The sequence below is a fragment of the Nipponia nippon genome, unplaced genomic scaffold (genome assembly GCF_047370975.1).
Source record: "Nipponia nippon isolate SJK-2023a ecotype South Korea unplaced genomic scaffold, ASM4737097v1 scaffold_4, whole genome shotgun sequence".
In the NCBI taxonomy this organism is placed as follows: Eukaryota; Metazoa; Chordata; class Aves; order Pelecaniformes; family Threskiornithidae; genus Nipponia; species Nipponia nippon.
The window spans coordinates 52,398,004-52,519,899 of record NW_028262358.1 but is presented as its reverse complement, the minus strand read 5'-3'; the positions used below and the strand labels follow the sequence as shown (position 1 = coordinate 52,519,899).

General features: G+C 45.9%; 2 protein-coding genes across 3 annotated transcripts; both read left to right on the top strand.

The window, feature by feature from the left end:
• Positions 1-1,348: 1,348 nt before the first annotated feature.
• SF3B5 (splicing factor 3b subunit 5) lies at positions 1,349-2,102 on the top strand. Its single transcript, XM_087775295.1, has one exon. The coding sequence runs from the start codon at positions 1,442-1,444 to the stop codon at positions 1,700-1,702; it is 261 nt and encodes an 86-aa protein (XP_087631421.1). The 5' UTR covers positions 1,349-1,441; the 3' UTR covers positions 1,703-2,102.
• A 28,004-nt stretch (positions 2,103-30,106) lies between these two features.
• FNDC1 (fibronectin type III domain containing 1) lies at positions 30,107-104,543 on the top strand. 2 transcript variants are annotated; one of them, XM_087774883.1, is made up of 20 exons: positions 30,107-30,217; positions 59,214-59,423; positions 61,115-61,213; positions 62,169-62,283; positions 63,371-63,558; positions 64,219-64,326; positions 67,686-67,874; positions 68,680-71,049; positions 72,856-72,977; positions 74,768-74,879; positions 75,847-76,218; positions 80,934-80,999; positions 82,493-82,657; positions 84,670-84,900; positions 86,724-86,832; positions 95,725-95,804; positions 97,674-97,703; positions 99,804-99,965; positions 101,035-101,157; positions 102,642-104,543. In XM_087774883.1, exons 1-20 carry the CDS (start codon positions 30,157-30,159, stop codon positions 102,755-102,757), a joined length of 5,028 nt encoding a protein of 1,675 aa, XP_087631009.1. In that variant the 5' UTR covers positions 30,107-30,156; the 3' UTR covers positions 102,758-104,543. The 2 variants fall into 2 exon arrangements, with proteins under 2 accessions (XP_087631009.1, XP_087631008.1); XM_087774882.1 differs by having other exon boundaries at positions 80,931-80,999.
• The last annotated feature ends 17,353 nt before the right edge of the window (positions 104,544-121,896 follow it).

Sequence of the window (121,896 nt, the reverse complement as noted above, 5' to 3'; positions counted from 1 at the left end):
GGGGGCTTAGTATCATCCGAGTTTTCACGGAACATTTCTGTGGATTTCTTTTGACTACAGGGCGTTTACAAGGACAGGAAGAAATAGCTCAGTGTCCTATTGCAAAATTGCTGGCAACATGTCTTTCCTATTTTAAAACAAGTAATTAAAAACACTGCTATCATATGAAAGCATGAATCATTTCATGCATTTTAAACTTAACATTATGTAAGGTCTTGAAGAGAGCTGGAGAATAAAGACTACTTGTTTGGTGGATGATAAAATTTATTTCAAGCTCTACTTTGACCAAAGAAGATAAGCAATGCAATTTAAAATTTCTGTGGGTTTTATGTCTGCTTGTGAGTTTAACATTCACGTAAAATACTACCTGCACTGTCAAAAAAAATCTTTTTCAACAATAATACTTAATTTTGGCTTAAATCCCTTGACCCTGCTCAGCTGCAAAGCCTGCCTGGGGAAAAGCAACTAAGAGCTCTGCACCTTACAGAGGTCAGCTGGATGTAACAGAAGTAACCTTACCAAACTACTTATTTTGGGAGGACCTGCAAATGCCGTGCGCTTCTTTAGCGTTTCTCTATAGGGACTTCTTGTACGAGAGCTACCACAGAAAGTGCCACGTCGCCCTCTAACCAAGCAAAGGGCTAACGAAAAGGAGTGTTGGGTTGCCCTTGGCACCTCCTGGCTGTTTTTCTGGTAGCTTTTTCTTTCTTCAGCGCCAGGCTTCCTGCGTCGCTTCTTTAGGGAGCACAACGGAGATGCAGTTTATACCGAGGCAGGCCCAGGAGCTGGGATAAGCCGTGCCCTGAAGCCTGAGCCTCAGGGCTCTGCTTAAGTCTCCTGGCAAACAGAGGCTTCCTGATGTTGTTCCCCATGACCCATTATCCAGGTATGTTGTGGCCAGATTCGATAGTTCTCATGGGAATTAAGCAGTAGCTACAATATCAAAGCCCTATCTTTGCTTTACAAATGGGCTTGAGGCTTTAACTTGAGGCTTGAGGCTCAGCCTAGCGTCAGGCTTAACTTGGGGCTCAGCCTTGTACTGGTCTGGAGAATACGGGATGCTGAGGCAGTCGCTCATCCTGCTTTAAAACAGCGACGTGTTACGGATGCCGGCCTGGAGTCGTAACTGTCATTTGGCTGACTATTGGATTAGTCAATTGAAGCCATTAAACCAGCAGTAGATTATTTTATTACAGATCATGCTAATGTTTAATCGCGCCGGGGCCCGCCCCGCGGGCGGGCGGGCAGGCAGGCCGGCAGGCCAGGCCGCAGGGCCCGCGGGCGGAGCGGGGCGAAGACTACAACTCCCGTCATGCCCTGCGCCGCTCCCGCCTCCATCCGTTCCGGCGGGGCGGAAAAGGTCCCTGGCGCGAGGGCACGTGGCTTCCGCTCGCCATTTCGCACAGCGCCTCCCCGCCGGGCTCGGGCCGCCGCCGCCGCCATGACGGACCGGTACACCATCCACAGCCAGCTGGAGCACCTGCAGTCCAAGTACATCGGGACGGGCCACGCCGACACCACCAAGTGGGAGTGGCTGGTGAACCAGCACCGGGACTCGTACTGCTCCTACATGGGCCACTTCGACCTGCTCAACTACTTCGCCATCGCCGAGAACGAGAGCAAGGCGCGCGTCCGCTTCAACCTTATGGAGAAGATGCTGCAGCCCTGCGGGCCGCCCGCCGACAAGCCCGACGAGTCCTAGCCCGCCCCGTCCGGCTCCCGGCCCCGGCCTCGGCCCGGGGGCGGTGTTCCCTAGGGGCGGGGTGGCCGGAGCGAGCGGCGGCAGCGCAGAGGCCGCCCCTCCCTGCAGGCCGCGGCGGCGGCGGCCCGGCTGGGCTCCGCTGGGGCCGCCGGCTGCCCGCCGAGCCCGAGCCCGGCATCGCTGGGCCGCCGTTGCGCCCGCGGGACGGCCCGAGGAGCTGCCCCTGTGGCGCCGGCGGCCCGCCCGGCCGCCCTCCGCTTTCTTCCTGCCTTCTTCCGTCGGAGGACTCCGGCGGGGAGAAGTCTTCTCCAGTGCCTGCTTCTGGGCAGCTTCGTCTCTTCTAACTGTACAACCGTTCGGATTCTTTAAAATGGAAAATAATAAAACGTACTGGGCATTTCTAACGTTTTGTTTGGTAATCTGCTAGTGAGAGCGCTTTGTTCTAACAGGAGCACGGATTCCTCGGTATTAAGTGTTTCAGTACAGCCACCTGAGGAGCGAGTCTCGGATACTTCACAGATAGCGTTTTCCCAGTGCTGTCTTACCGAAAGTATGTTTTGAGGAGGGAGAGAGAGGAAGCCTGTTGACACTCAGAGGGTTTGATTTCTTAGAATTTATCGCGTGGGGTGATTTCTGATATGGCATAAGTCAATTGCTGTGGTGCTTTAAAACTCAAAAATGGCTTTTCTTTAAATACCCTTTTTTTGCCTTATCTTCCTCTCACCTGTACTTTGAATTTTCCAAATCTTGATTCTCTCTGTTCCACCTTAACTAGTTTGGTTTTTTTAACTAATGTTTTTTAGCTCTTTAGTTATTAAATTTTTTTCTATGGTACTACACTGAAGAAGTGTGTTACTGTGCAGTTAGACACTGTTAGTGTGGTATAGGTGGTGCCGAGGCTAGGGAAAAGCTAAACCATTTTGCTAGATGCCTTCTCCAGATTTCCCTTTCCTTCCCAAGAGGAACATAACGGTTACTCACTGCCACTTTGAAGTAAAATGCCTCTTTGATCAGGCTGCAAACTCAACTGATGTTGATTTTGATTTGTCACGTAAAATAGACTTTCTGTTTGCTTGTCATAGTAAAAATAAATTTTGAGTTCTAATGAACGGGAAGGCCTCAGAGTAAAGCTTAGAGATGTTGCTTGGAGAAATTCAGTGTTCTCATTTCTGATGTGAGGCATTGTAACTGTGGGTGGGGTTTTTTTGTGTTTCTTTTTACATTGGAGAGGAAAGTTCGGTGTTTTCTGATCCTATTAAGACTGTGTGCAAGCTTACCAATGATTTTTTTCTTAAATGAGTGATCTCGAAACATTTGAGTGATAATCTTCTCCAGTTCTTTATTGAGTCTTATAAAACTAAGCTATTCATAATACTGTAATAAAGTAAGAAGTGTGCAGGCTCCTGAAGCCACGTTCAGATCAGTACATCCATCTTCTGAAGAATTCAAAGGCGGCATTTTTCTAGTTTTGTTGCCCATACTGAGATGAGGGCAAGGATGAAGTGCTCCTCAATAAATTTTACCTACAAGTTTTGTGGGGAACTACTGCAATTTCCAATAAATGAGGGGGTTTTGTAGAAAACTCCTGGTTTGTACTTGGCATGCAAGCTGGCGCAGGTAGTCTGAAGAGCATCAGTTCCTCACGTGCTGAGGAATGTGGCTGAAAGATTTTGCTTAACGGAGCTGAGGCAATTACTAGTAGGCACGCAATGCAGTCTTGCAAAAATCAAGCAAAATTCATATCTAAATTAAGCACGTTTCCTGTTAGTATTATTCTTAATAAAAGGCTGTTCTGTGACCAAATCCGAGAATCTTGCCTTTTCCCTGTACAAACAGGCAGCGTGCTTGGTGAAGAAGGGTGGCGTGGGAGAGTCCCACTGGGAAAGCTGCTCTTCCTGCTGCTCTGGCCTTACGTGCACCATAGCTACTCTGTCCAGAGAGGGGAAAAAAGAACAGAAGCATCAATTACTTCATTGTGTTGCCCCACGAGTGGTTCCGTAAGTTGTCTCCTCTGCTGGCAGCCAACAGGCAGCCATATCGTGGTTAATTGACTCACGGCGAGGCAGCTTGAGCCTCAGTGCTGGGACTCAGGGAACTGGAAGAGGTGGAGTGAGAATACAGGTGCTTTTGTAAGGGGTTGGAAATTGAAATGGCAATGTTTTGTGAAGACAAGTCTTGTTTCTCTTACGTAGAAGGAAAAACAAACTGTGCAACTTAATCCACTCCTGCATAAATTAGAACTTAAAAAAAAACCCAAGGAAGATTTCTTTTGAGTATAACCTGCTAGCAGTTAGCTCTATCCATGGATATTCTTCATACTCATAGTGTGTTTTAAAATGTGAGGGACAAGTATGTGACTCATAAGTAGAGATTAATGCCTCCTTGCAGGCCAGCTCTTCGTTACAAAGGCCAGACAGCCTTCAGGGACAAGTCAGAGTTACGTGGTGAGTTAACTTGCTGGTCCTGCTGGGTACGCTCGCTCGAATCCTCTGGTTCAGCGTGGCTGGAAAAGGTTTTTAGAGTGTCTTACAAAGTAGCGATTGTGAAACATTACAAACACTTTCTTAAGAAATACAGAAAACCAAAGGGAAGCTAGAATTCCTGACAATTCAAGACAAACTTGAAAAGTATTGGAAGACACTGAAGAGTGTATTTCTGGACTACGGTACTTTTCCTAAATCCCAAAGCATTTTTAAAACCAATGAAGGTAGTGAGCATTTTTCCATTTTAGTATTGGAAAGGGTAAAGCGTCCTAATAATGGAGTTGGTTACATGTCCCGCTGGGATGCATCTGTTTTTTACCTCTATCCTCACTGAAAGATGAAGGGTACTGTTTATTTATAAATTGGCTTGATACTTGCGTTACGTTCTTTCTACATCCAAGCGGTGTGGCTTTAACTGGGCCTCCCCCTGTGATCTCTTGCTCATTTTCCTGAGTTTCTGTACCTTAATTTCAGGTAGTGTGAAGTGTGAGAAATATAAACTATTTCCAACACGATGGGCATTGTATATGGGCAGAAGGAATTCCACCTGCTTGTGTTCTGCTAGTTAACATATCTTTGTAAATTCTCTGTAGAGTAGAACATATATGCACTTCTAATTAAAAAAATCTAAGAGATATTATATATAGTATTTAATGAATGTTTAGCTAAAAGTAGAATACTGAAACAATGTTATCTAAGATTTATGAATACAGTGAGAAATCTGAGGACGGCAGGTGGAAGGAGAAAGGTTTGTTTCTGGGGCCTTAATTATAGATGATTCAAGAGAAGAAGAACCAAGCTTGACTCTTGCAGAAAAAGCATGCAAAGCTTCATGCTAAGATGGTTTATTTTACTTACAAATGGGATATACTTAATCCAGAAAATATAACCGTAGAAGTGCACTACCACCTTCATTTTTAGTTATGTTTGTTACCATTCTCTTGGTAATGTGGCTGTCTTTTACACCAAGTAGCATAAGTGTGAGGATTAATAATCATTTATAAATTAAGAAATCTTGGCAGTTTACTCAATTTCTATATTCCAGTTACTTTTCATTATAAGTTATATGTTATATTCATTTTTTCTTTTTTTGCTACACCAGAGGGCAGCAAATGACGCTGCTATTCAACTGAAGGTACAGATAACTTAATAGAATTGCATGCTATCTTGCAAAGTTCCTTTGAAAAAATAGATGGACACTTTAAAAAATTGCTAAAACTTTCCAGTAGGCAGAAATACTTAGCTTTTTCCAATGGGATAGTTCTAAGATTATATTATACCTTTTATTCACCATGGGTGAATAGAGCAGTATGGGAGCCCGAGCACAATACCATAGCTCTCTAGTTCTGAATACCGTCATTTTTTAATTTTCTGATTAATCAGAATGATAGCAGTACATTAGTTAACATTTGCACTAGCGAAACAGTTGCACTAGTGAGTTATTTTCTGCAAACTGTAAAACTTGGGCCACTTCTTTCACTTTAGTCATAGCATAAAATTCAGTTGTTTTTTGGGATGATTTGCATACATTAAACATTCATGGCTGATGACGATTGTAGTCTGTTTTAGCATCAGGATTTTACTTGAGTACGTCAGATAATTCCTTTTTAAAGCTGAGCTATTTTAAGCATCACTGGTTTCCGAATCCTTGTCAGGCAGAGCTCTGTTAGTTCTGTGCTGTTGCACCACTGATTCCATAGATTTTCTAAAGGAAAATGGAAAAAAAAAGAAGTCAGAAGAGCTATTCAGTTTCATAGTACACAAAGGGGGCTTAAATGTACATTTACAACTTTTTCAGTTGTTTCTTGGTCGTTAAAATTTAACCATGCAATATTTCATTTTAGTACTATTATTATAATACATTCATAAATCTGTGCTCTTGTGACTTACTAAAAATGCATGCTTTCCACTGCTCTGAGGCTACCTTTATTGCCCAAAAGAACTCAAACACATTTAAACCAGATCAAACTGTGGCACGTTTCGGTAAGTTAGACATCCTCATCTGAAAATGCCATTCATGTTCACTTATTCCTTGTCTATTTGCCATTCTCCTTCTATATTGCTCTTTTTGTTAATTTCCATCAGATGTGATTTGACAAAAACCCTATGAATATAATACAGTACAGTGTATTCTTTGGTGCCCTTTGAAACTGAGCCATCATTCCATGCTATCATGAAATGTGTCAGGATGCTGACATAGCTGAACGGTTCTGACTGCTCTAAAAATACAACTATAATAACATTTTTCTTGGGTTCAGAACTGTAACCTTTTGCTTTCTCATTTTCATGCCAGCTTGATAATTACTTTTTATTGCAGTAACACACAAAATGCACTGGACTTTTTTTTCCCCCCTCTCATTAACACATACCAGAACAGTCTCTGCCACAAATAGTTCATAACTGGCATTTGTTTTGAAACCCACCTCAAACAGCTGCAATAGTCCACCTCGGATACGTCTACTCAGACTCCCTGGTTTTTGTGAAAAAGAAATTTAGTCCAAAGAATTGGTACTCTGATCATGGATGAATGACAGTTCAAGCTTTATGTAAGTTGCAAAAAAAAAAAAAAAAATCCATTTGGAGGTGATGCATGTGAAATTAGAATTTTTGAACAGGTAAATCACAAGAGCATTTACTCGGGTTCAGGCGAGGCATAGTTGCCCCATGTTTTCTTCTGCGGCACAGCTGGCTTAGAAGCTCTTCGCAGTCTGATGCCTCTCGGGTAATGCCGATATCAGTGCTTGTGGGGCTGCAATGTAAATCCCACTGCTGAAATGGTGTTAAGGTTAAACTTACCAAGTTTGTAAACATCCTAGGAAGTCATGAGGTTACGTTTAATGTCTCACTTCTCTCGTGAGGTTTGCAGCTTGACCACACGTGGCACTGGCGTAACTGAATAGTGAACTGCTGTGGACAGACTGAGAATAACCAGCTGGATGCAAAAACGGCTTCAAGTTGCTTTTGCGAAGGAAGAAAACTTAACGCCGTATATTCTGAGCCAGACGTTATTACAATCGGTACAGAAACTATGGGGTAATGACCTGCAGGCTGCTATGTAATTGGATACACGCAGAGCTAAGCACGCACGCGTAAAGCCCAAAGAATCAGACCGCTGCCATTAAACTTTGATCGCAATGCAGAACAGGGCAGATGTCAGATGGCATAAGCAACCAAGTCTTGCATTTCCTCATGTTTAAGTAGAATGTATTGTTCTTTTAACAGAACATTAAAAAAAAAAAAAATCTGCTTTCTAGTTTTTTAAAAGGGAAATTAATCCTAATATTTACCAGCCTAGCAATTTTCCCATCATGTATCAGCTCGATCCTCAAATTTTTAGTATGCATCACATACTAAAAAATTAGTATTTTGCTTACTATCTGAGCTACAGAACTAATGGAGAAGCCAAAGGATATTTAGAGGAGGTAGAATGTTTTTGTTAAATGTAGTTTTTCAAGAACAAGCAGTAAACTTCCAATGTCGTGTTCAGGACCTAGTTACAATTAGTTAAATTTGAAGCACATTTCTTCACACACCACCTTTTCCAGTGATAGCATGGACCCAGTGTTTAAATATTCATCTTAATGTTATTATTCTGACAAGATTTCCTGGAGGAACAAGAAACATTAGGAAAATGGTGACTTTAACAGTTACCGTCTTACTAACTAGAACGAAAAGTCATGGAAGAAAATGAAGTGACTCTTCTACCCTATGCCAGTCCATGTTTGCTAATGTGGAGGGGGAAAAATCTGATCTATCAAAGTGCCATAGTCGGTACCTTTCAAGCTGAGCAAAACAAAGAGTACTTTGTTTTGATCTGAAAAGGATCAAAGCAGTTGCTAAGGTTATGGGGATGCTCTCGATGTCTCTCTCATGTCTTTCTAGCGCAGGGCATGTGACAGCATTTCTTTTTAGCTGTGGAAAAGCAGGGTTTCGTGGATTGTGTTGAAGGACATAGCTGTCCTTCAGCTGTCCCTCAGCTGTATCACTGCCGAGGCAACATTGCATGTAAAACATTCAGGCCTTTAGCTGTTATTTCTCTGAACTCAATTTTGAAGAACAACCGTAGCATGGAACTCATCAAACAATGAAAAAAAATCTAGGATGCAAGCATACGTAGCACCTGGTCCTCCTGGCCTCTTACTTTTGCAAAAAAGTCTTCACGTTAGTGTCTGAAAGCAAGGCTTGTATTCAATCTGTGGAGTAGCAAACCCCCCGAGAACTAGAGGCAAACATATTTATTTAGTATTCCTTTCCTCTTTCTGGTATGTCTGTAAAGCAACAGTCTGGTGAAAACCAGACTAAGCTCTTTTCTGCTATCTTAGCGTGATAGCCTGATCTCCTGGCACACTCCTGTGATTGCAGGTAGGGCTGATGGCTAGCCCTGGGCTGAGCTGGGGCTAGTGCAGGATTTCCTGAACTTTGCAGCATTCGTATTTTGTGCCCTATTTGGTATAAATATGAAAAAACAAATGTATGATGCTGATGAATGCATAGTAAATGCTTGTGTTTTCTGTTTACTTCTGACAGGGTGCTACCAGTGTAAATCACTTCCCACTCGGACATCTGAGTGACATGCATGCAGATTCAGTACTTCATATATTAAAAAGGCTGAGGGTGCCTTTGGCATTATTAGACCACTGTTGGTGTTGGTTTAAGAGATGACCATAATGAGAACGGCTAAGCTCACTGCTTCACCTACAACTGCTTGACAGTGCCTTTGGGGCACCTTTCAAAGCGTGGGGCTGGACTCTGCAAGGTATCACTGGGTCAAACTTGGTTGAGCAGGTCCTCCATGGGCTGGCCTGAGAGTGTGACAGACCCATCCACAGACTGGGAAAGTGGCTTGCGCCCACGCCAGGGCTTTGGGACTTTGCTAAGGAGCTGCAACAGGCCTTTGTACAAGTGTTGTTTAAAGAGCTATACGCTGCTTTTCATTGCTTGTTAAAATGTTTTCCTTCTAAGACATCGGTTCTGGAGCAGCTATTTGCAGGCAAATCTGTGAGCAATTTAACTTGTTGCGCCGCAGAGCTAACTGCTGCTGTCCTGGGATGACCCTGGGAAGCTGCAGCAAGCGCGCGCCTTGGCAGACAGCTCCCCCAGCACTCTGCTTTGTGATTTTATTCCCAGTATTTTGACTGCTTGTTTACGATGAGGCTTTAAGGGAAAGAGATGATCCATATGCTCATCAAGCCAGTCCGAGAAAGCATCTAGGCCTGTGGGATCTCAGCAGAGCATGGGATAGCTATCTTGGTGGAAAGTTAAGACTTGGGGCAGTGCGGGGCCACAGGCTGGCCCTGTGAGGCTTTGCTCACTTGCAGGCTAGGACTTACCGACCTGAGCAGGGCACTTGGGTAGTCGGTCTATTAGTCATCCAGACCTGGATCTTATCCAGCTTTTGCCATTTTAACTGGAGCTTCCCATTGAGTCACAGAGAGAGCTTCAATTACTCAGCATCTCTCTGGACCAGGCCTTTAGTTGACATCTCATCTCTGCTGCTGAAGTCTTGTAACCTGCTCTTGAATCAGGTGAAAGAACAAGAATATGTATCTTCATTTTGGAAAAAGCAGATCCTATTGTCGCTGCCTTTACCACAGCCTAAACATAGTGAATTCAGATTTCCAGCGTCACAGTAGCTCGGTGTTAACTAACTGGTCATCTCATCAAGGTGCCTTATGGACCACAGGGATTGTTTTGGTCAGTAAGCAGAGATGAAGCACTCCAAGATTTGGCAGTTTGGCACACTGAAGAACTCATGCTGAAGAGAAAATGTTCCCCTCCCTGTGAAACTACTCCAGATTAGCGTCAATCCCTTCTCTGTTTTCACTCTTACAGTCTGCCATCTGTGCACCATCCTTGCCTAGGTGCTTTGCAAGCAAGGGAGAAGCCCCCAGAGGGCTTGCAATCTATTCAGAAGAAACGTATATGTGAAACCCAGTGGAAAAGAGGGTCCCCTAGGAAAGCTGATGGAATAAGGGCCAGGGACATCTCTTTCCAGCTGAATGGACTTTGTACCAAAATCTTGGGGCTGAGGGCTCCAGAACATGGGCCTCGTCCTGCCAAGAGTACCACTCTGAGCTGCTGTTTCCTTCTCAGATATGGGGCATGGTGCAGATGAGGCAATGAAAAGCCAAACTTAAAACTCTGAAAATGGATTGAAGCATCACTCCCCAACACATGCACCTCACCAGTGAGACTGCCAGCACCAGCAGGGAGAAAGTGGGCTGGAGGCAGCGATGTATGAGGACTGTGTTAAAGCACTATCTTTTGAGCATGATATATGTTTACCAGGAAATGAGGAGGTGATGGGCAGTAGGGTTAAGGGATTACAGCGCTTAATAATTCTTAGAGGAAGATATTTCGTCTCTCATGCTGCCCATATGGCAATTAGCTATAAGCCTTTTGCTGAAAGCTTATCTCCCCCTCCTCCACTTCTCCAAGGATGCTACCAGAAAAGCTAACATCATGAACCAGGAACAGAGCATTTTTCTTGGCAAAGCTGAGCGGAGAACTTCAGGACTTGTCTACACAAAGAAAATAAGGGAGGATGTGAATGGAAAGTAAAATGCCTTTTCCTGGCTGTCACTCTGTGGGGATGCTCTTTTCCTGCAATAAACTTATCTTAAACTGAAGATAAGGACTCAGGAAGAAGTTACTTGCAGTAAAGTAACTGTGAGGACACATCAGCTGCTCTTTAGCTAGTGTCCAATGCATATCCTTACTTCAGTGTTGAATAAAATGTCTTCTGCCTCTTTCCTTGGAGGCACTTTCCTTGTATCGCTGGGGCACTGCAGGAAAAAAAAAATAGGGGAGAAAAACCCCTCAGGCAGCTGCCACAAATTAGTTAACTACAGCATGCTGCAAGTTCAGACCCTGATTTCCCTTGCAGTAACTCGTGTGTCTTTGGTGTGAGCCATTTAGGAAACCAACTGCGGTAATTCAGGATAAGTCTCTCCTGATGATGGGTAAGAGTGCCTCAGCAGACCCATGAGCAAAGGGTTGCAGAGCATTTACAAGGGCCCTGTGACTGGGTCCCGAAGATGTAGGGCATGGCAGCTAAGACAGCAGGGCAGTCCTTCCTTGCAGTCATCTCCCATTTCTCCCTGGTGGGCGGGTGAGCAGATGGCTCAAGGGACCCAGCGTTACATACCCATGAAAGAATACTTCCCTTCATGTATGTCACAGCTTCATCTGTTTGGTTTTGGGGATGTTTGGTGGGTCATATAAAGAGTTTTTCTTAGGAAACCAGTAGCTGCTGGTCACAACCAGAATGTGCTGGTTTTGTTGTTTGCCAAGTGAGGTGGATCTGTGGGCTTCCTTCGCCTCTGCAGGATGGGGCAGGGGCGCCGTGGGGCGTTTCCGAGGGCACACTGCACCCCTGCTGCTCCCGCACGCCCCACCAGCACTCAGCTTACCCCACCAAGCCGCAGGCACCCACCTGAGGCACCTGAAAGCCAGCAGTTGACCCAGTAAATATTTTATATTGTTGGGAAGGGATTCACACCTCAGAGGGCAGCTACAGCCTTTGGTGGCTTGTTCCCTTTCCCTGCTGGTTGAGCACTCTGACTTGCCTCCCACTGAGCTACCATGGGGTGCGTAGGGTGAATCAAAGGAGTAACTGGGTTTTCTCCAGTTTGCTGCTTGGTTTGGAGACTATCCTCATGTAATCCTGCAGCTCTGCTTGTAGGTTTTCTTCTGTTACCTGCCAGGGTTTAATGAGAGATAGTTGTGTCCCGTCCGTGTTAGTGCACAGGGGGATTAAAGAAAAGGGACTGTTGCTGCTGCAGTAAAGGAGACAGCGTTGCAGCTGAATTCCCAGGGAGCAGAGCAAAAGTGCCACTCTTTTCCCCCAAACGGGGGAACTAATGGATTCCAGGCCTCTCTGTGACCTCCTTCATGTATCACTTTTAATCACTGTATCCCTGATGTCAACGGGTCTCAGAGCAAGCGGTCAACGCCGAGCTTGACTGTTGTCCTTGGTGTAGCCTCAGTGCAGACCACCACACCCCCTCCTTACTCAGTCTTCTGTCTGTCCTTTCCATCCCATTTTTCCCCTGTAAGCAGCCAGTTATGCTGTGTCACAGCACCCACAGCAATAGTACTATTTTGCTACTGCTTGACATCCCAGCCATGCAACATTTCTTCCTGGTGCTGATACCTCAGTTTCCTTCTCTTAATGATGTTTGAGGAGAAAAAACAATCTTACTTTGGCAAAGCCCGTTAGCCTATGAATAATTGCTCTACTTTGGGCTCTAAGTGAGCAACTGGCTTGTGTCAACTGCCCAGAGGAATAATTTGGGGAAGACTGCAGCTCCAAATTAATTCTATGTATACACATTTTGAGATACAAATCCAGACTGGAGACCTTCCAGAACTGAACTCTCCCCCACAGTCGCTGTGGCTAGAGTAAACAGCAAAATGCCATCCATGGAGTTTATAAAAGCAGCCTAGAGTGGGAGCAGTAACTCCGAGCAGCTTTTCTGTGGTGCCAGGGTCTGTCCCGTTCCAGGCGGTGTTAAACCCACATGCCCTCATTGCAAGGCTGGGTGCTGGCATGATGCACTGGAGCCTGTAGTCACCTGCTGATGCACCGCATCCCACCGGGACCTGCATCTCTCGCCGCACCGGGCAGCTGGCAGCTGCCTGACTGGCAGGGAGTGCGGCTGCAAGGGGAGGAAGGCCAGGCGCTTTGCCAGCTGCGGGTGCCCACACCGGGATGCAAAGGGCTGGATTCTTTTGGGGGACTTAGCTGAATGAATGGTGTACAGCTCTAATTGCTTTTTCTGCTTGTGGTACCCCTGGAAATCATCCCAAATCCTGCAGTCAGGCCCTTGGGAGCGCAGTTTGTACTCCATACCAGGCTCGGAATCTATAGCATCATGCAGCATCTGCTTGCATGTAGGCCAGTCCCACAGGGCTAAGTGTCCTTTCCTGGACCACAGGAGCATCTTTCAGCTCCCCGCAGTGCCCTGACTGGTTTCCCTGCACCTTCCAGCTTCTGCAACAAGGGAAGTGTGGTTTTACAGAGAGTCAGCTCCTTCCCCATGCACTGCTGGTAGGTGGGGTACAGCATGGGAAAGATGGCCTGTTTCTGGGAATCAAACAATCAGAAGGTATCAATGTGGACATCACTGAAGCTGATTAGCTGGAAGGAAATTTTTTACCTCAGCATGGATTTCCTGGGGCAGGGAGAGGGAGCACTAAAGAAGGAGAGGAGTGGTGAGGACAAAGCCCTTTTTAGCCCTGGGCACCAGGCAGTGCAAACGGCAGTCCGTACAGTGTAACAGAGGACAGGCTGCATGGTCCAGCCCCAATGTCCCATGGGGTGGCTCAATCCAGACCTTCTCCTATCTTCCAAAAAACACATCCAAATTGCTCCTGAAAGCTGTCTAGGTTTTATTCTTTTCTCTCTCATGGCATAGGAACAGAGAGCCTCGGGGCTTTTAGGAGCAGCAGCAGTAAAAAAATCTGATGATGAGCTGACACTCCATGTGTGTATGTGCGCGTGTATTATACACAGACTGGGCCAGCAGTTGGATAATGTATTTTTAAGTGCTACTCCTTCCAAGTATCATTTTGGCACACTCCAGATATCTATCTTCACTTGCAAACCAAAGGAAGACTGATTCATCTTGAAAATCTGTTTTCTAGACACTTTAAAATTGCAGCTTATGAAAACACACTCTTCCCAAGGATGCTGCTTTGTTTATCATTTCACATTGCGTAGATGTGTTGTGGATGTGCAGAGCCTACAAACAACCCCCTCTCCTTCTTGTAAGAACACTGCAACCGCTTGTCAGATGTGCCAGAAACAAGTATGTGCCAGAAAATAACTTGAAAAGGGCAGGAGTCGGCACCATGGACAATGCAAGAGCTCGAGCACTCTGAAGCAACAGCAAATCTTGTCCTTCTGTTTTTATCCTGCTTTTCAAACTAGTTGATTTAACATAACAAGATTGTTGTACCTACTGGGAAGGCTACTCACCATTGTGATTTCTCCTTTGTTGACATGTACCTGGAGGAGGACGCTGTAACACTCACATCTGCTTATCTTCAGCTTCAAACCCCTCAAAAATTTTCTCTTTTATAGTAATTCCGAGAGACTTGACAGTGGTTAGACCCTGAGTGAGATGGCCACCTCTTGGGCTGTCTCCCTGTTTCTTCATGCTCTTCGCATTTCTCTAGAGTTATTCCCTGCCCATCCCACGTTGATGGCTATGGGTCTGATTTGCGTTATTTGGGTAGTTGGTTAGATGGGATTTGAGCTATTGGTTCAACAGTGTTTCATGTGCGTCTTTCCTCATTCAAACATACCACCTAGTTGCTTTGTACCACTCAGTTGCTTAGGAACTCTTTTACCATAGGGGCAGGTTTTAATGCACAGAGCTGGGCTGCCACCATTTGCAATGACGTTGCCAAATGACTTGCAAACCCTTGGTAGCTGGAAGCCCTGGTCCCCACTGCAGGCAGGGTGACAGCCCTCACATGGTGGGGCTGGACACACACATGGAGGGGGCTCCCACAGCTTCTGGCTTGCCAGCGCCCACCCTGCCAGCAGCGGGGTCCCAGCCAGACCTCAGGCATCTCCTGAGCTGCTCATCCTTGTGCATCTGCTGGCTTCTGCTGTGCCCTGGATGGACGGCACAAAACCGCTACCCTGCTCCCACCCTGCTCCCATTTTTGGCCTCTCCAGGGGCTAACAGGCAGCCAGGAGTCCTCCCCTCCGGCCACCCACTGCCAAGCTGCCCATGCACATACTGTGGCTCAATTCAGGCACTGCGCTATTAATGGAAAGCTGACAACGTGGCTCAGCATAGAAGGTGTCAGTGCTATGGCCCTGGCAAAATGTAACGTGTTGTAACGAGTCTTTTGTGCGCCTTGCCAAGGTAATACCCGAGTGCATTAGGATACCCTTCTCTTGTGGAAACCAGTTTGTTGTTACTTAATGTGTTCCGCTCAAGGACAGCAATAAAAGAGGTTTCTCCTGCTTTTCTTCGTTCTTCTCTCTCCTCCTTCTCTTTCCCTTCCTCTTCATCCTCCCTCCTTCTCCTCTCCTTCCCCTTTTTTCTCCTCATCCTCATCCTCATCCTCATCCTCATCCTCATCCTCATCCTCATCCTCTTCCTCATCCTCATCCTCTTCCTTCTTTTCTTGTCCTTCTCCTCCCTCTTCTTCTTCTTTCTTCTGCTCCTTCTTCTCCTCCTCCTCCTCCTTTTTCTGCTCTTCATCCTCCTTTTTTAATCTTATTGACCCTGGCAAATGTCAAAGCAATCTCTGTGATCTTCATGTGAAGGAAGCCTCCTTTTTCCCCCTCCATACCTGGCCACTTGCCACCACTGCCACCACGTCCCTGCTGCAGGGAGCTGACGCATCCCCTCAGACAGCCGGCAGGCCTGTTTCCAGTCATCTCTCCTCTGCACCAGGACCTGCACCAGCAGCTGCCTGAAAAGAGGCCTGCCCCCTCACGATTCCCAGTCTTTCCCTCCATTCCCACCTTTCTGCCCCATACATGTACGCAACCCCTTTCCGAGACCTGCAGAGTAGTTAGCTCACTGGTGTTTCCAGCTCCCTGCCCTGGAAGCAGCCCCGTACAGGCCTCCAAGCCAGCAGTACAGTTTTGGGCGAGTGAGGCGGCAAGGGGAGGCTGTGCTGAGCAGCAGCCCGTCCTCTGCCGCGTGCCCTTACCTTCTTACCTGAGCAGGGTGCAGGAGGGTTCACCCCGGCGACCGTCGACCTTCTCCTGGCACCTCCTGGCTGCTGGCACACGCTGGGAAGGGGAAGCTGTGGCTGGAGGAGGAGGCAGCCAGGGACCCCAGGCTGCAGGACGGGTGTAGACTGGTCCCGGTGCTCACAGCAGCCTGGGCTGGGCCAGGTGGCAGGAGGAGGTGTGGGGAGAAGCGCAAGAGGGGAGAGGCCCAGGCTGATGGTCAAGGTTGCGGTGTTCAGCTGCCTGTTTGAGCACTTCATCCTGCTGCCCATATCTCCATGCCATCCATACCTGGCGATCTGGTTTGACCTCCACGCGTCCATTATCTACGTCTTTGCTGAACAGCAGCTAAGGGAGGAAATCGATAATGCAAAAGACTTTGCCGACAAGCCGGGGACCCCCACGTTGGCAATATCTGCTGGTCTCTGCACCTGCTGCAGTGTGCAGAAAAGAGAAGAAGTGGTTGGCCATGAGCAACACAAAACTTCAAGGCTCTGGGGTGTTGCCTGGGGAGCATCCCCTGTCCTCAGAGAAACTTTAACATTTCAACGTGTATTTTTGTTCACTTCAACGAAATGAAAAAACAAAATGCTGAAAGGCTTTGTGCAACAAGGTATTCCAAACTGTTTTGGTTAGGGATAGTTGAAACATAAAGTTTATTTTATAGTATGACAGTTTACACCAAGTGAAGAAAATGGAATCCAACATAATAAAACCACTTGAAATAAACCACTACGATGCCTTTTAAAACTATTTTTTTTACACTTTGTTGAAGATCAGTGCATTCTCCTGAAATATTTCAAGTGTAGTTAAGGCATTTTTCTACTTGAATACTATTGCCTTGAAAACTTTTCACCGTTTTACTTGACCTAGAGCGTTGTCTCTTCCTGCAATTTAGCCATTCACCAGAAGGTGGAGCTTAATGTATTATAAGTGAACTAGAATTGAAAGCATTTTTACAGTGTCCTTTGGATTCGAGGGCTTGTTTTCTCTCCTCCCTGTTTCGCGCAGGAAATTCTTCTGGATCAGCATGACAGCTCCCCAGGCCATAAAACGTCAAAATCGGGAGTCTTAATGGTCCCAGCCTCTCTCGTCCCAGCACAACCTAATTAAGCCAAAATATCATCACCTAAGACACATCAAAGTCCAGAATCCTTGTCCCAAGAGCAAGAATCATTGTGTCCCTGGAGATGCTACTGACTTTCTTCAGGATTACTGGGAAACTAATGAATGGGAAAGAGAGGAGCGTTCGCCTGGTGTTTCTGCCCCAGTCCCAGCAGGCCCGAGCGCAGTCCCTGCCTACCGGCGGGCCAGAAGCTGGTCAGCTTGATTCCTGCGTGGTGGGTCGCAGTGCTGTACTCCATGCGCCTCTCGGCAATCTTGGGCTCACGCCAGCTCTCAAGAAGGCTCTCTCTGGCACCCAAACCACTGCTGCCTTGCAGTGGAGAGCGCTCCTGTACTGAGGTGTTAACTCGTCAATGGCAATCGTTACGCTGCAGTAGCAGGAAGCCTTTTGGATAGCACAGACCCAAACCCCACAGTGCCTCAGGGACAAGTGTCTCGGGTATTGAACCTGAATCAATTCTCTGTGAGGCCGTGACAGAGCAACGGGGGTGGATGAGGGTGTCTGCAGTGACCCGCGTTACTAGGATGCTGCACAACAGTGGGCTGCACGAACAGGAGCGTTCTCATGGCTTTCTGCTTAGATACACAATGTTGCTTAAGTCCACTCTGGGTCATGCTAGGTCATCTTTAGGTAGATAACTAGAAGCTGGCTAGCTTTGGCTACCTGCTTTAGGGATGTGCTCAGGACTAAGACGTCATGCTGAAGAGTACTAAAAACATAGCATCTCCCTTGGCTTTCCTCAGCTGTATTTGGCGGGAAGGATAGCTGCCTTCTCTGCATGATGCAGGGAGTGTTTGACTCAGAAAAGCCCCTGTTCATGGTCCTCTTTTACGGGCCGGAAAGATGCAGCTTGGGTTCAGATATCTTTGGTGCAAGTTCATTTAGATCCTTTTTCTGGAGGAGGTGGGTGGAATGAGGTGTTGACACCTTCCCCACGTGTGAACTTTCTACTGAAACTGGGTGACCAGAGCAGCTGCTCTCTGTAGTGGCAACTCACATCACAGCCACAGAAATGTCTTTGTTGGGTCACACTAAAGTTTCACCTAGATCAGTGTCCTGTCTTTGGCAATAGCCGAAGGCTGATGCCTAGGGAAGAGCATAAGAATAGGGCAAATGTATAGTGATTGTTCCCTACGGTACTCCTCTGACCAGCAGTGATTTCCAGCTAAGGGATTCATTGAATAAGAGATGATGCCTTTATGTTTGATTGCCCTTTTAGAGACTTCGATCAGTTCTAGTGGGCAGTTTTCCTAGCCCCTGTTTGTCCTAAGGCTAAATTTCCACCACCTCAATTTAGAGACACTTTGAAAAATGTTTAGCTGTAATGGACCCATTGGAAATAACTTCAGTGTTGAATGCAACAATTCCTTTGGTTACCCATCTAGGTGCTGGCAACATTGATTAGCAAAGATCCAGTTCTTTCAGTTTTACACCATTCTGATGAATGGTACAAAACCATTTGTTCAAGATAGCAAAACCCAAGAGGGGTGGTCAGAAATTTGACCTATTGAATCAGAATGAGTGTTTCAGCATCCTCTCATGAAAAAGAAATGAGAAATAATTTTCTGCATATTTTATTTCAAAACAATAGTCTTATCTCTATATCAATTAGTGCGTGGTTTATTAACAGTGAAGATAAGTCCCACTGCGTATTCAAAACGTTCCTCTCTTTTGCATCCTGAAAAGCAATCAATAGACTCATAGCAATATTGGCACTTAGCAGAAGTTAACCACAACTAAGGGTGAGGTTAACACGGCAAACCCACTTGCTCAGGAAGTTCTTGAGACAAATCTGAAACACAGTGTTCCTGTCTGGCAGCAAAGAACAAATTAAGCCTTTTTCTTAGCTCTTAAAATGCATTTAAATGCCAGCATTCTCTAGGGGAAAATTGGTTTCTGAAAAGAATTTGCATCAAAATTATCTTTGTACCCACTTCCCTAGAAAAGAGTTGATTGTCCTTTATTTTCATAACCTCTGTGCCAAGTATCCCAAGTATGAGGAAATATTGAGTTCTGCATCCAACTTGCAGCAGTGGTTTCCCTTCAGGCAGCCTCTTCTCCTTCCAGAAGATTGATGCCTGTTCCCCTTGCAGTATGGTTTGGATGGGGCACTGCCACCCAGCACAGCCCTGACTCTGAGGCTCAGCAGCTATAGATCTTTTTAATTCTGGTGCTGCCAGAGCCCAATGGAGGTTGAGGTCTTGAGAAAAGAGATGAACCCTGCCAAGAAGTGCCTACAGGCAGAAAAAGGAAACACATACAACAGCCAGACACCAGAGACCACTGAGAAATGACCACGATGTGGTGAGGGTTTTTCAAAGGTGGGTGCCTGCGGAGGTAATCTAGATTACCTGGAAGTATAAATGTGAAGGGAATTAGTTAAAACTCATCTCCATGGTTAAATAGTTAAAGAGTTAAAGTTAAATAGTTAAATAGTTAAAGTTAAAACTATCTGCATGGGTGCTCTCATTCAAAGTGAAGATGACTTGGTTGATGTTATTAAGCCAGTTTCTGTTCACAATTTTCATGAATTCCAGTAAATTTTTCTGAGTGTCCCAATGTGGACAGGCCATGGTACAACTCCCTTTTCCAGGCTGGGGCTAGAGGAAGGAAGGACGGAAGGAAGAGGAGTCATTCTGCTTAGACAGTATGTCAGAAATGAGAGCGCTGAATGCTTTGTTAAAGAGATGAGGCTTGAGCAGAGACCAGCCCTTCACAGCAATTTGTCACATGCAGAAAGTCTACATGGGAGAAAGCAAGGCAATGTCAAAGGCTGAAGGATGATAGAGGCTGAGAATGGTCATCTAGGGAAGGTCTGAAAGGTGAAAAGAGAAGTCTCTGATGAGGTGGAGCCAGTGAGTGCTAGGAAGCAAGAGGGCAAAAATAGAGAGTTAAGAAAATGATTGAGAGTAATGCTCTGAAGGGAGTGGGTGCAAGAGCAAACAAAACTGGAAAGGAGGAGGGCTGTGAAATGATGTGAGAAGAAATGACAGATTTTAGAGAGGCTGCAGAAGATGAAGAAAACTGAGACATAGAAACAGTCATATCCAGAGGAGGGAGCAAATGAAAGATGATATCCAGGAAAAGGACTGAGGGGACTTAGAGGAAGCTGGTATTGACCTGTCAGACACAGAGAGCAGTGCTAAAGCAGGTATCAACATCGCAGTCAAGCAATGAGGGAGCAGTTCATGGCAAAGGTGAGATCCATTTCAGCAAGTATGAAACATAGACCACAGTTGCAGGGCAAATCAAGGGAAAAGAGGAAAGATGGCAGGTAATCACATGGGCGCCAGTGTGGAGGTGAGAGTTGGCAAGGATGTGGTTGGGAGGTAGTGATGTAAGGGAAAGTTGAAGTCCAAGGAAGGTCATCCAAGAGTTATCATGGGACAGCAATGTCAGGATGGGGCAGGAAGAAGAGTTGGGTGAAGTGATGATGATGGGAAGAGGGTAAGAGCAGGGATGTGCTGGAATTAGTAATAATAATAAGAAAAGCCCAGCAGCTTCCCTCCACTTCCTCTGCCTGGACCAGAGGACTGGACCTAGTTGCTAAGAAAAGTGTGGGAGGGAAAAGGAAGGAGTAAGAGGACCATAAGGATGAAGAAATGGTGAGATGCTATCTGAGGATGAAGGATGAAAGGTAAAAAGGGAGGAAATATGACTAGGCAAAGGAAAACTGAGGGAGGACAAAGCAACAGTGCTGGAGAGGACAGGGAGGTGGGTGCAGTTGGAGAAGACCTTTTGAAAATGCTACTTGGACTCCAGGCTGCTTGCAATTCCTAACAGAAAGGGAGGGAAATGCAAGTCCCTGAGACTCAGAGGCGCCTCCTGCAGCCGCAGCGTGCTCAAATCATCACCAGCTCTTCCTCTGCCAGGCTGAGCTCCATCACCCTTTGTGGCATCCCAACAGTCCATAATCCACAGTCCCAGGCCAGGTGTCTCAAATAAAAGCACCTTGTCCCTGGAGCAGAGAAAGAACTTCATCATCAGTGCAAAGCTGAAGGATAAAGCACCGTGAATAACACAAATACCACAGAAGAGCTTTGCCAGGGTGGCCCTATGCTGTGTTTCCAAACTGGTGCTTCAAGTATGCAGAGCCATGATGCATTGGAAGAATCTTTCTCCTGAGGCAGCAGCAGCAGAGCTGTGCCCCTCACAGCGCGTGGTCTTATGTTCAGCAAAGCATCCTCCTTGTTCCCAGGGTGCAGGCAGAGCTCCAGCATGTCGGTAGCATCTTCCAGCCCCATCCGGCAGCCCCAGCTGTGCCTGGGGGACACGCTGCACTCCGAGCTGCCCCCCTCAGCCAGGCAATGCTGTGCCACTTTGGGGCTATCTGTCTGAGCCCACAGGTGCAACGGAGATGGTAACTGCACGTTCAGGGAAACCTTCTTCGGGTGATGAGCCCTAAGCGCCTGCTGCCGAGCACTGTAGCAGAAATACCCGGCTCTTGTAGGGTGGCAGCCAGGGCTTGGGGCAGGGATCTGGCCTTCCTCATGGCCCTGGTGACAGGAAGACCATTCATGAAGAAATCAGGCACAACCCTTCGATGTTTTGGGGGTCGGCTTGTGCAACAGCAGTATTGTTTCCAGTCACCAGGCTGACAGGAAGATTTAGGCAATCGGGCTGCTTGGTGGGAGGGCTCTTTCTGAAGAGGAAGGGGAAGCGCAAACACCTCAGTGCTGCAGGAGCCTTGCCTGGAGCGTGTGAGGAACCAGGAGGGCTCTGGCTAAATCCCGTATGCAAAATGAGTGGGAGGGAGGAGGCCTTGGCCAGGATCCCGCTTTAAAGCTAGCGTTAAATAGCCTGCACTGTGCATGGGTCAGAACGTTTAATAGGTCTGAGTGATACTTTGTGTTGTGCTCATGGTGTAGCATTTTGTAAAGCTCTTTGGGAAACCTTGACTTGAAAATACATATAACATCAATTTTTCGAGGGGGAGGGGGAATCATATTTTTGGGAAGATATCTTGACCTCAAAAAAGTTCATTTGTTCTTCTGGTCTGTCTAATTAATGAAAAGTCATGTCTGGTCAACACTTTTTGAATTATCTGTTTAAGATCTGCAACCATAAATAACTCCAAATATTTTAAATTTTTGTGAATCACCCTAAAGGTTGAAAATCTTTTTTCTTTCTTCCAAATGTCAGTAGATACACCCACAGTTAATTCCAGGTATTAAATACCACAGGTTCAAAGTCTCCTAACTCTGCAGGTCACCATCTGCACTTTACCATGTTTTTGGGGTACTGTTTCTGAGGGATAATGTGACCTCAGCGATGTGACTGGCAGCAAATTCATGGGGTCATGCCGTATAGCAACTGGGAGAATTAGTCTTAACTAGTGAGATGCCTCTCTGCCTTGTAGCTGACAAAGTCAAACACTAGTTTGAAATTCATTGCACTGGGTGCCTGCCAGAAAATGCAATGCAATGCAGTTTATTTGAATTCCAAGTGTTCTGAGTGGGGCTGAAGCTGGAGTAAACAATATCCCTAAAAAAACACTGTGAGAGCAAAGCAGTTGCAGTCATTAAGGAAAAAGTAACCCCAAGCCATTGATCAATCTTAGTTTTTTTCTTGCCAAATAGAGACATAACAATAGCCTGCTCTTTGAGCAGAAGGACCTCAGAGAAGGAATATGCTCTACTGCTGTAAAAAATACAGTTGCCTTCTCACTCCCAAGTTTCCAGGAATGTGAGTTTCTTGGAGGTGCCTACCGGGATTGGGCTGTCGCTTGCTCCCTGGTGGGGGAGAGGGGGAGCATGAGGGAAAACGAGCATGGACAAATCTCTAAATCAGCGGAGTTTATATGGGTCCAGCAGACTTATTAGAGTTGGGAGTTGAATCCTTGGAGGCTCTCATCTTCACGAAGCATGCCTGATCCTCTCGCAATCTCTGGAAATGCTGAGCCTGGCGAGAGCCCTTCCTTCCAGGATCAGAGGTCCCTGCCCCCAGCCCTGTTCCCATCCCTGTCCCCCAGCTGGCAGAGCAGGAGCTTTCCTGCAATCATCCCTCTGAGCTGCTGGCCGTGGTGTCACCAGGCAAAGAGGAGCAGTAAGGGCAGCCCCTCCTGTGTCCTCAACGTTCCTGATTTATGGCAGAGTGCTGTAGCGCCTGCTCTAAGAGTTAAGGGGAGGAGGGTGAAAATGGGGGTCTAGAAGTCCTAAACTCTCCATCACATAGCCAGGGTGTGCTGCAGGGCGCATCCATGCGGCTCAGATGATACTCTCTACCCCTTGGAGCTATGATGGAAATCAGCTTATTTTGGCAAAGTGGCATAAGTCAGAGGTTCATTCAGATCCCCAACCTCTATCTCTGCTTGAGGCTTTTTTTTTCCTGGTGCAGTGTCTCAACATTACCACCAGCTGCAACGTGGAGAAACAAGAGCCTTGCAGGAACTGCAGCTTTGAAACTCCCCATGCCTTTCCAGTTCAGTGATCGTCTGTTGTGGGGGGCTCAGTGCAGAGGAATGAGGTATTTTTTCCTTTTCTAGCAGCAGCCATGATCGTGTTTAATTTGGAAGAACCCATGGTAAGAGTGGCCAAGCTGACACACCTTTTGTGAGACTGCTGCTTGCCAAGATGAAGCTTTCAGGACTCAATACTTCTTTGTACTGACCGTGAGCTTTAGCAGTTGAAATAATCTTGAACCTGGTCAGCCAAGGTTGCTTCTCTCATGGTGCCCATCAGTGAAGTTCACCTCAGTTAGTCTCCTGGTAGTCCCCAGGGTGTGAACATTGATGTCCAGGCATCACACTGGCAGAAGTCCCATACCTCTGGGGACTGTGAGCGTCAGGCAGTCAACAGCACCCGGGTTTGACAAGCTTCAGGGCTTGCTTCATTTACCCACTTGCTTTTCATTGAGTTGCCAGTCCCAGAACTGGGCTCAGGTTTTGTGGCACCACACCAGAGCACAGGGAACTTGTTCTTGTGGCTTTATATGTAAATTTTGAAAAGACTTTCATAAGCAGAACTTGTATTCTGCTATTTTATTGCTGACTAGTTGCAGTGCTGAAAAGAGTCTGGTGAAGCAGCAAAGGCTACAGCTCTACATGGCTAAATTACATCAACTCAGTCTCGCCAAGAGATGAGGAATGGGGAATCATGCTGTCGTATTCTTGCACTCACTGTTCTGACAAAATCACATTGTAGAGTAACACAGTGCTATCTCCATGGCCATCAACACTCAAAGGAAATCATGCATTTGCTCTAGAAGCTGAAGCTGTTTAATGGAGAGGAGCAGTGATCTCTTACCGCCACCCACTCTCATCATGTCAGATAATTAGTCTCTATATAGGCAGAGTACTGGAAAGAGAAGATGGAGAATCAGGATTTGGAGGTGGATGCTACCATTGTAGCAGTAACTGAGACACTCCTCCTGAGGCAGACTGATAAAAAAGTGAGAAAAATGACCAAATGAAAGAATCTTAGAATAAATAGACTAATATAACTAACTCCTGGAGGCGGCAGGCTGGGGTGCTGTTCCTTCCCAAGGCTGCAACCCCACAAACCCCCAACTCCCAGCGTGCTCTCGCTGTAAAACCATTGGCCTGAATCGAGCCACGGTGCTTTGCAACTGCTCTGCTCATGCTGCTCGGCTTCGTGTGGTCGGCTCAGCCTTCACCAAAGCCCTCCTGGCTGGGCGGCCTGACCAGCTGGCTCAACAGCCATTTTCACGGGGTTGCTGTCTGGAGGAAGGCGTGCTTGCACGGCACGTGCAGGCATAACAGTGTCTGCTCAGGGGAGGAGGTGACAGCTCATGTCGTGGCACTTGGTGCCACAGGGCTGGAAACCAAACTGCCTTGCCTTGGCTTTGTGGGAAGGCGGAGCTGCTAAAATGGAGCACGACAGAAGTAGTGCCGGGCATTTTGCCCCTAAAAGTCAAAACATCGGCATTTCTGTGAGGAGGATGGCATGGAAAAGATACGGTTTCAGACATAAGCGACTCAAGAAAAATGGAGTGCCAGCTCCACAGCTGCCTGAAAAACCTGAGTTGCTCCTTGTTTGTGTGCAGGCATTCGTTAATGACATAATCTCCTCTTCTTTCATTTTTGTTTAAATGAGTCTACCAGATGGGCACACAAGAATTCACACTGCATCAACATTCATCTGGTAATTTCATTTAACTCTAACTTAAACAACTTTTCAATTTCTTCTGACAGTTTTTTTTGAACCTGTACCTAGAAGCTGAATTGGGTAAATACCCCAAATAGCTTCATGAACATGAGCCTGAATCATTTTATTATTAAAACAATGGAAATCATAGAAACATAGAACCACAAAATCTTTCTTTTGGTTTCACTGGGGAGTTATTAAAGCATATAAACAGAAGTAATTAACAAATACAGTAAAGAAACTGTTTGCAGGCAAGTGATAACCAGAAGAAGAGGCAAAATGCAGCAAATAAATTATTGACTACTAGTGATTTGCCCATAACGAGGATATATTCTGCCTTGTCTTCTTTTTAAAAAATGAGCATTTATGTGATGCAGCTGTCTGTGCTTCTGCCAACCTGTGCATATGCTCACGCTGAAACGGGACAACCTGCAAGGAAGAGGGGTGGTTACCAGGTGCTCACAGGAGTTTTGCATGGCTGGAAGGCATCTCCTGGCTCTCTTTCAGCCCCTTTTCTCTCTGTTAGTGGCCTTCAACAGAATTGTACACTTCAACTCAAAAGCATTACATGATTAATACGCTTAAAACTGTTTCTGTTCATCTTGAAGGAAAATAGATGCTTAGGCTTATGCATATAAATAATCCTTGCACCTTGTGCAGGTTTAATGTTAAACAGATGCAAAATGTTTACAGGACAAGGGTCTCAAATCATTTAAACAAAGTTGTGCTGAGCAATGATCATCATTAGAATAAGTGGTCAGAAACTCCCTTAGCAGTGTTTAATGCAGCATTCCTACTTTCTTGTGCATAAATAAAGCAAATGTTACTGGAATCCAGTAAAAGGCTGCTATCTTTTCACTTGGATCCAAAGCTGTGATTGTGGCTTGTGTGGCAACTAGCTCTCTTAGACACTCATCAACAGCAGATGTGGCTTTAGCTGCTGGGTGCTGAAGCATGCCTGTATCACAGCCCATGCTGCCACATCCATACCTGCACTGATGCTGGGGCCGAATCCTGCTTGCTTATGTCCAAGTGAGCTGCAGCCAGTGCTCCGGAGTGCAGAAGAGAGAAACTCTCTGTACAGAACCCTTGGGGTTGCCTATAAATATGTGGGCAATTTGGCTTACTAAAATTCTTCTTTTACATGCCTGTCTGTCTCTTCTATTTATAAATCTGCCTCTACAAACTGGTGGGATTACCACTTTTACCCCAGAGGCTGCAGCTATCTTTCCTTTGCATTAATGACATACATTCTCGAAGTCAAGAGCGAAGAAGTTTTTTGCCAAATGCAAAAAGCTGTTTTGTTAGCTGGTATAATTAGCAGAGCTCAAAAGAGGATGACAGAAAATGAGGCAAGGAGCTCTGCTAGATTGTGCCGGGTGAGGACCTGCTCCAATGAGTTTTTTAGAAATCCAGAAAGCAAGTTGCTGGTGTGCTGCACCTTCTCTGCTCGGGGATTCTCCAGCGTACAGTGATTATTTGTCTGGCCTCATGTGGCTTGAAAGAGAAGCATTTGCATAAACAAGAGAGAAAGTATCAGCAATCCCAAATGTCCCTTGTCTTGGTTTGGGCTATAATTTAATCTCAGATGTTACACTAATGTCAGCTGGGCTAATTACAGAAAATGTTACACTAATGTCAGCTGGGCTAATTACAGAAAATGCCTTTCCTTCAAAAAAACAAATTCCACATTACCATAGGAACAAGTCCATACTCACTGAAGCACGGCATCTTGGTTGATTCCTGAGTTGTTCACATTCTCGATGGAATTCTGCCTTTTAAATGAAAAACCTCCAAGGCTGCACAGCACGTGCAGGTGAGCAGGGTGGGTAGTTTCATCCAGGCGGATGGCTGCACGCCTGCGTATTCAATCCTCTGTCTCCCCTGGATGCACTTGCACCGGGTGAGCTGTGAAGAAACACCTGAGGGAAACATAAAACCTTTCAGATTTGTGAACTCTGCAAAGATTCACCCTTTCCGATACATCTATATACCGTTTTCCCTCCAGCTGGAAATCACAGTGTTTTGCTCTTTTCAAACCTATTATTTAAAAAGCAGCGAGTGGGCTTGAGCCTGCTGAGCGATGTCAGCTCCCATGGAGGGTCCCCTGCGTTGCCGCCGCCACCCATGACCAGCCTGGGGGAGATGGGGGGCATGTGGGTGCTGGAGGGGCATGCTGAGGCTGTGCCTTCTGCCTTGCCAGGGACCACTTGCTCCTGACAGCAAGCTCAGATGTCCCTGTCAAGGAGTGCTGGCACAGCTACGTTGTCCAGTATCTATATCCACTGCAATTCCCAAATGGCCACCATGTTCAACAATATCTTCCTCACACAGAAATGCTCTTGCTACAGATTTTGGGCAGGATTTGGATGTCTGTGACGCTGAGGTCTCAGACTCTAACAGATCTTCACCCAGTTCTATTTGCTAAAACTTCTGACCCAAATATTCAGATGTCTCGGTTTGGATGGAGTTTTTTTCCCCCAGCTGTCACGCCTTGCTAGCAGAGTTTACCTTCTCTTGGGAATAGCTGCTTCCCCAGGTGAGAATTGCACATGTAGTTAACTAGTCAGTGCTCAAGTCAGTCCTTGATTCATAATCCAGAAAAAGCCTTTAAAAGCTGCACTCGGGGTGCAGATGGCATTTAACATACAAGGTTAGCTAAGCTCAGCAGCCCGCTGCACGACTGCTGCTGTTGCACTACAGGCCCCGTCCTTGAGGAGGCCCTCAGGAAGGGGAGAACTGAAGCCGAAGGGGGATAACGAAGCAGCGATGCTCAGGCAACAAGGGCAGCATTCAGAGCAATGAGGGTAACAGTGAAAAGTGAGAAGAAAGTTACCAATGTTGCTCGTTTCAATGCGGAGCCAACAGGCTGCAACAGGCAGCGATGTATTGAATCTGTCGCGTTACAGATTTGCCTTAGCTTGAGCTGTCTGAAACCCTGTCATCTAGAGACTCCCTCTTTTTAATACACTGCTTTGTTTCTAAAAGCCTCTCCCAGGCTGTAGCAGTCAGGTTCTGGGAGGAAATATTCCAGGAGTGGTGAAAGACAGTCTTCTGGAGACCCCCACAGCTCTGGGCTGGGACCGGCTCCCTTTGCTTGTCACGGTGTGCCTATGCTGTCACATTATTTGGCTCCCTGCTTCATTTCTGGGCTACAGTCCCCACCTTGCACATGGCTGCTTAAATCTCAGCTCGCTCCCAGGCTACCGACGGGGATGCAGTGATCACCTTGCTCCGAAACAAACCCAGGTGCAGTTCTGCAGGGGGCTGCCCCATACCCAGTATGGGTGAGTGGGCACCAGGTTTGGCTCCCTGTGCCCCGCAGAGCCCTCCAACACCACCCCCACAGTAACATCACCAGGGTATGCAGCCCACAGCGTTTTGCTCTGAAAGCACCATTCAGCTCATCAGTTAACACTGTTAGCTCCTCATTTCGGACACCACAAGCTGAGGAAGGTGCACACATGTAACACGCGGGGCCCAACGGAGACCGTGTGCCCGCTGTTAGCAGCGGAGACAGCGGCCGTGTGCTCTGTGGGCAGGGGGCCTGAGCAGCGAGGGCGCGAGGGCCGGAGCAGCGAGCGGGGCGGGAGTCCCTGGAGCAGGAATGTCCAGCAGCAGAGGTGTAGCCTGAGATTTCGGAGCCGGCTCTGTGCCGGTCCCCCACGCCCTCAGCCACGGGGCTGTGCAGCAGCGTGCCAGGATGGGTGTCTGGCCAGAAGGAGGTGCGGAGCTGGCACCTGGCAGATTCCTGTGCAAAGCCGGCCCGTGTTATTTGCCTTTCTTTGAATTCTGCTTCTGCTTGTTTGGTCTGTTTGAGGTTTTTTTTTGCCAGGAAATGTGGTGTTTATTTTTCCCAGTGCCTGCAGAAACTCTTGTATCTTACCTTTCCCTCCGTAGCAGGCGATGATTGTAATGACACCCCCCCCCTTTTCTTTCTTTTTTTTTTTTTGCTTGGTTTCCACAGCAGAGGACCCATTATTGACTGTTGTGAAAATACGGGTCTCATTCAGCAGTGCAGCAAAGCGCAGATGGAGGCGGGGTGGGGGGGAACCAGAGAAGTCTGACTGAGAAGTGCAAGACTGGACTGAAGCAAAAACCCCAGCCAGATGTGGGGTGGAAGTTCAGAAAGAGCAAAAGATGGTATGAAGAAGACAGGACAACCCTGTGTAGAAGCCCTGTACAGTCGTTCATATTCCGGCTGCAAGGTGCGGGGGGGGGGCCCACAGCAGGAGAACCGACACGTACAGCTCCGTGAGTGCTGCGCGGCTGCCGGGCAGCTGCTGAGGGTGCAGCACCCGCGGGCCCGGGGAACGGAGAGCAAACCCAGCGAAGGCCGGGCTGCGCGGGCAGGACCACCGTGCCGCTCTGCGCCCCGGGGAGAGGCGCGGGCAGGACGCGGTGCCCACGCTGTCCCCCGCAGCCGGGCCTGAGCCCAGCCTCGTGTGCTCCCGACTGCTCGGGCAGGAGCTCAGGCGCGGGTGGGAGGCACGGGCACCCAGCCCCGCACAGGAGAAAGGTTGCGGGCAGGCGGTGCCTGCCTGTGCCCGGCGGGGCTGAGCACCCACCCCGGCCGGGAGGGCGCAGGGCCGCGGGGGACGAGACAGAAGGGAGCACGGTGCGTGTGTAGCAGGCGTGGGCCAGCTGAGCCTCCCCTGGGTGCCGGGGGACAGGCTCCGAGCTGCCCGGGCAGAACTTTTCCGAAGGCGCCAGGCGAGCGCAGGCGAGGGCAGGGGATGCTGCCGGGACCCCCAGCCGGGGCGGGGCGGGGCGGGGCGGGCAGGGCCGGGGCGGGCAGCGGGTGCCGGGCGGGCCGGGGCCGGGGCCGGGGCCGGGGCGGCGGGGCGCCGCGGGGGGCGGAGGGCCGGCGTCCGTCTCGGCGGGGCCGCCCCGCTGCAGTCTCCCGGCAGCCCGGGAGGAGGAGACGACGGGGCGCGCAGGAAGCAGCGGGGCAGCCCCGCGGAGACGGACGCCGGGCGGGCGGCAGCTCCGCGCCCCGCCGCTCCCGCCGCCCGCGCCCCGCGACCCCCGGCCCCATGGCGGGGCCCTGGGCCGCCCTGCTGCTCCTCGCCGCCCTGCTGCCCGCCGCCGCGCCAGGTAGGCAGCCGCCCCGGGCGCCCGCCCGGAGGCGCCTCCGCTCTGCGCGGCCGTGGGGGAGCCTCTGCCGGCCCGCGCGTGTGGCTGCCGGCCCCCACGCCTGGCGTGCCCCGCTCGCCCCCGCGGGCTGCGCGGCGGGGAGGTGCGGGGCCGTTTCGGGGCGCTGCGGTGAGGGGCGACCGGGTGCCTCGGGGCATCGCGGGCGGTCACCCCGCCTGGCCGAGCCGGGCCGCCTGCCGTGCCCCGGCCGAGGCACCTGCCGCTGCCCCGTGTCTCTGCCGGTCCCTCCGCCGGCGCCGGGGCGGGCGGAGCGGCCGCTGCAGCGCTGCCCTCCCGCCGGCTGGGGTGGGAGACCCGAGCGGGCAGGGAGGGTCTGCAGAGCCGGGGCGAGCCCGGCGCCGAGGGCCTGGGGGACCCCCGCGGCTGCCGGAGGCCGGGGCCCTCCGCAGCCGGCCCGCTGCGGCTCGGCGGCGCTTGGGTCCGCCGCGGGGCTGCAGCCCGCAAGGGCGCTCCCGGCCAAACGGGCGCCGAGGGCATCGGAGGGCTCCTTCCCTCCTGCCTCCAGCCCCTCTGTGCCTTCCTGCCGCTGGCAGCGGGTGCCGGTCCCGCCGTCCCGCCTGGCGTCGGCTGAAGGGCCCCGCTCGCTCGGTGGACGGGGCTGACACCGGGCAGCCCCCGCTGAGCATCCCTGTGGAAAGTCGGCCGAGATCGCTCTTGGCTTCGTTCCCGCCGCCGGAGCCCTGTGGATCGGAGCCTGGATCAGCCCGGGCGAGGCTGGGGCTGCTGTCAGGATTCCCCGGGCTCTCAGCCTCCGGTTTAAGCTGCTCTGGAGGTGGGGTCCTGGTGTGGGGTGGCGGATCTTCCCCCTCCTTTCCCGCGTGGGAGCGGTGTGGGTTAACTGCAGCCCCCGCGGCGCCGCAGGCAGCGCCGAGCCCCGCGTCTGCCTCGGCCTGTGCCCGCAAGGTCTTTGCACCAGCGCCCGGCTAGAGGCAGGGTATACAGGGACACGGGGAGGCATTTCAGCATCGGGTTTTAACTGCTGGGCTTGCAGTGGCCAGGGCGGTATGGGGACACCTGCGCCCTGGCTCTGGACGCGGTGGCTGCCCCATCTCCAGCCCTGTGCTGTGGCTGCAGAGGAGCCAGTCAAGGACGGGAGCATCTCACTGCCCCAGCAGCTCAGGGCTGAGCAGGACCTCATGTCACCCGTGGCTCCTGGTGCGTTTCAGTGTGCAGCTAAACAAACTGGAAAATCTGCGTAACCTAGAGCAAGGAAAACATCTTCAAGCCTGGTTTGAAGACCCTGCGCAGCCCTCTCCTCGTGGGCTGCTGGCGGTGTGTGGCTCGCAGGGTGCACAGTCGCAGGGTAGCGGCAGAGCACATTTGCAGGAGGCTGAGCACAGAGCAGCTTTGCTGACAGGTGCCCGTGTATCCACTGCTGTCTCTCTTTCCGTGCCGTGCCCGTCCAGGTTAAGCCTGGCTTCGCTCTCCTGGAAGTAGATTTGTAGTAGCGCTGCTCTGTGGCAGCGGGAGCGGGAGATGGAGGGGGAACCGGCTCTGCTGTTGCTGGGGCTGCCTGCTGGCAAGCGAGAGGAGAAGGAAGGAAGGGAGCAGGGGAGTTTGTGTGCTGATAGCATGGGCAACATCCATGGGAAATGTCATAGCCTCTGAGGAAAAGTTAGCTGTTGAGCACAGGCAGGCTTTTGCTTCTCTGACTGTGTGATGTCTAAAGTGATTCTAGGGGAGTCTGAAACTTTATGGATGTTACATCCAAAATTTTCAGTGCAGTCTTTCTTCGTTTGCAGTCCCACACCAACGTGCTGTAAAACCAAGCCAATTTCTGAACAAACCCAAATGTCTTGGCATAGTACTGTGTGGAGCACTGCGTGCTTCCCAGCTACGGACCTCTGCGGCACACCAAAACCTGCTTGAGTGGGAACGCTGCGCTGTTAACCCCCAGAGGGGCTGTACGGGACGCGGGTGTGAGCTGCACGTGTGCTACTTGTCCCTGGTGGTGTGCTGGCCACGCTGAGCGGGCACTGCTTTCCTTCTCCAGTCTAGAGAGTGGTTTATAAGCCACTAAACCCAGACTGTGCCCTGAAGAAGTGCAGTCTCAGGCAGGAGGGCTAGTGGGTGCTGGAGTCCTTTCTCAGGGGTTAAAAGCTATCGCTGAGTGCCTTTGCTGCCCTTAGCCTTGCTTTCTCATCTTCTAGCCATGTCTGAAATGGTCCCTTCCCGTTCTCCTCTCCTCGCCTTTCCAGCGCGCGCTGTCCAGGTGACCTGTCCCAGACTCACTCTGCGCTTTGGAGCCTTTGCCCAAGTGCTGTGTCTGGGAGATGGGGAGGCTGCCTCGGCTCAGCAGAGGGGCTCAACAAATGAAGTGAAAGAGCCCTTCGTTTTTTTGTCTGTGGAAAGAAAGAAAAGATTTTTCCCCAGTGAGGGTCTGGCAGTGGGCTGGTGCTGACCTTGACTCTGCTTCTGTTTATCAAAATGGAAAGTCAGCGTGGGGCATGTGCCCAGGATTGTTATGTGCAGTGCTATGTCTCGGGCCAAGGAAGCGTAAGAGAAGGTGTTGTGCTGGAGCCAGTTTAGGGGCAGATCCCATTTGTGTTTTGCCAAGGCAGATTTTTGCTGCTTCCTGCCAGATCCCGCGTGTGGAAGGATGTAGCGCACATACTGACAGCGGAAAGCAGTCCTCCTGTAGAAACCCTCCTCTGTTGCTTTTATACAAACAATATTCAAGCACCACCTGTGGCCAGTGGGAGAAATTTGGGAGGAAAGTTAAGAAGAGGCTGAGCCCAGAACAAGAGCTTTGCTGACAGCAGCACTAGCTCTCGTTCTCCCTCCTTGTCTGGACTGTGTGACATTAACAGAGAAAGCAGAAGGGAATTTTCCACTTCATTTAGCTCTAAGGAATGTATCTTCTCAGTTATTTAGGACAACGCTGTAATGGTCTTAACTGTATAGCTCCATACCAGCCTCTGGGTGTGTCAGAGGTATGAAAGCCCTTGTGCTGTCCAAGTCTGTAATTCCAGCTCTTCAGACAGCACATGGACCGAGGCTGGCTGGACATGCTTTCAGAAGCTGAGCTATACAGAAAGAAAACAGAGGGGGGCTGAGTAGATCGTGGAGCAAAATAAAGACACGGTATGCTTTCTCTCTGCCTGCAGAGGGAATGGGATCTTGTCTGTATGATCCAGTGCATTGAGTGAGCATTCATATGCCCCAAAAATACAGCTCCTTCCTCGGACGCATTCAGTGCTCAAGTGATGCTGACATTTCTCAGGCAGGACACTGAAATGGTAAATGTGGCTTCTGAGTCTCAAGATAACTGAGGTTGGACTTTATGTTTACTGCAAGTTGTCTGTAGCCATCTGCAGGTGGTCCATTATCTTCAGATTAATAAAGCAAAGCAGTGTTTTCACCAGGCTCAGTTTCTGGTGCTCTTCTAGGACCCATGGCTTCTCCAGCTGGCAGCTGTGTCACTGTGTCACCCAGCTCTCTCCATCACTTTGGAAGTGCTCAGGTGTGTGGCTAAGGTGGCATCGGGATGTGCTGGCATGAGGCATTGGGTCTCTTAAATTTACACTGCTGCAGTTTAGGTATAACCAGGACTGGAACCTTTTCTTGACCAAAGACCTCCAGAGTGAGCCTGTGTTTGGTAGCCTGACTGTGATCCCAAGTACTCAAAAACCTGCAGCAAAACCAGCACTTTTTTTTTTTTTTTTTTTTTTAGTTTTGAAATGTCAGGATCTGCTTATCTTGTTTAACTTGAGTTACCTGTCTTCATGAATTAGTATTCCTTAATTCCTCCCTTGCCTTCCCAAGCAAACTGTTCATAGCTAGGTCCATGCATGTATCACAGGAACGTTTACCGCTTGTTCTGTGTGTGATTTCTGCTCAGGGAGAGGAGGGAGCGTGGATGTTTAGCTATGCCTCCCGTAGACTGCTAAGGCACTAAGCAGGTGAAGTGGTCGCTTCTCCAGAGGGAATGGTGGAGACGTTGATGAGCCTTCCTCTCGGGAAGCTCCGTGCTGCTGTTTGCAGGCGTACCGCGCTCTTGTGCAGCCTTGAGCGGGCAGTCCCAGCGCTGCAGGCACTGCGCTGCTCCCTCAGGCAGGTACCAGCGCTCCCTGTTGTGCTTTTCTCCCCCCCAAATCGCCACTTGTCTTTTCTGTTTTACAGCCCCGTAAAGCAGCGACGATTTCACTGGTGTGTTGCACTACAGGATTGCTTTTATTCCTTTGAGTGCAGTTGAAACTTTATTTGCTTGGAACTATGAGCGTTTTTGTTATTCCCCAAGATGAGAGATCGCTTCACCCCTGCAGCCTGTGCCCCTGCCCAGCACTGGAGGGAGGGATGAAGTGCCGAGTTACGACGCAGTGAAACCCAGAGGGGAGCAGCAGATCTTGAAGCTGGAGAGATCCTTTCCCTCTGGGTCGTGAGAAGCCCAAATGTTTTGCTTCCATGTGGGCTGAGAACTTGCGTTTTGGCTGTGTTTGCACTGACACCATAGCCTCTGAGGGGTGCTATGGCTTACATTTTCAGGGCAATAGAGGAGTGATGGGTATTTTGAAGAAGTGGGAGGTCATCTGGAAGATCCTTCGCTGTGTGTGATCCAGTATAAAGCCTTTGAAATCACATTTACATTTTCTTATATGTGTTTGCTATACTGCTGCTTATTCTGCTGTGCTGTTGGCTGCAAAACCTACAATCTGTGTTGAATGTTCACAAACTGCAGTGCCAAAATAAGCACTGCCAAGATCAAGACAGTGGCTTAAAAAGCACAAGATTTAACAAATAAGAACTGCTGAGATCTTTTGCTTTGCTGTCTGTTCCCTGAGCCTCTAGGACACACGTTTCTAAATTCTCCTCCACACCCTGGATGTTTAGGGATTTAGAGGAACGGTATGGTTCAGCCTGCATCTCCACTGCCTGCCTCTTACCAAAGGGGCATTTAAACCAGCGAGGACATTTTGCAGTGACCCTGCACCTGGCAGATGGACTCCTGCTGCTCTGACCCCAGCTCTTGCATTTATTCTTACTTGCGGGCAGCAGCAGTGTTTGCCGCAGCACCTCCTTAGTTGGATTCATTTCCTTTGGGGACATACAAGCACCTGGAAAGTGTCAGGTTTCCCTGGTTCCTCTTTAAACCTTAGACAAGCTTGTAATGAAAAAGAGCTTTTTCTACGGTAGACCACACGGTTGAGCGCTTAACTACTATACTGGTAGCAGAGTTAACAAGAGCAACATCAAACGGTGTTTACACGGTGGCTCCTTCATTGCGTGGTCTTGGCTTGCCTGGGGAGATGGGAGGTTGTGCTGACAGCTCATGTGCCTCTGGTCCCCAGCCAGACCTGTGCAGGCTGCTGAGCTTCCTCCGCCTCCTTCGTCCTGGAGGGGATCCTGGTACCTGCCTCTCTCCAGACCTCTCGTCCCATGTCCTGCCCTCCTAAGGCACACGGCTTCTGGGTTTCTGGCACGCGTAGCTCTGCAGACACAGATTTCTCCTCCCTGGTCCCCCAGGACTGCTCTCTGGGGTGTAATGTAAGGTCTTCTCTCCTCCTCTGCCCTTCAGAGTTTCTGCAAATGCATGTTCAGGCTTCAGGCTGTTTTAATCGTAGAATCATTAAGGTTGGAAAAGACCCTTAAGATCATCATACCATTCACAGCATTTTCAGGACGGTTAAAATCTGTGTAGGTTGTGTCATACGTTTCCCGAGCAGCAGTCATCATCCCGAGCAGCCCGCCGTTAGCCCTTCATGAATTACATCTGCTCTGCGGGACGTGGGAGCTCTTCTCGTGTGCATACCCCGGCTGTGTCGCACCCCCCTGCTGCGGCAAGAGCCGACCACGCTTCAGTGCCTCTGAAATCAGTCTGCGTGTGTGGCCCCGTTTTGGTGTAGGTGCTTGCATTTGGCAGAGTTGGTCTATATTTAAAGCAAATAGCCCCGAGGAGTGAAGAAACGAGGAAAGGTGGAAGAAAGACCAAAGTCATGTAGAAATTGTGTGCTCTAAACAGAGAGCTTTTCCTAAACAAAGGGAACGTTGTTAGTTACGTGAGCTGGAATACTGAAATCCTGTTGTAAGGAAAGCAGTCCAAGCTGCTTCTTGCCCTGGAAGAAGACCTAAAAGGTACATCCAAATTTAACTACGTAGGTATTAGCAAGCGGTCTGGAGAAGTGTGCGTTTTAAATCACCCCTCTTCACTGAGTAACTTGATCATCAAATCAGCTCTTCATTAAACAGAGCAAATTACCCTGTGAGGACTGTGGAGTGTGTTCATATTTCATTGTTCCAGCGCAGCTATTTCACTATTACTCAGTCATCAAGTCCTCTTGGGCATCTCGCAACAGTCCTGGTTCCAGCAAATCTTTCCGACTGTTGTATTTTTCTGGCGCTAAAACTAATTATTTTTTCCACTGGAGGATTTGGTTGTTCTTAATATATACATCTGCTGTAAAATAAGAGGCAGCTCTTCAAATGGTTATTTGTCATCATGTTTACTGTATAGTTGGCTGCCATATTTTGGCTGAAACTTTTTTTTGGGGAAAAAGTGCAGAACTGCTGGAGCTGGAATGTTAGTTTGTCTCTGAAAAGAAGGCAAAAATAAGAGCAACTGAATAGTCAGCATAATTTGTTGTGGTACTTTGTAAAGAAGTGCTTTATCCCTCCTCTCAGAGTGGCATCCTTGGAAGGGCGTACGTGGCGGGAAGGGGTTTAGTTGGTAACAGGCAACAACTACTGAGTTTACCTTAAAACTCCCGCAACAGAAAGCAGCAGATGTGACTGGCAAACCATGCTGCTGTGGCTGGCCGCTCATGGCATCCAGCACCTGGCCCGAGCCCTGCCACCCGCCTGGCCAGCCCTCGCAGAGCCCCCGGGTGCTCCCGCTGCCGAGGGAGGGAAGCGTGGGAGAAGCACACTGTGCCCACCTCAGCCGCCCCACCGGCAGCATCAGAAGCAGCGAGCCCTGGGGGTTTGCTCTCCGGTCCCTGCTCTCCTGCTGCAGAAGTAGCCGGGCCTTGTCTTTTCAGCCTCGGGAAGCCAGCATTTAGTTTTGCCTGTGCTGCTGAGGTCCTTGGGCCAGAGCATCCCAGCGTGCAGGCTGCGGCCAGATAGATGGGGGCCTGGATTTAGATGCTGTTATTCCTGCTGGGTAGTGTCTTGCTTCACGGGGCAGCCCTGCTGAAATACCTAACGGTGTCAGAATCTGGCCCTGCATGAGCAGTTGAGCTGCACTTTCGCATAGTCTGAATGCCTTTCCCTTTCATCACCTTTTGAAGCCATGCCGAGTTTGGTGACATAATTGTGTGGTCTAAAGACCGCGTTGGATGCTTTGCAGATGGCCCCGCAGCTCACGCACGGAGAGGCTGTAGCAGCATGAAGCCGTCGGCATTCCGGAGACTTGGCAGAAAGCTTGCCGCACTTTGCAGGAGTGGGTGCTCTGGGTTATGTGTACGCAGCCTTACCGTCTGCGTCAGCTGAGCTTCGCGTCCGCTTCTCTCCTCCCTGTGCTATCGGTTTGACGTTTCTGGTCTCCCAAAGTAAATATATTATAAACAATTTAAGAGCGAATGGCAGTGATGGAAAGGGTCCGTCTGAGCCATGGATTGAGACTTCAGCCTGATTTCAGGTTGCATGTATTTTTAATAGACGTATTTGGTAAGCGTCTGCAGTCTTATTACTGGGGAGGTGGGCTGGGGATCACAAGACCTGGTTTCATTCATAGGTCTGAGACAGACTTTCAAAGTGACATCTCACCTTTCCTGGGCTCCATCGGCCCTGTTTTCAAAATGAGTTGAATGCTTTTTCCGCACTGTGGTGCTGGAGAACTGCCCAACCTAAGCCGCTGTACTCTTCTGCTTGAAACTTTCCAAACAAGAAGTAATGACTGAAATCTTTTCCGAGATGCTCAGTAGTATCTCTGCAGGGTTTTATCAAACCTCAGTAAGAGACTGTTGGTTTTGTACTGTCGTTGCACATAACATCCCTGCATAGCGGTGAGCTGACTGTCCCCTGAGGTGGAGAGGGGTGCATGGGCTCAAGTTCCCCTCCACGACTCAGGACACGGGTTCTGATGTTGTCCCTGCTGTAGACTGCCTCTGGTCTATCATGTATTGGGCTGTGATTTGCGATACGCTTACACACATGCTTATCTGCTGTGTGTGGTGGTACTCCCTGAAATAGCTGGACACAGCTGAAGGAAGTACATGCATATTATTTTGCTGGATTGAACCTGCAAACTGATGAGGCTTGGTGTCTTCCTCTCCAGTCTGGGGATGTTAATCCAGCTGCACCACAGAGAGGTGCTTGAGGATAAATTCAGCTTGGTGATCAGGTCACATTTCTCTGGTGAAAGACTGTGAGCACAGGCTTGGAGAGCCTGAAAATGTAGAGTATCCCAGCTTTCCATACATTCCAGTCAGTCAACTTCAGAGTCTACTTGGGACTGTTTAGAAAGTGATTTTTAATTCCTGCTTTTTATTTACTTCTGTGTTGCTTAACTTGTTTCTTTTGTGAGTGAAATGATTTACTATCGATCTAGATACTTGCTATGTTGTAGGATCTTAGGGCAGCTTTGGTGATGCTGGAGCCCTGCTCCGGAGTCGCAGGTCCAAAGCTGTATGTACGCAGAGAAGAGGGGAAGAGCTGCACTCGGAGTGCGTGGCTGTAAAGACCTGAATACCTTTTCGTACCATGATGACCCACCAAGAAGATCCCGAATGGCTTCCGTCCCTTGAAGTGTCTGGTGCTTGCAGACACAGAAGAAATTGATCTCTTCCCAAAGAAACAAAGCCAACAGAAAACAAAATTAAACAGAAGAAAATAAGCTCTTCTGTGATGGCACAGCAACAGTATTGAAAACCTAGAAAGTTTAAACCTTAAACAGCAATATTAGCAAGCCAAATTTTCTTGTTAGATGTGTATAGTACCGTACTCTTTTTGTTTGCAATGTGATGATTGCTGTGCCAGGGCGCTGAGTTCCTGTTCTTCACTCTTAATGGCTACCGTAAGTCAAGCTGCTCCTCCGGGAACGTGAGTGCCTGCTGAAATCGGTGTCAGGGGACCGACCGCTCAGCGGGTACCATGTGCGTCTTCATGAAAGCCCTTCCCAGTCAGGGTCAGAGCTGCTGGGTTTTAGTTGCTGAGTGCAAGGTAATACCTGTTCATTGCCACGAGATGTCTCAGACCATACGTGCTCCTCAGCTGCCTTCCCAGCAGTTCAGTCCCCGGTGCAGGACGTGCCATGCCCTTGGAAGTGCTGATTGCTGAGGGCCAGACACCTCCGCAAACACACTCACTTTCATCACTTCCCTCACTTTCCAGCAAAAACAGCTTCTTAAATTACCCTCAGGGAGGACTGATGAGTGCTATGAGACATTGTGGGGTTCTGGTCGTGTTTGGTACCACGCTGTGCAGGTTGGGCTGGAAACCTGCAGCTGATGATGTGACATGGGAATGGGAATGAGTGTGAAACCTTGGAGGGGTGGAAATAGATTTCAGACCACCGCTTCAGTAAAGTTAAAAGAGAAATGGCTTTGTATTGGCTTAGGTCTTTCCTTGTGGTGGTGGCAAGCCAGCCGTCCCATGTTGTGCTAGCACAGGGCAGTCGTAGCGATGCAGGAAGGCTGGTGTGGGCATGGCTGTGCCTGCACAGTGATGCAGTGGGAGCATGTCTGGGAGAGGATGGTTTCCACACTCCCCATTAGGAATGGAGGGAAGGAACCGTCCATGTATGTGTCGGCGGAGGGGAGGGAGAAAGAAATACAAGAGAAAACAAGTTGGGTTTTTTTTTCTAGCACCTGCAGGGAGAGAGGAAGGATGTCAGCCCAGTGGAGAGAGCTGAAGTGAGAGCTCAGGTAATTGATGGACCTCAGGGTCTGGTGGGGGCAAGCATCAGAGTAGCTGATGGGTTAGTATGGGTGTTTCTGAAAGAAGGTGGTGTGCCTGAAGAGAGGGGGGATTATTTTTAGCATTTTTCCACCATTCTACCTGTTGCTTTCATTGGGGAGAAGCAAGTTTTTTCTTAAGACCATTGCCTTGCAGAACAGGCTGCTAATAATTGCAGTAAGGGTGGCAGAAACAGACCCTATGAATACAAACATAAGAGCCTCCATAAAATTAGCCATAGGGTTTGCAAGATTTTTGGCAATAAGAAAGGAGCCATTTGGCCTTTTCAGCAAGAGGGGCCTCTTGCGAATATATATTTTAAGCTGCTTGTGCTGTATAAATACATATTTTTAAAAAAACCCAAACTTTTGTTATGGTTACAAGCAGTCCCTGTAAAAACCGAGAAGGCAAATAGTGAAACTTTGAAATGTCTGTAGGATCTTTTGAGTAATTTGGGGCCCCTTTGTATGGAAGGAAATCAGTGTGTTTCAGGAAGCTTTGCTGCTTTAACAAAATGTTTGTGCTACTGAACGGTAGCAGATGGCCAACCCAGAAGACAGTAGTGAGTTGCTTAAGCTACTTGTAAAGCAGTGCAAATTTCTTTGCCTTGCTAGTAGTGGCCAGCCTTGATTTGAAGAGTCCAAGCTAGGGCTTTGTCTCTGCTGTCACTGCAGGGCTGCTTCCCCAGCATTGGCCATGCAGAATGTCCAGATCCAGGCTGCCCATAACTCTGTTGAGTAACATCTCCTTGCATGCCATGCAGGTCTAGTCAAAGCCCTGTGACAGTAGAAGATACTAGTCATAGATGTAAGGGCTGGTTTTCAGCAGGAGCTCATTATAGGGGCTGGCCAGTGTTGGTGACGGGATGTTCAGAGCTCACAAGCAAAGCGGGCAATGCCGGATGGGTGTTTTGGTATTTGAAAGCTTCATTTCTCTGAACTGCGCCAATGCCAGCTCAGTGTCAGAGGGTTACCTAGCAGCAGTCGGAGAGCATACTGTATCAATACACCCTTTCACTCCACCCCTCCTTCCAAATCTCCCACTTTGTGTGCTCAAACAACGATACATGAATAACACAAAATAGGAGTCCATGCACATTAGTAATGTATGGCTCTGGCAGGCTGCTAGCTATGGCATGTTAAAGACTCTGAAAGTCTACCATGGTCCTTCCTGAGTCTTGCTCTCCTGATTTTTGCAGAGGCTTTGTTGACTTGAAGGGTTGATTTTCTTCTCCGAATGTCCCTCTTGCTGTATATCCCACTGGTCAGGGATACTCTGTGCTGCATGGGGAGAAGCCGCAAGTTTTGCACCTCAACATTGGAGGCCAAACCATCAGTTGCTTTGTAGATATTTGTGTTTTCAGTTCTAGATATCCCTGAGCTACACCAAGGAAGATGGCATGGATTCTCTTTTACAAACCTGAAGAGCTGTGAGTGTATCTTTTTGGTATGTTCAGCTGCTTTTCAAGGGTATTAATTGGGTAAGATCTCTGCTGACCATCCCAGCTAGTAGTTGACAGACCATGATGTGTAAACTGATGTGGTGATTGCAGGTGGCTGCTGCCATTTGCCTCAGTCATGTCTGCTCAGCTATGGTAGGACTAGTTATAGGGTAGTGTGTAATACAAACCAGGGCTTTGCATGAAGACATTGCTTTGAATATGACTGCAGAAGTTTGCTTTTTGAAAATGAAATGAAATAAGAAGGTCATTTGTCAGTAATGAAGATCTGTGCCTATCCGTTTCTTATCTGAGCCCAACCTAATGCAGAGCTCCTGAGAACAGCGATAATACTATTCTGGCCATTTCCCTGGCATGCGCTTTATCTAGCATCTATGAGTTTTGCACTTTGGGAGACTTGGAGTGTGTGCCGCCAGCTTCCCTTTCCAGGGTACAAAGCTATGTATGTACCTTTTGAAAGATCTTTGACAATAAATAATGTGGAATAAAGTTATTTAGAAGAATCAGGGCTGGTGTTATTTCAAGACATGAATTGTGAACAGTTTTATGTTACAGGTAGATAAATAATGTTTTAGTGGTTTTTTATTTGCATTTTTCATGAAGAGGAAGGAGCAAAGACTGTTATTTTAGGATGTACTTTTTCCAATCCCTGTGAAGAAACTTAATCTCTGAGAACTGCTAATGAAAGAGCAGAGACCAACATTGAGCCAGTGTTTTGTTCTTAGCTAACCTGTACCTTGGGAAACTCTCAGACTTTTCTGATTTATGAAAGGTTTGCAATGTGAAATAAAAATGGAGAGTTTTAACTTCTTTTTTCCTTCTATGCATGATGAAGCTTGAATTCCTACTCTCTGACTTTGCGAGTCTGAGGCATTTTTGGCAGTTTCTAGTGGAAAGTTGAACGTGCACTTCAACTAGAGATGGAATGGAAAGACTTTACATAAACATGTGAATCTCCAGTAGATTAAAAAATCTGTGCTACTTTACAGGGTAAGGGAGCAGGTTTAGATATATTGAGGTGGTTTTGGAGAGAGGTGTAAACCAAACCCCTGCACATGCAAGTAATCCAGAGCCCTTAAGGAGGATGATTTGTTGAAGTCTGTGGTATGCATAAAGGAATGAACCAAAAGCAGAGCCACACCATCCAGATTGCCAACACTTTGGATCCAAAGCTAATCTTTGCTTCAGAAATGTCTCACTGACCCTATTTTTCTTTTTTTTTTTTTTTTTGTGTGTGTGAAAATTACGGTTTTCTGGGATTTTCAAAATCCCAGGTATCTAAAGAACAGTTGAAGCCATGACTTTTTGGCTAATTGTGGCTTGGATAAGACTTGCCACTGTTTCCACAAATGACTGATGTAGTCCATTTGGTGGGTGTTAAAGTGCCCAAGATGAATGGTTTTTTCAGAGACTCTGTAGAGTGGGGATGTAAAGGTGAAGGTGGCTGAGAGTTGTCAGTTCCCCCCCCACAGCCTGACACCCCAAACCAATACAGAGAAGGTTAGCATTTGTCTCCTGCTTTGAGGATCTGCCATAAAACATCCCAGTAGCCAAGAGCTGAGCAAGGTTTGGAAGGAAATTAAGTATTTGAATAGGAGTATTTCACTTTATATGTGAATTGTATTTTTAATGAATAATATGAACGAAGCATATAAAGCTTTGTGCTTTATGGATGTGGGTAGCCACTGCTTGATGAGGTTGGAGTGAAAGCTGGTGCAGAAAGAGAACTGTGCTGCCTGCTGTGACTTTCCATAAGCCTAGTCCATATCCCATCAGGATAATTAGGCACAGTGTTTTCTTCAGCCTTTGAATGAGCAGGGCCTCATTCTTCACTTGACTGCCTCTGTAACGTGCCACTGATTTTAATGAGATTGCACTAACGTGAAAGCAGAGCAATGGAGTGAAGATTTAGGTTCATAAGAAGTAGTCCAGGTGCACAGCGTAAAGATGCTGCCATGGTTTAGTTAGCCTCCTAATGAGCAGTGCAATTTTAGTAGGTGTGTTTTCCTCCCTGGAGATCTATGGCCATACCTGCAGGAAGCAGGACAGAGGTTGGCTCGCAGGAGCACATGTTCTGGCTCTGACTTGTGTCCCCTGCCAACCCACTTCAAAGCTAGCTCAGGCCGCTGGGACGCGGGGAGGGAAGCAGTGGTGGAGGGGATGCATGACAGCCTAGAAACAATACTCTCTTTTTTTACTACCTTGCCTGCAGGCACCCTTTGAGGCCCACCTAGAGGGGAATAGGCTGGCTCACCTGCAATCCATCCATACGGGGGTGAGAATAAATGTGGGTAGGCTGCAACGCAGTGACTCCCAGACCCAGGTTCCATGTCCAGACTGGTCAGAGCGGCATCGTGCAAGCTCCATGCTGGTGTCACTGCTGGAGAGAAGGGCATCCATGGGCTTGTGATCCTGGACAGCTGGGTCACCCTTCCCGTCTAGCCATACCTGTGTGACCATCAGCTGTGGGTGGAAAAGTACCAGTTCAATCTTCAACTTAAAGAAAGCTCTGCATATGTTCCCTCGTGTGGAAATCTCTAAAGAAAGCTTTCCCTCGGTGGCAGCTTCACAGAATATGAGAAAGACACTGAGATTAAGTCAGTCTGAGCAAATTTTTTGTCTTCTTCAATGTTTTCAGGAAACCATCAGAAATTTCAGTTAAACGGAGCAGTGCTAGCAGATGATGTAATGTCTTCCTACTGCCATGGTGGATTTTACCATGTCACTCAGGGGGATCCCACTGCCTCGGGAATGTCTCAGGGGATCGTTTCTTCTCCTACCTTCTTCTCCTGCACTCAGAGACAGCAATGGAAAGTGGGCTTGAAGCCACTTTCTCCCCACTAAGGAAAGTGTTACCTCTTGCAATACCAATGGGCTGGTTTAACATGGATTCAACTGTGCATCCAGGGCTAGTGCAGTTAAAGGCCTCAGGCTTTGTAGAGGCGGCTGTGCGAAGTGCGTAAGGATGGTGCACGCATGCAGGTGGATGTCAGGGATGTCCCAGGAGAGACGTGCCTTCCACATATTCACCACTGTGTGGCGGATTTCTCTTCTGTGGTGTCCACTTCTTCAATGGACAGGGAATTTTCAATGCCTGATTTGACAGCAAAATATGCATAAAAAAGCAGTATGAGTCAGGTGACCCTGAATTTAAAGAGGAGACTAACCAAAATTGTAGGTCTGCTAGCTTTGTGGCAGTGTCATGTTTGCTCTTTACTTTCCTGACGTGGTTTTGAGGTACTGTACGCTTCATTTTAGACTGTTAGAAACACAGAAGTTACCTCACTTTTGAATAAATAAAGAATGCGAATATGAAAAGAACAAATTGGAGGTGAACATAATGTGGAGACTACAGTCATGAACACAGCGTGGAAAGACACAAGCTCTGAAGGGGTGCGTTTTGTTCCAGACAATGTCTTAACCACAGCATGAGTTGCTCGGCGTGGGTTCACGTCCTGAGTTTCTCAGGCAGGTTTCCTTCCTGTCACTGAACTTCTGACTAGGGCTAGAGAACAACCTATACAAGGATAATCTAGAGGAAAACAAGCTCAGTTAACTTTATCCTGTGCTTTTGTCATGTTTGTGATTGCAGTCAGATTAAATTGAGACTTCACCATTTAAAGCGCCCTTAGGCTCTGATTTATCTCAGAAACAGGGCTTAAGATGTTGTGAGTTGATATTTCTGCTATTTCTGCAATTGAATATCCACTGAAGCCAAGGAATGTGAGTTTCTTGCCCACTAGGAAGGGTCTGAGTGTGTCGGGAGCCACCAGCTGAGACAGTCAGGAGTCCTGTGGGATGGTGCAGTGCCAGCACTGGGAAACCTCAGGTGCCACTTGGGGGAGAAGCACTAATATTCCCTCCTTCCTGAGTACGAGGGATGTGCATGGAGGAATCAATTGGGATCAATGGCTTTATCAGGCCCATTCACGGCTCATGTTATTCCTCTTTATTGTATGGATGGTGTAAAAGAAATAGGTTAGCTTTGCTTTAACCTTTTTTTTTCTCTTAAATCAGTGAGTCCCCCTTCTTGCAAACCGAATTCCCAGTGACAGGCATGATAAAGGAGAGGTTCCCACTGAAGCCAGGGAGCTTTGGGTCAAACCTGGAGTACCACAGAGGTCCAGTTCCTCCTTACCCCCTTCCATTTTTAAGCCTGGAAAAGGTTAGACTTAAAGTCAGTAAACAAAGATAAAAAGGATACCTGCATATACATTTGAAACTCACGCAAATATTGTAGATTTGACATTTATTTGTTATCAAAAGCTTAAAGGCTGTAAGCCTAATTCTGCGGATGGTGCCACCTAATCCAGCTGTGCTCTCATCCTGTGGCTGTTTGCCGGACTCTCGAGGAATAGCCAGAGTCAGAGTTGTGGCTCCGTCCTGCATGGGAAGACAAATCCTGACGTTGTCAGTCATTTTGGCACTATCTCTGGCCGATATGGTTGAGCCACGTCAAAGAGAACAATCCACCAGAAATAAAATCGGTTTTGCCAGATGAAGAACTTCAAATACTTCAAATGTAAGCAAGCTAATAATATCAGGACCTTGAAAGATGCATTCAAGAGAATCCCAAAGGAAAATTAGAAAGAGCAGTTCTAGCAACAAAAACAGAGTAATACCAACGTGAGTTAGTATTAGACAGCCAGGTGGAGGAGATGTATCTAAACAAAGGGATAGTTTGAGTGGCAAATTTAAAAGCCACTTTCCAATGCTGCTTTTGAAATAGCAGGTTTTAAAAACACTTCCGAAATGGGTCTGCCAAATGTTCGGCTTTTTCCATTTTTTGTTTATTAGGGAGTGGAGAATAATTAAAGTTTTTATGACATACAAAGTACATTCTTCACTAAATGTCACTCCATTTTCTCTTAGCAATTGAAGATTTTATTGTAGAAGGGTTACAGCTCTACATACCGTACGTGATTTTACAGTCTATGCTATATCTATCCTTCTCCATCTCACTGCCTTATGCTTGGAAGTTTTCAGGAGGCCTGGTGCTGGAATGGCTTTCATGTTTTATTCTCCCAGAAGTGGCTGCTGAGTTGAACAGTGGGCTGTAGTTCTCCAGGAACTGAAACGGTGGCCTGATGTAAACCACGTGTGTTGGAGCCCGGGCCGTGCGCTTTGTGTGAGTAGCAGCGGGGAGCCCCGGGGACCAGAGCCATGCAGCCAGGAGAGCTTGCAACCCTCCTGCTCAATTCTTCTGGACTGTCAGGGTGGGTTTTTTGTCATCTCAGTGGACCTGAAGGAGCAATGACTTGCTGCCTCTCCCTCCAGAGCGGGAGTAAGTTTCAAAATAAGCTGGAGACAGAGGGTGCTACCAAGGTTTCAGCTGGGAGTGCACCAAAGAGCATTTTGGACGAAGTCTTGAATCAAAGAACTCAAATGCATGTAGTGAGGGATATTTTTAAGTGCTCGTGAGACAAACGTCAGTCTCCAAGTGACGATCATAAGTGAAAAACACATGCTGTAGTGACACAATTGTGTGAAATAATGCAAAGGGGCTTTTCTTAAGGCATAGCTCCCCACAGCATCTTTTGAGAAGAGTGTGGAAAGGAAAAGATGGAAAATACAAGCTTTCCTTTTTTTAAGATTATAACAGAGGTGAATCTGGGAGCTGCATGGCTCAGAACAGATGGCTTTTGCTGTTACTGCTCTGAGCCCAGTTGGAAGAACTGTTTCCATGAATTTTTTGTTGCTTGGTTTATGCATGCAGCAAAGCACAACTTACTCAGTCTCCGTTATCCCCTGCTGACTGTCATGTTTTTACCCCCTTGTCATGCTGGCTGTTCATGAGACGTTATCAGTGCCTTTTGTAGTTGTCATTCTGCAGGTGGGCTTTGATCCATCCCTGTGTTTCTATGCTTGGTACATCGTTGGTTTTGTCTGTGACTCTTGGCTGACAAGCCTTTCCCAAGGGATATGCTCCAGATGGCCACACTGATACAAATGAAGCTTTTCCATCTCCTGCGATGACAGGTCAAGCCAACCAGTCAGACTTACAAGGCAGCAGGTTTGGAGAGCAGCTCGGTCCTCATGGCGACTGACAAAAGGAGAACGTCCTGCCAAGGAATGTGCACACCAGATAGCTGTCGTCTCTGCCTCATGTGTGGTTGCAGTGACTGTGCACTTCGTTGTTTTGATGCTGGTGTTCTTTGTAGTGCCTGTACCTGCCTGATGAGCAACATGGTCACTTGCAGTTTAAAGTTTTTGGCTGTATAAATGCACTAGCAGAATTAGATGAGCAACATCATGACTGGGAGCAAGATATCAAGGGCACGGTCTTCAGGGAGAACAGACAGACAATTAAAACCTAATAAATCAATGGAAAGAAGTGACTTCTCTGTCGCTGCATATAAGTCAGTTTGAGGTCCCTGTAGGGCATAGTATGGAAAAGCAATCTGACACCTTCTATGCTTGTCCCTTGGGATCCAGCTTGGTTCTGCTAGCTCAGAGAGGTGCTCGTTGTTAATCATGAGATAGTCATGTTCAGCTTGAGATACAGACCATCTTAGGCAAGCCTGGAAAGCTATAATCTTTAAGCAGAGAATTTCCAGAGGAAAAAGGGCAAATCTCCAAAAAAATTACCAAGGAAAGAAAGGAAGAGGCTTAGAGTACAGAATAGCAGATATGGTAAACAGCATAACTAAATAATTTGTATTTAATGACCCCTGTAGAAACACAAAGGAGAGGACCAACTCTTTAAGTGGAAAACTGTATTGTTGGAACCCATGAGAAGACTTAGGATTTTATACAACACACAGGGTATCTGTGGAACTTACTGTCAGTAGATAATATGGAATCAAAGCATGAGCAGTTGAAAAGGAAAGGTATTTTTGTAACTTCCTGAATACATTGCATTGCCTAGGAGATCTAAGGAATAGTGTGTGTTGTATAGAGTAGCAGAGTGCTGGTAACTCCTCAGAAAATATGTGGATTCAATAGGAAGTGCTCTTTGCAAAGATTTTGCCAGTGGTCCTCGTGGGAACTCCAGCATCCATTTGGCATTATGTTTTCAGAGACAGCCCATAGTGCCTCAGTCCCTGGGTGCTGTGATGTTTCTCAGTGGACATCGCATTGTAATCTTGGTTAATCTTCGAGCAACTACAACCACCAGATCCTTGTCTTGAATACTATTGCTTTGCATGGTGTTCTCCATTTGATGTTTACCTCTTTGTGGTGTCTTTTTTTGATTTTTCCAGTGTGTATTGTCTCTTCTAATTTTAATCTACGAGTCATGTATCTGTGTTTTATATCCATGTATATATAACTACAGGGACATGTTAAGCCTGCAAGCACATGCATATTACTAGAATGTCTTTATTATCGTATGTATATCTTATTTTTCACAAATTTTAGTGTTAAAAAGCCTTCAACAATAGAAATTCAGGAAACTTCAAGTTAAAGTTGCAGTCTTGTCCTCACGGCAGTGCTGAAGTCTGCCCCAGAGGAGCTGGGAATGTCGAGTCCTCTGCCTGCATTAGAGGGAACAGCCCAGCAGCGTTTCTGCAGCAGAGCTCGTGGAAGCCTGTTCATGTAGTCAGTTAGTTAGGCAAAAAGTCAGTTGAGGGTGAATGTTAAATTGTTACTGTGATTTATGGACCGGTTACCAGGCTCTTTTTCATGGTCTGGAGTAGTATTTGGAATGATTTTTGCTGGTAGATACTATCATAGTAAAAGCATGTGCATCTATCATTTTGGAGGTGTCAGGAAAGGCAGGGATGAAGCTGTTGTCCGTACAGACGTTGTGGCATGCCACAGAGACGTACTGCTCACAGTCTTCTGCCTTGTCCTCCAAGCTTACCGATGTTGAGCCATTAGGAAAACATCTTGTTTTAGGGCATGTGTTTGACAATGGAGATGTGAAGCTTGCAGAAGAGGACACAGACTAGTTTTGACTTTGAACATGATTGCTCTGCCATGCATGGGATGAATGGAGGTTATGACTAGGGTCAGGGTGTGAGAAGGGGATCTGCGATGGAAAGTATTTTGAAATAAACTGGTTGCAGCCCCTTTGCCCTCCTGCCCCTATAGCAGAAGTGCTTCTTAATCCCGCAGCTCAGTCCGGTGGTGAGGTCAGCCACGGTCAGCACACCCCCGCACCTTTGCCAGCTGGTTTCACCTGCTTTGTCCCTGGAAGGAGCCCCCAAAGGCGATGTCGCTCCAGTACCACCTTTCCTCCGACTCAGTGAAGAGGCAGGTGTTGGACAACACTAGGATGGATGCTTGCAGACCAGGGCCATGGCTGCGGTGTGCTCTCACAGCCCCTTTGGGGTTGCTGGGGGGTTTTACCACCACGGTGGTTTGGTCGCTGGAGAAGCCCGGACAGAGGTGTCCAAAGGCAGCAGGTGTGAGAGGGGATGGTAGCCCAGGCTCAGTGGGCTCACTTCAAAGGGTGCTGATGCAGAAGGAAACGTGGGCGTGGACACCGGTGGGAGAACATGAAGCTTTCAATAAGTCACTATTGGTTGTTCTTAAGTCATAATACATCTATTAATCGTGTAGAAATATGTTGTTGAGTTTGGAAAATGCCCTAGTCCTACTGTGCTTAGCATTCAGAGGGCTCTTCAAAGGGAGCACTGGAAACTTCTGTTGATGCTGTCAATTTAAAGAATGTCCTCCGGATGCCAGGTAACTCCTCTACAGATGTATAATGAATTGCTTTGCTTAAATCAGACATTACCGTTGGATACTGGTCTTCTGCCCAAAACTCCTGTCCGGAGCCTGGTGAATTATGGCACACTTTCCATTGTGCTTTGCAGGAACTAAAGCGTTCCAGTCCCCGCTTTCTGCGCCAAGCAGAAGTGTGTGGAAATGTGCTGAGCGATTTTTTTTTTTTTCCTGTGAGAAACAAAGGATTTAGGTGTTGCTTGCCTCCACTACTTTAACCGATTGGCTTATTTCCAGGAGGAGATGTGATGCTGAGTGTATAAATTAGTGGCATTAAAAAAGTTGATCAGCCCACATAGGGACAAGGTTGATAGTGCGTTTTAAAATGCTAGGGGACCTACCAACCCAGTAAGTCTCAGGCTGGATTTGTTCTCCCGTTTCAATCCTATTTTCTTTCTGATCGTATACTTAACTCTTTTACACGTGTTAACTGCTGCAGTGCTACAAAGAGCCCCACTAGACCTAGTGCTATGCTCTGTGCCATGGCTGGTCTGAAGTAAATCATGGAGCCCAGAGTCTTCTGGAGTGAGAGCAGTCAGCACATCTCGGTTCAGTGGGCCACATCAGCACTGTTTGAGCTGGCTCACCAACTGCAGGAAATATCTTTGCAGAGCGAACTCTTCTCAGGATGGCCCCAATCCAGCCCTCATTGAAGCTGGTGGAATTCCTCCCGTTTTCTCAACAGAGCTTGGATCAAACCATCAACTTAAAAAAAAAAAAAATCCAGTAATACTTCGCCAAAGTGACACGGTGCATTAATTTTTGGGTGGAAAACAAGTATCTTCCTCTGGTATTTTGTCTGTCCTCTTTCTTCTTTACTCTTCTGCTGATGTGGCTTTGGGGTAGCTGTATGGAGATAGGTAACAGTGAGAGTATGGGAAGGTGAGGAGCAAAGCAGCTGCCCGTGTGAGTTGCTGGATGAGAAAGGTGGGATATTCTCTTTCCCTTGTGCCTCTCAGTTATGGTAAAATGCCATTTTTCTGTTCCTGTTCGTGAATAACAACTAGATTGAAAGCCTTGAGTTGCACAAAGGACTACAGAGCTTTAGATGCCTGGCTCTGCCAGTAAAGCTCTGCTTTCTCCTTTTTTAAATACACTGTTTCATAATCTATTTCAAATCAGGTGAAAAAATGAAATGGTTATTGGAATTGTCCCAAACCTTAAAGCCAATGCACAAAGTGATTTACCTGCTGGAAGATGGTAGAGCACCATGTGGAAAACAACATCCATTGCAGGCATGAAGAAGGGATGGGTTATCATGTTGCAAAGTATTTTTGAAAGCAATAAATTCTTTTTCCTGGTGAAGGGCTGGCCATGATACAGCCCTTGGTACATGAACACTGCCACCTGAGCAGGGGGCTTTCCCCCCCGGCTTCCCTGGTGCCTTCTGCGGGGCTGGTGTCCCTCAGTCTTTCTGCACCCCTGGGCAGATGCCTGTCCTGGTTTCACAAGTTGCCAAACAAGGGCAATTGTAGAGGTGCCCTAGGATGTGTTTACCACGTGTGCTATGAACTTGAGCATCACCACTCAAGCAGTTGCATTTAGGAGAGGCCAACACAATAGGTTTTAGGAGCGTGGGTGTTTTACAAAAGGTCTTACCTCACAAATGGAATTAATTTTAGAGTTGCCAGCTGAAGAATCAAAATGTAATGCCTCTGTTTTTCTGTTCACTTATTCACTATCATTTTTTGCTACAAGTACAGCTGATATCTTCATGGTGGTAGGGCTTGGACACTTATGAGGGTGCATGGTATACAGGAGTGTTATATCCCAAAGAAATAGCTCAGAGATCTAGGAACCACAGCTGGCTGAGGTACTTCTCTAGCCCTGGTGGTGGGTTTTGAGAGGGATGCTGCAGGGTGTTCGTAAACTGAGAGGCTCAGCTCTGGGACTGGGTTGCACTTGCAGATCGGCAGTGGCACAAGGTTATTACCTCAGAGGACAATTGTTGTGCTTAGGGAGCAGCTAAGGACTTCTTAAGACAGGGACCTACTTTTTGAGGAGGCTGAATGAACTGAGCAGTTTGGCACATTTTATTTAATCTTCCATACTGTTTTGTCTGGGAAAGCAGCAGTAGTCTCAAATCCAGGGTACAGAGTCAATCAGTCTCATTTGATGCTTAGAACTTAATTTTTAAAATAAAAATAATAATAAAACCCCAAACACGCCCCCCCCCCCCCCCCCAAAAAAAAAAAAAGCACAAAATCCCACCAGTTTGCTGTTGCAGTGTAGACTATGATGATTTTTGGTCAAGTTGCCCATGACAGGATTTCATTTGCCAGCTGGTATTTTTGGCCTTTTCTAATGAAGGCAGTTGACCACTTTCTGAGTTCGTTATCTCTAAGCAGCTACAACTTCTGTCTTCAAGCTGTTGCTTTGCCCATGGCTGGGTCACTGTGCTTAGCCTCCCAAACTTCTGCCTGAAGTGAAAAGAGAGGTTGGTAGATGTTTATAGACTATATGAATGTTGTCTACTGACTGTGCCAAATATGTGTCCTCTCTGCAGCAGAACACATCTTATAGGTCCAGTTCTCCAGTCCTGAAGTAACGGCACATAGAAGGAAAACATAGAAAAGTTTTTGCTGACTAGGGAAGGCAAAAGCAAACATTTTATACCCAGACTTGTGGAGGTAAACTGAAGTGCCTGATTTTTGTGACCTCATATTTCAACTACTTTTTTACACTTACATCTTAATAGGTTTGAGTTGCTTGGGATATTTTTCCCCACAGTTATAGATTGATTACTAGGGGTCAGTACTTCCCTTTTCTTCTGGAGCTATTTTGTGTTTTCCTTTGCTAGATAATTGATGAGGCCTCTGAAGAATCTATGTGATTTGGCAAGTGCAAACTGCCTCCTTGTGTGGTTGTTTAGAGGATGTTTTACCCTCAGCTTAGACTTCATCCTCTGGGCTTACATCATTTGTAAAACGTTCTCCCACAGTCCTGACATGCACAGAAACTTTGGCAATGCTAGTGGACGTTTCAACTGTGAAAAGTCAATACTGAGGCTTTAATCGGCCCTGCATTTTTGGGGCCAAGATACTATACACAAATTCCTGCAGCTGTAGGTAATGTTGGATTTCTACACTGAAGAGAGCACAAGGCAGTGACTCTTTCTCATTTTCCAGAACATAGAAAAGGATTTGATTTTATTTTAATTGCAGGTAGCTCTTTAGATGAGGTCGGAAGATGTTCGCCAGTTGATTTAGTTTGGCCAGAGCGGAGGTCCAGAAAACTGTTAAATTAGTTTTGGAATCAAAACTGAAAAAAACCTTCATGATGTTTACAGGGGCAAATAGTGGGCAGATGAGGAAGAATCAACCTTCAATTCAATCAGGCACTTGGTAGCTGTTCCCAAAGTTTATTTGAAAAAAAAGGGTTTGGGAGTGAATGCATCTGAAGATGTAGCTTTTTCATTGCCACTGATTTGGGACCTCATCCACATTTTGCTGAAATCCAGGTGAGTTCCTGGTGTACCAGAGTAGGTGTTAAACAAGGAACAGACAGGTGCAGTCCTGTAGGCTTTCGTAAAGGCCATGTCTACTGTCTCTGATAGGAGAAACCGCAGGCACTGTAGTAGATGTCAGCTGTGCAGCTTTCATGCTGATCCAAAATCTTGTCTTGGGACCTGTTAGGGCCATCATCTGCTGAGGATTCAAGCAAACTGCCCAAGTTTAGACCATTGCAAAAGGCAGGGAGAGATGCCTCACAGGATCACACTCCAGCCCAGGGAAGTGGTGGAAATGTTCCCCACTGCTTGGGGGCCCTAAAAGTGACTGGTGTCCTGGGCCATTTCTGGATGCCTATTTGTCTGGGTTGGACTCAGCTGGCCTGGGTGGAGCTGTGGTATTGACGCTGGGAGTGAGCAGCAGTGTGGTGTATCTATCCTGTGATGTGGGGGTGTGTTATGCCAGGTAGCGAGCAAGACATTGGCGTTTCTGTGTGTGCTTGGTCCTCCTGTTGGTAAATCTCCCACTTCATGCATCACTGGGAGTGCAAACTCCCAGAGATAATATCTGATGTGTCTTTTCTCCCTCTGGGAGGATGAGGTTTTATTTACAGATCTCTGCACCACTGTTGCTGAGATGGGTTTACTTGTATACCCAGTGGATATTTGTGCTTAAGCAAGGCAATTTTTGTTGTCACGTTAATCTGTTTGGAGGAGGCTGGAGGATTTGTGCTAGGTCCTATTGAAGGCAGATGAAGCCCAGCATACAGTGGCTACAGCTCTGTCTAGTCCTTCCGTCATTTCCACCCATGCTACCTCACTAGTAGCCTTTTCCTAGTTTCAGCACTGCATTTCTTCCCTGTCTGCATCAGATTCCCATGGGTATTCCTATTTCCGTGTCACCTTTAATATTATTAAAGCAGTTCTTTCACTGACTTTAATCACCCCTTTTCTTGGACCTATTCTTGTCTCCCTTGTCTAGGATTGAAACAATGCCTTGATTTTTGAAGAGGTTTTGCTTTCTTTAGCCCAGCATGACAAAAAAATCCACTGTGTAGTCTCTCGAGCAGGTTCAGATCTTGCCATCTCCAGGTTCACATCCGGCACCTGGATGTGCAGTGAATGGGACCCTAGTGATGCAGGAAAGTGATGGGATCTGTCCTCATAGTTCTTGACCTGTGGTGACAGCATCATCTAATTCTTTTTTCATTAGCTGTGAGCTGTTCAAGACTATTTGACTGGGGAGTTCAGTGTCCCCACAAGAAGGGGCTGCTTTGGGAACTGAATGACTTAAACGATGCATGGGATTTATTTCTTCCTCCTCCCACCCCTTCCCTGATGAGCGTAGTTTGTTTAGGACAATGTTTTTGTTCCCCCCTTTTTTGTTTTTAAAGGTGAATGACCCTGGCTAGCAGGACCAAACTCTGGTCCTTAGGACACAGTGAGCTTTTCTTGTTGCTCAGCCTCCACAGTCCCAGGGTTATCCTCCCTGTGGAAATCCAGGCTGTTTCCTGGAGCCAAGATGAGAGGAGGCGACCAGGGCAGGAGAGAGCTCAGGTGCAGGGGCTGTGACAGCAGGAGGCTGTGACTTGCTGTCCCATGGGAGACTTAAGGAGTGGGAAATGTCCTGACTGGGGAGTGCTGTCCCTATGGCGCGGCTGAGCCCGCTGGGACAGCAGCCCTGCGGGTGCTCATACGAGGTGGCCTGAGCCCAGCTTCCCCTTCTTCCTCTGTGTGGCTGAGGTCAGGGCCTTCAGCCTTGTCCCAGACCAGACTGATGGCTCCTGGGCTGTGGGCTACAGCGGGGTGGGCAAGCTCCAGCTGCTGCTCTTTGTTTTTAATGACAAAACCCTTCTTGTCCAGCCTGGCACAGACTTCACACAAAAATACTGGTTTTGATGGATCAGCAGTTACCAGCAAAGCCATTTAAACCATTCTATGATAGCTCCATCCTGGATGCCTTCAGATTCCTGCCGATCAAACTGTGACAAGGAAAGACAAATAGAAACTGGAGCTAACTATAGAGAAATGGGAACAATGGCCAGTAAAGTGTGGTGCTACCATGAGGGAAGTAATTGAAGCCTTAGAAAGCCCTGGTTTTAAAATCTCAGCTGGTCCCCTGCATTCAGCATTAGGGTCGATAAACTTCTCTTTGCCCAAAGCCACATTTGTTTTAGATTGAGTACTTTCCATATGTCTCTCTCGCTGGGCTAGTTCCTTTTGTATCCTTTGTCCCTTACAAGTCTCTATTTTAATTCCAGTTGGAAGCTGAGGCTTTGACTTGGGGAACAGAGCTGATGGGCTGCAGTGTCCTTCCTGGCCACCCCAGGCCAGTGGGCTCTCGGTGCTCTGTGCCATATGGGGCCACCGAGGGGAAACCCAAGCAGTGTGCTTGCACCACAGCCTGGCAAGCCGCAGGCGCCCGGGAGAGCATGGCCGGTCAAGGGGAGGTGTTACTCCCCTCCGGCCAGGGCTGGGCTGCTCAGGAGAGATGTTGAGACCTGGGGAGGTGGTGGCTACCTATGGCATGTGGGTTACAAGAGAGGCTGCAGGAGCGGGGCTGGCCTAGCCTGACAAACAGGAGGACAGGGTGACATCCCACAGCAGCCAACAGCTGCTTGATTGGGGGCTGCAAGAAATGACTTCTTGGTGGTGGCAGGCCACATGTAACGCTGTAACACTGGGCAGCAGCCACAAGTTGCTGTTTGGGAGGTTTAGGTTGGACATTAGGAAAATTTATCAGAAACAGTGTGGCCAGCAGGACCAGGGAAATGATCATCCCCTTGTACTCGGCACTGGTGAGGCCGCACCTCGAATGCTGTGTTCAGTTTTGAGCCCCTCACTACAAGAAGGACATTGAGGTGCTGGAGCATGTCCAAAGAAGGGCAATGAAGCTGGTGAAGGGTCTAGAGCACAAGTCTTATGAGGTGTGGCTGAGGGAGCTGGGGTTGTTTAGTTTGGAGAAGAGGAGGCTGAGGGGAGACCTTATCGTGCTCTACAACTACCTGAAAGGAGGTTGTAGTGAGGTGGGGATTGGTCTCATCTCCCAAGTAACAAGTGATAGGATGACAGGAAATGGCCTCAAGTTGTGCCAAAGAAGGTTTAGATGGGATATTAGGAAAAATTTCTTCACTGAAACGGTTGTCTGGAAGTACTGGAACGGGCTGCCCAGGGAAGTGGCTGAGTCTTCATCCCTGGAGGTATTTAAAAGATGTAGATGTGGTGCTTAGGGACATGGTTTAGCGGTGGACTTGGCAGTGCTAGGTTAACGGTTGGACTTGATGATCTTAAAGGTCTTTTCCAACCTAAATGATTCTATGATTTTATGATAAAAGCTTTCACCCTAGGCAGCTGGTGCAGCGCTGGAGCAGGTCCACAGGGAGGCTGTGCCATCTCCATCCTGGAAGGTTTTGAAGACTGAGCTAGGGGAAACCAGGGCTGGCTTCACGCAGCGTTGGCGATAGTTTGTCTTTGAGCAGAAGGTTGAGAAGAGACTTCCAGGGGTCTCTTCCAACTTGAATTTTACCCTCTATCCAGTTCTTCATGGTGGTGCTGTGCATGAAGGCTGTGTGCCTACATGATCAGTGACTTAACGCGCTTTTGAAATCTGTGTTGAGCAACTGCTCAGGAGAGCAAGAAAAAGAAACCATGTGGGAGCAGGTTTTTAACAGAGTGCATGACTGAGAACATTCTTTGAAAAGTGGTCAGGGAGCCTCGTGAAAGCGGCTGTGTTTATTGTATAGCAAAAAGCATTTATTGTTTGTTAAACACTTAGGAATGGATCCACTGCTGCGATCCAGCTAGTATACACTGCTCTGGCAACTGAAAGTGTCTGTAAAACCAGCTTAATTGGCTGATTAATCTGGGTTTATAGCTGCTTCGTTTTGCTGGGGTGGTGAGGAGCAGCCAGAAGAGAGATGCAGCTGAAGCCCATGCGTTTAAACTGATGATCCCTCTCTCTGTAGGCAAAATAAAAAGGCAAGGTTTACTGTGCTGAGCTGCTGCCCAGTGTTTCAGTAGAAAAGCAGAGTTCCCTGGGAGTGTGTGGTTCTCTGCGTATGTTATATACCTCATCAGCACTGAAACCTTGCATTTTTGACAGGGATTTCAAGAGAAGCTCTGCAAACAGCTTTGAGAGTTGCTATGATCCCTTCCAAAGGGTAATTTAATAGCAAAATGCTTGTTGGGAGCGTGTAAGAGGCAACCTTGTCAGCAGATCAAGACCAGTGAGCAGTTTGGTTATAGAAGGTGTCACTGAGCAGAAATATTGGAAAAGGACCTGCTTTTGGTGTATATAGGGACATGCAGACATCAATACATACTTAAAGAAACATGTTTAAGTGCTGTCATGAATAAGTATGAGCTCTTGAACTGGTGCTGGAAAGAGGATCTCACTACTGCTCTGACAGGGGGTACTTTGGTGTATTGTCTTTTGTTGTCTGTCAGGGTCTCTGGCAGCTGTTGCTGTCCCAGTCTCTTGTTCTCTTGACGTTGCTGTGGTTGCAATGACTGGCTTAGCCAGCGAGTGAGAGGGTTTGAATACAGAGTGTAACCTCTGTGCTGGCGGGTTCATGCAACCTTGTGCTTGGTGCTTGATATTGCTAGAAAAGGCTGAGAGAGACCTGCTTTGACTGCGAAAAGTAAAAGACAAGAGGCAAAAAATTGCTACAGGTGTGGGAGATCTCAGTCCTGGCCGGTGCTGCCAGCACCTTTCTCCCTGCTGCCTGCTCTGCTTGCAGCCTGTGCAGTAGCATGGTGCAGGCCATATGCAATGGAGAATGCCACAAAAACTGGAGATGCAGTTCAGAGCAACCAAACTGGTTGCTTGAGTCATCCTTGCGTTAGTGTCACTTCTTAAAAGAATGCTGCCAACTTGCCAGCAAATGTAAAGATAAATGACTTGCATAAGGTACCTGTTACAGTGCTGGATGCTCAAGGGATCATATAAGGGGAGTTTGGGAAGTCAAGAGTTGAAGCATGTGTAGAACAGACCCGTTAAATATGAGGCTGTCGGAGAGCAGAACCATTAGTGATGGGTTTAGAAGAGAACCTGCTTTTAATGTGGATTGCTTTCTAAAAGAAAGTTTTAAAATAGTGAAACCGTTCTGTGCTTCATTTTATACTGACCTTTAGCACTTGCCAAAAAAATAATGTACTGGTGTGCCTGAACTAGGGAAAGGAGATTTAAAAAAAAAAAAAAAGATTAAACAGAAAAGCTACAAGACATCCCCAGTTTCTGGCAGGGGTCCTTATATTACGATATGTTTTCACTTTCGGTGTCTTGCACCAGTCTGTCTGAAGAGCTGCGGAAAAGATGCTATTGAGTATTGTACATCCTGCTTGGAAAAACTGTTGTTACTGCAGTTAAGTTTTATAGCAAAATTAAAAAACTATAAAATTATGCCCTTTATTCTGATGTTATTTAATAGATGTGCTTGCAACAGACAAATGTGGGCTGCTATACATGTCACGTGCTTCATAATAACAGTGATGGGTTTTGTGTGTGCGTGTTTGCTTATTTTTTGAAGGGAAGGACATGCCAAACAGACCTCTGAGGGTGCGCGCCCAGTCTCCAGATGGCAAGTTATCTTTTCGGTGGAAGCCACCTTATGGAGCAGGCTTCAGGGGTCCACGCAGCAGATCCCCAAGTTACCTCCATGGGTATGGAGAGAGCAGCCGAAGGATGAGCTACGCTCCGCTGCTGCAAGAGCGACAAAACCAGGAAGCGAGAAAACTAGGTGAGTCAGATTTCCCTGCTAGCATCTAGCTGAGCTAGCACACTGCTGTGATCCCCTCTGGCTGCTAGGTGATCACAGATCCCGTGGTGTTGTAGCCATCAAAATGACTTCTTCCTATAAATGAAAATGCTCGCTATAATTGCATTCTGTAACATGTTCTTAACAGAAAAATACAATGACCAGGGTAGGAAGTGTAGCAGAACTTGATGCTGTGTTAAAGAGACACCATGTGCGAGTTACTGGTATTAATAGCAGAGGGAAGGGCTGGGGAGAAGAGCCTTGCATGCAGTGGGACTGCTCTGAAATCCATTGTTTCTTGTCCTCTTCTTACACTTTGTGTCCCTACGTTATTTCAGGACAGTGGAGAAAAAATTAATGCTTTAATTAAATGTATCCACGCTTACCGTTTAAACTGTTTCATGGGCTCCATACTGGAGTGTTACACTCGTGTGTCTATGTTCTCTCTGGTTCCTTCATGAGGTCCTGGTCACTAAGGGCTCCTGAGACAGTCAGGTTGGCCTCTTTTGTGCTCCTTGCTGTGCTGTGATGGTTTGCACTCGTGCCCTAGATCACCTGCCCTTGATTTAAAGGATTTCCCATCTAACGGTATCAATGGGATTTGCAACAGCTTTATTTCCCCAGAGGCTGAGCGTTTCCCTTTGCGCTATTTGTGTCACTTGCCGGTGTCACGGCTAACCTGTCGCTGTCCTGCTGCCTCCGCTTCTCTCGCCTGAGCGGGTGCTAGGTCTGCACTCACGAGTCTTGCTTTGCTCCTGTGCTGTTCAGTTGTGTTTGCTCAAGGTCAGGCTTCTTTCTCTCAAAATCTCTCCTGTAGGCTGGAAGCCCGTCCCACAGGTAGTCTGGTCTTGGGTTACAAAACGGGTGATGATTGCAAAATCACACGTGGCTGCCAGCATCCCTAGCTTTGCAGTGTAAATGTCTATTTCCCCTTCTGCTTTGTGGGTTTTGTATTAAATGCACATCTTTATCTCCGTTTCTCCAAAGAGAGGGAACTCCTCAATCACCTTTATTAGTTATTCCCCCTTTTCCTAATAAGAATCTCATACTTATTTCTCATGCCTTCTCTAGTATTCACTTTTTCATCTTTCTGTGCACCGCTTGTGGAGGGGACACTCTGACGTCTGTGCTGAGGTGACACGTACATGTGGGAGACGCTCTCCTGTTTGTTTGATGCCCAGCACGTACCACTGCTCTGCAGGTTGAGAGCCTGTCCACGCAGTACAGAAGTCAATGGAAATCTTGTCATGGACGTAGTGGGAGTTCAGTAACGAACTTAATCTTGATGAGAAATACTGCGTAACATGGTTTGGAGCATCTACTTCTTGTTTTCATTACTTTTATACTATGTTTTTTTAAAGTGGGAGACTAAATGTTGTTTAAATAATCAAATTATCAGGAGAAGAACTCAGTCCTAGAATATAGGACTCTTGTAATGGTCTTTTCACATTAATAATTTGCTTTCCTGCTTCTAAAATACCAAGTTTACTGTTCTTACTGCATGCACATTGCACACTGACATAAATGCTGTGACTGTAAATAAATTAACTTTCAAGTAAGCCTCTCCTTTTGTATCAGAAAAGAATAAAACAGAGTTCTGCCTGAAAAGACTAAAATTTTTTTTCAATGAAAAAGGTTACAGGAAAGCCTCTGTTTTCTCCCTGCATGTACAGCCTCTGAGTCAGTTCATGTGGTTTCGCTGCCATCAAGGAGCTCCCAAGGACGGAGCCAACCTGTCTATAGGTCATCTTTAACTAAAAGAAAAGTCACAGGTATGTTTCCTTCACATCTACTGTCAATTCATGGGAACATTTGAAGGCAATGAGGTAGCTTTGTGATTTTTAGACTGCAAGTCTTTTGGTGCTGGAGCTGCTAGGTTTTTCTCTGTGTGTTAACGAGCTCAATGGATATCTCTTACTGCTTCTCTAATTCAAGCAGGATTAATAAAATGATACTTGGTTGGGTTTCTGTTGTTGTGGTTTTTGTTTTGTTTTTTTTTAAATCTCCTCCTCTCTAGTTGTTGGCAAATGTTATGCACTTCAATAACCGCATGAGAAGACTTGATTAAATCAAAGCCAGGAACTCCACAACAGTATGCCTTCTTGTCAGATCTCCACCCCCTTTTCTGAAGGGTTGATTTCCAGAAGCCTAAACCTAGTCAGCAAAAGTTTTCACTTTCTTTTGGAAAGAAAACATTACATACTGCTGCCAAGGTTAAAAAGGATGAGCGAGATTCTGAGTCATCTCCATGCCAGTGCCACTTTCTCACCCCCTTGCATTGCGATGAGAGTGCCGTGGGGGTGGCAGAGTGTTTCAGATATTTTGATGGTGATGGAGAACACCTTTGTCAGAAAATTTTAAAATCTCAAAATTTTTCATAAGGCAAAATTTCTGCTGTCCAGGCATCTCTGGCAGTGAGTTTGCCAGAGACGGTGAATGTCAGTAGGTTAATAAGACATTTGCTCTAAGTAATGGTTTGGGGACTGATAGAATATTGAAGGACTGTAGAATATATTAGTACTGCGGTCTTAAAAGCAGACAACTAACAGAAGAAATGATGTTTCCATGGGGTACCATCAGTGATCAATATACTTGGCTTTCCACTACCACTGTGTTAGTTATTCATCTGTGCTGTGTGCGTATTACAATGTCAGTTGAAGACAGTTACTATTTTTTATGGGAACTCCGATGTTGTTATTGATATGCTATTTTGTTTTGCCATTTCAGAGGAGGAAGAGGTGGAGGTGGCACAAGACATAACTGTTCGAGTTATGTCCTCTCAGTCTGTGCTCGTTGCTTGGACAGACCCGCTGTATGAAAAACAGAAGGTTGCGGCAAATAGGTAGTTAGTCCTGTGTTTTCTTTTCTGAATGCATACTGAAGGTGAACTGCTGCCAACGCACTACTGATTGCTTTTGCATTTATTTAATTACAGTTGGTTCTGAGAATAATTTAGCTTAGGGCATAGGAACATGCATATCCCTACGTATGACAATGGCTGGTAGGGGATGCTTGAGAGAAGCTGTTAGAAACCTGACATGGGTGGATATGGGGTGATGTACTCTCCTTGCCTCCCTGTGTCGTGGTCTCTAGTATTTAGATGTCTGTGTAAGTGCTGGACTACAGGGGTTTAGATCCTTTCTGAAATGTTGTCAGCACCAACTGGAGATATCTTGCTATTCAAATGCTGGTATATCACCATGGTCAGCAAATCCCCGTGCGTGCATGGGGAAAGAAGAGGTGGGGGACCGGGCACAGTCCACAGAGGGGAGGTGTTGAGTTGGATTATCAGAACAGACTACGGCTTCGAGACGACCATACAGCAGGTGAAGGAGGCATCACTGCAAGGGGAAAGATGCCCGTCAGTGCCCCCTGCATCCACTGACCCTCCAGAAATGCCATGCAGCTGAGGCTGAGCAAGTCGGGGGCTCCCGTGAGCAGGAGAGCTTGGCTCGCAGCAGCATGCTGCAGCAGTTGGAGACCAAAATAAACAGAGAAACGGGCTGGAAACGCCAACGGTCTGAAAGTGCTGGATTGCGTTGCTCAGCCTGGGAACACTGAAGGGCTGTGCAACCCAGCGCTGAAACACCCCAAGGGGCACAGCAGAAGAAGTGGTAATTTTAGATGCTCTCAGTTTCCTTGTGGAAGTGGTTATCTGGGCAGACACGTGGGAACTGAGCCACCGGCACTGCTCTGGGAACGAGGGGCTCCCAGCCGTCCAGCCATGCTCATGGCCATGGGGCAGCGAGATGGTGGCGTGGAGCCCCCCAGGATGCCTGGCTTGGTTTGGAAAGCCCTGCGGCTTCCCCCTGGCTCCCCAGTAAGCCCCAGCAGGCTAGTTGAGGGGAAAACAGCCCCATCCCTCTCTGGTTCTGCTAATGCTAAGTTTTGACATATGAATTTTTATTTTCCTGTGTTTCTAATACCAGGCAATACAGTGTTCGCTATCGGGAAAAGGGGGAATCAGCAAGGTGGGATTACAAGCAGGTGTCCAACCGGCGGGCGCTGGTGGAGAATCTGGTGCCAGACACCATGTACGAGTTTGCTGTCCAAATCTTGGAGGGAGAAAAGGAAGGCAAATGGAGCGTGTCTGTTTACCAGCGGACCCCAGAGGCAGGTATGTACTCAAAAGGTCCTTGGGGTAACACAAGTCTTAGGGTTTGAGCTGTGAAATAGGGCTGACTTGAGAGAAAGCCAGAATAAGCTGTTGCCTGGGGCAGCAGAGGGTTGGGAACATGGGAAAAGCCTCAGTCCCGCTGCCTGCATCCCTGCAGCAGTGCCCTGGGGAGCACACCGGGGCTGCTCTTGTGGCACGACGAGAACAGGGGAAGATGGTTTGGCTATTTCTGGGGGATGGGTCAGCACCTTGGACCCCTGCAGCTGGGTGTGCCCCTTCCTTTGGGAGGAGCAGCCTGGCTGCTGTCCCTCTCTGTGGGCGGCAAATTTAAATCCTGCCTCCACCACGGAGAAGCTGTGGGGCCCCTTTGGTACAGGGAAGTGGTCCATAACAGCTGAATTACCACGTCGTTCCAGCTAAGCCACAGTAGCAGTCTTGTGCATACAGCCTGTTCCTAGAAGTATGGAACAGAATTTCACAACAGGAATCTGATACAGAGATGTAATACAGGCATGCATGGACCTGAGCCATGTGTGCTCTTCACGTTTATCTTTGAAATGGCTGTATAGGAATTTCTGCTATGAGAAGAAGGAGCAAAAGGTGCATGCTGTGTAGGTCAACTTTTCTTACTTGCCTCTTCTGTGTATGGCTGTTTCACAGCTCCTGCCAGCGCACCTGAGAATTTGGATGTTTGGCCACTAAAGGGGAAACCAACCTCTGTAGCAGCATCCTGGGATGCTCTCCCAGAGAGCGAAGGAAAAGTCAAAGGTAGGTCATCACTGTTGGTTTTTAACCCCCTCGAGCAGCTGGTCTTCTTGAAGCCAGACTGCGGCTCCACAGCAAGCTGGAACTGCTGACTGTGCCAGGATTTTTTCACTTGTTAATGGCTTGTACCCAAGCAAGATTTTCTTGTTTCCAGACCAGTGTCTCCACACCGCCGCTGGGAAGCCATCGTCACGGTGTGCCTGGGATGTCACAGAGCTTCCCAGGCTGTCACGCGTGCACGCTTACATCTTCTTCCGTTAATAAGCAGGTCGAAACGGAGCTCAAGAAGGAAGTTTCCCAAAGGATTTGTAACAGTTAGGTGAAGAAGGAAAAGTTGGGTAGTTGCCAAGAAAGTGAGTGGGTTTATGTTGTGTTTTATTTCTAGTTTAACGTGGAAGGAAAGCCTCAGCTTAAGAAGCAAGCGCAAATAGTGATTTCAACAGATATCACGCATAAGCCTTGTGTACTATAGCGTTATTGTACATGGTCATAAAGCTAATTTGTCAGTGGCTATTTACTTGCATAGGATTTAAAAAATACAAAAGATTTCTGGGATTTGTTTTTCCCTTTTTCCCTCTGAAAACAAACAGGCTGATTTTTTGGCTGCTTCCATTCTCCAGTGGTGGCCGGGATTGTGTTGTCGAGTTACACAAGTTTCTGGAGGTGCCTTATCAGCACTGTAGCATCTCAGGATTTAAAAAACCTTTGGCCTGGAGGGAAGTGGGCCGTGTCTGCATACAAGACGTATTTTATGTGTTCTTCAGGGCAGTGGTGGAATTCCTTCCTCTTTGAAGTCAATAGGAGTCTTGCCAATCGCTTCAATGGAGTTGCAATTGTGTCCAAGAATTATTATTTCTTAAAGTAGGGTCATGCAGGGACATTATCTGAAATTTCAAATATGCTCCTAATTTTGAGCAGTCTGTAGCCCTTTGTCCATTTTTGTCTGCTGATCTTTAGATGATTCATCCAAGGCAATCATTTTAAAGATACCTGATATTCAAGGGCTGAATGCTTATACGTGTCTAATATATCATTGTTTTTCTTGAGTATGAAATATTCAGGAGAGGTCTTATTGTTAAACTAAATAAATGACAGAAATGATACTTATACTGGCTAAATGAAATCACTGAACTAGCACTTCATAGTCATTTTGATAGCACGTGGTAGCTGACAATTTTTGTCTTTTGGTCCTTCTGTTTTTCAACCCTGTCCCTTTATATATTTATACCACATATTAAAGTAACAGGAGAAAAAGTAACAGGAGAAAATGCCCTCCAGTAGCAGTTTGAGAGTTACCAGAAGTGACACCAGTGCCTCTGCAATTAAAGCAACTCCTGTGTATCTTAAAACAACAACAACAAAAAAAGAAAATCCAAAGCTTACCATGCCTTCTAATACATTGATTTTTTTTTTCAACTGAGCATTAAATGCATTTGTATATAAAATATTGATGATTCTTTTTTTTCTTGATTTTGATGACCTGTGCATGGCTTATTTCTTAACACAATGAATATGGGCTTGTTTTCAGAAAAAATTAAGTTTCCTGTTTTTAGAGGTGTTATTATGTTGTAGAGTTTTCCCATCATGGCACTGTGGCTTCTCAAGTATTATTGTGATTCTTTGTGTAGAGAGAGAAAACTGGCAGCCCTTGGAATTTATTTTCAAAACCCTGTTTTGATCCGCTACCCATGCCTCTTACAGAGGATTGAAAAGAAAAGGAAGCCTACACATGGCTGAGATCTTACCTGCACTCCTTGGGAGTGTAACGGGAAGACTCCTCTTCATGCCTCCAATTATTCCTATGGGGTGAAATTTCTCTCAATACAGAAAGCTAATACAGAGCACAGGTACCACAGTAACCCTAAATCGAAAGGTGAGAGCAGGGTGAATTTCTGAAGTGGCAACAAGACCTTGCTTTGTTTGCTCTCTCTGCAGTGGTGTTTTGCCCTGGCTATAGTTAAGCACAGTCTGTCAGATTTTGATTTTGTTGGACAGGCGTGCTATTGCTACCATTTGGCAATATGCAGTGCTGTTATTGCCTGGTAGAAGTATCTTTTCTGAATAAGAACTTCAATCATCCAGGCATGAATTTTACCTACTGGCCTGTAGATTACAGCTAAAACCCCTCTAAGCAATGACTCAGCTGGAAACACTTATATTTGACTGCAGTAATATTGTTTCCAAGATTAAAGTAAGTGCTTTGGCGTTTTCATGGGGATGCCCCTCAGGCTCCAGCACTGCTGAGGAATGAGTGTATGGTCTTTGGAACTGGTAGAGTTTCACCACAGTGGACTGGCAGGGCTGCTTTTGCATGACTAGGGTCTTAAAGTACAGTGCAATTATAGCTGTGTCAAGGCTCTGTTGGAAATGTAAGATAAGAAAGTAGTTAATAGTAATGAATAATGTCACCTGATGTTAATACTGATGTCTTGAACAATAATTATGTGAATGCACCATTTTTTTTTTCTTCCAAATAATTTCTGTGGGAAAGAAAATTTTTTAACATTCTTATTTGCTGTGGACATAGCCATAATCAGCAGCACAATCGTGTGTTGTCAACCATTGTGAGCAAGTTATATTTTGGAATAATATTCTCTGGATCATGTGTTGTTGATTGTGAATATCTTGGTAGCTAATCAGTAAGTTTAAAATTTCTCTTTGTCTTGGGAAGTCTAAAATCTGCTTGTGATTTCGTCAGCCATAACAACATAGGTATTCTGATTGTAGCTATCCGCACTATCTGTATGGTCTTTCAGACTAGATTTCCACAAGTAGTAGGACAGTGTGTATTTTCCTGGCAACATTCATACATGTTTTCTGCCTCCCGTGCATTTTCTCTTTGTAGGTTTCCTCTGTTATTTCTGATTTACGGCAGTTAATTTTTTCAGAGGACTCATTTTTTTCCCTTTATTAGTTGGCGTCCAGAAACAAAAAAAAGTCTCCTGGTGCAGCACACCAAACCGCGCAGTAGTTGGTGCTGTAACTTTCTCATGTCCCCCACACCTTCTCTGGAAGTGCACACAGCTGTCGTCCAGCTCCTCTTGGTGACACTTCACTCTGATGGGCATTGTTGCTTATGTGTTTTTACAAAGGTATAGCTAACATATTCTGTCTCAGTCATTAGGTCATTGATGTGATTTGGTTTTGTCTGTTAAGATGAACAAATGTTCAACTTACTTACTTTTATATATGTATATATCTCTCTCTCATGTCTTTGTACTCCAGCTGTTGACTTGGCGTGCATTGCTAGTGTATTAATTTTAGTAATGCACGTTCTAATTCATCCTACCCATACAGTCTGTCCGCTGGAAACAGGACTGTTTTCAGTTTCCTCCTTCCAACCGTCTGCCAAATCATTTCAGAATACATTCTTTCATACGCCCCGGCTCTCAAGCCATTTGGAGCAAAGTCCATCACCTACTCTGGAGCTACAACGTCAGCCATAATAGATGGTCTGCAGGCCGGGGAGCGCTATATTTTCAAAATTCGTGCAGCAAACAGGAGGGGACCAGGTCCTCAGTCCAAAGCCTTCAGTGTCGCCATCCCAGCAGGTGAGCACCAAGCCATGCACTGATTGCGTAGTCCGCCTATTCTTGCTTTGGTCCCAGTTATGTTAATTCTTACTGACTTAGCTTCCTCTGCACTCCATCTAACCCATGGGATTTTACTTCCTTAATACTCTTTCTGTTTTAGCTCTTTTTATCACTATATTGTCCAAAGAGATGCTTGTAAATAAGTGTTTGTCACTCTGCAGCATGTGAAAGGACATTTTATGGACATATTAACATCTTATTTTTAACATCTTAAAATGTCACACCATGCTCTATTTCCTGCATGAAAACACTATATGCTTTGTTATCCAAAGGCCAGAGAATACAATGCTTTGGGTCTTTGGTTGGGCTATTCCTGACAACTCCCGCTCTTGAAAGTCACTTAGAGTGACTCCTTGTGTTTGGTTCTTGCCAAAAAGATGCTGTTGTGGGGACAGAAGATTTGCTGAGTTAACTAAAAATGTGGTCCACAGCCTCAGATGGGATAATGCAGCAGCATGCCATGAACATGACTAAGCTCTGCTGAAGATTTGGTTCCGCTGATAGGATGTTGCAGTCCCTGCTTCTAGATATTTGATTTTAATTGCTCTAAGTTTTACCCAACCTACAATAATTTCACATAGGTACCTTCCTACAACCCAAAACTTACTCACCTGGACTCCACAGGCTGGTTAATACAGAAATAATTATTGTCTCATATTCTCATAAGTTGTTTTGTTCTTGCTACCTTGCTAGTTTCTTCTTGTGGTTAGTTTTTTGTGCTTCTTCTGTTGTTGTGAATAAACACTTTTTTTTTTCCCCCCAGCTGCTCATGAGGATTCAGTTGCTCAGCAACAAACAAATATTCAAGATAATTCAGAGGCCAAAAAAAAAGGGAACGCTGGCTCATCTCCTTCTCAAACTTCTGTTTCTTCAAAAGTCCAGCCATCGCTTTCCTCTAAGCAGTCCTCTGTTCGTTCACCTAATGTTAGTGATAAAAAGAGTCTTCTTTCTGAATATAAGAATAAAATCATGACTCGAGGGGTCCTAAGTAAATCTCAGTTACCTTCTAGAAAGACAGGAGAGCTGGAACCTGATCTCCAATCCACTGAGGTGACAGATGACCATGATTCCTCCCAAGAAGCTCCAACGACACCACCAAAAGCCCAGGATCAAAGAAGGAATGTTAGACCCTTGTCCCCTAGTCGGCCAGTCCACCCTGTCCTTGCCTCAGGGAGGACCTCTGTTCGAACCCACACATCAGAGGTGTCACGGCAGATGAGCACAGAGAAACATGAGCCACCAGCACTGTTACCATCGTCAGCACAACAATCTTCTGCCTCATCTGTTCCTAAATACACAGATAATGAAACAAAGCAACTGAGGCAAAGCAACACTAATGTGCCTTCTAAAACCTCTTCCCATCCTCTGCCTGCCAAAAATAATGACCTTGTGGGTAATGTGGAAGGAAAGCCAGACCCCATGCTGGTGAAAGTGTCTTCTAAAACTTCAGAGCCTAGTCACCTGGCTTTGCCATCAAATCGGCAGTCTGCTGTCTCTCATGAGGTTGTCCCAAGCCATCCCAGTAAGTCTGGCTCTCTAGGTCATTCACATCAACCCTCTTCCAAATCAGCAGATTCCTATACTCATGATAGCCATAATGAGTTTGACAGTGAAGAAGCAGAGGACAGAGCAGGACAGCCCAGTTCTAGGTCACAGCAAACGAGGCTTCCCTCAGGCTCCAGTTCTCGCATGTGGAAGGATTCGAAATTAGCTGCGGTGGCAGCCTCATCGAGGTCTGCCGTTTCTGGTCACACTTCACCTTACTCTCGCTCCTCCACCAGTGCCAAATCCGACAGAAAGGATGTTGATAAGAATTATAGGGAGGACTCACAAGATGCAAACCCCTTATTTCCTTCTCTGCCCTTTTCCAGGCAGTCTTCTTCAGCAGTCTATTCGAAGAGAAGAAATCCTCAGGTCGATTCTGATTCTCACCTCAGAGAGAGACATGGTGAAAAGTCACCCCGCTCTGACTCAGAGGAACAACAAAGTCGAGCGGCTGCTCCAGAAAAGCATTCTCTCTTGCAGTCTTCTCTTTCCAAACATAAGCCTGAAGAGCAGGACAATCGAGAGGTAAAAGAAATGCTTGCTCGATCAAAACCAAGTGTATCTTTGCCTAAAAAGACGTTCCCCTCTCATCTTCCATTGGAGAAGACCTCCCACGCAGAGCCTCCACAGAGGGCACAAACCAGTCCTTCCTTACTGCATTCAAGGGGTCGGCGCCTCCCGTCTCATGTCTCATCCCAGAGTAATGAAGAATTGCAGGAAGATGATGAGGAGGATGTAACAGAAGGCAGTGACAGAGCAAGCAGCCAGTCTGTGTTTCCTAAAGAGGTGCCCTCTTCTAGGGGATTACCTGCATCTTTTTCTCAGGGAAGCTCAAGTTCATCTCTATCAAAGCAACAGCAGCCAGGTTCTCAGGTACCTTCCTACAAACCAAAACTTACTCAGCCAGGCTCCAGTTCTGCCAGTGATATAGCAAAAGACAACCAGTACAATCCAAGGTTGTCATCCACTTCTTCGAGACAAGCTCGTCCTTCATTACCTACTCGCTCAAGGGTCGCTACAAGAACAGTGTCCCAAACAGAGAAAAAATATGGCCTGTTGCCCTCAAAAATGTCCAAAGCTGAACTTCCTCAAAAAGTTCCTTCCTCTTCTTCATCTAAATCTCATCAGTCAGTTTCTAACGAAGAGGACGATTATTACAGTGAATATGATCAGAAAGAAGTGGAAGAGAAACCCACATCTTTGGCAGCAAAATGGTCCCCTTCTGTTTCTAGAGGTAACAAAAACACATACGATGATACTACTAACAACAAAAGGAAATCTATGGACACTCTTCTACCTCACAAAGTAAGCTCTGAAGAGGAAGAGAAGGAAAAAACTCCAACGTTAAAAATATCTTCTCCCGAATCACCAGGAAGCTCTGCCATAGCATCACGGATTACTCAGTCCTCTAGGAAGCATACCCCATCTAAACCGAGCTTTGTCTGGCCACGTTCTTCTGCATCTACCACCACACACACTGTTTCTCCAACAGTTTCTTCTTCCACTTTGTCCCCTCGCCAGCGACTATTGAACTCCAGGCTACGGAGCCCTTCCCAACGGCAATTTGTTAGACCTCCTTATAGACAAGGTATCTTGTCTTTGTTGTAGTAATCTCACTGGATTATGTTTTTCCTAAGATCAGCAGTTAGATGAAAAGTCCTCCATCAGAATGCAGGTTCAGTTATTTAATGTAATGTATTACTTTTTCTTTTGGTGGTTCTCAGGGAGCCCAGTTCTTGAGGACTTTGCCTTATCAGTGTAATGTAGTGCCCCAGACCTTTGGTTCTGTGGTCTGATCTGCACAGGATCCCATGATCCATAGAGGAGATGACAGAGTTAGGTACTAAATTGGAGAAAAGCCTATGTTCCTTATTGAGCAATGACTTCACTGAATCAATGACTTCACAGCTCACTGAAAGCACATTTGTACTCGGAATATGACAACCTCTCAGGTGTATTGCTCTTCATCATATGGATTACTAAAAGGCTTTTGTAGGTTATATAGTGCTACCTTGCCCATGCCGAGGCAGTAAGGTGTTTCCTCATGTTGTCCTGGCATTCTACAGTTTCTTTAATTAATTTTTAAGCCACTTTCCTCTTTTTTCTAAGTGACAGCTCAAGGTTGCACATTACTGTTGAGGACTGTGCACATCACAGTCAGGACTTCTAATACCTTTATGGCTGTGATTTACCCCAAATGTTAGAGGCTTGCTTTCTGGCAGAATATCTGCTGACCCTGGGTAGTGGAAGAGAGGGTCCACTACATGTCAAGGTGTGTCACCTGTTGATTCCCTATGTCACCTGTGGAGAATCCCAGACAGTCTCAGTGACTTTGCTAGGTAGAAATATTTTTTCTCCCTCCAATGCGTGGACATCCAAAATAGTATTGAGTGACCTGAGCGTTTTAGTAAATACCTTCTATGCTATATGTAGATAACAATGTTTTGTTCAATGTGGCCTCACCGTTATACAGTGAGGACCGTGCAGCTGGGCTATTGTATTTGCTATGCTTTGATCAGATGCAGTGTTGTGTAGAGGTCCACCAGCTTGCAGAGCTTTAAGATGGGAGTGGACCTTAAATAATACCATGGAGGATGAGATGCATGGCATGAAAGAATAACAGATTTCTCTATGGGAGTTGTATACCAGCTGACTCCTAGGCAGGCAATTGGAAAGTTAATAGCCAAGGAGTGTTCAGTTAATATATGTATATATTTTCAGTTAATGTGTGTATATATTTTCATATATATTTTTCTGGAAGCAAGTCTCTGAGCTAGGATGTGAAAATTGCTGCCCTTTCTGAGCTGGGGCGCCTGCAGCTCAGTGCCGCTGGTTCTCCACTTCTGAGCTGAGTGTGCCTCTGTGTAGCAGAGAAGCTGGAGAAGGAGAGTCCTTCCTTTTATGGGTTAAAAAAAAAATGGAGGTAATTAATTCCCATCCCCTCTCCTTTCAGTTCATCACTACAGCTTTGTATAAGGATAGAACAAGTGGTTGTGTTTAATAATGACTTCTTGCCTCACCCCACTCCTCAAATGTTTACAAAGATCACAAACATTTTAATGGCTGTAGTGCTGTCTAGAAACGTTGCCCTGCTTTTTTTAAAAAACAAGAGGGAATAAAGAGACCAAATAAACATGGTAGAAACAAACCATGAGTGTTTAACCTCCTCAGAACAAACCATTTCAGATGCTTGTGTCAGTTCTGGAGATCTGACAGTGTCACAACAGTTGCTCCAAGCAGAAATGAAATGCCTGGTTTGCCGAGCATGGCGAGGGCTCTTTCTGTTCTCATTTATGTCCAGATCAGTCAGAAAATGCATTTCTTTGCATTTTATAATGTGGTTTGTAGGCTGCACAGCTTTCTTCAGAATAGTGTGTTGTTTTCTCTGTTTCAGGTTACAATGGTAGGCCTAATCTTACAACGAAAAATGGAAATGGAAATGGGAAAATAATACCTGGTAATAATGGAAAACCAAGTGGACAGAGAGTAATCAATGGCCCTCAAGGAACAAAGTGGGTAGGGTGACCTTCTCTCCAAATTCAAGATGCTTTGGCCTTTTATTGTACTTACATTTTCATTAAGAAAAGGAAGGAGAACAGTGCCCTCAGTCAATGAAGCTGTGAAGTGAGGTTACATTTGGTGGTCTAGTTTCCACTGTTTCATTGAAATCTAAGAACAAATTCTGCATTTCATTATTTGAACATTTTAAATGTCTGATTTAAAGCCTGATGGCTTGAGTTTTCAACTATAGCATTACTCCCATAAATTTAGTGAAATATTTTTTCCTCAACGTCAGTGGGACGCTCCCCAGTGACTCAGGGCTTGTCTGCTGTGCAGTGTGAGTGGGGACTCCCTGGCATAGCTGCTGTGAAAGATGTGTTCAGCAATGTTTCTCCCAGACTCACGCTCCAGGGAGAAGCTCATGAGCAAGAATATTGAAATGTAAAGTAACTCCATAAGTGTCACAATGTTTTAAATGCACATACGTAGGTATCTAAGCATTTTGCTGTTTGTACAGACATGTTTCCAGTGGTCTTTTCAGAAGAGCTCAGATACCATTGATAGGAAAGCCCCACTAGGTGCCTACATGCCGAGACCTTGTCTTTTAAAATCCTTTCCAGTGAATTTATAACCAACCAACACAGGGAAGGAACTGGTGTTTCCTGTGTATTTGCCCAAATGCTAAGCAGGAGGAGACTGTGACCAGCCTCCCTGGTGACAGTAGAGCTACTCACACACAGCACGACACATACAGACATTTATTTTATGGCCACTTCAATCTTACTATTTGCATTAGAGGAACACAAAAAGGTGCACCAGGTAAGTCACATTCAAGGGCAGCATTTTGAAAAGCATGCCCAAAGCCCTTTAAATAGACTCCAGAAAGTGGGTTGAAAGGCCCTTGGGAGGCCATGGGGCATCTCTCTCTACCCCATGAGAGGAGGCTTTGCTGCAAGCAGGATGAACACCTTGTAAAGCAAGAGGATCTGTGTCAACGTCTGGGACCTGGAGGGCTTCAGAGACTGATCTCATGATCTACTGTCCCTCCTGCTACAGTCTTTTCCCCAATACCAAATGTAAGTCTGTCTTGCCAACCTGGAACTGCTGCTCATGTCCTCTTCCCAGTTTCTTCCCAGCACTTAACACCTTTTGCATTTTTGTGTTCTGTGGCTCAGTGTGTGTTACCTCAGGTTAAAACAGCATACAATTCAGCTGTTTTGGGTTGAAATAGCAATGAGGACTGGATTTTAACTGCAGTTACCTCTTGAATTCAATCCAGGCTCTCAGACAGATTTGTTTTATGAGAGAGAGGCTTTTCTTCAGTCTCCTACCACAATTAAAGTCTTAGCTACTTTGTTTTCACTGCTGTTTCAATCTAAATTAACTAGTTTAATTTTTCCTTTTTTTTTTTTTTTTTTTTTTGAGTAGTAGACATACTTTTAAATCTCATCTTCAAAAGGACTCAGGGTCATACTGAAATCAGTATTACAGGAATCCACCTTAGGAGTTGCTCAGCCCAAGAAAATCAAGGGAGTTGCTCCTCTGCACGGAGAGCTGCAGTAGGCGATATGAATGTGGTTGGTGTGCAACTCTGCAGCCCAGCTCCTGGGGATCTGCTTTCTTCAGCAGTGCTTTTTCAGTGATTACTATCCAATTAGTGACTCATTTTTATAAATCTGTGGGTGTTGTAGCTATTCCTGAACATCACTCTTGGCATCTGCATTTCCCCAGGATTTCTGTTGCTGTGACATTTCATGTCACCTCCTCTTGTGTTAGCTAAACTTGAGTCTATCTATTGCTTTTAGATTGTAGATCTTGACCGAGGGCTAGTGTTAAACGTTGAAGGAAAATACCTCCAAGATTCCCAAGGCAACCCTCTCCGAGTGAAATTAGGAGGGGATGGACGTACGATTGTTGGTAAGTGACAGCTTCCTTCTTACAGAAAAAAATCTACAGTTGCTGTGCACATGGTACAAGTCTTCAAGCTGTTGAATACCTCAGGCATCCCCAGGTCCCACACAAGCCATGTGGAGTTGCTTCTATCTCAGGTCTCCATCAGGCAGTCAGCCCATTGCAGGACCTGGGGAGGCTTTGGGGCATCCTGTGGGGCTCTGGTGTACGAGGCAGCAAGAATCACCCATCTCACTTCTATCAGCATTAGAAAGGACTGAAGAACTGAGACAGACTAAGGATTGATGCTTGTTTATATCTTTGTATACATAGAAATAATTATTCCCCAGCACTAGCACTGTACCAGCCATATGTATGTGATTACTTTATTTTTTTCTTCTGAAACTGACCACAAATAGTGAAAACCCCTGTGTGTGATCTGTGAAAACACTGCTGTCTGCATATCAGTCCACCTGAATAGATCTCTTGAATGCAAATTCAGTGCCGGCTGTTAAACTGGTTACCATGAATATGTGCAGTGTCCAGAATTTGGCACAAAAGTGTATCTGCAGTGACAGCATCTCACCAGCTCAGCCCAGTTTTTGCTTGCACATGTTTGACATTAGGAAGCAGAATATAGATTCATCTTACCTTTCATCAACAGTGACGAGACTGACTTAGATTGAATGCAGGCACTGTCTGCACGTTGTGATTCTGAAGTGAAACCTCCCTCCAGTCTTCCCAAGAAGTGTTTATCAAACAGCTGATAAAAGTGAATACCGCTGTGGTTTATCTGAGGTTCTTCTGAACCGTTTTCCAGCTTCCTTAGCCATGGCTCTTTCCTAGATAACAACCTGCTTTGCTGTCAGCTTAGTTACAGGAGGCTGTAATCACACTCGCAGTGCCCTTGTGGTATCTACTGTTGATAAATACCATGCTATAAGCCTGAAATGGATTAATGGTGAGATTTGTTTGTTTTGTTCTTCCCTCCTAGATGAAAAGGGTGCCCCAATGGTGAGTCCTGATGGATTACCTTTGTTTGGACATGGCAGATTTAGTAAACCTGTAGCGAGTGCACAAGATAAACCAATAATAAGCCTTGGAGGGAAACCTCTGATTGGTCTTGAAATGATTAAGAAAACAACCACTCCCTCAACTACTACTACTACAACACTACCCCCAACAACTACCACAACCACTACAACAACTGTTCCTACAACTACTACCACCACTCCTGAACCAACCACCACAGAACCACCCACTGAGAAACCACCCCCAACCTGTCCTCCAGGCACCTATGGACAGTATGATGACGAGGGCAACTTGCTGTTGGGGTTCGATGGCCTGCCGGAGTGCAATGCAGAAGGTAACTTCCTTTTGTGCTGTTTGAACGTCTTTGGTTGTGCTGTTTGTACAGCGCAGTTACACAAATGTAAAGCGGGAAGGAATCTGCCTCTGAAGATTTTGGTCCATGTGATCAGGTAGGAGCTGAGATTAGAGCAGCTGAAGAAGGGTTTGGGCGTTAAATGGTTTTTCATTCAAAAATGTTGACTTTCCCCAAAGTTGAAGTTTTTCATGGAAATATTTTGATTTCAGCAAAGTTCTTACCTTGTGTTGGATCCAGTCTTGTCACACGTATTCACGCACGTGAGCACAAGTATAGGCAGTATTTTTGTGGTCAAAGCACTCACATATAAGGAAGTCCTCACTCCAGTTCAGGCTAGGGAAGGATCTGAAGGCGCTATACATTTTGTCTATTTTGTGTTCATTTCTTACAATAAATTCTGAAAAGTCTCTCTTTTGAGCCATGGTGGAACCAGCTTTTGCAAAATAAGATTCTTGTTCACTTGCCAGCCCTCAGAGATAGAGATTGTCTAGCAGGAATGTAGCACAGCACAGATGAAGCTGGGGAAAGACAACCCTGGCTCTGCAGAGATAAGGCAGAGAGTTGTACACTAATTTCTTTCTCATCTGAAAATACAAAACAGTGTCGGTGCATGTCATTGTTTCCCTGTTGCAGTTATACAAGCTTAGGATGTGGTGCCAAACTGAAATCCAAAGTAAACAGATATAAATGCACTAGAGTCTTTGGGTGTTGAGCCTGTTCCTACCACATTTTACCCTTTTATCGCCTGAATGTTGCATTGCAAACCAGTTAGCTGCTTATTTGGCAAAACCAGGTCAGGGAGCACCATGGTAGTCCTTATCCTTTCCATTTATAGCTAATCCCCAACTCAGTCTACAAATGGGCATTAGCAGCATGGCCATAACCTAAACAACAGGTTGGCAGTCAGACGTCTGCCAACTGCAGTAGCCAGTTTTAATGGGTAATAAAACCCCCTTTTCTCCCATACACCTGTATCTCTGAAGCCAAAGTAGATTTACAAGAGGTCATGTAACCATGACCTAGGGAGCTGAAGTATCGCTTTGAAGAGTGCAAAGATATGGAAAGATGTGGCTTCAGCAACTCACAGTGCGTCTAAGGATGGCATCTTTGGAAAGAATTTCTGAAGCAGAAGACTGAAAATTCCATTACCAGCTACCCTGGGTAAGTAATGAGTCAGAGATGTTGTGAAGGTGGAATTACAATGTTTTGTAGTGTTAATATTTATCTAACAATTAGCCCCATGTTTGACAGTGTGTACTTATATAAGTGTGCTTGCATATGTGCATATGCATGGATGTGTACACACACAAACATATGTATATAAAAATTACCATCATCGTTAAATATTTCTTTGAAGATTTTTGATTTTCCCTTTGGTGCTTTCATTGTTCTTAATTATATTTGCAAAAGTGTTACAGATACCGTTTTGTATGGTCACCCTGGTATTTTCAAAGTTGCCTAAAGGGGACCATGATTTTTGGTAGAGTTAGAGTCCCTCCCACTCCCACCAGCTCCTTTTGCTTACCTTAAATGTTGCTTATATCCTGTAATGTTTCCTCTCTTTGGCCTGTGCTATTTGATACCTGAAGGACCTCATCTGAGAATACATATTATAACAACAGTAAGAGTTCATGAAATATGCCTGCAGTTAATCTGAGAGTAGGCTCCAGAAGCTGAACAACAAAAAGCTTTGCAGTATTATTTTTAGCAGAGTTGTGGGATGGGGAATTTTCATGCGATTTTATGAACATTTAAAAACATTCTGCTTGGGTTTTTTGCCTTCTACAGGATGGGCTTGCTGAATCCTTGAACTTTGTTAGAGGCATGAATGAAACCTAGTTTTTTACACAGGCTGGGTGTGAGAATGACCCTTAAGTCACTGCTAAACTGCCTGGCATTTCAACAGTATGTCTGCAAACATGTCACAGTGGGAGGCTGAAAGGACAAGATGGTGCTGGATTTCTGCTTCTTACAGCTTGAGCAATATTAGTCCCTACCTGGCAATTACGAAAGTTTCTCTGAAGAGTAATTATTAGGATTTTCTTGATCTTCTCCTTTTTTTTTTTTTTTCATCTTGGTGACCTGCCTCCACATTTGACAAACGCAACAAAACAACCTGCCTGTTCCACAGAGGAACTTGCTTGAAAAGAAAGCATCTCTGTGGTGTTTATTTAATGATGGCAGTTTTTGTTAAACAAGTGCAGTGTCTATATAAAGAGGGATAAACAACTACTACTTGAACTATCAAAACATTTAATGCATTTTCCCTTGACCATTTCCAAATCATATTTTTGTGTTGTCTTTCCCTTTAGTCTGAGTCTGGAAAATACTGCAGATCATGTAATTAAATACTTTTTCTGCCAAAGCACGATATTTGTTGCTTTACTCACAAACAGCCGGGGACTGCAAGTGCCAAATCCCACTGCCAAATGTTCTACTTAAGCTTTGGCAAATTTGCTTACTCTCTGGCAGGATTTTTGCTCGACCCAGCAGAATTTATTGTCAACATTTCACTAGATTCAGCAGTCTTTAACTTTCAAGAAGGAGTTTGGCCAAGTAAGCATGATTTGTCAGTGAAATCAGCTAAACTTTTTCATGAACTCACAGGAGAAAGAAAGGTGGAGTCTTAACCACATGTTATGTGTGATAAAAACAAGTGATGGTTGCGCAGTCCACGGTCCTTACAGATGCCAAAAGACTATGGCAAGCAGTCGTAGCAAGACTTAGCCTCATTTGGTACAGGCAGGGTTCACTGAAGAGCTGCAGTGAAGGGTGGTGATAGAGCAAGCTGGAGAACTGCAGCTCGTGTATGTACAGAAAATTATAAAGTGAGAGGTCTTTGGGAAATAATCCTATCATCGCCATGCCACAGCTAATGCTAAAGAAGCACAGACAGTGAAGTAGAAGAGACTGAACAAGTACAAAAATAGAAAATAAAATTTGGTTTTGCTGGATTGTACGTAGGCCAAAGGCTGACTAGCTAATAGATGTAAATGAGTTGAAGTCTGCCTGTGAAGGACTTCAAATTTCTGCATATCTGAGCCTCTTGTTTACTTGGATGTAATCAAAGGTAAGTGCATACATTGTAGACGTTGGTTGATGCTGGCCAGCTGTGGTGAGAAGATCTGCAGAATTCAGCAAAGGATCTACTTTGTCACTGACTAGCTTGAGAGAAGTCAAGTGGCTTCCAAGTGGATGATCTCCTGAAGAGCGGCTGCAGAAGTCTACCATGAGAAAATTTTTGCTATATGAAAGTGACAAGAACTAACCCATTTCCTGTGTTTTCAAAGCTTATTCTGGCATTAAAATCACTACTGTGTATTTAAAAGAAACTTACTGTAGTAGAAAAAAATCAGTCTTTTGTACAATAATGGTTGGTCCTAAGTAAAAAAAACCTGCAAAATGAAAATGTATAATTCAGATTATATTTGTGAACTATTTGACATTGGCAGTTGCAATTTTGCATTGTTCGTAGTACTGGCTTAGTAAAAACAACACTGTTGCTTTCATATCAAGTGTTACAGGAGCATGACCAGTTTCTGTGTAGTATCCTGAGGTCAAAGCTGTCTTTCTCTTGTCTTTGTTCACACACTGGCCTCTCCCCAGCCCCTGCATTTCATTGAAGACTTCTGATTGTACCTGCAGTGGGTTCCAGCACAATGCTTTTGCTTTGTTCACATTACTTTTCGTAGCTAATCTGAGCTTTGTCTACTCTTTGGCTTCCCTGGATAACATGTGGAGAATTGCATTTCTCAGAGCGTGCAGGGAAGCCTCCAGGATTCACAAGATGAGGTACTTGATGGTTGATGTATCTGGTGCTGGATACGTGACCTGCAGAGATACTGAGATAATATGTAGGGACAGGCATCTGGGAAGTCTGCGGGTACATTTGCATTGGTTTTTGGGGTGGATTGGGAGAGTGTTTTTGATGTGCACCTCACAATCATCTTGTTATGCTTTTATTTGCATCATGGAGCAATCTTGGTGTGCACAAAGTGAATTCCTGTTGGATGAAACTAAAGCAGAAGCAGTGCTTCAGGACGACACGTGTGCCCCCGACCCTGTAATGGACATTCAGTCCACAGGATCAGACTAGAGCTAGTGCAAAGTAAAACCCCGGAAAATCTAGCACCAATTTCTTCATTCTACAAATCCATTCCTTTTGGGATGCGTTACTTGCTAGCATAGACACAGTCTGTAAATGTCATGGCTCTCTGGGTTGTTTGATTTTTATTCCCCTGCAAAAATATTTGAATAGAAGTTTTCAGTTTATTTGAATTGCTCGGTTGTTTTTTTGTGTATAAATTTCTCACATTTGCTGCTCCTGAGACTATAAAATGTTGTCAAATCCTAACCTGAGTGTTACGTGGTTGCTGGCAGCCTGCCTTTGCTCCAGAGCTGCTGGGGCCTGGGGCAGACCTCCTGGAAGGTGCATTGCTCTGGATTTTGAGTAGCAGCCCTGAACCCATTTTCCCCCAGCAAAACTCCTGGCTACTGCAGTTAGCTACTCATCTGTTATTCTAAATATGCAGAGCAGACTGTCATTGTGTTATCTGGAAACTAGGCAGTTATTTCTTTACAAATCAAGTGGCTAAAGATTTTTATTTTAAACTTTATTCCAGAAGTATTTTACTAGGAGGGTAGGAATGAGACCATTGAGTTCTTAGAGCATTTTTTTCTTTCTCCTTCAGTAGATACGTTCTCAGGACTGGACTCGGATGTGACAGCAACTCCAGAGGCATATGTGATATATGATGATGGTACTGTTTAACTGTAAAAGTTTATTGCAAGGGGCATGTTTGGGGTTGTTTTTTTCCCTGTCTTCTTTCTCTGGAATTGGGTTCGAGGGGCAGGTTGGTGACTGGGAGCTTAGGCAAGCAATGGTGAGCTGGATTTTTGCAGAGTTATATTCATGCCATCTTGATATTATAATCCAGGACACACAAAACTTAGTTGAAGAGGAAGCCTCAAGTCCCAGCATTTAGTTATAAGTTTGCATAGGGAATGCAAATTCTCAGTTACTGGAACTAGCATTCGTTTTCTGCCATCAGTGACTTCTGATGTTCTGCTCCTTTTAAGCCTCAGATTCCTGCTCCTACCCCCGCATATTAAAGCGGATAAGTACAGACGTCTGTTAAACTCAAAGCTTTTTAGTAGAATTTATGGCTCTAGAATAATAAAAGTTTTTTTTCTTTGTGGTTGCAGTGCTGGGATCTTAAGTCAAACCACCACCAACAACAGAAAAGCATTTAAAAAGAAAGTGCAGCAGCTGAGAGGAAGATACCATAGACTTTTGTGCTTTTTATTCTGATCACGTCATACTGAGGCCAACACTTAGCATGTGGGGAGGAGAAGATGAACTAAAAACTGCACAAGTCCTACATCCCATGTTCCTTACATTCCCATGAAAGTGGAGTATCCTCAGTGCACAGGTCTTTTGCCAGGCCTCTCCTTAGGTGCAGGTCACCTGCAGAAAACAAACGCTTTAGCAGTTTAAGCAGAAAACACTCAAAGCCATGAGCTGAGTCCCACAGCCTGTAGGAGGACATGGCAGGGATGCCAAATGCTTCTTTCCCTTAATTTTGTGTGTCAATCTGGTAGTGCAGTAGCTTTTCAAAGAGCACTGAATTTAACAGGACTGAATATCAAGGACTGAATATCGGGAGATTCGTGTGGGCCAGTTTGCCTTCCCTCATAGCCCTAATGGGACCACGAATGGCAAGTACAAGACTCCACGCCTCTTAAATTGCAGGAAGGTTTAAGAGCAACATGAACCAGCTCTAGCACTTTAGAATAATAACACAGAGTTTTCTGAAAAAGCTATTTTTTCACTCCCTTATCTCCTTCCTTTGGCATCTGAGGGCTGTGGCCAGGGATTCAGTTACTGTGCTGTCTTCTCTTAGGGGTTGTGATGGGAGGTGACAGACGAAGCACATTCAGGACATTGCTGTATGAATACATTTGTTTATTGTTATCCTTTTTACCTGTGTGAGCGAGGTCTGAATTAGCAACAGGACTAGTATTCTAAGGCAAAGACTTTGTGATTGCTGTCCATCAGTTTGGTAGAAAGCCTTGCAAGGCTGAGGTGTGACTGACCCTGACTTAGAGGCCTGTAAGGAGTGTGCAGCAGCTAGGGCAGGGTGCATGGCACTCTTTTGGGACTGTGGCTGGTGACAGAAATGTTTCCCTTCTCATAGTTAAGCCAAAATATCATGAAGCAAGCTAACATTTTCATCTTATGTTTCCTCTGAAGACTACGAGTTTTTTGAGAGCACTTTGCCACCAACCACCACCACTGTCGCCACCACCACCACTGCTTCTACAACGACAGAATCGGAAGTTGTCTATCCGGAGACTAGTGTTGTTGGCACCGGCCCTGTGTCAGAATATGATATTGCTGGGAAGAAACGGTTCACTGGTAAGGATGTCCTTTGGTTTATGTAGCTTACTACTTGTGCTGCAAAGAATTCTTGTTCTAGCAAGGTCAGCCCTTAAGCTGAGACCTTTGCACAGATACACCCAACAGACTAGCGTGTGGTCCTTGTAAGGACTGCCACCTGGGAAACCCAAACAGCAGTACTTTGTTCGTAGCTTCAATGCTTGCGTGTCTACATGTGGGCCCACACTGATTTGGTTGAAGCAGTGCAAACCTCTTTGTACTCTTCCAGTGTAAAAGTGCTCTGCTTTGTATTCTGCATTGTGTTTGGTTTAACTGAAATTGGTAAGAGAGCAAGAGTATCTACTCTGGTGCTCAGTTCAGCTCAACTGCATTATTTTAAGTTCACACCAGTAGTTCAATCAGTGCAAGTCTCCATGTAGGTGTGAGTCTTCCTCTGGGGGACCTAAGTCTTTTCCACTGACCCACGCAACCTCAGTGATTTTACCCACCTTGCACAAGCACGTATGTAAAAGGTGTGCTTCAAAGTCAAGGAATGAATAGCATTTTGGATGTGAACTTTAGAAAAAGTAAACCCAAAAGAGATAAATTTGACTTTGCTATTTGTATCTTTGCTCTGTAGAAGGAACTTGGTGAAGGAACCCCCAATACATTGATAAGAGCCATGAGGCTGGCTCCTGTGTACCTGAGCCATTCAAGTGTGTAGGTAGGGTTGCAGCTCTGATTTAAGAGCTGCTCTGCTTCTTTGTCAGAGAAGCAGCTGGGGGCCAGACCAGAGAGATTTGGAGGTGGTAGGGCACTGCATTCCAGCCTCCACCCCAGACTGGTGACCCCGCCGCAGCCTTTTACAAACCTCTGGCATTTGAAATGAGTCAGGTCAGCTGCTGGCTCACCTGGCATTTCAGATGGGAGTTCAGGGGATGGAGAGTCAGCGTTGACTCATGTCTTGCCTTGCCTTCCAATATCCACAAGCTTCACGTGGCTTAGAGTGGAGCTCTGCTGCTGGAGTAAAAGATTTGTTTTTATATATGCCAAGACTTTTTCCAGTGCATCTTCAGTTTCCCTGTCCAAACAATTTCATGATGTTTCTATTCAGCTCTCTCACTGACAGTGCTTCTTGATTCATTTAGCTGGAGAGGCTAAAATTAACTTCATTGCAAGATCTGGAAAAAATCCCTTTAGGGCATGAAATCCAATAAGATAAACCAAGAAATGTTGGTTTATGAACATTTCAAGGCACTAGGGAAATAATATTACCATTTCAATGAATTGTATTATTGCAATTGAATAAACATTTCCAAAGCAAGTTTTATAGTCCTTACTTTGAATGTTACAGTGACTTTTAAGGCAATAAAAAGATGGTTTAATCTTTTCCTGAAGTGAAGTGCAATTCCAGTCAGCGTAAAGCTTTTAAAAATAGAAGTTACAGGTTGGGAGCACATGCCTGGAAGGTAGGGACTCATGACTCCTGATCCCTTAGTACCCAGGGGACCACAGCAATAATCCCTTCAGTTAACCTGGTTGGACTTCACCTTGGAATTACTCTTCTTGTTCCCTCTGCTGTTTCACTCCAGCTTCAGGATGTTTTGTGTAAGAACCGACCACTTAGACCCGTAAAGTCTTAGATGACTAAGGCCCTGGCAGGGATCTGTGGAAAGGCAGAGAGTTTGGGTGACATTTTCACCCCACCTTCCAGAGCAGCTGGAGGTAGCGTGCGGAGGGTCCTGCAGTCAGACCGCTCTCTTCTGCCTCTCCGAGCAAAGACGATCCTTCTGTCTTTGCATCATTGGGTACAGTTGTGAGCGTGGGGTAGACCTGAATATTGGCATCCCGTTCCTCCTACTCATCAATCAAATTGAGTGCAAGCCATGCTTTGTTGGCAGCAGTGAACCATCTCTGGGCTGGAAGGGGAGGAATTTTAAGGTGCATCACAAAACTTGACTCTCTTCTTTTCAGGAAGTTGTCAGCCTGTGTGCTACTCTGTGGTACCTACAAACTGCTAACTAAACACCACCCTTCCCTGTCTTCTCCAGCTCCTTATGTGACCTACCTCAATAAGGATCCAGCAGCCCCCTGCTCCTTGACAGAGGCCCTGGAGCACTTCCAAGTGGAGAGCCTCGATGAAATCATCCCTAACGACCTCAGAGAGAAAGATCTGCGTCCCCTGAAAGCCCCTCACAACATCACTGTCGTGGCAGTCGAAGGCTGTCACTCCTTTGTCATCGTGGACTGGGCCAAACCTGCTCGAGGAGACATGGTAACAGGTACTCTCCTGAGGGTTGCTCTCCTGATGGGGTAGTAGGGAAGGGAAAGGTTTTCTTAAATGACCATTTTTACCTTAAACTGAGCCAACGGCTCATGAAGTTCTCACAGTCCTCTGCAATTTTTTGAGGGAGGTGAGCTGCTTTCTGATAAGTGAGAAAGGTCCCTCTGTTGTCCCTCAGTGCCAGACCGACCAGCCCATGTTGGTCCAGATATCTCAAGATTTTGGTACTGATTTTGTGCCAGTGGTTCTGAAGGCACCGTTTCTTGCCTGGATGGTAGCTGTGACCGAGCACTTCTGCCTCCAGGTAGTGCCCTCAGCTCCACCGCAGGCACCTCCCAAGCCTTGGGAGCATCTTTCACACTTTGCTTCAGCCCGCTCTGAGCAAAGGTGACCGCGTGGCCGGAGCCGGCCTGGGTCCTGCCTGGCTGTGAGCGTGGCTACAGGAGCAGTCTGCCTGTAGAGGGGCTTCTGGCTTGGCGGTCTTCTAGTCTGCTTTTTTTGTAGGAAAAGAATATATCAGAGTCTGTTATCTCCAGTGGAGTCTGTGGCCTAGGCTATGCTTACCTTTTGCTCAGATATCAGTCTGACAAGTGAGGTTCAAGGATGGGGAATATGTTAAATAAATGTATTAAATTAGATCTCCTTTAATGTCTTTAAACCTTTTAAGAGCCAGAGAGAAGTCCAACTGACTTCAAGAATAAGTCCCAAAAGTTGCTGGAAAAACACTAGAGTAAATAACCAAAATATTTTAGAAATTAATCAACTCCTGTTTGTCAGTGGACCCAAAAGATCTGAAGTAAGCATTGGAAAAGGTCACTGCTTTGGTGCTAACATCCAGTTTTTGAGGAGCCTCTCCCAGCTCTGCGGCTGACAGCCGTGGCAGAGGGGTGGGAGCTGGCAGAGCCGAAGCAGTGATGATGGTTGGGAAGGGAGAAGGTGGCAGTTGAACAGGCTCTGTGGGGTCTGTCCCTTCATTCTTCAAGGCTTTTCATCCAGTACCTTACCAAGTGCAGTTTGCATAACGTTTTTTTTTCCCCAAAAACCCCCTGGTATTTCTAACTCTATTAGTTTCTGCACAGTCACTTAAAATGGTGAACGGGTTACCTCTGTCATCTTTTTGCCTTCACTGTGTTTTAAATCAGAATTCGCACCTGGGTACCATCCTCTGATGTAATGCTCCATCATTATTAGCTAATGACAGGAAATTCTTGTAGCCTGGGATTTTCCAGGAGAGTTAGGCATCGAATCACTTTCATATTCAAAGATGCTTCCACTCCTTTTAACCCATAAAATCTACCACAACTAACATCAAGACTGGTAACTTTTTCTACCTATTGAATACAGTAGGCTGTATTCAGGCTTAAGGCCAAATAATATTTTCCTCTCCTCAAGAGGTTCTGTTGCCTCAGCTGTTCTGCAGTGAAAAGTAGAAGCCTGTCCCTCATATTGGCTGTGTGTTAGTCCTGTGTCCCACATGAAATACTTTAGCTAGGAAAAGCCCTCCATAACCTATAAAGACATTTTCCCTCAGTAGCAGCAGGACCTATACTTCATTTTTTCCTTCACTGAGCTCTGCGTTGAGAAGATACCCAGGCCTTTGGAGTAATGAACATGGTGTTGAAAACACTTCCTTTTGCTATCCACCTTTATCTGTTTGAAATAGAGACACTAATTATTATAAATTTACAATAAAACAACTTGCTGCATTTGTCTCTCCGGACTCTCAAATTCCTGTTGGAAAGATTATGTAAGTTGTCTTTTTATTTATTTATTTAAAATTTATTTAGAACCCTCACAACTATTTGTCTTTCCTGTTTACAGGCTATCTGGTTTACAGTGCATCCTATGATGACTTTTTAAAGAATAAGTGGTCAACCAGGACTGCAGGGACTACTCATTTGCCAATTGAGAACCTGAAGCCCAACACACGGTAAGGATTTGATCCACTCTTTTTCAGTTCTGTTGGGGAAGTAAAACAAATTTTGAGAATTATCAATTGGTTTTCTTGGCCTTAGTATAAATGTTTACATCTGATCTAGATTTTACTCATTCTGTTTGTCAGCAAATCATTTTATAAATCACACTGCTACTTATGTGATATCCTTACCATATTAACCCTGGAGTAGATGACTGTGTGTACATGCATATATGTTTGTGTATATAAAAACACTTGCCAGTAACAGAGAAAATCTTATTTTAAAAATGTGTTTTCTAGTCTTATGCATAACTGAATCAAACTGGGGGGGGAAGAGTATACTAAAGTATACTCTTGGTGTGATGTGATGTGGCCATCCCCACGTACTGGTGTGGCCAAGATTTGACACCTAAGGGCTGGTGGAGAAAGGTGCTGCTCTCTGGTCTGTTTTCACTGTCTGTTCACGAGTTGTGCTGGAAGAGAAGGCTTGGTGGTGTATAATGAAGCCATGGCAGTTGCTCAGAAGTCAGTTTGGCAGGAGCTTGCAAAAAATCTCACTGAATTGGCAGAACAAGAATGCATGCTTTGCGTGATATTGGAATAATTCCTAGCAATTGGGTGGGAAGTAAATGGTCACAAAGGGACTACATTAAAATTACTTCTTTTGATAGATGCTCAGTGTCTCTCATGCTTTTCTCTCAAATTCTGACGCTGGAATACTTTTGGTGCTGCCTTGGGCTAGGTGATTGCTCTTCACATGCTGATGACTACAGTCTCTTAGACACTGGTGGCTGAGTGTTGCTCACGTATGTGGTAACGTGGGAGATGCACTGGGATTGTGGGCTGGGACTACCGTGCCCCACTTGATGAGGAGCTACAGATCAGAGCATCCACTCCTAGGGCAGGCACACAGGGTTTGCGCAAGGGCAACACAGAAGAGAGAAACGGTGTCACCTAAAGTATCTTTTCTGTCCAAGATGATTTATAGACAAAGGGAAGGTTCTGTGGGTTCAAAACGGTTGATTGAGCACCTCAACCTAGAAAACAGAGAATTGTTTGAGCATAGCCTTGATCTAAAATCTTAATAGATTAAATAATAAAATCAGGTAAAATAAATAAATTATGACAAGTCAGTGCAGTGTAGCGTTTGAGCCTTAAATATGACCAGGCATATTTTTTCTGACCACATTACGGTGCTTCTCGGCAGAGCCCTGACTTTAGCATATACTCACATATGCCTTGCCCTTGCTGCTGCTCCTGCTGTCACTGAAACATCCAAGCACCAAGAAATTACAGTATGTGTTAAGAAGGGGGTGCTGCTCCCCTGTCTCCTCCCCGGAGATTTCCCTCCAACCGAAGAGTTCTGAGGACATGGCCTCCCTTTGGGAGAGGCAGCACCAGAGCAACTTCAGCAGCAGTTCCCTGGGCAGGTGCACCAGGGACACATCCACCAGAGGACACCTGCAGCTTCAAAGACACGGGAAATTAACAAGCAAAAGGTGTATGGAGAAGCAGGATAAGCACACACAGGACACCCAAAGAGTTAAAACAGAAATAAGATGTTACAGGAAAAACTTTGTGCCATCTTATCCTCTCTTGTTCTGTCTACAGTGCTGTCAGTCACACACTTCATGAGGCTTTTTCTTACGTATCCAAGAGATGAAAAAAGGCAACCTGAAGATTAATAATCTAGACCTCAGTGCAAGTCCTTTAGAGTGGCTCATGGTGTGTTAAAGCAATATTACTTGCACAGTAGAGAGCTGCAATTGTATGCTCTGCATCTGGTAGTGCTCTTGTTATAAAATGTCATTGTTACAAATATATGGAGGGACATATGGGGCACAGTTTATCTGTAGTTTTCACCTGTTATAACAAGATGGAAGAGGTCTGAGATCTCCTAAACTGTTCCTAGACAGTGAGGAAAGCAGGTACAGACCCTCCTGCCTTTGTATGTCCATGTCCTAGTGACTTGAGGACACCCTTTCCCTAAACCTTTCTCCTCCTGACACTAGTCCCAGTTCCTGCTTCCACATCCCAGACTCCTGTACATCCCCAGCCCTTTTCCCCTTCACCAGTTTTCACTCCTCCACTCTCACCCTGTCCCTCACACAGGCCAGGGAGGCACTGCCTGTATGCCCCAGCTTCCCCCAGCCAGGCTCCTCCATCTCTTGCTTCTCTGCCATTTCCACCTTCCAGCTGCAGCTCCTCGCCTCTTCACTGTCTTTCAGTCAACTCTCCCTCTCCTGCTGTCCCAAGGACAGTGTGGAAGGCCAGCGATAGCTCTCTGCTTCTCGTGCCAACATCTCAAAAGCTCCAGGTCACCAGAAAGAGCGGTTGCAGTGAAAGCCCCCAGGAGCCCTGCAGCTGCTGTCCCAGCCGTGCTTGGTGCCAGGGAATCGGTGGGAATTGAGCTGCCAACGTGTGATACATCTGCTGAGATGTACATTAACTCCAGGCTTCAGAAGGTCACAATTTGGCTGTACTTGAATGGAGTTTTATAGAAACAGCAAGGTTATAGATCTATGCATCTCCATGAACCTAGTAACTCCCATGTCAAATATTAAGGTTCTGTTTCAAAGTAGGGAGGTTCAAGCAAGTGCTATTTGTTTTAAGCATATTATTTCTCCATCCTACTGAAGAGTGGTATAATCTCTTGGCCTCTGTTGTATGCTCTGTGGAGGCAATAAAGGCTTCATGTGGGGTCTGTGGTGGAGAAGAAGGGTTCTTTACAACAGGGAAATTGTGTGTATCAGCCAATCTCATTTACGTTCTCCAAATCCACAGACTGAATTGATTGCATAGTTTTTGTCTCAAAAATAACTTCCTAACCACTGGGAAAAGACCCCATGCCTAACTAAGAAAATGTGCTGTGAAATCTGAAGTTAGTCTAAAAATTTTGTGTTTGCATTGTTAGTGCATTTTGTGAGAAATCTCTGATTAAGTTGGATTTACTGTATGCAGATGCTATTGACTGCTGGGCGTCCCATGAGGGGCTATTGGTGGTGCAATCTTGCGGCATGTGCAGCATATCAGAAACGGGTTGGCATCTTGGCAGAAGTAAGCCCCAGGGAAGATTTGAAGCTGTCAACATATCCTGGAAAACGTCTGCCTGGTGTTTAGGTTTTACGAACAAAACGGAAGTCTATGTTTAACTCGTGTCATAAATTTTCTTCCGAAGCCTGGTCTAACCTCCATTTGAGAATTGGAAGTTTTTCCATTAGCGAAACTCTGGTCAGCTTCAGTGGGCACAGGAGCTGCTTCCTTGTGACATGCGAATATAAACACTAAAACTACTTTAAACCTTATTAAATCTTAAAAAGAGCAGTCTTGAAAATGTCCCTTCCCTAACCTTAATTCTCAGCCATCACAGAAGACTGATGCAAAGGACTGGACAGCATCCACTCAACCACTAAATCCAGTTTCCTGCAGTCAGAAACATTATAATCCTCATCATAAACATTTCAATCTCCTTCTTGAGCATGGTTAGGCTTTTTCCTGACTTTTTGCTGGAAAGCTGTGTCAGTGCCTGATGGGAGTGGCTAGGTAGTCTCATGATTTAAAACACCGTCCTTTACCACCCTATCTCCGTGTCTCATCAAATCTTCTCTCTCCACTTGGTTTTCATAGAATGCTTTGGGATGGAAGGGACCTTTAAAGGTCAGCTAGTCCACCCCCCCTGCAATTGGCAGGGACATCTACAACTAGATCAGGTTGCTCAGAGCCCCATCCACCCTGGCCTTGAATGTTTCCAAGGATGGGGCATCTACCACCTCTCTGGGCAACCCGTTCCAGTGTTTCGCCACCCTCATTGTAAAAAATTTCTTCCTTATATCTCTGAATCTACCCTCTTTTAGTTTAAAACCATTACCCCTTGTCCTATCACTATTGGCCCTGCTAAAACATCTGTCCCCTCTGTTTTAGTTCCCTCCAGGGACATTTTGATCCCACAGTGCCTGCTACCAATTCCAGTGTTGTACAGAGCATTTCATAGGAGGCTTTCAAACATTTACTCAGGGGTCACAACTGCAAAAAGAGCCTCATCTTCTGGCTCTGGGGGCCAGATGCACCGAAAATTTCTGTTTCCTTTCTCTATCTCCGTTAAAGCAAAACTGCAGTATGTCCAACAAGCAACATCAGCCACAGCTGGCTGCTGTGTATCACCAGAGCAACACAAAAGAGGTAAGATGTCAATGAAACCCTTGTCCTGGGCAAGTGGTAGACCTGTGTGGCACATGCCTACCTCACCTCAGCTGTGTAGGAAGCTCCTCTTCCAGCTCTGCTCTAGTGTCTTATTATAATATTTGTTGTAAATATTCATGATGGAGGTAGTGCTAGGCCATTTTTGATGGAGGGAGACACTTTGCGCTAGCCTGTGAACCTGCAGGCAGCTGATTTACATGTTTTTCTTCTGGAGGGATGGTGCAGTTGTAGGAGGAGGGTTTCAGCCCCTGCTGCCCTCTCCACGTGCTCATGAGAGGAAACCTGCCTGTCATAGAATCATAGAATCATTAAGGTTGGAAAAGACCTTTAAGATCATCGAGTCCAACTGTTAACCTATCACTGCCAAGTCCTTCCCGACCGCCTCCCAGCCTCTTTTCCCCCTCATCTACGGATCCTGCTGGGCAGTGGGTCTGTGGGGTGCTGTCATGTCGACTCATCCCCTCCCCTTCCCCGGGTAGCACGTGCTTCTCCCTTCCGGACACCGGGCCAGGCATGCCAGTTCCTCTCCCCTGGGCAGCAGCCACGTGCTCTGCATGTACCCTCTGCGCATCCACCCTGGCTCTCGCCCAGTGCCGACGGAGGTCCGGCAGCAGCCATCCCACCGTCCCGTGGCTGGCACGCAGTCACGGTGCTATGGCTCCCGCCCTGCCACCTGCAGCACGTGCGGACGGTGCCGCTGTGCATCCCACGGCTGGCTGGCATCCCGCCATCTCAGCCTGCCACCCGACGGGGCGCGGGGCCTGGGGGTCCAGGCAGGCACGCCTTCGGAGAGGCTGGAAAAAGGATTTTACAGCTAACTAATTTATTTTAAAAACAGCTGCTTCCCTAATTAGCATGCTGAGTGATTATCTCACTTTGTGGCTGCAAGTGCCAGCTATTTAATTCCAACAGAAGGGAGACACCTTGAATTAAGTCATAAAATCATTTTGTTCCGAGTGACAGGTATGGTGATATGATTAGTCATATAGTCTAAATGAATAAAAATATTACATCCTCATTGCGCCTTTACAGTTTACTATGTCCTTTCTTGACACGTCAGTAGAAGCGGTATATGAAATCTCAAAGGAGGTTTATTCTTAGGAGGAAAAGCTTTTTTCTTGTCTGTATTGAAAATGAACAATGAACAGTATTGCATCTGTTGCAGTTGTGATTCTTCTGTGCCTATTGGTAACAATTCATTGCAATTCTGCCCAAGCAAAGTGTAATCAAAGCACAATCAACTTATATATTACAAATTTTGTTCATGTATTTATGTGATGAAGAACAGTTGAGTTATACTGATTTGAGCTTTCTTGGCAAATTCATCCACTGAAGGATTCTGACTAATGAAAATGTCAGATGCCTGGACCTAGAAAGGCTTTGGCAATTTCTTTTTTATTTGTCATGTCTGAGAAAGAAATATATACCTACTGCATTATTTTATTGACATTCTTAATACAGCAATCATAGCATCGTCTATGTTTAAATCACAGGTCAGCAAGTCATGAGACCTGGCTCTCTTTCTGGCACAGTTACAGGCTTCTTGTGTATATAAAAGCTTAGGAACTAATTTTCCAATGTAGCGAAGAAAAAAACACTCATAACTTGATTGCTGTTTTTTCTGGACAGTCAGGCAAGCAACTTGAACAATCATGTGTCCCAGATGGGCCTCTATGTACATAACAGGACACCTGAATGCACAGTAGCCCTGACTGTGTAGCTAATCAGTTCCTGCATTACGCATTAGATACAAAACTGCGTGGTTTTCCCCACTTAAATAGGTGCATGAGGCTCTTGGGCCGCTCTCTCCTATTTCAGGTGTGGACCATCGCACTTGTGTATCTCATGGGAATGTTTTGAAGCTAGCATTAATACACACGTATTAAGTGCATCAAAAGGGTTGCTCAGAAGGAGCCACTGTGTTGCAAAGGCGGTATCTCATTATACCTCTTGGAGCAGTGGGAAGTCAGGCATCCGTACAGATGTTTTCACTATGCTTTGAAGCATTAGAGAAAAGATGTGGGCTGGAAAACATTTTTCTCCCACTCTTCTGAAGTAGTTACACCAAGCGCTGGGCTAAGTCAGTACAGCTTGGTGCTGTGTTGTGGCCGTTTCGGGAGCCAGTGTGAAGAATTGCTGCCCTGTGTCCCGTCCCTGTGCTTAGCCTTGTGCCGCCGGCCCCTGCCCCGATCCGGGTGGAGAAGGTGCCAGTGGGTGAAGGAGTTGTGGATGGATGCAAGTGTCCCATGAGAGCACTGGCAACTCAGGGGATTAAAGCAGTGCTCAGGCTGTCGTGCTCTGCTCGGGTGGCCAGAAGTAGAGGAGCACATGGGAGGCGCTTTGCCTCCCCTTTCCTCTTTCTCCATCCATGCTAAACACTCTGAAGCTGCGGTCAAGAAATCAAGGTCAATAGTTAAAACCACAGCCAAGTATTTCTGCCAGCAAGAGGATTGTGCTAGGCATGAGTGAAAAGCACAGCCTTGCTAAATTTTGCTATTTAACGTGGTTTCTTTTTGCCACAGTGTGTGTGTCTTTTAAAAGAAAGCCGTGAGTCATTTGTGACCATCATATAGTCATTAATTTACAGGCAGAACTGGCTGCAAAAAGCAGGAGTGGAGCCGGTTTCTGGTGTCAGCTGTGGGACGCAGCAGGGACAGGGGCCACGTCCCCTGTGCAGGGGTGGGAACGTGTCCTGCCGAGAGTCTGACCACGCACGTGCTCCAGGTCTGGCACAGATGGGAGGTAAAGCTTGTGCCATGGATGAAGCCCAGAATATTTCAGTTCCTGTAGCTTCCACGTTGATCTCACCTAGAGGACCTGCCTGTAATTTTTACAGAGTGAACAAGAAGACACCCAGGCATGTGCCCTGGAGATAACCAGCTTGCTTCACGGCAAAACCCAGTGTTCACATGACTGCCACCCTTCTGCTGAAGAAGTGGATGTTATTTGCTCATCTTTTCAGCCTTTTCTTAGAGAGCAGTTTGATTTTGAGGCAAAGCAGTTCACTTTGCATGAAAATCGGCATTCCTTTTAATGAAAAAAGATATTCACCTTTGCCAAAGAGCAACCAGGTCCCCTCTGGTTTATCATTGTGAATAGTTTCGTATGTGCTTAGCTGGTGCTTAGGCCAGAGAGAGTCCTTTCACGAGCAACCTCCAGGCCCTGCTCTGTGGCTAAGTCCTTGAGGAAGAGATACATCTGATGGTACAGGAAAGTGCATACTGTAAAAACTGAGCGGCAGACTGAAAACAGCAAAGTTCCCGCAACAGGATTGTGTTGAATTTTCCTGCTGCCTGGTAGGCTGTAAAGCATGAGCATCTTACGTGGCATTAAGCCACATTATACACTTAGGTTGCAAGGGCTACTGTCATCTCTTGTGGACAGAAGGGAAGACGGGGGAGTGAAGTTTTTAATGTGGATGGTGTCCACGCTTGGTGTGTAAACTGCAGCAGGTGGCAATAGCTTCCAGGGATGTCAGACTGCCTTTGCTATGAACCACGCTGTCTCAGCCCAGCGTGGGCCATGCAAGCGGAGCAGCACTGGCAGGTTTCTGTGCAGGATGGGGGAGAGCTTTGCCACCAAGAGTAGCCTGATGTTTTTAATGGGGCAGGCTCACTTTCACCAGCTGAGGAGCGTCAGGCCTGCCACTCGGATGGGACATTGCCATGGGAGGTAATCCAGTGCTCAGTGGCGACCGTCCCCACCAGTAAGCACTTGCCCTGTTATGTGGGTCATGTATGGAGCTTTTGGAGATGTCTGGTTTTGGATGAGAGGCTACATCAAGATCCAAATGCTACGTGGATATTACAGAGGTCCAGTAATTATTATTTTTTTTAAATTAATTTCTTTACAAGAATGAAATTGAGCAAGCAGGCAAGAAAGGAAAACCTAGACTCAGGCACTTTAAAAATGCTGTGCTGGAAATTTTTAGAGTAATCTTCCATTCTAATTGGTTTCTGCTGGACTGGATATAAAGATAAAAGGGAAAGAAGAAAACAATCATCTGGGGAAAAATGTCAGGGTAGGCATCAACTAAAAATCATTGTATTTGGGAATGAACTAAAAATGTGCTTACATATATTCTTCTCTAAGGGTGAGAATAATTTTGCTTCTATGGAGCAAAGAATGGAGTTCTAGTGGCAAATCATGTGCTTCGAGTTAAGCATGTGATTTAAATACTTTGGGGGAATCAATAAGGCAACATGTGAAGTTTTCTCATGTTACTCAAGTATTGTGATCTTAATGCTACTAGAGTTTTTACAGAAAGGTCAAAAGCTTAGCTTCTGATCTCATATAAATCTGATCCAGTTTTATTTTGCAGTTTACACCACTGCTTTCATAGGAGTTAATCTGGTTTAAAACTGTCCCTGAGATCAGAATTTAATTTCCTTGCAACTTTTTCTTTTAGTCTATTGATATTGGTTGTTTCATATAAAGTGGATATAGTTGTGTGTGGTTTTTGGAAGGGGGATGATATAAATAAATGAACCAAAAATGTGCACGGGAGCAATTGCAAAAAGGAGAAATTTGTCTGTAACAGCCAGCTCATACCCTGGCTCAGTATCCACCTCCATTTAATGCAAAAGACACCTGAACTCAGTGGAATTCTGCTGGTTTGATTCTCACCCTGTTTTAGTATTGTTTAGAATTTAGTCATTGCAGTGGAATCAATGTTTTAATCTTATTTTCCCTCTCTTTTTGTTTCAGATATTATTTTAAAGTCCAAGCAAAGAATCCCTTTGGTTATGGACCTGTTAGCTCTTCAGTCTCATTTATCACAGAATCTGGTATGCTTTGCTTTTTATTTTCATCTCAAAACTGAATTCCTAATAATGGATGTGGCAGGGCAATGACTGAAACCAGCACAGTAATAATGGTGATTATCCTGAACTTGCTGCTTTGAGATTTTTTTTTTTTTGGTTAATTATTTGTTTTCAGTAAAGCTAGGAAAATAATATGCACTCCTAATGCCACTATGAAAATATAAGTGACATTAAAGTGAGCTTCAGGGGAACAGAAAGTTGAATTTAAAATACAAAAGACTACTAATGTTCAACAATACAGAAGCAATGGGAAGTTTAATGTCTTTGATAGATTGACCAAACATTTACTAAATTAGTTTCCTAATGGTGAACAGCTGAACAGATGGAAGTGGTTGTCTCTGGAAGAAATATAGGAAACAATTGTTCCATCAGACGGGCAAAGTTCTCCGTTCTTTTTTTGACAAGGCATGCTGCTCTTTCACAGGGCTAATAGTGCATTCAAGAGCAACACCCCCTTCTAAAAATAGTATGTTAAATGAGCTATTTTTACCCATTTCTTCTTCTTCTTCCATTGAGCCAGAGGCCAATGACTCCACTGAGTAATAAAGGACAAATTTTTCAGTCTTTACTTGAGCGAAAGGTCTATTGTCTCTTGCAAATTTTGCCCTTTTGACAACATGGGGTTTATGCAGTCTCTGCCTTTGCTCATTTGACTTCACCCGGTAGTGCTTGCTTCAGAAGCTTCATTAAGAACCATGGAAGTAAGTCTTCACAGAAGGGAGGCAAAAATGCAAGATAAGTAAATGTTCCTGCATGACATATTCAGGTATTTTTTAAAGGAGCAAGAAGCTGAAGTATAAATCCAAGGTTAATGTTTAACAAATACGGCATGCTGTATCTTGCAGGGAATTTTGCTGATTAGCTGGCTGCCAGTATATGGGCCTGAATGCCTAGTTTCCCTATCCAAAATCAGCTACCTTGTGAGCTTTATTTAACAGGTTAAATCCACCAAATTTAAAGTTTTATTTGCAGCACTGATCTTTCGTTTGTCATGTGGCCAAAGGTGGCTTTCCAGCTGGCACAAGTACAAAAGCAGTTGCTAAATCTAAAGCCAGATGGTATAGTTACAGTGATGGAGTAGGTCAGAAGAGACAGAAATTGTTTGTTCGGAGTGCTCTTCTAGTGCAATTGAAAGATTTGATCTGATGAGCATATTCAATAAAGAATGCCATCATAGGATCAAGCAGCTTATTGAAAATGTTCAATCTTACCCCGGTAACCCACTGAAGAGAACAGAAAACCGTTGTTCTCTTTCATCAAACTGTAAAAACTCCCGGGAATTTTGCACCCTGCACTGCCCAGGGGGCTCCTGCAAAAATGCTGTCACTATGACAAAAAGAGTTAAAATGATAAATTTCACATATTTATGAATACCACTAAACAACTGTACTAAACATGATGGATGTCAGAGACTGAGATTTGCATACAAGAGGTAGGTTACACTTCGCTTTGGAAGGCAGGCCTGCAGGTGTAGCTTACACTATATATTCAGAAGCCTACGGTGGAACCGTCCTCCTGCTCTGAGGACCTTCTGAGAAGAGGAAATCTATTTCAAAGCTGGCTTTGAACGTTGGTACTAGTTTCAGTAGAGTTTTTACGGTATCAGAATAAATATACAATCCTGTGGCAAGTTTCATCAACTGAGAAAAACAGTGGAATAACAAACACTCATTAGCTCTGCAAATTGAGGAGACATGTAAATCCCACCTTTGTAATGTAGCTAAAAGCAGTTACTCTGCAACTGACATTCTCTTGAGTGGCACTGTATGTTTCATATTATAAAACAAGATTTGGAGCAAAATACTAATTTTTTTATTTGTTTCATTCTTTTAGATAATCCCCTCCTCATTGTCAGACCACCTGGTAAGTCTTATTCTGCTGTTTCTTTCATGAAGTGCATAAAACCTGTGCAAAACAGTTACAATATAGGTGTTAGAAGCATATTAACACACAGTTTGAGTTACAGTTTTAAGCAGGAACAGTTAGTAATTCATTGTGCTAGTTCACAAAACCTTTTCTGTCTTACGACCCCTTATTCTGGTCTTTGAAAAGAAATCTTGTAAAGATCATGCCCTTATAAATACTAAAAAATTCAAGGATTTGTTACTGACCAGAATAATATGCCACAAAGCTGTTGAGCTTGCTTTGCATTTCCAAATTTGCAGTAAGCCAGTTCAGCCCCTAATCAGAAGAAGCCATTTCCTGGTGCTGGGACCAACCTTGCTGACATGTACATTGGCAGGGTAACCCCAGGCAGCACGTGCTCTTGGAAGAGATGCAAGAAAAAAGACCTCATCATAGTTATTACGCTCTGTCAGCTTTCCCAAGCAGTTCAAACGATTGGTTCTCGGGGTTTTTGATGACATTGTTCATGAAAACAACGTTCAGTGTCATGTCCAATGCAGAGTCTCCCATCTAGGTCTTATTATGCTTGTTAGTCTGTTTTTTCCATGTCCTCTAAGATGTCTCTGATGATGCACAGATATTGGAGAGCACAAGCACACTATGTCTCTGGCGGTCAGTGCGGGAGGCCTCTGAGAGTGGTGGCCTTCCCGTGTCCCCGGTCACCTTCAGGTTTTTTGCTGTCAGTTATTTTGTGGGTCTGTTCATGGAAAGGAGGTTTTGGAAGGTGATGGCTTTTTCACTTGTAGTTTCTGCTTCGACTGGACAAAGAGAAAATATTTTTGTGTAGCTGCAGTGGTAGAGATAAGATAGACCAAAAAGAGGTGGCAGAGCTCTGGGAACCTGTGGAATTAAGAGACTCTGAACCTCCAGCGCAGCTCTTACAGGACGTGCTAAGTTCATCCTTCAGGATTTTTGGAGGTGGGCAAAAGTGATGGACAAAAGCAGATTATTCACAGCAATAAAACTGCATTCAAGAAACAGACAGTTTATTGCTTTATTCTAAAGAGAAAGCTATGGCCAAAATCCTGCAATCCTTTCACCATGTGACTAATTGCATGAAGTCAGTCCAGTTATGTTTGAGTCCAAACCGGTGGAGTTCTGAGGATTGCTGATCAGTGGCTGTTTCTCACATGTAAGTGTTGGCAGGACTTGGTCCATGTGCCTAGTGAGAGAGAGGAAGAATGACTAACAAAAAAAAATTTCAGTCTCATTTTTAAACCACCTCAAAAGAGCACAGTAAACACAGGTCTTTGTGCTGTAGCTAGAGAGAAAAATACCAATTATCACATTGGAAGCTTTTTGTGTAATTATTATATACATTACTACAACGGCAATTTCAAAAGAAATTATGTTGTTTTGGTTAGTATAAAGCAAACATTTAGGCAAGCCAGTAGGAATATTTAGTCTTTTGCAATACAGTTAAGCAGTCTTCTCTGCAGCAGTGCTCTGGACAGAGTTCCCCAGAAAGGTCTTGCTTGTCTGTTATTGGAACCTCATCTGTTTTGATGAAATGTGGGAAAACAAAACAGAAAAGTACGTTTCTGATTTGATCTTTTTAACCAAATAGCAAGAATAGGCTTTAATTCACATCACAGACTGTTACTGCAGAATTTTTAACATCTGTTTTTTAGCAAAAAGATTAAGTTTTGTACTTAGTGTTAAAATGCAAGTGACTTTATTTAGACAGTGTCACTGTCAGACCTAAGATCAGGCTCTGTTTAGAAAAGAAACTGAATGTCACTAGGTAGAGAGGATGTCTTATGAAAAACAGTGAGACTATTTATTTACTTAAAACTGTGGTTCAGTACATGAAATCAAATTTTTTTATCTTTTTAACAGTTAGTATTGTCCACTGCCTAGAAGGGATTTAATCAAGTCCCTTGCTTTTTAATTTTTTTTTATAATATTTGTTCTTGAAGTAGTATTTCTGGATATAGAAAAGTCATGCATTAATCTGTTGCAGCATCTCTTGTAAAACATATTGTCAGATGTTAACCTCAGCAAAACTCTGACTGAAATGCTGAAGTCTGTCCTTAATGTTGATTTTTTTTCTCCAAGGCGGTGAGCCTATCTGGATCCCATTCACTTTTAAATACGACCCCACCTATTCAGACTGCAGCGGCAAGCAGTACGTGAAACGAACTTGGTACCGCAAGTTTGTAGGAGTGGTTCTTTGCAACTCCTTAAGGTACAAGATTTACCTCAGTGATGACCTGAAAGGTAGGCACCAAGCTTAATTTCCTGATATATGATGACTTGTCATCTCCATCTTCTCAATTCCTTCACCTTGTCTGTGAAAGAATTGTGTGATGGTTGTCTGGGCATCCTTCTCTCAAGAAGCCAATGTATGATATGATAGCCAAACTGCCCTGCTTTAGCGTTACGCTCACGCCCTGGCATTAGCTTTCAAGCAGAGCTCTTTAGGCATCGGACAGGAGGAAGTTTCCCTTGAAAAGCCTGTGTGGTTTTGTATCCTGAGAAAGCAATGTGCTTTGTACTGTGAAAACAAAGTTCTGCTCCCCACACGTCTCCCTGGGATGTCCCACGCTTGCTCCATAGGCGGGTGAGCCCCAGCTGCATGCAGTCAGACAGACCAATAAACTCTAGAGAGCCCCAGGGCAGATCGAAGTGGGGAATGGTGGAGGAAAGACTGGTATTACAGTGACTGGGTGAGCAGTACCCCTAAGGGTTAACTCTTACATGGGTGTATTTGCTGAGAAATAATGAAGAAAACTTTCCATATTGTTGATCTGGGGTATTGAGATTATGTCAGTGGCTTTTCAGATCATGCTGATGTGTTATTTTTATTGCAATGCATTCATATAGTTTAAAGGCAGTGTTTGAATATGCGATAAGAAACAATCACGGCAGCAGGACCCACCTCATCTGCTAGAGAGAGAGCTCCACAGTTTTTAGTTTGCATTTGAGACTGCAGTCGAACTGATGGTATTGACAAATGGAGTGTTTTTTACTTTCTCATGAGGTATTGAAATGACTGGTTTGGTTGAAATTCCCTCCATCTGTTACCTGTGGTACAGTGTCCATGAACTTGCAAAATGGAGAATATTCCTTACTGAGCTATAACCCATTTCTCTTTTCCGTAATTTCTCCTTCCGTACTGCGAAGGTAGCGTTTTCCCTCTTTTCAGCCACTGTTTGTTCATTGGTATTACTGTGTTTGTCACTGTAGTACTTCTCCTGCTTTCTTCCACATCTGTTTTCCTGGTGGTAAAGAGAATCCCAAACAAAAATAACTCTGAGTCAAATAACCTGTCTGTATCACCCTTCAGACACCTTCTACAGCATCGGGGATAGCTGGGGAAGGGGCGAGGACCACTGCCAGTTTGTGGATTCACACCTGGACGGAAGAACAGGACCTCAGTCATACGTTGAAGCCCTGCCCACCATCCGAGGTACAGCAGTGTGGGAGTGGGGTGCTGGCCAGGTGCCTCTCATCCCATCTGTAGCTTTAAGGGGTAGGGAGCGGGGCACAGAGCGGGGCCCTTTGTCTGTGGCTGCTGGCAGCTCTCTGAGGAGTCCTGCTGATGCAGCCGGTGATGAGATAGATGGTCTTGTACTCAGGCCTAGCTGAACAGGTTATGAAAGTCCCAGAAGGACATGTAGGTGTTGAGAGAGAGAGAGAGAGGGACAGAAAGAAAGAGAGGGTCATACGATGCAAATAATTTACAGGAACAAAACACAAAACAGAAAGAAAAAAATTATATAAGTCTATGAAACCATTCTCCCAATTATAAGACATGCCTCATTGAACAGAGGTGCAAACTTTTCCACATGCCACAAAAGACCAGCTGCATCTTTGCAAATATGGCTTTGGCAAATGATTTTTGACCAGTTCTTTCAATGCAAACCACATAGGAGTATGTCTAGTGACTTAAGGTCAGACTGCAGGACTTTTATTCTGGCCTGGTAGGTATCTCCCTCTGAGTGAAAATTCTCAACTTGAAGGAGTTCCTCTGAGTAAACTGCTCAGCTCACATAGCCAAGAGGGTGATGGCTTGCTCTGTGAAACGAACCCAGTCATGAAAGTCAGCCAATCTTTTCAATAAGTCAATTGATTTAAATTATTCAGTTGGCTTTAATGGTTTCCATATTAAGTTGTTTGTTGATATTCTTTTCATGGTGGCGTTACCAGGAAGAAACTGAAATAGTCACCAATATTTATATATCACTGGGAAGTACTGCATTTCTCAGTTCAAAAGAGGGATGATTAATCCAGATGTGTATTACTAGGTTTAGGAGACAGAGATAGGGAGCATACAGAAATTATATTATTGGCACAAGACATGAGTGTTTCAGATGTTCCAGTGCACAAGCTATGCGGAGAAGAATGCTGCACCTCTCTTAATGCTTTAAGCAGTCACATTCTTTCTGCAGATGAAGAAAAAGGGGGAGAAAGAGCTTAACTCCATATTTACTGCATGAAATGATACCTTTTTGTTTTGGGAAAAGCTGATATTTGTTGATAGTCTCTTGAGCCCTATGAGATAATACAACTTTATGGTATTTTTTGCCCCAGAGTCCTTTGTATATTTAAACTGACTTGCAAACTTCATAAACACAGCTGACATATAGCCACCTTTTGGAGTGAAATGCAGAAGCGCTTTGGCAGACCGCAGCATTACACAATAGTTCAAGAGATTTTGAACAGTAAAAACCAATCGAAACTACAAGAAATATAAAGGACCAGAGCTAAATCATTCAAGAAAGACCTCGGCCAAACACCAGGGCTAGCAAATACCCTTTTGACAAAACTCCCTACCAGACAGCTTCTAAGTTTCCATTTGGGCTGTAGGATCGACTCTTGCTGCGTCTGTTACTTTTATTAAATTACTATGTCTTTGTTTTGAAATGCAAACGGGCATTTTTCTCCCGACAGGGTATTACCGCCAGTACCGCCAGGAGCCTGTATCATTTGGACGCATTGGACACACAACACCCTACTACTATGTGGGCTGGTATGAGTGTGGCGTGCCCATCCCAGGGAAATGGTAGCAGTCTGCTTTCCTGTCTTAGGCAGACCATGCTTTTCAAATGATTTCTACCAGAGGACTGTGAGCAATTGATTTGGAAAAGAAAAAAAAAATAGAAGTGAGGCAAACCAGTGAAGACCAGCTGCTCAAGAAACCCCTGTGAAGCCAAATATGGTCCCCACTTTACCAGCCTAAATCTGTGGTGCTGCTTGATTTCTGCTTGGAAGCAGGGACAGCATATAAGTGTGGTGTCTTACCTTCCTCCTCCGGGTCTTTAAGGCACGGAGAGGCGGTTGCAATGTGTGCGACCTGTGAAAACTAGAACTGTATTAGCCATGAAAATTTGGAAGTTTCTTATATCTTGCAGGAATGACCTAAGCATGCTGTGCTTGCTTAATGGGATGCTAAACTGTCCTTTGCTGCCCGCCGGGGCTCCCCTATGCAATCATGCCAGGTAACCAGCCACCCACCAAAGGCAATACACTCTCCTGAAGACTTACCCTGTGTGTTTGCCCGCTGCTGGACTAATCACCAGGTCACAGTGTAAATTCACTTTGAGATATATATATATATCTATATCTATATAAATACAGTACTGTACATCTGCAGAAGTACTGCTTAGAGATGCTGAGTTTTTCTTGTTCACTAGATAAATATGTTTGGAACTTTTATGTAAAAGGTGCTGTTAATTCTTTGAGATATTGCTATGCACAATATATTAACCCAGGAAAGAGCTGTATTCTTCTTGTGAGTACTGTTGATCTAACATTTGAATTATTGATCAAGAACCTGTGTCCCACTTCCTTGGCAGCCTTTGGACTGGACGTTCAATGGAATCTACCCCTCTATCCATGTTAGAGTGGCACTGTATAGTCCAGGAAAATCACATATTCAGCAGTTTATCAGCATGAGTTAAACTTTCTCCTTTACTATCTAAAAGTTTTAGTGCGGCTTTTCTTCAATCCATTCTCATCTTACTTGGTATGTTATTTATTCCTTGTCAGTGTCTTTCACTTCACTGTGCAGAGGCATGGGATGAGTAACTTGCAAATTAGAAATGGCTTTTAACTTATATGCCCTCCATAAAGAAGCCCAAGCCACCACTACAAGAGTCAACTAGCAGGAAACATCCCCCCCCCCCCCGCCGCCAATTGCAGGGAGGATGGACCAGATGACCTTTAAAGGTCCCTTCCATCCCATAGCATTCTATGATTCTATGAAACTCCTTTGACTTTGATCCGTCCTGGGGACAAATTGGGATACAGTTCATTTAAAACACTACCGAAATCTCTTCCGTTCAGATCAGAAAGCAAAAGCTGACATGGATGAAAGGTATAATGATGATTTTTTTAGCAGGCATTTGGAAGCTTGCAATAATGTAGGATTTTATTAGTCCTTCTGGGCAATCTTAACATTAATGGTTTACTCAGTAGCTTTCATGGTCTTATCATTTCACGGTAACATCTCAACAGCCTTTGCTCATGTTAATAAGACTCCACTGTTCTGACAGCCTGGGAGAGTAGCAGCATACCTGGGGGACGGATCCAGCCTCTGGTCCGTCTCTCACTCTCATTCTAGCTTACATGTAGTGTAGGTCTAACACCTTTTCAGTGCTTCCTGTAGTTATTGTAAATTGTATGGGGATGGAAAAAAGGAACTAAAGTGATTAAAAGAGCATTTTATTTTTCATGGTGATTTGGGTTTTAACATTTTAATTGTTCTCACATACTTTTGCTTCAGTACAGTGCCAAATATATGATCTTGAAGTATAACTTTTTTCCCTAATAAACCTATGATACATGGTTCCATTTCTATTTCATCCTTTCTGGTCATCTGTGTCAAGTAATCTGACAAAGTGACAAATTATTAGCTTTCAAAAAGTCTTCCCTGGGAGAGGAGTAGGTGTCAACTTTTTCTAAGGGACTGGAAACATGTGAGTGTGGTGTTCCCTTACGAAGGTGGTTAGCAGCTAGCATGGAGTTACCAAGGGCAAATCATGCCTGACCAGCCTGATCATATTCTTTGTTGAGATGACTGGCTCTGTGCACAAGGGGAGAAAAGTGGATGTCATTGGCATGGTCTCCCACGGTGTGCTTGTAGGCAGAGTAGTGGGATATGGCTTAGATAGTTGGACTTTAAGGTGAATTAGCTGAGACATGAGGCTCAAAGTGTTGTGATCAAAAATAGTGCAATGTCCAAATGACAGCTGGTTGCAAGTGCCACCCCCAGGGGCCAGTACTGGGGCCAATACTGCCTAATGACCTGGGCAATGGGATGTAGTGCATGGATGGAGTGCAGAGATGGAGCACACCATCAGCAAGCTTGCAGCTGATACTAAACTGGGGCTGGGGAGTTGTTGATGTGCTGGAGAGCAGAGCTGCCGATCAAAGGGACTTGGACGGGCTGGAGAAATGAGCTGCCAGGACCCTCACGCAGTTCAGCAAAGGGAAGTGAGAAGTCCCGCACGTGGGATGGAATAGCCCCTTGCAGCAACACAGGCTGGGGTGACTGTCTAGAAAACAGAAGAGGACTTGGGGGTCCATTCTGAACGGATTCTGCATTTTTACTTGCAGAGACCACAGGTGGGTTTTGATTTGTTCATCTGCAAAGGTATGGTTCCTTCATTCCCTGCTGGAAATACCCTCGGGGTGGCACAGTCCCATTCAGGGATGTCATCATGGGTGAGGAGCTGAGGCTGTCGTTTTTTCTGCAGCTTCCTCTGGGGAGGAACTGCAGGGTGCTGGGGGCAGGGGTGGAGGGCACCGCACACTGTTCCCCTCCAGTGTAAATCTTTGAGGCGAAACCAGCAGAGGCAGAGTCAGCAGTAGGACACAACAGGGAAACACATGAAATGCAGTGGTATGCAGTCTGTTCCCTTCACTTTGGGGTCTGGATAAGTCCTCTGTGCTGCATGAGGTGATCCGATCAACACATTTGCATCCTTTGCCCCACGCACAGGGTAGCACATTATGTGATAGTAGGTAGTTTCTCGAAGAGGTGGTATTATTTTTGCATGCTGCTCTTTGTTTATCTAAGAGGTGGTGGGATTAAAGAGGCAACTAAAGCCATGTGGGTCAGGAAAGCCACTTCCCATCCAGATCCTCTCTCCAAGGCCCTGGCAGTGCCCTGACCACCAGGCCACCCTCCCTTTTCCTTCCCCCTTTCCGGCTGTCCCCACAACACACTGGTCCTGCTGTGCCACCATCGGAGAAGCAGCGTGCCTGCTCAGAGGTAAACGCTGTCCGCATTGAAACAGCCGTACAGCTTTGTGACTGCGCTGCGTGCCAGGGGACATTGTACAGCTCCAGATGGTGCTAATGGGAGAGGGACAGGTCTTTCCCTCCGTCAGCTCTCCTCCCATGCCCCCCTCGCTGGCAAAGCCACATCTGCATCTGGTCTCCAAGCTCTCGGCGCCAGCTCAGAAAATGCCATGTCCCTTCAGAGGCTCTGAGGGGTGTTGCACCAACCCTGTCTTCTTGTCTGAATGATCCTTGAGGGAACGGGATGGAGAAGAGGGAGGATCCCCACAGAAAGAAAATTCAGGCTTGTGCCTGCATTGCCTCTGGTCCAAGTCTCTCCGGGGTGGAGAGATGCCAGGGCCCTGCCCAGTGGGTAATTGTATAGAGCTGGAAAAGAAAGGGAGAAAATCACAACAGGGGAAGGGGTGGGGAGGAAAAGACATGTGAAGAGGTCGCTCGAAGCATTGTCTGGCCCTGGTCAGTTCCAGATGCTAATCTCTGATCACTGTACCATATTTTTGTGAGAATTGGGATTTCTGCCTCAAAGGCAGCAGGAACAACTGCCAGCATCCAGCGTGTGAGAAATGCCAAGGGCTCTCGGGGGCAGCCAAAGCCCAGCATGTGGACCTGGGATGTGAACAGAAGAGCTCTTTGGTGATGAAGGAAGCACTGGGCGTCACTTGGAAAGATAACTGAAGGCCTTTGCGGGAGGTAACCCAACCCACTGAACAATGTGAAACACTCCTTGTGGTTCCCCCCTACAAGAGACTATGCGGTTTTCTGTCCCCAAAATGCATGTCCTTTTTTCTCAACAAGCAGATGGATGTTATTCATGTGAAAAACTGTCTTCCTCTGGCAGAAAAGAATGAGGTAAATGCAGAAGGGAATGAGGTCAACGCTGCAGCAGCCTGGCTCTACTTCCTGAGGCAAGGCTGGCACCCGTGGATGTCTAAAAAATCCCACCCCTGGAGAGCTGCCAGTCTGCCTGAGGGCCCTTAGCTGGTAACATCTGAAAACAAAGCCATGCCTTGTACTGCTGCTGCCTTTCTCGTCATGCTTCTGTGTCCCATAAAGCAGGAAGCGCTCCCGCAGGACTTGTGCCACATCATTGCTGTGCCAGCTGCGCCACAACAGTCGGTGAAAAGTACAGCCCTGATGAGAATGAGCACTCAGAGCAGAATAACGCCAGAATCGTAGCTGAGTGCGAGAATCATGGTGTCAGCATTGGGATGTCAAGTGTCAAAGGCTATGACAACAGCCTGGGGGCCAGGTCCTCAGGTGCTAACAGTTGCCATAACTCCTCAGTGTCAGTTGTGTTGCCCTCAGTGCCAGTTGTGTCACCCAGCTCCAAACACAGCCTGACCAGCAGAAGAAGAGCTGGGGGAACCTCCACATGGCACACACCAAAGAAGCATGTATTTGCAGCAATGAAGTCGGCCACAGACTGAGCTGCATTAGCAAGGACACAGTCAGTAGGCTCAGTGATGTACTTCTCTCTTCAGCACAGGTGAGCCTGCACGTGGAGTACCATTGGCCCTCCACTACAAGGCAAACTGGAGTGGATCAAGGAAAGGGTGACCACAATGGTTCGGGCTGGTGCACAGGACATACAAAGAGAGGCTGAGCACTGGGTTTGTTCACCCTCGGGGAGGGAAGGCTTGGCTGGTGGTGGATTGAATTGATCTTCAGCAGCCTAATGGGATTGTAAAGAAGATGGAACCACAGTTTTCTGAGTGACACACAGTGAAAGGCAATGAACACAAACTGCAACATGGGAAATTCCAATGAAGTATTAGGAAAATATAATGGGGGTGATCAAGCACAGGGACAACAGCCCAGAGAGGTGGGGGAAACTCCATCCCTGAAGGTGCCCATAACCAACCTGGAGAGGGCCATGAGCAACTTGATCTAGCTTTGATGTTGGCCTTGCTTCAAGCAGTGTGTTGGACCTGACTTCCAAAGGTTCCTTCCAACCTGAAGAAATGTACAACTCTACGAATAATATCAACCACTACATCATGCAGCCAGACAAAACCATAACCAAAATTTCACAGAAGCAAAGTGCAAACTCCAGAAAATTTTCACAGTGGATTTATTACTGGACAAAAATGATCATAGGATCACAGAATGGCTGAGGTGGGAAGGGACCTCTGAGGTTCATCTAGTCCAATCCTCTCGGCTGAAAGCAGAGTCAGCTACAGCAGATTACTCAGGACCATGTCCTCTGATGTTTTAAATATCTCCGAGGATGGAAACTCCACAGTCTCTCTCAGCAACCTGTGCCAATGTTTAACCACCATCACACAATAAGAAGTACTTTTGTTTAAATGGGATTTCCTGTATTTCAGTTTGTGCCAGTTGACTTCTGGCCTGTCACTGGACACCATTGAGAAGAGCCTGGCTCCATCTTTACTCCCCGCATCAGGGATAAGATCCCACTGAGCCTTCTCTTCTCCAGGCTGAAAAGTCCCAGCTCTCTTAACCTTTCCTTATATCAGAGATGCTTCAGTTCCTTCACCATCTTCGTGGCCCTTTCTTGGACTGTCTCCATTATCTCTCTTGTACTGGAGAGCCCAGAACTGAACACAGAGTACTCCAGCTGTGGCCTCACCAGCACTGAATAAAGAAGAAGGATCACCTTTTTTTGGAAATAAGTACCTTCGTTAAAAAAAAAAAAAGCCTGTTTTTTTTTTTTTCTGAATGGACATTGCAAGCTGGGTCCCAGAGGAAAGTGTGAGGGAGTGAGGGAGGCTATGAGGGCAAGAGAGGGAAGGAGCTCCCGTGAAGAATTTCTGACCTTGGTTTCTTGCTCTGAGTAGTTCCTGCACATGCTTTCCAAATGTGACTTGTGCAAGCTCACAGCTGCATCTGGGAATCAGGTCAAACGTGAACGTTGGAGATACCCTCATGTTTATGCGAAAAGCCTCTAGATGGCAGGAGATGCTATTTGGCCAGGCCTTGCAGCAGGCCGCTACAGCAGGGGATGAGTGGCAGGAGTGCAGATGCCACGTACATTCAGCATTGCACACACATAGCAGGAAAATTGTTTTAATGAGAGCACAGTTTTGGTTCAGGAGCAGCAAAGTCCATTCCCAGGTCTTAGAGAGAATCTCTAAGAGCGAGCCCATTCCTCACAAGGCAAAACTTGCAGTCTGTTACGTCTAAAGCTTTGGAAGGTTCTAACTAGAAACAGACAAAGTGCAAACACACAATGTGCTCCTGCTGTGCTTTCTCAGAAGATACTTTTACTAAAATTGCAGGCACCGTGATCTTCCCTGCAGTACTGTGGGCAGCAAGAACCAGTTTATCTTGCAGTAGGAGTAAAAGCGTTACAGACTATTTCCAGGAGGCTTTCAAACTCTTGAATGCAATTGCAATAGTGTTTCTGCCCACCTAATTGTTTTTGACACTTCATCCTTCTGGGGGTCTTTATTCTGTGAGCTGCAGGTCCTTTTCGTCCACTAAAAATATGGGCTGTGTTTATTTAAACTGCTAATAAAATCCCCATTAACTTTCGCTGATTCTCCATCATTAACATCCATTTTTTCCCTTCATTGACCTTCTCCCTTCTGTAATTGGAGAATCTTTCTTGGAGTTGAGTGAAGTTGACTGTGTCCTGAAAGTATGGTCTAAGTTATGTTCAAAAATGCTTCACAATGGAGCACTCAGAGGTTGGTGTTCCCTCCTGGCACCTGTGAGCATGATCCGTCTTGTCCCACTCGATGTCTTCTAGCAGATGTTTAATCTGCCTTGCCCACACATTTCTCTCCTGCATAAACAGAGCAGATGTTAATGCCACAACTCTGTAAGTCCCCCCAAAACACCCAGCAGCAGCATTTCCCCCTTCCCTGTGGTCAGTAGCATCATGAGGGAATGAAATGGAGGCAATAACAGACAGGAGAGGACCTCAGATCGAATCTTCTCCACTCCTCCAGCTCACCCAGCATCTCTGCCTTCATGCTGTCCGCTGTCCTGCCTGGCCCAGGCTGCAAAACTTCTGTATGAGCCTTTCTTATGCTGCCCATGGGTGCCCCTACCAAGCAGGAGTGCTGGCATCACGTCTCTTGCTTGCGCCAAGCTCACGGGCTGGACTCGGGCACTACTGAGTCACCTCCTTCCCCCAGGCTACACGTGCCATCACGCTGAGTGGTGAGGATCATTTTGGCCAGCCTTGGAAGGTGGGTATTCATAGATCGGCTGCGGAGAGGAGGGAAGGGGCTGCTCCGGATGGCTCCTCAGAGGGTGCTGGCTGCCCTCCTTTTTGGTTGGGACAGGCTTGAGAAAGGCAGAGGCCATCTGCAGAGCTGCATCCCTCATCCCACCAGACCTCCTTGGGCAGATGCTGGGAGTCCCATCCCCCAGGAAAGGGCAGGGTGAGAGCCGAAATCTGTGTGACATGGTTACCCGTACAGGCAGAGCTGCCTAAAGGCACCAGCATACAGATGAGAGAGATCCACAGGCTGCAAGGGGCAGATGATACACTATGTTTTTGTGTTTTCTACCCAAACAGCAGAGTATGTAAATAGAAGTCAGCTGAGGTTGTGTTTAGTTTATGCTGCTAATCAGCAGTGAACAAACAAGAGAAAAGGGTTCCAAGCTGTGAATATGTTACCATTTCCTCTCCCTGAATGTGAGAAAAAAAAAGACCTACAAAAGGAATGGTATTGTCAACACTGGCTTTAGGCAGCATAACCTAAACACAACAGAGAAGTTACTAACCAGAATGAGGACTCGTCCATTAATTTCAAGTAGCACTATGGGTTATTATTATCTCTGCAGTTCATTTTTTGGTACTTGCCTGCTCTGAATGTTTACCTTTCAAAACTGCACACTGGTAAGCTTGTCTGCTGTACTGCATCAGCCTGGGCTCCTGCACAGAGCGTCCATGGTCGTGCTGCAGCCCACCACGCCTCCTGCCAGGTACTCTACTTGTCTTCTGTCTGCACAGACTCAAAACTGATCTTTCCAACAAACACGGCATGACTTTCAAAGTGATGGGGAACTTGCTTTTTGCACAGAAATGGTCTAGGTTAGGTCAGAGCTTCTTATAACTGACCAGCCATTTCCCGGTTGCCTTTACTGCTGTTGCAGCTATCATTTTACATTTTAAGTTATATTACTTTTCTGGATTTTCAGCTTTCCTGCTAGAAATATGCTTTGAGATCTTTTGTTCCAAACAAAAATCTGCTTTGGTTTCTCCCTTTTGAAATCTTCTTCTGAAAATTATTCTGGAATCACATGTGCTGGGAAATCTGCTTGGACTGATTTTCTTTAAAAGTCCAAGGGTTCATAAACAAGAAAAAACATGCTGCTCAGAGTAACTGAGATGCCATTTGTTCATACAGTTATTGAATTCTTGTGTATATCTGGAGGATATTATAATAATGTATACATCAATCGATACGTTATATCACATCACATTTGATTAATTTGTACTGAAAACAGGATTGCTTCAAAAAGCCATGATATAAGATATAGAGACAAAAGGCTTTATAAGGATGATTTGAATTGCATCTGAGGAGAAAAATGTATGGCGCTCAAGTATAGAGTAGATATACAACACATGGTACCATATAGCAAATTCTTAGTGAGTCTTAGTGATCCACTAATGTTTCTAACAAGTGGATTATGTATATATTAGAAGAGTTACGATGCTTACGCATTTTGCCAAGACTTTGTATCCCAGGACAGAGTTAGGGCCCAGGGTTGCTGTCATGCTGAAGACCCACCACAATGCACTTCTGCAGACTTTGCAAGGTTACTGGACCTGCTTTAGAATCCCAGCAGTGGGAGGAAAAACATCCTCCTCAGACAAGGGAAAGATTTGCTAAGTGCCAGCAGTGGGAGAGTGCCTTACTCCATGGGAAACCCATGTGCGAGTTGCAAGGACTTGGAAAATTCTGAAAACATTTGGAAATCTTTCACTGGTCCACCTGCCACGGCACTCTCAAGAGGTTGCACAATGATGTCCCTTGCTACTGCCAGTCACCTTGAACAGCTTGGGGTCAGTTCAGCTGAGCAATCAAAATGTGATGCACTTCTTGTGATCCTTCAAACTTCTGAGATTCCCAGGCCTTGGCTTCCTTTGCAAAAAGGGAGGGCTGAACCACAGGCTGCCAATGCAAGCATGTTTGGTTCAGGGATCTTTGCTCTATCATCAGCAAAAGCAAGCTGCTGAAAACAAGAGTCTAGCTTCTCCGTGCTGAGGGGCGTTCCTGTCATCCTGGTGCCTAATTGCAGTTTTCCATTCTTGTCATCCAAATTTTCATTTATGCAAACGTTCTGTGCACCTGAGGGGTCACAGCTCCAAAGAAGAGCTTCAGGGTTGTGAAAAACATTTTCTTGAAATATTCGTGTAATGTATCAGTTGGGAGGTAAAAATATTGTAATGTGGGTTAATCACAGCATATAGAATACTGGGATTTTTATAGCTGTGGTGTTGCCTAATTTGCCTCTCTCCATTCAAGGCTTTAGTTGTTGGCACCATTATTGTGTGCTTCTGCACAGTATGCATTAATTTTTCTATAGCTATCAGCTGCTGTCAGCCACATCAAACACAACACATTTGTTTTCCATACAGAAAAAAAGGCAAGAATCAGTATGATACCCAGTTATCCTCTGTTTTTTTGCTGACTTTGCCATGTGTCCCTCATTCGTCCCTTTATGATGATAATATATGTTTTTGGCATGCAACTAAACCTGAGGTCTTCTTACGTTCAACACCTGGCATTTCATTCAACAGCAGTACACCAAATGAAGGCTGCTTTGGTCCTCTTGGATCTCACCCTGCCAAGGAATAGCAGGAAAGGAGACTGCAAGACTCTCAATGGAGCCATCTCTGAGGATTTTCCTGTATAAGAGAATCCGCTGGTAAATATTCTCCTTGTCTTAATGTTGCTTTATGCAATTACAGGAGTATAAAAGGGACCATCTGGAATCCCCACTGACTCCTGATGCTTCACAGGGCTGGACTCAGACATCTTGGGGATCTCTCAGCATGGGTGAAAATCTGGTCATGGGTTTCTCCGACTTTCACTGCTCCTGGGAGGCTTGCGCATTGTTTAGGAAGCCCAGTTATAGGGAAAGCTCCTCAGTATGGGGCCTTGTTTTCAATCTTGTGTCTTTTCCACCACCTTTTCTTTCTGTTATTGTCACTGAGCCTGAAAAACTTTGTAAAAAGCCACTTTGGTACAGGATCCACACTTTTCACACACAGGGGTCTGTAGTCCTTTTTCAGGGCCTCAACTAACAGCCAGAATCATAGGTTCCTCTGTCCTTTGGATACCCAGGGTGTGTGTTCGCCAGCTGCTAACAGCTGCAAGGAAACAGGCTGGAGTTGGAGGCTCCAGACCAGCTGATCAATCCCCACCTCCTTCCCTAGATTGCAGTAGAAAACCTTTTCACTTCTTGAAAATGCAAAATCTGCCTTCTGAAAGCTGAGGTTTCCTATAAAAAAAGGCATTAATTAGCAGTAGTTGATTGCCTCAGTACTGGGTTGGGGTCAAGTTATGGTTTCACATCAGCTGTCAGCCTCAGGATAAGAACATTTAGTGCTCTTGAATTTGAATTGGTATATAAAATTGGACAGCTAACTGTTTACAGACGCAATAAACTAAATGCTTGTATTTGGGATCATGTTGCAGTTTCTGCCTCCGTGTGCTGCCAGGAGGGCAGAGCAGCCGTGACAATATACCCACGCGGTGTGTCAGCAGAGATGTCTCTGTTGTGCCTCACCTATAAGGCTCATTACTTTTAGGGTCGGAAGTCACTATAAAAAACTTAGTATTTTAGAAAGAGTAAACAGTGCCATTTCCCCCATTCTAGGAGTCTGTTCCAATTGCACAGCAAATGCAGCTTTCTTTACATGCGTATTATTGCTGTGTTTCCTGATTTTATGAGAAATGTTTATTTGGCTACTGTTATGTTGCTTTGTGTTTTATGATGTTGAACTGGGAAGTGGTTCTCCTCCAAGATCTGAGTAGATCTAATGGGAAATAATACATGCCAGAACACGCAGACGTGGTTCGACAGAGACAGTCAAACCCCAGCTGAATTAAAATTCTTCCACTTAGGTAGGAAATGAGGGTCTTAATGTCTGGAATAACCACAGAGAAGCCAACAGAGCAGTGCCAGGTTTACATTTGACTCCCTTGCTGTACGGATGCTCCAGTTGTTGGCTCTGTCAACATGGACAGCTTAACCCACTCTTGAACTCCAGAAAGCATCTCAAGGAATCGTGCATCCACATCTGAACATGTCTTGCTTGCTTAGGCTTTTCTTCCAGAGCTTTCAGCTTTTTATATAGAGATTAAATAGGCCACATTCAGACACATGTCTTTGCTTATCCAGTTTGTCCCTGTGAAACTAGCAGGAGCTGGCCAGCTGTAGAGGGGCTGGAAGCCAGCTTTAGAAGAGACTTTGCTGTTTCTGAAAACAGTCAGTCAATTAGTCCCAAGCTTTTTGCAATGTCGCATGATGAATACTTCTTATGAACTAGCTACAGGGGGAACTCTATATAATAAATGTTGGCACAGTTACCAACATTCGATATTTTTGCTCTTGCAAATGGTCTTTAAAACAAACTGCACTGTACTTCCAGAGTTTCTGAGCAAACAGGCTCAGACAGTGAGTAAGTATAATCTAGAGTTGCAGGAGAAGGAAATGGAGAGTAGAAGTGATTTCTCATCCTCCACAAAATAAAAGGGGCAAAAAAACAAATTAAGGCAGCTAGTGTGGGTGTTCAAAGAGACCTTTTGCAGATCTACCATCAACAGAGAAGGAGGGATGTGAGCTAGGACAGTGCTGGGGTTGTGTCGCAGGGAGATGTGGGAGTTACCTGAGACCATGGGGCTTTGTTTTACTCTCTGTAACCTCTCAGTGCTCCTGATGCAAGGTAAAAGAGCTGCTAAATGCCAAGACCTTCACTGGAACTTTGCTTTCAGGAGCCAGAGTGTTTGTTTCTTTCTAAGTTGGTAGCATAGGTGGTAGTAAGAGAGATGAAGGCATATAGGTATGGGTAAGGCACATTCCCATATGAGAAATAGTTGAAAGCGAGTACATTTGAGTGTCCTTTGATGGCCAAGAAAACTGAGACAGACCCATAGCAGACTGCAGCTGTGCCAGGAGAGACCTGGAGATGAGAAGGACCCAGCAGAGCCCAAGGATAAGGATGGTTAAAAATCCCTTCCCCTTCTCTTGAGGTAGGTATGAAAGAAGAGTAGCAGAAAACTTGGCATTCAGTGTGTGAGAAGCCAACTTCTATGTAAGTGGGAGGAAGAAGAGTTAATTGCTGAGTGGGAGGGAGGCAGAACTTCACACTGGGAGGTTTTACTTATTTTATGAGGCTTGCTCTGGGCTGTAGAGCTTTTATGGGTCTCTGAGGAAACATCTGAGCTGGCTAAAAGTTCTGCTGAGCTGGAAAGAAGACAAAAGTACAGTGAGCTGGAGATAAGAAAAAATACTTAACGCAATTTATATTTACCCTTTTTGTAATCCACACATTATTGATATGCCAGTATTTGGTCTTCCCCCTCCCCCCAATAAACCTTTCAAAGCGCTGAAGTGGCAGAACAATTTTTTTTCTAAAGAACACTGCAAAAGTCCCTGGAAATCTTAAACTGAAAAAAAAAAAATGTTACATTCCTAAGCCTTGCCATTTCCAGGATGTTGGGGACAGGGACAGAAATCCCTCAAGAAATGAAAAGTCATCAGCTTGGTTTGGGGTTTCAGCGGTTTCACTGTTTGGCCTGTGCTGAGAAGGCATTCCAAAATTCACAGCTCCTACTAACGCCACTGCCAGAGCACTACTCCCTCACCCATGTTTTAAAGAGTCTTCTCAAACATATGAAGAAAAAGAAAGGGCGAAGAGTGGAAAACCTGAAGACCTAACAGAGCCAGAACATTTCCAAGGCAGGTAGCCACACGTTGCATCCAGACCGTGGCTGGCCAGGATGAATTTGTGTCTGCTCTGTACTGCCAGTACAACACAGACTGGTACGGGGCAGCTGTAACACTGTGCTTTTCAAGGCCAATCACTTCCCTTCGCAACTGAGACACCCTATTCCAGGTCCAGATCTCCCTTGCCTCCTGGATGCTACAGGTAAGTTTTCTGAAGTAAGCAGATTCTACAACTGTAGCTCATTTTCCACTTTATAAATACAATGCAGAAACTAGAATGCCATTGAAACCTAGACCCACACTGAATACCCTGTTTGGCACTTTGAGGTACTATTGCAAGCTCTTTAGAGCTTCATGGAGCACAGAGACCACCAGCTGAGCCCCAGCTTCCCCTTCTCTGTTAAGTCTCACTATGAATCCACTGGTTACCACAGACATGATCTGAGTTCAGCATCTTCTGACAGGGAAATGCTGAGCTGTCTGAAAACTTTTGAAATGTGATGTTTCCTTCAGAGCAGGGGTGAGGAACATTTTCCTTGCTGAGAGCCAAACAGGCCCAAGCACTTTGGCAGGCCAGGTCCCTTAACGATATCCAGTAATGTAACAGCATGAGCATGGAGGGAAGTCAGATGGCTGGGGACCATAAGACAAGTTGTAGCTGTTCCCTGGCCAACCTGGTCACCCATGCCCTCCTCCACAAATTAGACCAGAAGACTCTGCTGTCATTCTTCCCCTAGTAATCAATATTACTCCTGCTTCCCAGAATCATATGGACCAGGCTAATTTTAAAACGTTAGTCTATAAAGCATTTTCTGATATGTAATTATATTCAATTCATAGGGAAAAAAAAAACCAACAAACCATTTTGTGAACAGAAGGCAACATTTTATTTACTCTGTAACTATTTGCTGGCCCAAAGCCTGTGTTACTCTGCACTCAGGTCTGTGTCAGAAGACTTTGTTCCCATGGGGAGAGAAGGCATGTATCATGCAAGCACCAGGTAAGAAATATCTGCAAAAGGAACAACAAAACCACCGATGTATGCGACGTATGTACGTGCCATATGTCAACTATGGGCTCGCGATCAGATGCAAATGGCTCATGGTACCTTCCTTTTGCCTTCCACTGAAGCTTAGGTGAAGTTGCACAGACATGTAATTGGTGTAGACACAGAGATGGACAGTGTTTGCTTATTTACCCAGCTCGTTAGAGACACAGTGGAAGCAGCTGGCTTTTCATAATCTTTAATTAATTATCCAGCCTAATTCAGAATGACACACCCCTGCCCCGAAAATAGTAATAACAAAAGTAGTGCTAATAAAGGTTTCGCTGCTGTTCCTGAGAAGGGCATTGCCTCGGTGTACAGGCACTGCACAGACGTGGAGTGAAGGACTCCACCTGGGTCCAAGCCTTTAGCAACATGTCTGCCTGTCAGCCCATCAGTCTCTTGGTCCATTGAGGGAATGCACTCTGTCCTCAACCTGCTTTGGACTGCACAGCATCTCTGGGCAACCTGTTCACCTCCCAGACTGTCCTCAGGGTGAAAAAGCTTCTACTTATATCCAAACTGAACCTCTTTTATTTCAACTTACACCCATTGTCTTTCATCCTCCCACTGTGCACCACTGTGAAGAACCTAGCTCCATCCTCAATGGAGGATGCCCTTCCTGTAGGTACCAGGGGCTGCTGCCAGGTCTCACCAAAACCATCTCTTCTCCAGGCTAAGCAGGCCCAGCTCTCTCAGCCTCTCCTCACAAGGCAAGTGCTTCAGCCCTGACCATACTGCTGGCCCTCTGCTGAAATTTCTCCAGTTTATTGATATCTTCCTAGTATTAGGGCACCCAAAACCAGACACAGTATTCTGGATATGGTCTATCAAGTGCTGAGTAGAAGGAGCAATCACTTCCCTCGATCTGCTGGCTGTGTTCCTGCTCATGCAGCCCATGGAGCTGCTGGCCTTCTCTGCTGCCTTTGGACAGAAAGGGCTGAGAGAACAGTCCAGACATTGTTCACACTTAAATTAGTCACTAATTTTATCCCAGTGGACATGAGAGCAGAATTTGGACCAGACTAAATGGCTTTCAGCCTCAGTACTTGAGCTTTGTCTCCCATCATGAGCTGAGGAGGACAGCAACAGAGGGATTCAGAAACCAGTTTAAAAAATAACTAAAATACATTGAACCACAAAAACTAATTCATTTTTAAACTGCTAACTACTAAAACTTCAAGGGATGAAAGTAGAGGAAACGGCTATTTATCTGATCCACACAGCTAAATCCAATTCCCAGCCATACACTAAGACCTTGCTGGGCACGCACCTCTTCCCACCCAGCACCAGAACAAAGTCCATGGTGCTCTCGGCCTGAATCTTTAAGTGCTCCTCCATTTTCCGACACCCATATGACTAATGCACACAACACCAGCCATGAGTTTGCTGGGGCTTAAGGAACCTGTAACACCCCTCTAGGTTTCCTCGCAAGCGCTGCCCTGTGGGCCCCCCATGCTCCCTTGCAAGTGGGTCATGTCCCCAGATGCATGACTGTACGGAGTCCCTGGTCATACTGGAGCTGTATCCGCTATTGCAAAATGTGAAACTGATAGAGAAATTCAGAGATGTGGTGAAATGCTGGCTTTATGAAGTCAGTGAGAGCCAAAGGAAAATGTTTGTATTCCTTCATCAACGTTTTGTATTCCTTCATGACACTTACTGTCATGGTGCTGCCTGTGAAACATCTATACCAGCTCAAGGTCAGCTGCCCACAGCATCCTGGAGGCCTGGGCGGACAGATGCCACCAGCCAGCAGGACACTGACAGCAGCATTAGTGTGATCAGGGGCCTGGAGTGGTGACATGTTGCATTTCAGAAAACAAGAAGATTCAAGTTACAAATCCGCTGGAATGGACCTGGAAAGGCTAGCTGTTTCTGGTAATGTATCATATTCTTTCCACTTGCAACAAGCTTTTATTGCCATTTCAGCAAAGTTTGGTTAATTTCATTTCCAGTGTTTTTTCTTCTCCATGATGCTCTCTGCTCTTCGGGAGTCTGACTAATAGTAGAAGTGCTACAATTCTTTCCACTGTCTTACTCCTTGTATTTGCAGCCAAGTGTTGCCGATCCAGAAGGTTTACGTAAGTATAATAAGCATCCAAATCTCTGCCCTGGACCCCTAACCAGCAGGGATTTTGCTGATCATTGCTAAAAATATCCTTTTTGGGGACCCGGTTCTGCAAACACTTATGTGCATGAGCAACTTCCATAGATTTATTGACTCATGGGCATTTGCAGGATCAGATCATGAAATATTTGTTTTGCATTCAAGAAATTTCCCACTTAAGCCCAGGAGTTATGTTTTCATGGATCCAGGAAAAGGTTTTGGGTCATTCAAGATTAATATTTTGAACCCTTGTCAGGGATGAGAATCCATTTCTGGACAAGGAGGCAACAAGCACATGGGAGATACTGACTTAATTTAGGAGAGAAGTTGGAAAGAGAGACATGTTTAGCTAGTCCTTAGCCTTAGTGTGCTGTTTAATTGCAACTCACACAAAATCACCACGTGCGACACTGTACTTCTCACCCCAAAGACAAAATTAAGCATTTTTTTAAACAGCAAATTTCTTCATTTCCATTCTTGAGTTGGAGCATTTTGCGCTCACAAGGTTTCCTCTGAGATCACAAAAGCTGGGAAATAGAATACCTCTGGTAGACTTCTGCTGCCTTGGTTCCAGCAGTTACAGGGCAAGCTGAGCACCAAGCACTGCAAGGATTGCCCTCAAAGAGGACAGATTTGCCCTTAAGAGCTGACAGTGCTGCATCTGGGCAGCACTGTGCTCTTGCAGAGCAGCTCAGTGTTGCACTGTGCTAACTGCATCTGTCACCCTTGTAGGGCTAGAGGTGGGTCAGTGATCGCGGAAAGGAGGGGGTTTCAGTGCTTTCGCTCTTTGCTGCCAGCTCCTCCAAGCAGGAATAATGATATAAATGACAATTAAAATGAGCCTGAACTAGTGACTCCCTTCAAACGCAGTCCAGAGGTTAAGTGATTTATGTTTTTACAAGGCTGGATGAACTGCAAACAGCCCGGCAGGTGTTACTCACATCCCAACAGGTAGCTGTCAGCACCTGAGCACAAGCTGAGCTCGTGCATTTTAGCCCAGCTTGTTAGCACCTGTTAGGGGGAGGTGACCGGAAAGGAGCTTTTTCCCTCTCCCTTTCTTAATAAGGCCAGCTCAGTGTTTATTAACCACTTCCTACACACTCATTTCTGTACAACCAGGTGCTCTGGATGGGTTGGATCAGCATGGTTTGCTGTGGCTTGTGGGAGAAATAGTTGGAGCTGCCTACAGTTGATGTCTTGACAGCAGCCACATCTGACCTTGTAGGCTCGTTTTCCCATCTGGCGATGCACCGGCACTTCTCGAATGGCATCGCTGTAGCTAGGAGCAGTGTGGTTCAGTCTGCTCTGATGGGGGCGAAGAGGGGAGCTATTCTGCTGTCCCTGCCTTACAGCTATGTGGGGATGTGCCGACACCAGCACTCAGCTGGAGCAGGAGCGTGCTTTTGAAGTGAGTATCATGCCTTCCCCATGCACAACCTGCAAGGATTTGTAGTGCAGCCTGGCCTCAGGGAGCTCAAACTGGGCTCCTGCCAGGTGAAACCAGGGTGAGAGTGGTTCCTGGGAGTGCTTCTAGCGTGTGCCACCTCCTCATGGGCACCAGGTCCAGGCTGGAGCTGGGCAGCAGAAAACCCCAAGGTGATGAGTAGTGTGAGGCGGGTCCTCAGCACTGACCCACTCCGCACATCTGCTCCAACTGTGCTGCACTGCTTGTTGGTGCAGACAAAGCCACCTCAGTTATGAAGCGCAGAGTTTTGAAAATAGCTAGACATTCCTCAGAGTGATTACATACAGCAACAGGAAAGCTGGGAAACAATAACTAAAAAATATTCCTGCACACAGAGAGTGAAGCTAGAAAATCTGGTTTGGATAAAAGCAGCACAGCCCTGAACTTTCACCCAGTTTCAAGCTGCACTTTCATGCAGTTCAAAGAAAAGTCTTCACCTTGCCTTCCTCTGACCTCCTTCCAAACCACTTCTACTCCTGACAGCCTCCTCTGGCTCTTCATTGCTCTGCTGCTTTCAAATCCCCTTGTAGCATCCCCATGCAAGTTCATGGCATTTGAGGGTATTTCTGCCTCACTTTGAGATCTCAGAGCTACTTGTCTAATTTTCCCTGTGGTGGCCTGATCTACCTCAGCTGGGGATCCTGTGCTGGGGAAGAAATAAAGCCCATGGAAATACTCTGACCACAGAAATTAGGGGCAAAATCTTACCCTTACTGAAGTTCATAGAAGACTTTCCATCATTTTTAGCCGGACAAGATTTCATCCTGGAGCACTGCTTGCCTTTAGCATCACTGTGAGGGATCCGTGTGTAGCCACAAAGTTCTCAATAGGCTTCAAACCTGAAATAGGCAAGAAATGCATGCTAGTCAGTGTTGAAGAAATCTGTCAACCTGGTATTTATTTCAGAACAAATAAAATAATTTCCTTCCTTCCTCTCACCCCAAATTGTTAAAACATTTCATTGGAAAGAAGTCAATACTTCCAAAGGATTTTTTCACACAAATGTGAAGAGCCCCTCAATGCTCACCTGGTGTAGTGGTGGTCATGGCATGCCCCTAGATGGGGGGTCTCCAGCATCTGCAGCCCAGCTGCTGACACCTGCCCAGCTGGGCGGATTTCCCGTGCAGTCAAAGAAGAGAAATAGGCACGTGTATGGAAAGACTCAGCCCATCCTGAAGCAGGGAAAGGATCTAGCTCTAGGCAAACACCTGAGTGTTGGTGCTTACATGCTCTCTAGTGGTGGGACTCAGTTGCCTAAACACAGGCCTCTCCCTGAGATGCAATAGTGTATCTTGTGTGGTCCCTAGACATGACCCTGGAAGGCTGTGCATCACCCATAGGTCTTGTGTGGCACCTGCCAGCCCCGCAGGGTGCCTACCCTTAGACACCTATGTTTTAGCAAGGG

Bases quoted from the DNA above. Each gene is read 5' to 3' on its own strand.
- SF3B5 (XM_087775295.1), top strand. From the start codon at position 1,442: ATGACGGACCGGTACACCATCCACAGCCAGCTGGAGCACCTGCAGTCC.
- FNDC1 (XM_087774882.1), top strand. From the start codon at position 30,157: ATGGCGGGGCCCTGGGCCGCCCTGCTGCTCCTCGCCGCCCTGCTGCCC. The intron at 62,284-63,370 runs GTAGTTAGTCCT...TTCTAATACCAG, and splicing joins CAGAAGGTTGCGGCAAATAG to GCAATACAGTGTTCGCTATC. The intron at 71,050-72,855 runs GTATCTTGTCTT...TCTCTGTTTCAG, and splicing joins TAGACCTCCTTATAGACAAG to GTTACAATGGTAGGCCTAAT.